General features: G+C 34.9%; 20 protein-coding genes, 1 long non-coding RNA gene and 1 pseudogene across 28 annotated transcripts; 10 read left to right on the top strand and 12 right to left on the bottom strand.

Annotated features, from left to right (window-relative positions):
* Nucleotides 1-2071: 2071 nt before the first annotated feature.
* TRE1 (trehalase 1) lies at nucleotides 2072-6115 on the bottom strand. Of its 2 annotated transcripts, none has more exons than XM_020684005.3 (11): nucleotides 5235-6115; nucleotides 5049-5168; nucleotides 4220-4335; nucleotides 4032-4132; nucleotides 3816-3925; nucleotides 3648-3720; nucleotides 3393-3560; nucleotides 3218-3299; nucleotides 2954-3053; nucleotides 2637-2850; nucleotides 2072-2483 (listed from the first exon to the last, which is right to left on the bottom strand). In XM_020684005.3, the coding sequence occupies exons 1-11, from the start codon at nucleotides 5831-5833 to the stop codon at nucleotides 2397-2399; spliced, it is 1770 nt and encodes a 589-aa protein (XP_020539664.1). In that variant the 5' UTR covers nucleotides 5834-6115; the 3' UTR covers nucleotides 2072-2396. The 2 variants fall into 2 exon arrangements, with proteins under 2 accessions (XP_020539664.1, XP_012086663.1); XM_012231273.4 differs by having other exon boundaries at nucleotides 2072-2480; nucleotides 5235-6106.
* A 4226-nt stretch (nucleotides 6116-10341) lies between these two features.
* Nucleotides 10342-11051, bottom strand: LOC149497246 (uncharacterized). Its single transcript, XM_089720074.1, has one exon. The coding sequence runs from the start codon at nucleotides 10879-10881 to the stop codon at nucleotides 10618-10620; it is 264 nt and encodes an 87-aa protein (XP_089576200.1). The 5' UTR covers nucleotides 10882-11051; the 3' UTR covers nucleotides 10342-10617.
* Nucleotides 11052-11671: 620 nt separating this feature from the next.
* Nucleotides 11672-18801, bottom strand: ABCF3 (general control non-repressible 3). Its single transcript, XM_012231276.3, has 18 exons — nucleotides 18492-18801; nucleotides 17829-18041; nucleotides 17365-17554; nucleotides 16991-17199; nucleotides 16738-16896; nucleotides 16266-16394; nucleotides 16082-16183; nucleotides 15837-15983; nucleotides 15196-15258; nucleotides 15044-15090; nucleotides 14853-14912; nucleotides 14483-14565; nucleotides 14200-14294; nucleotides 13814-13900; nucleotides 13103-13190; nucleotides 12738-12823; nucleotides 12276-12338; nucleotides 11672-12174 (listed from the first exon to the last, which is right to left on the bottom strand). The coding sequence occupies exons 1-18, from the start codon at nucleotides 18693-18695 to the stop codon at nucleotides 12052-12054; spliced, it is 2148 nt and encodes a 715-aa protein (XP_012086666.1). The 5' UTR covers nucleotides 18696-18801; the 3' UTR covers nucleotides 11672-12051.
* Nucleotides 18802-20038: 1237 nt separating this feature from the next.
* LOC105645629 (glutamine-dependent NAD(+) synthetase) lies at nucleotides 20039-24376 on the top strand. The gene is made up of 14 exons (XM_012231277.4): nucleotides 20039-20280; nucleotides 20374-20576; nucleotides 20688-20993; nucleotides 21083-21309; nucleotides 21384-21487; nucleotides 21594-21728; nucleotides 21810-21978; nucleotides 22480-22615; nucleotides 22838-22976; nucleotides 23096-23272; nucleotides 23375-23506; nucleotides 23590-23685; nucleotides 23767-23901; nucleotides 24004-24376. Exons 2-14 carry the CDS (start codon nucleotides 20383-20385, stop codon nucleotides 24181-24183), a joined length of 2130 nt encoding a protein of 709 aa, XP_012086667.1. The 5' UTR covers nucleotides 20039-20280; nucleotides 20374-20382; the 3' UTR covers nucleotides 24184-24376.
* A 409-nt stretch (nucleotides 24377-24785) lies between these two features.
* Nucleotides 24786-30991, top strand: LOC105645630 (glutamine-dependent NAD(+) synthetase). The gene is made up of 13 exons (XM_012231279.4): nucleotides 24786-25181; nucleotides 25261-25566; nucleotides 25665-25888; nucleotides 26031-26134; nucleotides 26297-26431; nucleotides 27278-27446; nucleotides 28228-28363; nucleotides 28508-28646; nucleotides 29209-29385; nucleotides 29602-29769; nucleotides 30298-30393; nucleotides 30479-30607; nucleotides 30683-30991. Exons 1-13 carry the CDS (start codon nucleotides 24988-24990, stop codon nucleotides 30860-30862), a joined length of 2157 nt encoding a protein of 718 aa, XP_012086669.1. The 5' UTR covers nucleotides 24786-24987; the 3' UTR covers nucleotides 30863-30991.
* A 583-nt stretch (nucleotides 30992-31574) lies between these two features.
* LOC105645631 (luminal-binding protein 5) lies at nucleotides 31575-34989 on the bottom strand. The gene is made up of 8 exons (XM_012231280.4): nucleotides 34773-34989; nucleotides 34080-34347; nucleotides 33778-33992; nucleotides 33425-33667; nucleotides 32830-33309; nucleotides 32561-32715; nucleotides 32371-32453; nucleotides 31575-32287 (listed from the first exon to the last, which is right to left on the bottom strand). The coding sequence occupies exons 1-8, from the start codon at nucleotides 34825-34827 to the stop codon at nucleotides 31789-31791; spliced, it is 1998 nt and encodes a 665-aa protein (XP_012086670.1). The 5' UTR covers nucleotides 34828-34989; the 3' UTR covers nucleotides 31575-31788.
* A 2152-nt stretch (nucleotides 34990-37141) lies between these two features.
* LOC105646022 (F-box protein At1g30790) lies at nucleotides 37142-38608 on the top strand. The gene has a single exon (XM_012231793.4). The coding sequence runs from the start codon at nucleotides 37284-37286 to the stop codon at nucleotides 38451-38453; it is 1170 nt and encodes a 389-aa protein (XP_012087183.1). The 5' UTR covers nucleotides 37142-37283; the 3' UTR covers nucleotides 38454-38608.
* A 1808-nt stretch (nucleotides 38609-40416) lies between these two features.
* Nucleotides 40417-44021, top strand: LOC105645632 (beta-amylase 3, chloroplastic). The gene is made up of 4 exons (XM_012231281.4): nucleotides 40417-41283; nucleotides 42413-42623; nucleotides 42716-42832; nucleotides 42979-44021. The coding sequence occupies exons 1-4, from the start codon at nucleotides 40742-40744 to the stop codon at nucleotides 43768-43770; spliced, it is 1662 nt and encodes a 553-aa protein (XP_012086671.1). The 5' UTR covers nucleotides 40417-40741; the 3' UTR covers nucleotides 43771-44021.
* A 3846-nt stretch (nucleotides 44022-47867) lies between these two features.
* On the top strand, nucleotides 47868-48644 carry LOC149497245 (uncharacterized). The gene is made up of 3 exons (XR_016320347.1): nucleotides 47868-48022; nucleotides 48108-48157; nucleotides 48272-48644. It is a non-coding gene; the product is annotated as an uncharacterized LOC149497245 (long non-coding RNA).
* A 1155-nt stretch (nucleotides 48645-49799) lies between these two features.
* On the top strand, nucleotides 49800-53297 carry KLCR1 (Tetratricopeptide repeat (TPR)-like superfamily protein). Its single transcript, XM_012231282.4, has 3 exons — nucleotides 49800-50736; nucleotides 51559-52467; nucleotides 52833-53297. Exons 1-3 carry the CDS (start codon nucleotides 50075-50077, stop codon nucleotides 53065-53067), a joined length of 1806 nt encoding a protein of 601 aa, XP_012086672.1. The 5' UTR covers nucleotides 49800-50074; the 3' UTR covers nucleotides 53068-53297.
* Nucleotides 53298-57289: 3992 nt separating this feature from the next.
* SWEET7 (Nodulin MtN3 family protein) lies at nucleotides 57290-60070 on the top strand. Its single transcript, XM_012231283.4, has 5 exons — nucleotides 57290-57444; nucleotides 57601-57637; nucleotides 57857-58235; nucleotides 58767-58886; nucleotides 59689-60070. The coding sequence occupies exons 1-5, from the start codon at nucleotides 57402-57404 to the stop codon at nucleotides 59887-59889; spliced, it is 780 nt and encodes a 259-aa protein (XP_012086673.1). The 5' UTR covers nucleotides 57290-57401; the 3' UTR covers nucleotides 59890-60070.
* Nucleotides 60071-60089: 19 nt separating this feature from the next.
* On the bottom strand, nucleotides 60090-64805 carry LOC105645635 (protein NLP6). The gene is made up of 5 exons (XM_012231284.4): nucleotides 64263-64805; nucleotides 62922-63493; nucleotides 62669-62716; nucleotides 61618-62536; nucleotides 60090-61495 (listed from the first exon to the last, which is right to left on the bottom strand). Exons 1-5 carry the CDS (start codon nucleotides 64597-64599, stop codon nucleotides 60339-60341), a joined length of 3033 nt encoding a protein of 1010 aa, XP_012086674.1. The 5' UTR covers nucleotides 64600-64805; the 3' UTR covers nucleotides 60090-60338.
* Nucleotides 64806-75350: 10545 nt separating this feature from the next.
* CDKE;1 (cyclin-dependent kinase E;1) lies at nucleotides 75351-79130 on the bottom strand. Its single transcript, XM_012231285.4, has 2 exons — nucleotides 78681-79130; nucleotides 75351-77336 (listed from the first exon to the last, which is right to left on the bottom strand). Exon 2 carries the CDS (start codon nucleotides 77209-77211, stop codon nucleotides 75775-75777), a length of 1437 nt encoding a protein of 478 aa, XP_012086675.1. The 5' UTR covers nucleotides 77212-77336; nucleotides 78681-79130; the 3' UTR covers nucleotides 75351-75774.
* A 169-nt stretch (nucleotides 79131-79299) lies between these two features.
* On the top strand, nucleotides 79300-84885 carry LOC105646024 (uncharacterized). 4 transcript variants are annotated; one of them, XM_089720887.1, is made up of 13 exons: nucleotides 79301-79494; nucleotides 79703-79946; nucleotides 80045-80116; nucleotides 80247-80330; nucleotides 80816-80913; nucleotides 81314-81548; nucleotides 81747-81844; nucleotides 82145-82277; nucleotides 82477-82590; nucleotides 83051-83308; nucleotides 83411-83472; nucleotides 83991-84200; nucleotides 84610-84743. In XM_089720887.1, exons 1-12 carry the CDS (start codon nucleotides 79387-79389, stop codon nucleotides 84123-84125), a joined length of 1641 nt encoding a protein of 546 aa, XP_089577013.1. In that variant the 5' UTR covers nucleotides 79301-79386; the 3' UTR covers nucleotides 84126-84200; nucleotides 84610-84743. The 4 variants fall into 4 exon arrangements, with proteins under 4 accessions (XP_020539670.1, XP_089577013.1, XP_020539669.1 ...); XM_020684012.3 differs by having other exon boundaries at nucleotides 79302-79494; nucleotides 81314-81563; XM_020684011.3 differs by lacking the exon at nucleotides 83991-84200 and having other exon boundaries at nucleotides 79300-79494; nucleotides 84610-84885.
* A 53-nt stretch (nucleotides 84886-84938) lies between these two features.
* Nucleotides 84939-87378, bottom strand: LOC105645638 (protein ABIL2). Of its 2 annotated transcripts, none has more exons than XM_012231286.3 (10): nucleotides 87219-87378; nucleotides 86983-87126; nucleotides 86801-86883; nucleotides 86568-86718; nucleotides 86279-86378; nucleotides 86080-86160; nucleotides 85937-85979; nucleotides 85765-85850; nucleotides 85517-85614; nucleotides 84939-85222 (listed from the first exon to the last, which is right to left on the bottom strand). In XM_012231286.3, the coding sequence occupies exons 2-10, from the start codon at nucleotides 87091-87093 to the stop codon at nucleotides 85049-85051; spliced, it is 927 nt and encodes a 308-aa protein (XP_012086676.1). In that variant the 5' UTR covers nucleotides 87094-87126; nucleotides 87219-87378; the 3' UTR covers nucleotides 84939-85048. The 2 variants fall into 2 exon arrangements, with proteins under 2 accessions (XP_012086676.1, XP_012086677.1); XM_012231287.4 differs by having other exon boundaries at nucleotides 86983-87118; nucleotides 87219-87360.
* Nucleotides 87379-89199: 1821 nt separating this feature from the next.
* Nucleotides 89200-91605, top strand: LOC105645639 (Translation elongation factor EF1B/ribosomal protein S6 family protein). Its single transcript, XM_012231291.4, has 2 exons — nucleotides 89200-89662; nucleotides 91180-91605. The coding sequence occupies exons 1-2, from the start codon at nucleotides 89273-89275 to the stop codon at nucleotides 91417-91419; spliced, it is 630 nt and encodes a 209-aa protein (XP_012086681.1). The 5' UTR covers nucleotides 89200-89272; the 3' UTR covers nucleotides 91420-91605.
* A 1814-nt stretch (nucleotides 91606-93419) lies between these two features.
* On the top strand, nucleotides 93420-96103 carry LOC105645640 (RING/U-box superfamily protein). The gene is made up of 3 exons (XM_012231292.4): nucleotides 93420-94215; nucleotides 94420-94505; nucleotides 95367-96103. The coding sequence occupies exons 1-3, from the start codon at nucleotides 93994-93996 to the stop codon at nucleotides 95788-95790; spliced, it is 732 nt and encodes a 243-aa protein (XP_012086682.1). The 5' UTR covers nucleotides 93420-93993; the 3' UTR covers nucleotides 95791-96103.
* Nucleotides 96104-96758: 655 nt separating this feature from the next.
* Nucleotides 96759-99784, bottom strand: LOC105646025 (cellulose synthase-like protein G3; annotated as a pseudogene). Its single transcript, XR_016320332.1, has 6 exons — nucleotides 99695-99784; nucleotides 99039-99183; nucleotides 98542-98667; nucleotides 98030-98464; nucleotides 97614-97950; nucleotides 96759-97518 (listed from the first exon to the last, which is right to left on the bottom strand). The product of XR_016320332.1 is annotated as a cellulose synthase-like protein G3 (transcript).
* A 778-nt stretch (nucleotides 99785-100562) lies between these two features.
* LOC105645643 (cellulose synthase-like protein G3) lies at nucleotides 100563-104785 on the bottom strand. Its single transcript, XM_012231295.4, has 6 exons — nucleotides 103987-104785; nucleotides 102980-103129; nucleotides 102745-102870; nucleotides 102212-102661; nucleotides 101762-102109; nucleotides 100563-101229 (listed from the first exon to the last, which is right to left on the bottom strand). Exons 1-6 carry the CDS (start codon nucleotides 104578-104580, stop codon nucleotides 100681-100683), a joined length of 2217 nt encoding a protein of 738 aa, XP_012086685.1. The 5' UTR covers nucleotides 104581-104785; the 3' UTR covers nucleotides 100563-100680.
* Nucleotides 104786-105970: 1185 nt separating this feature from the next.
* Nucleotides 105971-109178, bottom strand: LOC105645642 (cellulose synthase-like protein G3). Its single transcript, XM_012231294.4, has 6 exons — nucleotides 108543-109178; nucleotides 108307-108456; nucleotides 108055-108180; nucleotides 107506-107964; nucleotides 106709-107056; nucleotides 105971-106636 (listed from the first exon to the last, which is right to left on the bottom strand). Exons 1-6 carry the CDS (start codon nucleotides 109152-109154, stop codon nucleotides 106049-106051), a joined length of 2283 nt encoding a protein of 760 aa, XP_012086684.1. The 5' UTR covers nucleotides 109155-109178; the 3' UTR covers nucleotides 105971-106048.
* Nucleotides 109179-109316: 138 nt separating this feature from the next.
* On the bottom strand, nucleotides 109317-113065 carry CSLG3 (cellulose synthase like G3). Of its 2 annotated transcripts, XM_012231293.4 has the most exons (6): nucleotides 112416-113065; nucleotides 111832-111981; nucleotides 111620-111745; nucleotides 110910-111359; nucleotides 110329-110676; nucleotides 109317-109993 (listed from the first exon to the last, which is right to left on the bottom strand). In XM_012231293.4, the coding sequence occupies exons 1-6, from the start codon at nucleotides 113001-113003 to the stop codon at nucleotides 109445-109447; spliced, it is 2211 nt and encodes a 736-aa protein (XP_012086683.2). In that variant the 5' UTR covers nucleotides 113004-113065; the 3' UTR covers nucleotides 109317-109444. The 2 variants fall into 2 exon arrangements, with proteins under 2 accessions (XP_012086683.2, XP_089577012.1); XM_089720886.1 differs by lacking the exon at nucleotides 110329-110676.
* Nucleotides 113066-115400: 2335 nt separating this feature from the next.
* On the bottom strand, nucleotides 115401-120092 carry ARF9 (auxin response factor 9). The gene is made up of 14 exons (XM_012231296.4): nucleotides 119595-120092; nucleotides 119356-119471; nucleotides 119066-119161; nucleotides 118724-118780; nucleotides 118433-118588; nucleotides 118262-118346; nucleotides 118000-118090; nucleotides 117746-117910; nucleotides 117538-117651; nucleotides 117364-117436; nucleotides 117107-117260; nucleotides 116415-117022; nucleotides 116147-116334; nucleotides 115401-116029 (listed from the first exon to the last, which is right to left on the bottom strand). Exons 1-14 carry the CDS (start codon nucleotides 119641-119643, stop codon nucleotides 115891-115893), a joined length of 2091 nt encoding a protein of 696 aa, XP_012086686.1. The 5' UTR covers nucleotides 119644-120092; the 3' UTR covers nucleotides 115401-115890.
* Nucleotides 120093-120586: the final 494 nt, after the last annotated feature.

Below are 120586 nucleotides of genomic sequence, written 5' to 3'. Positions count from 1 at the left end.
TATGTATATATTTACATAAATTATAAAGATATTAAATAAATTAAAAACACTTTATGAATCTTGAAAATAAAATTTGTATTGTATTTGTACTAAAAAAAGTATAAAAATACCCAAGAAAAATCTAGATTCATGCATAAAGTTTGTTATATAATTTTACTTAAAATGTATATTTATTGAAGAATAAAACTATTTGATTCCATAATTTTTTTATAAAGAAGATAGTCAATTTATAAGAAAATGATTTTTCTAATAGAACAGCGTGACACACATGATGTAGCAAGAAGACTAAAATGAGTCAATTTGCGATGATTAGACTCTGAAATTTAACATTAAAATGAATTAATTTTGTCAATATAGTGAATGGATTAGAAACACGTAGTCTATAGATACACATTGTGTTGTGACCAAAAAGTTGATTTCATTTGTCTGTTACATATGGACACACCCAATCAGATCAACCATTGGATTTTGTATGTGATTGTTTTAATTATTATATTAATTAAAAATATTAATAAATATTTTTCTTTTTTTTTTTTTAAAATCCTCTCATTTTATGTGTGTGTTGTTGGCCAACTCTATTTGACTAATAAGATGCACAACTGGTCATTACTTCCCACTTACTTCCTAATCTCAAATGGAAACAATTATTTATTTATTATTAATTATTATATGCAAAGAATATATGAATGGTGCAATTGTATATTGCTCTTCTTCAATGATTGCCAATTTGTTTTATTTTTTGGGAGGAGCCCAGAATCTTATTGGGCCCTCTTCCCTTCAAATTAGGGCCACACTTCCTAATCTCCTACCCTAGTTTTATTAATCTTTGTGATGACACTAATCATCTCTCCACCATCTTGATATAAATAACCCCTTTGCATACAATATTGTAATGTAATTGCTTATAATTTGTTAATGGTTTCTTATGGAACAAGAAAATATGGCATGAATCACATCCATACAAAGATAATTTCAAAAAGAAAAAAAAAAAAGGAAAAAAGCGTAAAAAAAATTCAAAAAAAAAAAAAAAGAATTCCAAAAGATAATCCCAATTCTAATTTTAAAAAGTGCTTAAATACCTAATTTAATGATATGCATTTTTATTCGGAAAAATTAATTGTTTTGATAGCTATTTTTGCAGCGTGTCCGAATGTTGCAGGGTTGATCTTTTATAAAATACTACCTTAATCTTTAAATCTAGTCTAAACACCATTTCACCGGATATTATAAAAAATAATGATAAAACGCTAAAAGCACTTAAAAAATTATTGTCAAACTCAGACTTAGTATCAAAATTAGGAATCTCCTAGATACCTGCAGTGGATACTTCCCCTCTTCCACTCTCTTCCATATGGGTGTTTTTGGGTTGTAAAATATACGCACTAAAGTGTTGATCTTTGTCTTAATTATTCCATAAAAACAAAAAAAATGCATGTTAATCTTGCTACAAATTAGGCTTTAAGGGTAGATTATTAATTTTTTATTTTAATCCTTAATTAGCAAAACTATTATAAATTCGTAATGGGTATAAAAAGAATAATAGGATCTATCAAATGGCCCACCACCAACCACTAAATAGACTGGCCCTACATCTTTTTGTGATGTAATGAGTCCACAAAGATGGCCACATTTGAGTTGGAGTGCGACAAGCTTATGTGCAAATCTTCTTTGTAAATTAATTATCATTAGTATGATTAATTATCTTTTATTAGTTTCATAGTTAAGATGGTGACATAAACTAATTAAATATTAAGCAACTAACTCCACCAGCTTTGGAAGCATTATTGTATTATCAATGATTTTAATTACTTCTTCTTCTTCTAGAGCATATCCAAATTTTGTGTCATGATTAGGAAACCTAATCTTCTTCACATAATTCTTATCAAATAACAACACTAGGCAACATATTATAGGGTTAAAATCTTACCCTAATCACTCTAATAAACATGCACCCTATCTAACACACACAAAACATCATAAAGTAGATCATTTACCCTTGTTTTGGTTTTGCTTGCTTGTGTCCAGCAACTTCTTGGTTGTTAGGAGAAAAGCTCAGAAACAGAAAGTGACCTTAATTAATTTCTATCCTTTTTATCCCAATTCCACATCTATCAGAGTTGAAAGGATATATATATATATATAGATCCAATGCAAATAGAACAAGAACTTGCCGATCAGTTGGTGGTCTGGTTTTCTCACGTATGTGAGGAGTTGGAGTCTCAAGTTCGAGTCCTTTCGACCACATTGTTATTTCGGCCCATAAAAGCTTCCAATGAATTAAAAAAAATAGAACAAGAACTCACAAGCAAAGGAATGTACTTTCTGAGAATTTGACACAATTCTGTTACTGTTAAAGTCATTCCTTGATATATATATACTCTCAATTTCCTGGCCAATCAGCAATCTATTCTCTGATCTTGAGGCCATCCAAACTCCTCCAGAAATGCCAACACAACTCCATTTGACCAACCAAAACCAGTCTGCTTTTTATGGCCAAAAGCATTAACAAGTTAGTAGGAAGACACAGGTAAGTTATTTGTTCTGGGATTGGAAAATATTAGCAGCAAATGCTTCACAAGAATTAATAGATGCAGGTATTAGTATATATTCTTCCACAATTAGGCTTATGTGAATACCTGAGGTACATATTCACCACCTCCTCCAAATTCTCCGCACTTTTCTACATTGTACTTTTCATGCATTACACCTGTTTTCTTGTATCCAATATAGTTGGTTCTGATCCATCTCTTAGCTATTTCTTCTGCTAATGATCTTGCTTCTTGTGATTCAGATCTTACCAGGCCTTCAACTATCATGTGTTGAAGCGGAGCCCAACCGTTTGGAAAGTCCCTGTTGATACAATTTCCATCCATTCACAGACTATATCAATTATAACTTTTGTTACCTATAAAATGTACATGAAGCACAAGTAACTGTTGAACATATTATGTACCATTGTTGTCCTGAATTTTTTAAAGAAGTAGCAATTCCAGCAGCACATAGCAGGCCTGAACTTTGAAGACTTCTCATGATAGTCTTCACCAAAGTAGTATCTTCATATATGATCAAAACAGAGTCATTATAAGTATTCATCTAACTACAACTGTTCGATTAAAGCTTGAGATTATCTTTTGGAACTCCTTATAAAAAGCAGGGCATTATTTCAATCCACTCTGCTTAATACACGGTCTCAAAATGGATACTATGAGTTACTTACCTGAATTGAACAGATTAATCCACAAAGGGGAAAAATTTGAAGCAAATGCATTCTGATTCTGGTTAGAAGCTTTCCATGTTTCCTGAACATAATAAATCAAAGAAATTAGTGAAAGGAAATGGAAAAAAATGCCAAAACTGTGACGTATGGTTTAGCAGCACTAAGGCTACATCACCTGGCATGTGGTGCTACCAGTGAGCCAGTAATCAAGCCACTGCCCCATCTTTTCATTCCAGAAAATGGAGTTGATTGCCCTCTTTCTTGCTTGAGAAGCCTCCAAGAAATTCTCTGCAAGGCTTTCCTCTCCAGTTTCTTTTGCCAAGAAGGCGATGTCTAGTTCCATCTGGATAAACAGATGAATTCTTCTCGTCACATTAAGCGCAGAAGTTAACTCATCTCAAGCATTCTAATGGAGGATACCGAGTTACACCTTAAGTATAAATACATTTAAATCAACAGGTAAGACTGATGTTGTAGCCAATGTTGTGAACTCTGAAGGATTCCTACAACAACAAAACCCTTATAAATATCGTCCATTTCTACCAGTTTGGTAGAGTAATTATTTTAACAGCTTCCTTTTAGCCACACCACATAATACCTCATCCATCTTGTACTGAAATCCCATCCAGATTCAGCAGTTGAAGCCACTTCTCGATAAAATTGCTGTTTCTCAGAGACATTCAATAACTTGGAAGCAAATTGCTTGTCCTAGAAGTGGAAATGAGTCGGTAAGTATAAATTCAAGATGGAAAACCATACAGTGTATGATGTGGAACAACATGCTAAGGTAGCCAAGCTGGAGGAAAGAACACACTATGGTTGAAGATTCAGGCCTAGGTTTGTTCCACTTTGCATAATACCGACTTAAGATGTGATTGCTGCCTTGAGCATCCTGGATGGTGACCTTATGCATCTCTACAACAAGAAAATGTATCAATTACAAAGTTCAAAACAAAGCGAAGACAGCAAGCAAAAAGAAATGCAATATCACACACACAATACCAGAATTCCAAAATTCATGTTCCTTGAGCAATGCAGGCAGTGCCGCTTTTGCCAATTCCATATCACCAGTTCTGTTATATATCTCATACACCATTGCACTCAGGAGAGGAGGTTCGCTGCAAAAAAGTGCCCCAAGCTTACATTACATGCATTGATTCTGCTCAGCATTGTTTTCTGACATGATTGAAATCAAACAAAGGGGAAACTAGTAACTAGCTATGCTAGTCCCCAAATATGAGAATCATATGCACATGAAGAAGCTCCTTTTATTGGTAAAGTGACTAACAAGTTTGGACACAAAATGGAATTATACCAACAATAAAGGAATTCCTTCAAAACTCTGCAATAGAGTGTTCTTGCACATTTCAAAAGCATGTATATCCAATTAACAGAAAGTATATATCCACGCAAATAGTTGCAAAAGCCTAATGTTTCAGCATTGAGACAGATCATATTACAAGCTTTGACCTCCAAGCTATAGTAGAGGAACCTTCATGTGAAGGGCAAGACTCATTCTTACTTCCTACAGACCATTATTTACACAATTGGCTGCATTGTGCTATAATTAATCAATGACAAAACATGAAATATGCTAGGACTTGGTTCAATTGAATATAGCAGAGAAAAACAGGACAAACATCAATATTTAAGAGCAAAGTTCAGATATTGTGCAAGCTAGCAACGAGAAAAGCTATAGAATTCAAAATGGAAAAATAACAAAGTGTTGTCAGAGCTAATAGATATAGACATATAGTACACATCAGAAAATTCTTTTCTAGGAAAGAGGGAAAAAAAATACCAATAATTAAGAAACTGTACGAAATATTACCTTCTGTTGGTGTAATAGGCCCTTCCTCCGTTAAGAGCAAAGCCATATTTATTTACAAGGGAAATGAGGTTAGTCACAATTGATTTTGCAGTCTCATACATTTTACTTGCCAGCAAACCCCTGCAAGAGACTTATTCATATTAGAACTTTCATTTCCACAAGTAACATTGACAAGCTAACACTAACCTGATCACCCAATAGGAATCCCAGTAATACACCTCTCGAAAACGTGAGCCCGGCACAATCATCGGCTCCGGCAAAGGAAGCAAAGTATGTAATTCAGGCTGTTTGAGGACTTCACCTGAGATTTTTCTACTTAAATTCTTCCACAAAGAATGAACCTTTAAAGCCCATTCCCTCACCTCCAAGTTCTCTACCTCAGGCAAGAATCCGTCTGGCTCAGGCACAAAATCCGGTGGATCATAGTACACCAAATCGTCCCCCTCATCCTCAAAATATGTTGCTATAAACTCCTCCAAGTCCTTAACCAAAACATTCCCATTTTCATTCCTTGGAAGCCCATCAAATGCCTTCTCGGTCGTTGAAAGATTGAACTTTAAGGACAAATCGACATACAGTTTTGGATCAAAACCTTTCTTTCCAAAAGTGTCAAGTGCAGTTTCTTGAACACGTTCAAGAAATGTAATCAAGGGTGTGGTGGGAATTACAGGGCCTATGTTATTGCAAGGGGACAAAGATTCTAAAGTAGTCATGGTGGGCAAGAATAACAAAGAAAACACTAATATAAAAACAAGATCAAGCTTTTGAGATTGAGAGTTTGCCATTGTTGAAAAGGAGTTGCAGTGGAGGTCTGATTAATGGAGCCATGATTGAATACAAATGGATGAGAATTTCAAGAAAGAGGCCGGCAATTGGATTTTTATGGTTTTAGCTGGAGTTTTTGTTTGCTAGATAAAAGTTTGAACTTTCTTGGCCGCCGGAACAATGCCAAGCGAAGGAAGGAATCTAATTTCAAGGCTACCATACATACGAAATCTCATGTTCTATACATATTCTGTACATAAGATATATATATTTCCGCAAAAGGAATATATAAAATATTCGTCTGTTTCGTGGGTTTCTTTCGAATTTAGAATCTAACACATGGTCATACTATTGGGACAAGACATCATTTGCATTTTATTTATATCTTTTTTTTTTTTTCAGAAAAAAGGACTATCTAATTTTGTATGATTGCTGTGACTTTACATAAGGTCTCATGTTATGATCCATCTATGAATATATAACCAAATAATTATTAACCGTTTAAAAAAATCTAAATAATTAATAATATTATTAATATTATTTCTAATAATAAAACCTTTCAATTTCTTTTTTTTTTCTTTTTTTAATTCAATAATTAATAAGAATTTTAAAATTATCTTTTCTTAGTGAATATGAATAGAAAAAAAGTAGTACTAAAAAAATTTATAACTTAAAATTTATATTTATTGGAAACTGAAAATCTTTTTCTCAATACAATGAATTTATTATTCGGAATTATTAATTATTAGAAAAATCAAAATTTACACTGAACTTATTATAGTATTATTAATAATTGAATTCAATTATTGGATACAAATATTTAACTTTATGTCTAAAGATTTTGGAATACAATGATGAGAAATTATACAAAAGTAAAATAATAAACTAGCTTTTTTACAAATTAGCAATATTAGTTTTAGCCAAACTTATCTAAACCTTTAAATTAAGTAATTTTTAAATTAAGAAATTGGAAAATGAACAGAAAAAAAAGGGCTGAAGCTCATTCTGCGCCTAAAACAGCAAGTTCGATCAGTTTAAAAATGGAAGAGGACTAAATAAATGAAACCAAAGGAAAAAATTTAGTATTTAATTGAAGAAAACAGGCGGAGAGAAGAGGAAAGATGACAAATTGAAGCTCCTCAGAGTTAAAAAAAAAAAAAAAAGCAGATCAACATATATACACCAGATCTTCAGAAATTGGAACGAAATATGAAATCTTCTGTGTAATCATCATTGGAGCTATTTGTCGATATTGAACTTCAATCAAGAAATCTATGAAATTTTCTAAAAAAACAAAGAGAGAGAGATAGTAAAAGAAGAGGAAAAACCAGAATTCCTAACCCTAACCCTAACTTTTCAATCTTTGACGTCAAAGATGTCTGTTTTATTCTAAGATTAGTCAGAGAGGAGCAGCAGCCCTAGGCCCTGTAGCCCGGCCCAGGCGGAGGCAGGCACTCTCCCTTCGTCTTTTTAACTTCTAGTTATTTGTTTGTTTGAAAAGAAAACAAGTGAGCCCTGAGAAGTTTGAACATTCGTTTATTCCATGGGATCATTACATGACTAACATGTGATTATCCCAATGTACGACGATTAGTTGATTACTATTATTATGATTTTGTTATTTTCAGTTTCTCTGTAAATCAACCTGAAAAGAAAAAACTGGTTTAAACACTGCTCGATAAACTTAGTTTTTCAAATTCAAATGCGTTTGAATTTAAATATATCTTCATCCAACTGTAATCAAGCCGAAGAAAGATAATTCAGTTTGATTCATTCACAGTTCTAATCCTGAATTTCGAACATATTATTATTTGAAATTAAAATCTTTCAAGCATAATTTCAAACCTTGTTAGGAACCAAATAAATAAAATTGAAATTCATCATGGAAGGCTCCAATTTTAAAAATTAAATTGCAATTCTTTTTAAAACTTTTTTCAAAGAAAAATTGAACACATAAGGTGCAGTCAGACCAGCGAGGCGTGGGATTAATCTATCAAAACTCGAGAAATGTTGGCTCCAGGAAATCAGCGGAAACGTTCCCTTACCCAGAAACATGCCTTTCTTGGCACTGCTAATACCAAAGCTCTAACAGGATTCAGGACAGTTGGCAATGTAAGCTATAGGTATTGAAATTTGTCACATATAAGACTTAGCTACTGTTCTTGCTGCCCTATGTGAGGACAAAATTGTATAACCTTAAAGCTTGAGCATCTAAATAAAAACACGCTTCATCTGAAAAATGATAAGGAAAAAGGCTAAACCTACCTCAGCCAAGGTAATTATGCTTCTGAGTATCCAAAATATTAAATTAAATTACCAAGTTAATGAAAAAAGCTGCATAAAGACTTAAAACCATGCTACTGGATATGCCTATTGGCTACAAACGCCAAGTGATTCATTTGTCTTTTAGGCAATAAATCCTGGAAGCACAATACTGATTTGGTTAATTACACGAGACAGCTGTCCTGAAAACCTGGATGTTAAACCTGGAAAGCATATGACAGAAAACCAGCTCTGTGGTTGACCGAAAAGGCTTAATAACCAGTCAGTAACTCAGGTCATTGCCACTTTCTCCAATTATTTACTTCAAAATAGAACTGAAATGAACTCTAGTAACCGCTACAGAAGATTCTCAAAGGAAAAAGAAAATGAAAATCTTTATAAAGAGTGAAACAATTGCAAAAGAGATTGTTGCAGAAAAAGGGCAGAAGAACTTGAGAAACGATCAACTCCATGGAATTGTCTGTTCCCAAGAGAGAGAAAGCTATTTCTTCTCCCAAGAGGCAAACCGAAGTTCAGTCTAAGAACAAGGGTTTGAAGGGGGCAAAAGCAAGGTTGTATATAATCAGACGCTGCATCACAATGCTGCTCTGCTGGAAGGAGAATAAAGATGAGTAATGCAGGTAAGTTGAACATTGCCGGACTGGCAATCTACACAAGAATACTATATGCATCATGTATGTAGAACTTTTATAAGCTATATACTAGGAATCTAATGTCCATAAATTGGGTAGAGAGAAGAGGTGATACGAATGTGTTTAGTGTAGGAGTTCTTACAGTGAGATTTTAAATGAAGGCAACAGAATACTCCTTCAAGATGCAAGTGACATTAGCACCATCAAGCTACACCTATTTTATTTCACTTCATAAATAGTAGACATATTTTCTTGGAAATTTATTTCTCTGGGAATTTTCAGAAGAATAATGCTGTGCCAACATAATGCAATCATGTCCATGTGCAACGTAGATGCTACTTTTGATAAATAATAAAAATAACTTGAAACTAGAATGGAAAACGAAAAGGAAGTGGATTTTTTTTCTAATAAAAAAAAAGCGCTCAAATGAGACAAAAACAAATGGTAAATATCAGCTAAGCAGATATAGAGATGTTCCTATATCATCTCCCTCTCTCATTCAGGATCAAGTGAAATGCAAGATAATTGCAAGAACTACTCCATGTTTGGGATAACCCAGGTCCATTTTATTCATAATCATTGACTACTTCGTATTGTCCATGACTTAGCTTCAGGCTACTTGTACACTACAATCTTTCCCTTTTTCATAAAGCTAATCACACATACGAGGAGTTTGATCCAAAAACATTCGATGATGACCCTAAAACAGGAGATCACAACACAATTTTCTAATGGAAAAACATTGTTTTATTGGTCCTCTCTCCCCATCAAGAACGGTAGCCTGACCTAATTGACAGCCAAGGTAGCATTTAAAATGGTCAAACTTGCTTTATTGAAATAATATAAATAGAAGGCTGTGATAAGTCAATTACAAGGTTTGATGGACTTTTAAAAGCCAGAAATTGCTGAAAGCTTCCAAGACAGACAGCAAAAGTTTCTTTGACTGCCGTTACAGAGACTCAACTCTATACCTCTAAACCCATTTATGTTAATCTTAAAAATAAGAAATCACAAGCAGGCAAACTTACATCAACAGAATTTAACACTTGCTACATCATCTTGGAAAAACAGATCAATTAAGCTACATTTCTTTATCCTTTATATTATTCTACATTCTATTGGACAATAATTGTGTGAACATATGAGCACTAGGATGGTCCTGCTGCCTCATGCTCTTCATTGCTGGCACAACTGCCATGTCCACAAGAACAAAAAACACATGCTAGACACATACTCACACAACTCTTTCCAGTTAGATTTTATGATACTTCATGTGAATGACGACAAAAGATTTTTGTGCCCTTCCATTTCAAACATCATCAGCTTACATCAAGAACGAGGGGTCAACAGTTCTGCAACACCTCGACCTATATTTCAGACAACATTCAATGCAGTTCCATTTGTGAAAAGGTTTTAGACATAGTTTAAATAACCAGATACAAGAAAAGGAAACAGGACAACAAGATGATTGATGCCATGGGCTAAAAACCGTCAGCCTTACCCCACCTTGATCATTCCCTATAATTCGATAATTAAAACCTCAAAATTTAAAAGCATTCAACTTCTCGAAGAATAGGCACTTCAAAAGATATAAAAAATAAAAAATAAATTCATTAAAACATATCAATATAAAAATAGCTGCATTAAAACATATCAACATAAAAATAGCTGTATCAAGAAGCATTAAGCCCTCACATAACAGATACGAATTCGACATTGATAAGATTGAAAATCATCATATAATCACAGAATTACGGTTTGTATGTATAAAACCCATAAAATCCACAAACAGAAGATAAAATTTAAAACTTGGGGGATCGGGGGGTTTTGGAGAGGGGATATGCAGGCATGCGATACTAAAATTACCAATGAAATTTATCATCGGGTAATCAAACTGGAAGGTTGGCGACGTCGTCGTCTTCGCTTTGGTGGGGGTTGTTGGTGAGAGCGAGAGGGCGGTCCTTCTCCTCATCTTCAAAATCATCCTCGTCGGGATCAAAGGTAGCGATATTGACGCAGGAAAAACGCTCCAGAGACGAAAAGAAGGCGGAGATGACGGTGGTGCTAACCCAGGTGGCGACCTGGTTCAGGTTATCCATCGATACGATGGCATTGGCGTTGGCATTGGTGTCGGGGTTGTTGTTGTTATCCATCGTTATGATATGAAAGGTAGCCTGACAATTATTGGAACGAATATCAAAATGAAATAGGTAATTTGAGAGAAATTGAGCGAAAGAAAGAAAAAAGAAGATAGAAAGAGAGGGGTTCGAAATGCAGAGTCAAAATGCGCGGTGGATGAATGTAAAACATAAAATGGAATGGAGTTTTGTTTTGGGCTTAATTACATTAATCCCTGCTTTAATCACGGTTAATTATATATTAATATTAATCTACATTATACTATTATTTTCACCTTTTTTTTATAATAATTTTATTTAAATAGTTGACTGGTCCGAGGTTGAGTTTGGTTAAGAGACAACGTCGGATGGATTTTCGTTGGACAAAAGGCAAATCCAAGAGATAACTTCTTTGTCCATATGCTAATATTTCTTAAAAAAAAGTAGCAAATATGGATTATTTTCCGTTAAAGAAAATCTATATTAAAAATAATTCCCACAAAAAATTTACTTTTTGTTAGTTAAATTAAAATTACTAAAATGCTTAGAATACAAGAGTTCTATATTTTTAGTACTTACAAATTAATAGAGAGAAAAATATATATCTGTAAACAAGGAATACCTTGTAATTACATCATTGACCCACCAATTGTTTCCCCAATTGCTTCCTTTGCTGTCCAGAAATCGCTATCAGTAGTTGGTCGTGGACCAGTAATACATGACAATTAACTGAATGCTTAACAAATAATAAATTTCATTTCTTGCACTGGATTTTCCAACATAATAATCTCTAATGATTCATTTTCTTAATTAAATACATTAAATATTGAAAAATGCTAATAACATTTAATATTTTGGATAAAGAAATATTTTAAATTTTTGTTAATACATTCTAATTCATTCACGAATCTAATCGATAAGCAAATCAATTGTGATCAAATTTCAAACCTTCAATTCAAAAAAATAATAAAGAAAAAAAAGTGTAATTTGAAGATTGCGTATACCTCCCCATAAGTTGACAACAAAATCGGGGATACTTCAGCTTCATGATACTATTTAACAAAGCAACTTAATAAGCTTCTTTTCCATTCAAGTAAAACACAACTATAATTATATTGTGGTATTTGCCAAATGACCAGTTTGGCACTCATCCTTCTGTAAAAAACTGTTGGGATCGCAATTGCTTGTCATATTGCAGGAGTATGCTTAAGCTGACTGGAGTATCTTCTTATAATCCTGGAATGTCCCATGGAAAGGTGCAATCTTTCCTTCTGATACCACCCATAGCTCCTCTACGCTTCCGGATATTAGATGCTCGTCGTGACTAACCTGGAAGTGAGGATGCCAGCAATTGCTTGCTTGATTAAGTCATTTGTTTTTGAGAAGCTGAATCAGAAAATAAGAATAATTCAAAATAACAGGCATCATACCATGAGAATCCCTCCTTGGAACAAGACAAGACCTTGGATTAGTGCCTCCACTGCGTCCAAATCCTACATTGAACATGTATATACACGTCAAAAAGCAATTGAAATGATGTTGTTATGTTCATACGGCATTACCAAAAGAAAAATCAATCTTTATTTGGCATAATATCAATAAACTTTAATTCAGGACCATGTTAAGTAATTAAGCATTTGAATGAATGTAATGATGCAATTTGGTTTAAATAAAATGGGCTCTTCCTTGAGAATCATCATATTCATATACATCCCTTTCTATACTTTGAGCATGAAGAAAATGAACATCAAATGGTGTTTAGAACAGCAAATTTCAAACTCAACATAGAATCAGCTGTCTTTCCCCAAGAAAAGCACCTCATCAGGGTTCAATATAAACCAAAAATAAATAAGTAAATGGAAAAGAGAAGCAAAGAGAAGGAAATGACTTACAAGATGATTGGATGGCTCATCAAGCAATATTATGTGTGGTTTCTTGAAAGTTATCTTTGCAAATGCAACCCTGCTTTTCTGACCACCTAAGGTACAGAGTAATTACAAACATATACAACAAAAAATGTCTGAGACAATTTCTTTTGTGAGAGCACTAAAAAGTCATAACTAAGACTGGCTCTCCGAATCAGCACACTTAAATAAAATCTGGTTTGCATATACATCATGCAAGCTTTTAACTCGAGTTACAAAGCCAATTAATAAGCGAACCTTGTTGAGTGTTAAGTTGAACCTCAGTTCTAGAGGACCAGCCTAGATATTCATTCTACAAAATAGATAATGCAGGAAGATGTGAAGATATATACCAGATAATGTGTACATCGGTTGGAGTGCCAGATTTCCGGTCACACCAAAAGAACCCAAGTGAGCTCGGAGCTTTTGTTCAGGTACTCCCTAGAAGGAAGAATCATCAAATAAGAGACTTGGAAGAATGAGAAGAATATAAAAAGAGTTGTTTCATTAAGGAGTTGGAGATGTTTGAAAGGACCAAAATCCACCCTAGAGAGCTAAAGAAAGGTATTCCCGATGGGCTAGTACAAGTATTGGGCAATCTCAACCTGACAACCAAAAAGTTACAGCCACTTTAACAAAGGGTTGTCTGAACCCCACTCAAGACCAGCATAACAAGGGTGGTCATATGATATGAACCATTGCAGACACGGATTCAGAATGAAGGCATTGAACAAAAATTCTCCCAGTACAGCTTCATTTTTCCTTCTATTGGACCCTAGACAATCTATTGCATTATATATTTCCTCCATCTAAAAACAATGATTGGAAATTCTGTACATCAGTCAGAAAGCTCTCATCTTGCATTCCAAACTAAATACGCTGGATTTAAACAAGCATAAACATTTAAACCTGATTATGTCCATACATTATTCACTTCAGAACTCAAAGAATACATATCTCACTATCCTCAACAATGACCAAATCATGAAGTCAGATGAAATTTGAGAAAACATGTCAGAGAAAAATCAGAATTGAAAATGTAATTGGACAAAGTAAGAACTCACTGGGAAGCAGCGCATCATATATAAAAGAGGATTAGAGGACAGGTCAAGCCCGTCAACATGGTGCTGACTAAACACAGCAATGCGAACCTGCAAAATGGATAAGCAAACCTTAAGTTTGGTAATGTCATTTGTAACTAGACAATATTATTCATTAGAAAGTTAGAAAACAAAGCGAGCAAAAAAATTAGTTTCGAAAATATCCAATTACCAAACTGAGTAAACAAGCAGCTTTCTGGTTTTCAATTTTTAGTTTTCCCTTTAGGAAAGAAACATTTTTTGTAATTGAGATATAATCTAGACAAACAACTCTTCTAGATGTAAGAGAATTGTATTAGCATTAATTGCAAATTGTTATCCAATAAGCAGAATCATGGAAAAGGTAACACCTTTGCTGAACGGAAGACAGTGCCAGAGCTTGGTTGTAGTTCTCCTGCTATTAGTTTAAGTATGGTTGATTTACCAATGCCATTTGGCCCAACCACTGAATAAATCAGGAAGAAAAATATCAGAAATTTGACACATGTCTAGTATATATATTAATGAATTAATTCCTCTAATCCTTATATATTGAAGACCTTAATGCTGATGATGCAAATCCAACAATATATGAAAACATATCTAACGTACATGCAGAAAAAACAGAATATCCATATAGAAAAGCATGCTTACTTGCAATGCGGCTATCCAGATCTATCCCAAAATTCAGGTTCTTAAATAATATGGGTCCTCCAGGATAACCAAATGATGCATCGCTGCATTTACATATAACGAACATCAAGAATATCAATTGAGCTTTTCACTGTAGTCAAAGACAGTGCTGTTAAGAGGGAGTAGAACTAGCATTTCTAAATTTCAAATTGACATAAATAATAAAACAAATGCCCGTCACTCCAAAAACAATGAAACATGAAAAAGTAGGACTTGAAGTTGAAGGAATGAAAATAAATTGCAAGCCAGGTGCTTCATCTTTACTAAAAGAATACTGAAAATAGCATATAAAATAAAATTCAAATTCTGCTACATGAGCTGCAGATCAAACCTGAAACTTATTATTGGGGGACCTGGTCTATCATCTGGAGTTGGAAACTCGAATTTGTAGCTGGGCACCAAAGAAACAGAGAAAAGAAAAAGATTTCTAAGTAGAGCTAAGAGAGGAAATTAGATGCAAATTCATGTGAAATCAAGAATCCGAGTGACTCAAATGGAGTCATTAAGAAGAGCAATGCATACTCTGGGTCATTGACAATTTCATCTACATGACCCATTCGCTCCAGTGCCTGAAGAGTCCATGGAAAGAATAAGCACAGATTTATCAAGCAAAATAAGCAGCAAAAGGTTTTAAATTTTCAAGTCAAGGTCATCTATCAAATGAAAATAATCACCTTAATTCTTGACTGGACAAGAGATGCTCTCTTTGCATTATAACGAAACTTGTCGATAAAGGACTGCAAGAAGAAAAAATATATATTTGCAAGTTAAACACAGTACTCATAATTCGAAATGTTGACTTAATTATATATTGCACATCAATTTTCAAATTCTTTATGCATAACAAAGTCAAAAGCACTAAAATTAAATGTGGGGAAAGAGGGGAAAACAAATTAAAGTTGGTAACCATAAAACAACAAATCATCAACATTATGTCTGGTACGGCATGAGGAGTCTGATATCAACATCACTGTATTATTAGGACCTGATAAATAATGACTGGGTATGATATAAATACAAACTAAAAAATACGGAATGCCCACCTACAGTCGCATTACATAACCAAAATGGAAAAGAGAGAAAGCATAATCAATGTGGAAAAGTTAGAAACCTAATGCAAAGCTTCATATAAAACAAGTTATGCAATTGTGCAAAGCTTCATGAAAAAAATTATGCAAAATGGACTTCATGAAATAAGATGTGCTTGCTCTGAGTTTAGAAATAAATGTTGCAAAGGCAAAAAAAAAATTGCCGCCATCAAAACAACAAATGAAATATTACATAATACACATCATTGCATGTACAAAAAGCAGACCTGCATATGGGATCTTGCTTTTTCATTTGCCTCAAATGCTTTCTGTTGGTTCTTAATTTGCTCCTCCCGTGTCCTCTCAAATGTATCATAATCACCCTTGTAAGCAGTCAACTTTTGCCCATGTAAATGGAGAATATCTGTAACCACCTGAGAAACAAAACTGACGTTACACAAATAGAAGGCAGAGAATGTCCTGATGACCTACGATTTTTCTAATACCTAATTAAGTAGCATGTGAATATTACCGTGTTCAAAAATTCTCTAGCATGAGAAACAACTATGAATGTTTTTGGCCACTTCACAAGGTAAGATTCTAGCCATAGAACAGCATGAAGATCAAGATGGTTCTGCAGAAAAATTAAAAACCTGTAAACCAACCCATACTAAATGAAACAAATATCTTGACAAGCACATAAATAGATTCTGCACCGTAGGTTCATCGAGTAGTAACAAATCAGGTTCGATAAACAGGGCACGAGCAAGGGCTATTCTCATACGCCATCCTCCAGAAAAAGCTTTGGTTGCCTTCTTCTGCATTTCTGGAGTGAAACTGAGGCCCTGCACATATTCAAGGAATGATGAGAAATTACTTGTTTTTCAAGACCAAGCTATAAGTTCTATCCATATACGTTCTGATCCCAAATGACAGGTTATATTGAACCGAAGTCAATCTGAGACAGATAAAGGCTTCCGGTACTAGAGCTGCTAATTTGGTCAAGTGATCCATAAAAGAACTCTTCTTGCTTCCTCAGGAAACTTTTTCATCATCAGCTACCCAAAACCTTGGCTAGACCTCATTTTTTACTGTTTCTAATTTTTTTTTTTTTTCGACCAAATATTTATTTTGAGGTCTAAGTCAACTGGGCATCATTACTGAATAAAGAAAGAGTAGAGAACTGACCGCAAGAATGGAAGCAGCACGTGCTTCAGCAGAATATGCATCAATGAACTCAAGCCTTTTATATATTTCCTCAAGCCTTCGTGAGACAGCATCCTTGTCCATTTCCCCATTTTGATCCAGTTTGCTACTTCCTTTCTCTCCCTCAAAATCCAAATCTCTCTTAAAGAAAATCATCAATATGTTAGCAAGGCTACAAGGTGCAATAAAGAAATTTTAAACATAATATTCTTCACAGTAAAAGGTATAAACATACTTGTTGTGCAAGTAAATGAGCTTCTTCTTCCAAAAGCTGAGTTCTCTCGATATCAGAGTTCAGAACACATTGCAAGGCTGAAGTATCATCACCTACCACTTCTTGTTCAACATGTAAGATTTGGCAGTTTGAAGGAATACCATCAATGGCATGCAAAGCCATATGCCTGAGGAAAGTTGTTTTCCCAGTTCCATTTCTACCAACAAGGCCTGCAAGCAAAATGTTGCAAAAAAAAAATCATTGACAGCCAAGAGGAACTTTATTTTAACAAATATCTTATCTCCTCATATTTCTAATTCTTCATTTTCTTTCTACTTTTCCTGCTTTTGGAACCAGGGCAGAATATCTCATGTGGCAAATAATAGAAAACTAACCATAATGCCTTCCAAAAGAAAGTGTGACTGAACCGTCTACAATGAGATCACGACCACCCACAGATATATTGAAGTTCTCCATATGAATGTCCTTGACAGCTGGTCCAGTACCTTGATCATGATTCACACAAACAACGGGCATTCCAGCTTTAACTGCTTCCATTTCTGCTAGATGCACTTGATATTGTGCCTGTTTAATTTGAAAGAATTACAAATGAAGAAAAGAAAAAAACGTAAATGAATGCAAAATTGCAGGATCATAAATTGCAAATTAATGGCGACCAAGCTCAATGAATTATCAACCTGATTCAATATTTTAACAAAATATCAAGGAATCATATTACAACACAACCAAATATGATGTTAAACAGCCTAAGGTTAGAATCACATCCCAGTATAAAAGCATTGACATAATAGATGGGGGATGGTCATGTGAAAGAGTACAGGAGAAGGCAAAAGCTTACCTCTCTTTGGCGCTCCTCCTTTCTCTTTCTCCTCTCTATCTTTGCACGGTCACGCTCGGACAGCACAGGACCTTCCATAACCTCAGGCTTCTTCTTTGGGACCTCCTCATCCATTCCATCATTCATTCTTATAGGTGCTGTAAGGCTCCGCACTGTTGGTTTTGCTTTTACCAATCCATGCTTCCCAAATTTTTCAGATAGCTTACCGCAAACCTATTACAAATACCATGAATGGTAAAAAAAGGGAAATGGAGTTAGCGTGACAATCACCAGCACAAATTACAATCGTACACCCATTTAAAAGTAAAACTAAGGCCTCCTGTCAGTGAAATATGTTTATGCATAACATTATAACAAGATAAGTTTGAAACCCAACTTCCTACCACAAGATAAAAACTAAGTACTGAATTCCGATTATAAACAGCAGTTTTAATCTCAAAATGCCATAGCTTTCATTTCTCTCCACATTTCTTAGCTAGCAAATACAGAAAGAGGAAACGACCTTAGTTACTTAGCTTAGCTAACGTGAAACAAACAGACAGCTTAAATTTTTAATAAGCAAACGAACAAGAAGCACAAGCTATGTGCTATCCAGTACCAAAGAAACTTAAATCGCCATTCTCACAACATAGTAAATAGAATTGCAGACGCAAGTAATTTTACCAGACGGCACTCTTCAAAGTCGGAGACGCATCCGGCGCCGACGAGGAGTTCACCAAGAGCTTCAAAAGCACCTTCGCCTTCCTCACCGAAATCGAAGTCCTCATCAGCTAGAACGTTGATGATGTAGTCGACAATTGGCTGATCCACATCCTGGACTCGAGGGCCGAGCACCTCGTGCACAACTGAGCTGGCCACTTCGGTCATGGCCAAATTCTCGAAACAAAGAAGAAAATGGTACTACTGGCAAGGTTTTTTTAGATACAACCACAGAGAACTCAATTGAGAGAGCTACGGAGGTCGTTCGCTGTAGAAGAGCAAAAAGGAGAGGCCTAAACGACAGCGTATATCCAGATATCGGGAATGTTTGGAAGCCGGGGTTTTACGGTCCCACACTGGACACCTCACAACTTAACGGGCTTAGCAACCATCCTGCTATTGGGGTTTGTGAATGCAGATCAACGAATTTAATTCCTGGATCTCGGCCCAATCTATCGAGAATATGAAATTCTCCCGAGTTTAGTCCAATATTATTTTATAATATTATTATTTGTCTACCAAACCTAAGAATTTGTTGCTTTATCCAATATATAAATATTAAGTGCCTAATCATCAATTCCACTCTATTTTTTCAAGCCATTACAATTTTAGAAAAGACCTACATATGTCGAGCGTTGGTTCAAACGAAAGTATTGCTGATTATACATTGAGAAAAAAAATGAGAAATTAAAAAAAAAAATTTTAATTGATTTGGTATATGTGACCATTCATACACGGCATGTAGGTAATAAAATTTCTATAATTTCATCTTAAATTGAACATATCAACCTAATTTAAATTAAACTTTAATTTAGTTTTTGGTCTAATTGTACCCTAAAAGCAAAATAAAACTTGTGGATATATTTCAATTCCATCCTAAAAGTGGGTAGGAATTTGATTAAAAATAATGTAAAAGCAACAAATTCTGATTTTTGATTGGATATAAATGAACACATGCTGCACAGATCTCGAAGCTCGTAAACTATTTATGGAAGCCATAAACAAACATATTAAAAGCAATCCATGTGAGTAAAAGACAGGAGACATTTTTGAACAATAAATGTTAATTGATTTTATATTATTAGATTAATAATATATGATTAGAAAGAAATATATCCATTTGCCATTGTAATTATTATTGCATAAACGTCTGGGAAAAGTTTAAGCATACATTTTCGCAATTTTATTTAGAATTTGTTAATTTGGAACTTTTTCAAAAAAAGAAAAAAAAAAACAAAATCATAAAACTTTACATGCAGTATCAAGCTATTTTGAGATTAAAACAATCAAGCAAGCAAGCAAGTTACGTTTTAACTTTAGTTTTAAACTTTTTAGTTCAGAATATTAATTTTTGGTTTTTTAAAGAAAATTTAAAGGAAAAATAGATCAAGAACATTAGCTTTTTTTTTTTTAGTAGAACATTAATCCAATAAAAAACGTGGGTGTGATTCACGAGCTGACAACTTCTTTATTTTATTTTATTTTTCCTTCTTTTTTCTATTTCTTGGTTTTGATATTAGACTAACCCTGCTTCCATTTCTTGGTTGCTTTACTATTTATGCTTCCATGTCAGGTAAATAATTTGATTTTCTATGGAATATGTGGTCCTGACGGCTAGAAAAAGAGAAGAGAACAAGACATTGCAGTTCCAGTGTAAGGGCAAAGTTGCTTCTGTTCTTGGTTTAGGCCTACATATCTCTCTGTCTCCACAATCACATTCAAAGCTTGTGTCATTTAAGAGTACTACATAAGAGTAAGAGATAGTTCTATCTTGTTTTTTTCTTCGTTACAGATTTTTCTCTGTGTATATAATTATCGTCATTGATCAGTTATATGCATTTTGAAGGATTTGAAGATGAGATTGTTGAAAGTAGCAACCTGTAACTTGAACCAGTGGGCAATGGATTTTGATTACAATTTAAAGAACATTAAAGAATCCATAGTTAAGGCTAAACAAGCTGGTGCAGTAGTTAGACTTGGCCCTGAGCTTGAAGTCACTGGCTATGGCTGCGAAGATCATTTCTTGGAACTTGATACTGTCACTCATGCGTAAGTTTCTTCTGTCTTAATTACTTCTGTTTTTAATATAAATTTTTCCGACAACGTCCATTAAAAAAATTTATTGAGTTTGATACTGAAGATTATGCAAAAACATGGCAGATGGGAGAGCTTGAAAGAAATTCTCGTTGGGGATTGGACAGATGGAATATTATGCAGCATAGGAATGCCAATTATAAAGGGATCAGAACGTTACAATTGCCAAGTTTTATGTATGAACAGAAAGATTATAATGATACGCCCAAAAATGAGGCTTGCAAATGGTGACAGTTTCATGGAGTTTAGATATTTCAAGCCATGGCCACAAAAAGATCAACTATTAGATTTTCAGCTCCCAAGTGAAATTTCAGAGGCTACAGCACAGAAATCAGCACCTTTTGGTTATGGATACATTCAATTTCTAGACGCGTAAGGAACTAAACAATGTTTGTTTTTTTTTTCTGATTCGATGCACATATAAATGGTCTTTTTTCTTCTTGTTCTATATTCCTTATTAGAGCTGTTGCTGCCGAAGTTTGCAAAGAGCTTTTCTCCCGTTTCCCTCCTCATGATGATCTTGGACAAAATGGAGTTGAAGTTTTCTTGAATGCAAGTGGAAGTCCTCATCAACTAAGAAAGGCAATTGGTTTCCGTCTTCGCGCTTTGATAGGTGTTACTCGTAGCCTTGGAGGAGTTTACATGTACAGCAATCATCGAGGATGTGATGGTGGTCGCCTGTATTATGGTACAGAAAACACTTTCTTTTGGTTGGAAGTGTGAAATCTTGTGGTTGGTAATTAATTTTTTTTTTTGTTGCAGATGGATGTTCTTGTGTTGTTGTAAATGGAGAAGTGGTGGCTTTAGGCTCACAATTTTCTCTCAAGGATGTTGAGGTTGTGCTTGCCCAAGTAGATTTGGATGCGGTATGCTAATATTTACTACTATCTTTATATGAGTTGAACATCTTGTTAATGACATTTCTTAGTTTCCGTTATAGTTACATCAACTTTTCTTTTTCCTTATTGGCAGGTTGCTGCTAAAAGAGGATCTTCAAGCAGTTTTCTAGAGGAACCAAGTGGTAAAACCAGAATACCTTCGCTTGCAGTACCATACAAGCTATGTCAAACTTTTAACCTGAAAATGCCCATTTCGAATCCTATTAAGGTTCGTTGCAAATTCCAACTAGTTTAGGACTGAGTTTATTATCCAAGTTTGCTAAATTGGCATGATCATTATCATCCATAGATGACTCCTTGCTCTCCTGAGGAGGAAATAGCTTCGGGCCCTGCTTGCTGGCTATGGGACTACTTAAGGAGAAGTGAAGCTTCTGGGTTTTTGCTTCCACTTTCTGGTGCTGTAAATAGTTCTGCTGTGGCTGCTATAGTTGGCTCAATGTGTCAGCTTGTTGTGAAAGGTCAGCTATATGAAGTTCGTTCAATGAGTTATTGATCTAATCTAATACTTTATGCTTTTTAGTTTCAATCTCAATCAACTCTCAGCTTTTGTAATTTATAAGTCTATATGGTGCTTTATCTACGAACAATCCATCTTTTGGGATGCTCGAATGGAATATATCCTTTTTATCATGCTGCTCTTTATTAGTGGCAGGCATGATGACTGTCTGCCAAGGATTATTTTTTCGTTTGCTTAAGGAGAAAAAGGAAAAGAAGAAAGGAATCTAGCACTCCAACTTTTACTGTCACATTTAATTGATGGGTCATAGAAATTTGGAGATGACTATGCAATTAGTTCTATTGAGCTGAACTTCTGAATTTATGATTTAAGGTTGGCAGTGACATGTACAGGAGTTTTCAGATATATATATGTCGTAGTGACAAAGAAAAGCTTTCTCCCATCTTATGGACCAAGGAAAAAAAAAGAATTGCCCCTAAAGCTTATGATTGTTAGCTTGCAGAGATTGCAAATGGAGACGAGCAAGTCAAAGCTGATGCAATAAGAATTGGATGTTATACTGATGAGCAATTTCCTACAGACAGCAAAGAATTCGCAAAGCGCATATTTTACACTGTATTTATGGAGTCTGAGAACAGGTTGGCTAGCTTGGCGTTTGGTATCATTTATGTTTTTGGTTTTTGGATTTTATGTTTTTAAACCAGAAGTCTGTTTCTTGGAAATTGGCAACCTGTTTTTCAATTTTAAGACGCCAAACAATACAGCAAATAAAAATTTAAATAATCCTTCTTTCTTCAAATTTGAAAAACAAAAACCAAAGAGAACAATACCAAACGGTTTATAGAGTGAATTTTTTGCAGTTCAGAAGCCATGAAACAACAAGCAAAGGCTATGGCAGATGATATTGGCTCGAGACATCTTGATGTTTCAGTAGACAGTGTTGTTTCTGCACTTCTATCAGTCTTTCAAACAGTTACTGGCAAGAAACCGAGGAATAAGGTAAAAAATGTGGTACTACTATCACCTAGCAAATGATTATAAAGTATTTGCAAAGTGTTTTACTCATCTGACTAATTGAATTATCATAATTTTGTCAATCTTATGCTTTTATTTTACAGGTAGATGGAGGTTCTGATGCTGAGAATCGAGGGTTGAAGAACATTCAAGCTCGAACAAGAATGACACTAGCATCAACTTTAGCCTCACTCTTGCCTTGGGTGCATAACAAGTCAGGGTTTTTTCTCGTTCTGAGTAGCTCTAGTGTAGATGAACAATTGAGTGGCCAGCTGACAAAGGCAAGCTACTAACAGTATTCGTATCTTACTAACAGGTTTTTGTCCTAGGACAGAAATTCTCTTTTCTGAGTTCCGATGGGTCAATTTTATTTGCTTTTGCAGTATGGTTGTAGCTCTGGAGATATAAATCCAATTGGTAGCTTTAACAAGAAGGACATTCAGGCTTTTCTCCGATGGGCTGCCACCAACCTTGGTTACTCCTCCTTGGCAAAAGTTGAAGCAGCTAGCCAAAATGTGAGTATAATTTTTGGTGTGATCTTAATTGTCAATATATTCTTTATTTCTGGGCATAAAAACTACATTCTACATAAAAACAGCTCGATGCGAAGGAAATTGTCATGACATCTGAAGAACTCTCAGTTCTCGGAAAATGGCGAAAAACTTTCCGATGTGGACCAGTGTCAATGTTTCAGGTGTGATCATGTCTCCTAGATTAATGAAAGGCTTATGAAATTCAGCATCTAACTGGGTACATTGAAAATTGATTGTTACAGAATCTTTGCCACAAATGGGGTTCAACTTCAGGATTAAATCCATCAGAAGTAGCTGATAAAGTGAAAAACTTCTTCAACTATTATTCCATTAATCGACACAAAATGACTGTTCTGACACCTTCGTATCAAGCTGAGGTATTTAACTGTCAAGTATCCAACTTCCAACCAAGTATCTAAGATTATTACATCAATGTTAGGACTCAAGAAACTCACTATTACTGTAAAAACTTCATGCAGAGTTACGCACCTGACGATAACAGAAGCGATCTTCGCCAGTTTCTGTACAATACAAGATGGTTCCGTCAATTTCAAAAGATTGATGAACTTGCTTCGGAGTTGGATAGTAATAAAATTGATAACGATATTATTATTATTACAGAACCAAGTGACAGGGAAATTCCGGTAGCTTCAGGCTAATAAAGCAAATTCTAAAACCGGCCTTTATTATAAAAAATAAATATAAGTCTTTATCTTAATTTATATTTTGAATTACAAAAAACAAATGTTAACATTATCCTGTACTCCTGATTATTTAGTATTAAAATTATAATAATTGTTGGTGATTAACGATCAACAACACGTTTATCTATTTTTTATATTTTTAACACCATATATTCATGTTTTTAGGGAAAGAAATAATTTTCATTTTTTTTAATGAATAGCCAAAAATACTTTCGTATTTTTTTTTTTTTAATTTCTGACTTAATATATAGATAGATCGAATTTTCAATAAATAATTCTCTTCGGTTCAGTATGTACGTGATTTAGCACTAGAAAGTTCCTTTCAAAGAGCAGTAATCAACGGAAATGCCATGGATTAACAAGGCAGCACATAGACAATTTTTCCAAAACGACATCCTTTCAGGAAACTAAATAAATATAAATAAATAAATAAATATTCTATTTCTCCCGGTTTGACACGAAAAACGGGTCAAAAAAGCTTTCGATCAAACCCGTCCAAGGATCCTGGAACCCGGACTTAGAATTTTACAGGTATTAATTTCCACCCCCGTCTAAACGTCAGTCCCAAAAAATCCTATAAATGTAGAATCCCTCCAAAATTACCAATATATAGAATCCAATTCCACCGATTCCAAGCACAGAACGCCACAAATTTTTTCCCTTCTTCTTCTTCCTCCACATTTGTGTCCAAACCCATAAGGCTCTACTACTTCTATCTCCATTTTTAAGTTATTTGTTTTTTTATCAAAGAATTCGAAGATGAGGCTGTTGAAGGTAGCTACTTGTAACTTGAACCAGTGGGCTATGGACTTCGACTGTAACTTGAAGAACATAAAGGAGTCAATATCTAAGGCCAAACAAGCTGGTGCGGTTATTAGACTCGGCCCTGAACTTGAAATCACTGGCTATGGATGTGAAGATCATTTCTTGGAGCTTGACACCGTCACTCATGCGTAAGTTGATTAAGAATTAACCCTTAGTTTCAGTTTGTAATAATGTAATTTCGTTTAATTGGAGTGATTGTGACTGCAGATGGGAGTGTCTGAAGGAAATTTTGCTCGGCGATTGGACTGATGGGTTATTGTGCAGTTTTGGGATGCCGGTTATTAAAGGATCAGAGCGTTACAATTGTCAAGTTTTGTGCTTTAACAGGAAAATTTTAATGATACGTCCAAAAATGTGGCTTGCTAATGATGGTAATTACAGGGAGCTTAGATGGTTTACCGCGTGGAAGCAAAAAGATCAGCTTGTTGACTTTCAGCTCCCAATTGAAATTTCAAAGGCTATAAATCAGGATTCAGTGCCTTTTGGTTATGGATTTATTCAGTTTTTAGATACGTAAGCAATAAAATGTGTTTCTTGATTTGTATTGTAGACTGCTGATTAGCTGCTTAGCAGCTTAGCAATAAGCTAACACTGACGTTTTTGTTGCTTAGAGCTGTTGCTGCTGAAGTTTGTGAAGAACTTTTCACTCCTATCCCTCCACATGCTGAACTTGCGCTTAATGGGGTTGAAGTGTTCATGAATGCTAGTGGAAGTCATCACCAATTGAGGAAGCTTGATCTTCGTATTCGTGCTTTCATTGGTGCTACTCATACTCGAGGAGGGGTTTACATGTACAGTAATCAACAAGGATGTGATGGTGCCCGCCTTTATTATGGTACTTAAATGCTCTCATCCTAATGCTGTTGTTCTTTTGCCTAGCTCAAGAATCTCCAACTCTTCGTTATTGCTGTTTATGCCTTGTAATAACTCAGCACTTTATTATGCTTTTGGTATCTATAATAATTTCTTTGTTACAGATGGATGTTCTTGTATTGCTGTAAATGGAGAAGTAGTTGCTCAAGGATCACAATTTTCTTTGAGGGATGTTGAGGTTGTGGTTGCCCAAGTGGATCTTGATGCGGTATGCTTTACCCTTGAATTGCTTTGGACCTTCAACCAAAAACGCTGTCGATATATTTTTCTTTCCTTGATGCAATTTTCTATCATTTTGAAACCTAGTTATTCTCATTATTTGCATTAAAGTATGCGGCTCTGAAATAGCTAGTTTCTTGTTTGATGGCAGGTGGCTAGCCTAAGGGGGTCCATCAGTAGTTTTCAAGAACAAGCTAGTTGCAAAACGAGAGTGTCATCAATAGCAGCACCATTCAACCTTTGTCAGCCCTTTAACCTGCAAATATCCCTTTCTACTCCCCTTAAGGTTTGCTCTTGATGCATTACTGTTGTTAAATTAAAATTACTTGATGTCAGCTCCTAAAACTTTTGCTGGATTATTTTGTTTTCCACTTATCTTAATGAAGTTTGTTTCAAACTACTATGCTTTCTGACACGCCCAATGCAATAAAATCTTGTTTATCCCATTTTTACAAATAACAGATAGGTCTCAATGTTGGAGCCTTTCTAGCACTAATCCATCAAGAAAAATGGAACACTGATTACCTTCAGTTAGTTAAATTTTCTGTAAAATGATTGTCTGCACTTAAACAGCAGTTAGATCAACCACATTTCTCTTTATTTTCTTTGTTAAATTAAAATTACTTGATGTCAGCTCCTAAAACTTTTGCTGGATTATTTTGTTTTCCACTTATCTTAATGAAGTTTGTTTCAAACTACTATGCTTTCTGACATGCCCAATGCAATAAAATCTTGTTTATCCCATTTTTACAAATAACAGATAGGTCTCAATGTTGGAGCCTTTCTAGCACTAATCCATCAAGAAAAATGGAACACTGATTACCTTCAGTTAGTTAAATTTTCTGTAAAATGATTGTCTGCACTTAAACAGCAGTTAGATCAACCACATTTCTCTTTATTTTCTTTGTATAATCTTTTCCCAAAAGCACTTGCTGAGGCCTCCATAGATGTCTCTTACTGGATAGGGAGCAGATTTTTCAAGTGTGTTATCGTTGTTTGAATTCCCTGTATCTGGAACTTGGTATCATTTGACAGTGCTTTGTAGGTTTATAAAGTAATAAATGACATATTAATCGTGGCATTGAGTCAATTGATTATTTTGCTAAATTAACCAATTATTTACAATCTCTAGATTGATTATCATTCTCCTGAAGAAGAAATAGCCTTTGGTCCTGGTTGCTGGCTGTGGGACTATTTAAGAAGAAGTGGTGCCTCTGGATTTTTGCTTCCTCTTTCTGGTGGAGCAGATAGCTCCTCTGTGGCTGCTATTGTTGGCTGCATGTGCCAACTTGTTGTGAAAGGTCAGTTAAAGTTAATATTTAGTTTAGTGTTCTTTTACTATTTGTTCTGGTTTTCAATCAATGAACAACTAAATAATCTTGGCGTCTGTAGGGGAGCTCTACTTATCCTTATATGCATTGCCAAGATAAAATAAAAAAATCAAACGGCTAGATACAAAATTAATGGCCTGCTTGTGTAGCAGGGTTATCAATAGAGATAACCAGGTAGCAAGAGGTGACCCAAGTAATTTGTCAAGCACAAAATCTCATTCCTGTACCCAATCCAAATTAATGGGCAACATTTATCTGGATCAAAGGCGGAGACTTTGGCTAGGAACATTGGAGGAGGAATGTGTAAACACTTGGCCTTAAGTTCTATTAAATTAGGTTGAGAATATTTAGTTCTTATAAGTTCTGGGCAAGATTTTCAGTTGAGCCTGATATCAGCTGGCCATTGTATCTCTATTTAACCAAGATAGGGCTTCTTCCCTTTCTAACAGATCATGAGTGCAGCTATAGTATGAGCTTTTGAATTTAAAACCTATTCTTTCACTCCTGTTCTACTATTGCCATAGGGTCAGTGCTAACTGGCGAAGGCAAACTTCTTGGTAGCATTGAATATATTATTTATGAGGTTGGTATTGGTGCACCAGCAAAAGTTTCAAACATAGTATCTTTTTTGACACCTAGCATAAGTTTCTGTCTTCAGCAGAGACAGAAAAGGTTTATTCTCATTCTAGGTTTGTCAAGCTTTTGTGTCCATCATTATTAGTCATCAATTGGTTTTACACATTGCTTGCAGAGATTGCAAATGGGGATGAACAAGTGAAAGCTGATGCAATACGAATTGGACGCTACACCAATGGACAATTTCCCACTGACAGCAAAGAATTTGCAAAGCGCATATTTTATACTGTTTTTATGGGATCTGAAAACAGGTTAGTACACGCAGATAAATTTCTTGCCTTTTTACCTTTTTATTCTTCTTTATTAGATTTGCAATCACATTCAGTACATGTCATCATTTTTGGAGTAGCATCAAAGACTACCGCTCCACCCCTTATTTTTTCTTTTTTTGGCAGTTCTGAAGCCACTAGACAGCGGGCAAAGGTTCTAGCCAATGAGATTGGTTCATGGCATCTTGACGTTTCAATAGATGGTGTTGTTTCTGCGTTATTATCCTTGTTTCAAACACTAACCGGCAAACGACCGCGTTATAAGGTAAACAGTTATTCTAAATCTTCTTCCAGTTCATTGTGAAGAACGGAATCCTTTTCACCCAGTCATTGTTTTCTCTAGTCACTTGTGATAGCTTTTGGTGAAAAACTCACTCTATACACTTTTTCTTGTGGTGTCAGTACAACATGCATAATGCTCCTTTAATTTTCTATGGGATCAGGTGGTTCTTTTGGCTTCCCTATGGGCTTATGGTTCTTTTCATTTAACTTGGTTGGAGTGCATTACATTTTCGTTATAGTTTTAATGTTTTTGCTTCTTGTTGTGTGTAGGGCTCCATAAGCAGATACTTACCCCTACATTATACTCTTCTATATTTCTTAACAAAAGTTCCTTACATATATGCGTTTTGATTTGACAATTCATATCATTAATTAAATGCTAAAGTAGTCTTTGATTGTCATAACATCATTTACAAAAAAAATTTCCCTAGGTGAGTCGAAAAGCATTCCTTTTTTCATTTGGCGTCGTTCTTGTCTGTCAATTGTCGGTATGGTGCATCATTGTTCTTGTAATAAAAGATTTTTTAATTCGTTTCTTTTTTCAGGTGGATGGGGGTTCTGATGTTGAGAACCTAGGATTGCAGAACATTCAAGCTCGAATCAGGATGGTGCTAGCATTTATGTTAGCCTCACTCTTGCCTTGGGTTCATAACAAATCAGGATTCTATCTCGTTTTGGGTAGTTCTAATGTGGACGAAGGATTGCGTGGTTACCTAACAAAGGTAGTACCAATTCTAACATGTAAAGAAGCCACTTTTTGGATAATTTTATTCTGATTTTGATTTTATTAGATTGCTTTTCATTGTTGGTGAACTTGGGTACTTCATTTCTAATCCTTGTTTAGAGGGAGTTAGAGACTTATTTTTAACCTTTCAAATGTTGATTTTTACCTCAAAAACACTTTTTCTTGCAAAAATATCACATTATTGCTTTTGCAGTATGATTGTAGCTCAGCAGATATAAATCCAATAGGAAGTATTAGCAAGCAGGATCTTCGGGCATTCCTGCGATGGGCTGCCATCCATCTCGGTTATTCATCCTTGGCAGAGGTTGAATCAGCACCACCAACAGCTGAATTGGAGCCTATTCGTTCTAACTACAGTCAGGTATTCATTCGTCAGTAACTTCATTTGAAATTTTCAATTCTTTCCCTTTTCCTGTTTCTGATATTAATTTTGAACTGCATAAATAACCATGAAAACTATTCTGTGATGCATGGTTACATTTTGTTTCAACCTGTAACATTTCATTTTCTTTATTTTAATTTCTTTCAGTTGTGTTCTGAATTCCTTCATTCTTTTTTTTTTTTTTCTTTTTTGCCCTTTTCAGAATGTTTTCTTTGTCTTTTGATGATAACCTTTCAGTTTTCTTCCTTTTCCAAATTGTATGCAAGAAATTTGTCCATTGTGTGAAGACCTGCCAATTCCACCATCTATATTCTCTCTACTTTTTTTCATCTTTTCCCCTTGGTGTTTTACTTTTAAAAATCCCATCCGCTTGCTGACTGTTGGATTATTATCCCTTGATCGTCAGTGGCCATCATTTCTCTCTTCCAAGCAAAAACCAAAGTCCATTTCTCTTTTCTTTAAATTTTTATGCAAGTAATGGTTTGTAACTCTAATGCCATGGAACAGCTTGATGAAGTGGACATGGGAATGACATACGAGGAACTCTCAGTTTATGGAAGATTGAGAAAAATTTTCCGCTGTGGGCCAGTGTCGATGTTTAAGGTGTGGTTTCTGAGTCATTTTCTCTCATGAATGGCTTATTGTGTTCAGAATCTCACTTCTTTGAATGCTATGGTGATTGTTACAGAATCTCTGCTACAAATGGGGTTCGACATTAACTCCATCGGAGGTGGCCGAGAAAGTGAAACACTTCTTCAAGTACTATTCTATTAACCGCCATAAAATGACTGTCTTAACACCTTCGTATCATGCTGAGGTAATTATAATGTCGAAGAGAGAGAACATAATGTTTATGTATCAATCTTGAAACTTACACCTATCTTGGTTGCAGAGTTATTCACCAGAGGATAATAGGTTTGATCTTCGTCAGTTTCTCTATAATGCAAGATGGCCCTATCAATTCCGCAAGATTGATGAACTTGTTCAGGAGTTGGATGGAGACAAAGTTGCTCCGATTGTGGGGATGGGGGTTGTGGCAGCGGGCTCTGGCGATCCAAGAGCTGGCCTTTGATTTTGAAAGGCTAAAAGTTTTCTGATAGCAAATAAAATATTTTTTCGGCTGTTCATTCTTAAAGAAAATGTATAATGAAATTACATTCCGTTTTTATTGAATAACATTCACAGTGCATTCTTTTGTTAATTTTAATTCCAAAAAAATAAAATAAATAAATGGGCTCATGTGCCGAGACTACGCAAAAAAGAACTTGAGAAGAGAATTCTTAATAGAGGGATTTAAAAGAAAAGAGAGATTTTCTGCTCCCTTTACCATAATTACCCCCATTACCGGCAAGCCTGGTCGGAGGAAAAATTACCAAACGTTAAATTACCAAACATTTAGCATTTGCTTGGTGCCAATGGGTTTTTATTTAAATATTTTAAAAGAAAAAGGAAAAGTATATCTTCGTCGTATGAAATATAATATAAAAATTAAATAATAATAGCATGACATTCATTTGGTATAAGAACAGTTTTTTTATTTTTTTTTTAACATTAGATTATGTATCAAAATAGTTTGAGATATTAAAGTAATGGTATTTCTGATTTTATTCAGGGGCCTATTTTAGCGTCACTTCTGTTTTCGCACTTCGGAGCTTTCAGTTAAAAATTAACGAAAATTAGTTTCCCCATTACGTTTATCGCTGAGATTCGGGGAAACTTCCAGCAGCGCCGCTCATCCAATTGATTTTTAACCAATATGACGTCATATTGGTTTGTAGAAAAGATTGTGATAGAAGGAATTTAATTAAGTTTTTAAACAAAGAAATTACAAATTAGTAATAAAAACATAAAAGGACCTCCTCAACGTATTTTTAACCTTCAAAAAAACATGAGAAGAAAGGGGAATTTCCTCTCCCTTTTGCTTCTACCATCAGAAAAATTACAGTATCTCAATCAACCTCTTCGCCTAAGCCTATATCCTCATTTCTTCAAATATTCTTACAGCTCATCATGTGAATCTTCTTCATCTTCAGCTGACCCGCCACCGGGAGCGCCACCGGATCTTTGATATACGGCAGTGATGATTGGGTTGCAAACGGCTTCGACCTCCTTGAGTTTCTCTTCATAATCCTCTTTCTCAGCAGTCTGGTTGTCATCAAGCCATTCGAGGGCTTCCTTCACAGCTGTTTCAATTTTCTCCTTTTCATCAGACTCGAGCTTGTCTGCAAGCTTGTCTTTGTCGTTAATCTGGTTTTTCATGTTATAGACATAGGTTTCAAGACTGTTACGAGCGTCAATCCTCTCCTTCACCTTCTTATCCTCCTCGGCAAACTCTTCAGCCTCACGGACCATGCGCTCAATTTCCTCTTGGCTCAGACGACCTTTGTCATTTGTAATGGTGATCTTCTCTGATTTACCTGTGCCCTTATCTTCAGCCTTGACATTTAGGATACCGTTGGCATCAACCTCAAATGTGACCTCAATTTGAGGGGTTCCCCTGTTCAGTCAAGGAATCAAAAAAGGTTAATTCCCAGCGAATTGGAGATTGTCAAAGAAAAACAACAGAGAAAGCAGGCACACCTTGGGGCTGGAGGAATGCCAGTCAGATCGAATTTCCCGAGCAGTCTGCAATCCTTTGTGAGACTTCTTTCACCTTCAAAGACCTGATATTAAACCAAAGTAACAATGTAAAGATACAAGCAAACAGCAACTAAGTTATGATTCAAGCACACTTCATGGAAAAGGCAACCAATATGGCAAATAGTTGTACCTGAATGGACACAGTAGTTTGCTGGTCCTGGTAGGTGGTGAAAACTTGAGATTTCTTGGTTGGGATAACAGTGTTCCTTGGAATCAACTTGGTCATCACCCCACCAACTGTTTCAATACCCAAAGTGAGGGGAGCCACATCCAGGAGAAGGATATCTGCGTCCAACATGCCAGAGTATTAGTCAGTCATAACTCAAACTAGACAAAGAGCAGAACACCACATTCATCAGCTGTTATTGTGTACAACTGAAGAAAACACTAAGTATTTACCTTTGGTTTCATCACCACCCTCTCCACTTAAGATGCCTCCTTGGACAGCAGCACCGTAAGCAACAGCCTCATCTGGGTTCACACCCTTATTTGGCTCTTTTCCATCAAAGTACTCTTTAAGCAACTGTTGAACCTTTGGAATTCTAGTGCTGCCACCAACAAGAACAATCTCATCAATCTGGTTCTTCTCCAATCCAGCATCTTCCATGGCCTTCTTCACAGGTCCCATGGTCTTTCTGAACAAATCATTGTTCAATTCTTCAAAGCGAGCCCTGGTGAGCGGTTCAGAGAAGTCCACTCCATCAAAGAGTGATTCAATCTCAACACGCACTTGGTGCTGGCTGCTAAGAGCTCTCTTGGCTCGCTCAGCTTCCCTCCTGAGCTTTCCAAGAGCCCTGTTGTCTTTGCTGATATCCTTTCCATGCTTCTTCTTGATTAATTTAATGAAGTACTCCATAATCCTCTGATCGAAGTCCTCACCTGTAAGAAAATTGACCACAAGCATACATTCAGAACATCTCATGAAAGAAACGTGATTATAAAGCATCATAAACTATTGATAACAGTTAAAAGAAACAAAGGAGCAATTTCTCACCTCCCAAATGTGTGTCTCCATTTGTTGAGAGAACCTCAAAAACACCATTGTCGATTGTCAAGATACTGACATCAAATGTTCCACCACCAAGATCAAATACAAGAATGTTCTTCTCGCCACCTTTCTTATCCAAACCATAAGCAATGGCAGCAGCAGTTGGTTCATTAATAATTCTGGCCACATTTAGTCCAGCAATAACACCAGCATCTTTGGTAGCTTGCCTCTGGGCGTCATTGAAATAGGCTGCACAATGAATAGGAATGCCAAATTGTTACAGAACTAATAACAAAATTAACTGAACACTTAGTATAACAGCATAAAGGGGTCAAAATCTGTCAAGTTGTTTTACTAACCAGGAACAGTGACCACTGCATCCTTGATTTTCTTCCCAAGGAATGCTTCAGCTGTTTCCTTCATCTTAGTCAGAATCATAGCGCTGATCTCTTCAGGACTGAATACCTTGGTCTCTCCATCCTTAATCTTAACCTGGATATAGGGCTTTCCATCCTTATTGACAATTTTATATGGAACAAGCTTCATGTCCCTCTGGACCTCCTTGTCCTCAAACCTGTGAAAATTGAGGACTTCGTAAGAATATCTGCTAATTCCTAAACATAAATAAACAAATTGAGTTAGGAAGGAAGGGGTGCATTACTTTCTTCCAATAAGTCTCTTGACGTCGAAGATGGTCCTTTCAGGATTGACAGCTGCCTGATTCTTTGCAGCCTCACCAATTAGCCTCTCACTGTCAGTGAAAGCAACCCATGATGGGGTAATACGGTTTCCTTGGTCATTGGCTATAATTTCGACATGACCGTTCTTGTAAACACCAACACAAGAATAAGTAGTACCGAGATCTATCCCAATGACAGTTCCCAACTTGGTGGCTTCCTCTTTTGCAATGGAGATTGCAAAGAGACATCCTATAATGCATATTTAACTACGTCAATACTGATATCAAAATGGTAATAGAAATAAAATGCCAACAGGAGACAGTAGTATCAGCACGTGATCGAACACTACAATCACTACCATAGCATGTCTCTTAATAACATTATTATCGGCAGAAGCTAACACTGAAATCATTTCTTAAAATATAGATCATCATTTCCTCGTTGAAAAGAACAGTACTATAAAAAAATTTGCAGTTCAGCATAAACAACTAAATCCATACAGATCTAGAGCATCATTGGATCGATCAAAAGCTGAAATAGTAAATCTAAAACACTGAAAAATGAAAGCGGATCTATAACACTTTTTACTCCTACGATGAACAAGCAAAAAAACGAACAAGAACAATAAAGAACTGAAAGAATCAGATCTGCGATCTGAAAATTGCAACACTCACCGAAGAAGACGATTGCTAATACAACCAGTCCGCGTGCTCTCCAGGAGCCAGCCATCGCGTGCAACTCTTCCTTCTCTTTCCTTTCTATCTCCTTATGCTTCAAATGCTGAGTTTATAAGTTCTTTTAACGTTTAAAGCTAATTCAAATGGCGTGTTTTCTGTAGAATCGAGTGAAATTGGCTTCGAGTTCTTATTGAGACTTTCGCTAAGCAGAGAGAACATAAATACAGAGTACCGGTTCTATTAGTCAGGGGGAAACAAAGTATGGGAACATGTCATCTGTGATGACGTGGACCAATCAGTTTTTGAGTTCAAAGAGTTCAACCAATTAGAATTGTTCTCGTGATGGGAGAAGCGTGGCCTTTTATGATTGGGTAGTTCTACGTGTCTGGCCTTCACTTCCTTGCTTGTGATTGTGGACGGTTCTTGATGGGCTTTTTGACTTTGACAGGCTCTTGATGCGCTCTCTCTCTCTCTCGCAGGACCAAGCGCAATTTCAGTTAATTATAATTTGGGCTTTCCTAAAGCCCAAATAACCCGGCCTAGACTGACGTCAGCAATAATTACTAACACTTAATGTGTTTTTTTTAATATATAAAAATTGAACCTCCGTTTTTTTATATTATAGTTAATCTTTTTCTCGAATTGAAATAGTCAACAAAATCAATTTTCTAAAAGATTTTTACTTGATAAGAATTTTTTAAAACAAGATCTTAAAATTTTAAAACAAAAATTTATTTTCAAAAAACACTAATTTGCAATTAAAGCTAAAAGAATCTTTTTTTATTAAAATTTACTCAAATCAAGTTAGCGGATTTTTACCGTGGTTTAGCGGTGATCTGATTTTTATTCAGTTGAAATTTACTTATACTCAATTATATGCTTACTCATAAGAATAAAGATCATAGACATCCTTATTGGTTAAAATAATTGAATCGAATAGTAATAAATGATGTGCTTTGGTTTATAATTTGTTTGTTTGTTTATATAGACAACTATTTTTTTTTCCAAAAAAAAAAAAAAATCATTTATACATTATTACTAACTAAAGTGATATGCTCGTATAACGCTTGGGAGATTATAGAAAGTATTTTATACGTACATACACACGTATGCCTATTTGTTGGGCGTGTGAATGAGTGTGTTCTGTGGTGTGTGTGTATTGATCACATGAATTCGATGCAATCCAACTATTATATGGGCCTATATATGAAACTAATTAGGTGATGTTTTTTTCAAGGAAAACTCACAATTATTAGTAAGAATATAACGTGATTTATAATATAAAAGAGATTAACCTTTCGAATAAAATTTGATCATTTTCAAATAGGATGAGAAAATAATTTTTTTATAATATTGTCCAAAACTTTATTAACAAGCCGCATTATCGGCAGTGACAAGTCATAGATTAAAATTACGGTGGCTAAAAAAAATTTCAAGAGTTAAAAGGGGAAATTTTGAAAAAATTTAATATTTTAATGAGTAAAATGAAAAAATTTAAAAATTTTATGGGCTAATTCCTTAAAAGAAATTTTGGTTAGGGGGCAGGGACCACCCCTGGCCTCATCCCTCCGTTAATGCTAACAAGCTCCATACATTAGTACAAGATCACCACTCGAATTTGAAGATATGTATCCTTTGACTAAAAGTAATCGATAATTTATTAAAAGTAATCCATAATTCATTTTGTATTTCCAACTAACAGAGAAGAATAATCACAAAAAAAACTTAAAAACTCTCAATAACGATGAAGAAATTCATATAAGGAAAAAAGCGCAATAAACCTCACCATGACGGTACAAAAGAGACAATCAACTCCACTAAAGGGTAACAAAAAAACTAAAGATCTATTAATAAGGATAGATCAAAATACTAACAAATATATGTTTTAAACGAATCAAACCTTAAAATTATTGAAGAGAAAATTAAGTAAAATCAAGAGAAAATGTAAAAAAAAACCACCGCCGGTCAAAAAAAATAATCGGCAGTTCAAATAAATAAAATCTTAAAAAACTCCGAAAGATTAGAGAGAGGGTGAGACACAACTAGGTTTTGTTTTGAGTGATTTACAATAGTTTTACTAATAAGGTGATGTTGTATTCTACCTACCACATTCCAAAAATAGTGCTGCATACTGCATATAAACATACTTACTAATAAATTTCAACTCAATAAAAATCTTTTAATATTACCATCTATGTTGTCTTATAATTTATTTTGCTATATGTACATACCTAATATATATGATTAACAAATATTTATATATATTTGGAGAAAGCATTGAATTATTGTAATCTATATATAAATAATGTATCATAAGGTTACATTCGCATAAGATTCATTCTTTACTTTTTAAATATGAGAGAAGATGCATGTTATAAGAGCATCTCAAATAGCTTTTATATTATTGCATTTGCTAGTTCTACTCAATAATTTCTTTAGCTATAAGTTCTCTTACTAACCTTAAATCATACATGTTGGAAGGAACTAATGTTATGATTAACCATTGAAATGGAGTTAGATACCAAGAGAAGAAGGCTTGCACCAAATTCAGAATCAAAATGTGCTTCTTCTTCTTCATCATCAAAATCACCGATCCCTCCTGAAGCTATATTTGGTATATTCACAAGACTTCCAGTTAAATCTCTTGTTCGATTCAGGTGCGTAGACAAATTATGTTCCTCTATAATTACTAATCCATCATTTGTTATTGCACATGAACCCTATCCTCACCCAAAACAAGGCCTGCTAATCATTTGCACCACCAAACTTCAATTAGCCCAAACATTTTTTATAGCGGACCAAAATGGCGGCACAGCAACTTGTTGTCTAACCGTTCCGCCCCGGCTTTCACGCTACACTACTCAATCAACTAATGGTATAGTATGCATGGACTTTGGCATTTGTGCTACAGTTTGCAATCCAAGCACCAGACAAGCAATCACTCTTCCTTACATTTGTTCAAAATCCTCACTTTCTGCTTCTTCTACATATTTCTGCGTAAATTTTATGGGATTTGATCCTTCTAACAAGCAATACAAGGTTTTGAACTCATGGAGACATTACAGGAAGCCTAGTACTGAGTATAGGGTTTTTACATTGGGGACAAAAGAATGGCGACCACTACAAAGCGGGCCTCCTTTTTATGCTCAAAGGGAAAGTATTTGCATCGATGGGGTTATTTTCTTTAGGAGCTGGGTTAGCTTAAGAACCGATGAAGGTGTGGCAGTTTTGATTGCTTTTGATGTCCAAAAAGAAACGTTTCGAGTAATTCATCTACCTAGAGGTGCACCGACCGATGTAGAAACTTCATATTTGATTCGATTAGCAGGGCGTTTGGTTATAGTTGATTGTCTACTTGATGACGATGATTATTGTTTATGGCTTTTAGAGGATTATCAGAATGAAATTTGGACAAAGCATTATATTATCTTCCCCTCATATTTGAAGAAAACAGAAACTGGACAAAACTTCATTGTTGCAGGTTCCCTTGATACAGAAGAGATTATAATGGCACCACAATGCTTATCTACACCCTTTTATGTGTACTATTTTGATTTAGCAAGATCCAAGATTAGGAGAGTCAAAATTCTAGGATTGCCCGAATATGATTCCTTTGATTTATCTAGCAATCTAGTTTCAATCACTAATTATGTTGAAAATATCTTGCCATTGCCATGAGTTATCAACTTCTGCAACTATCTACTCATTGACCTCGGAGATGGATTCACTAAATAGCTATTGTAGTTTGTCGAAATCAGTGACTTGTTATTTTGAAACAATTTGAATTACAATGAATATGTATGCGAGTATGTTTGTCATATTGTCTAGTTGTCTTTGTGTACTTTTGAGATTTTATGTTACTTATATATGAACTTCTTAATTTAAGCATTGTTTCTTGTAATTTTTTATGATTTTCTTTAATATAGCTTCCTTGACAGAAATTTAGGCTGTAGATTGACTAAAAAAATTATTGCTTTACTATAATTTATTTATAAAGAGCTTTTTGATTAAAATTCACGTATCTTCTTATTAAGGCTTCGTTTGTTTCTATAAAATAACTTGCAGGAAAATATTTTCTACAATTTTCCATTGTTTGGGATGTTCAGAAAAATAAATGAACGGAAAATATTTTTCTGGTCAAAGGAAAATTAAGTCATTTTTTAAGGAAAACAACTTCTTATTTTCGATAGAGTAAAACATTTTCCGGATATTGGTAAATCTTATAAATTTATATTTTTTAATTTATTAATCATCATAGTCACTACCACCAGTCACCATTTACCACGGCCAACAACGACTTTCATAATTTACATTTTTTTTTTTTGCATTCTTTTCATATTTAACAATAAAATTTTTAAATTGTAAATTTCTATTATTATTAATATTTTTTATGGTTTTATGAGATAAAGACTTTAACATTTTAAACTATTTTTCAATATTACCACCGAACAACGGAAAATAAGTCATTTGGAACATATTTTTCAGGAAAAAAATTTTCATAGAAAATATTTTATCAGCAAATTATTTTCTTATAAGTTATTTTACGGAAACAAACAGATTATAAGTGAATTATTATGTTATATTTGGTAAGTCGCTAAGCGGTACCGTGACGTGGTTGCATGAATTTCTTTATGTAAACTTTACTATAAATACTGAAATATTATTTATAATATTTTTTTCAGAAGATTAAAGAAAAAATATTGCACGTGCAAATGGAATGAGAAGTGTGTGCATAGAAAAATATTGAGTAGCTAAAATTGGCCTTGAGTGAAGCAACATGAATAGCATTTAAATAAAGTTTAAATAACTTAAATACACAACTTCCTTTCCTTATATATTAATCAATTTCGGAACATTGAGAATTCAAAATGGTATACACTTTCTAGAAGCATCATGAATCATGATCAATCAACAGTTATGCATGTGATTTGATGATCAGTCTTGCTCATGGTTGGGCTTGATGGGTTACTGGGCTATTAGCATAAAGTAGGCTTGTAATAACCTAATGTCATTCTACTATATACATCATGGTTACTTATAAAACGTACATATCCATGTTTACCAGCACATCATGATGATTCAAAGAAAATACTTTTAGCATGAGAATATCGTTTAAATGCAGAAAATCATCATTTTTACCATCATGATGATTCAAAGAAAATAATGTTAGCATGAGAATATCGTTTAAATGCATAAAATCATCATTGTAATTTTTTCAAAACAAATTTCGTAACGTCTTAAATTTTGTGAGTACCTATCCATGTTTATAGCGATATTAAAAAATAAAATATGTTTTCTCCATATCACGATGATTAAAAGAAAAACAACTATTAAGAATATGAGTCAAATATATAATTCATCCATCTATTTTTCATAAAAAATTTTGTGACATCTTAAATATTTATGTCATAAGATTGATTTAATATTTTTTTTAAGATTAATGGTATAAATTTAAAAATTTATTATTTTAAGTGTAGAAATTGAGTGTATATATATTATTCTTTTTTAATCTTAATCACGCACGAGTATCTTGATTCGTTGAATTAAAATTAAATCGTACTCCACCCTGAATGTTTAAGGGATAAGAGTGCATATCAACCCAATAAATATTTAAGGGATGAGAGTATGGAATCACTGCTCGCAACACTCAAAAGGACGAAATCACATTGTCGGAAAAGAAAGAAAAGCTTAATTGAAATCACTTGTCCCTTAATATATTGATAGGTGCCGAATCTGAGCCGTCAAAATCACTGGACTTAATGCCCCACATTTTCATTTCCAAATGACGTGAACCTTTGCTTCCTTAGTTCCTCTCTTGCGGAGTATCATAACGAACTCACTTCTCACTCTCCTTCCATTCCGTTTTTCTGCAAAATCACCAGCAAATCCTTCTTCTTCTTTTCTTTTATTTTCTCTTTCTTTCTAATTTTTCCTCCTTTATTTTGAAAATCTAATCCACAAAATCAATGGCGACTGCTTCTCCATCGACTCCAAGCTTCTCAGCTTCCTTCTGCTGCAAACGCTCCGTGTTTAATCCTCTGACTCGTTGCTTCCCGTCCGTAGCTTTAACTCAATGGACTCGCTCGCCAACTCACCGACTCGTCATTTCCTCGCGCGTCAACTCAAAATCCTCGGGAGCTGGCGGCTCTGTTTCTCCTGACAACGGCGACGAGTTCAACCTGTACGAGATGCCAAAGCAATTTGGAGCGGAGCAGAGTAAGAAGAAGGGATCGTCGGTGTTCGTGATGCTTCCCGTAGGCGCAGTGGAAGTTGAGGGCAAGGTTCGGAGGAAAAAGATCATGTTCCACTCGTTGAAAGCGCTGGCCGCATCCGGAGTCGAGGGCGTGGTAATAGAGGTTTGGTGGGGCCTGGTGGAGAGGGACCTCCCTCAGGTTTACAATTGGCAACCATATTTAGAACTTGTGGAGATGGCGGAGGAGTCTGGCTTGAAGGTGAGGGCTGTCCTGGCCTTTCACCAGTGCGGAAATGGACCTGAAGATCCGTACTGGTAGGTCTTGATTAATTTCATCGAAACCTTTGTTTTATTATCCGAGTTCTCTTTTAATGTTAATCGCGATATCAATGTGCCTACTCATCTTGGTGATATTGGCATTTTTTACTTTTTCTTTGCTATTTTTGTCAATTCAATTCTGTTTTAAGCTTTATATATATATATATTCGGAATATTTACGCGTTTGTTAAATTTCTGTATTGAGACACTCCCTAGCGTAGATTCCAAAACGGGGGCTAATGTGTGAGTTATACTTTAAATAAATTTTCCTTAGAAATCCTTGTTGGAGTTTTGTGCACTTATGAAAATTTTCTGCTGCATTTATCATGAATTCTCTTAGAATGCTTAATTTATTGGAGCTCATAATTTGATATCTTCAATTTCTTTTTAGGGAGTTCCTAATTACACATATGGCTATCCATAAAACTTAATCTTCCACAGTAAATAAATTGATCGGTAATGTATCTTTGATCTTAAAGTTGGCAATGCAGCAGAGTACTCCTCTCTCTTCTTTATCCAATGAAAATGTGTTCATCTTGAGTATCTCTGCAATTCTTTTTTCTTATACGATTACTTTGTGCACCATATATTCAAGCACAAATAATTGAAACATGAGATAGTAGATGTCATATAGGTTATTATATGGTTCCTGGTGATATAAGTGCTTGATATTCTTCATTAGTGTAATAAGTCTTACAATACCAGTGTTTTTAGTCTTTTAGACGTTTTGATCATGTCAGTCATTTTTGGCTTTAAACAACACCTGAGTATTGAGGTTCTTCCAGCAGCAATATGTACCCTTCAGTATACTTGCGCTCATACAATGTATGCCATTATGCCTAGTTCTTTGTTTTTGGGGTGCTTTTGAAGCATTACTACATTTGATTACTAGAGCATACATTATTTCAGTGTGGGCATCAAGAGTCTAAGTTTTTTTACCTTATTTTTGTTTATAAAATATGCTTTTGATTTATTTATTGTTAGAAATCTCCATGCTTTTTAAATTCCATGTTCCTACTCATGGTTCTGGTTTTTTGCACAGATTCAATTTGATACTTGTTACTAAACTTTAGTTGTTGTTCTGCTAATGTTTTGGTAATTCTGAAACTTATTTTATACATTGAAGGGTTCCTCTTCCCCGATGGGTGCTTGAAGAGATTGATAAAAATCCAGATTTAGCTTACTGTGATAGGTTTGGAAGAAGGAACAAGGAATACATATCCCTAGGGTGTGATACTCTTCCTGTTCTAAGGGGACGATCACCAATCCAAGCCTATGCAGATTTTATGAGGAACTTCAGAGATACTTTCAGGCCTTTACTTGGTGGTGTCATTGCGGTAAGATGAAACTTATACAGTGCAGGTAGCATGATGTGCAAAGCTGTGTTTTCTTTATAGTGATTTTTTTTTTTTTTTTTTAAATGTCATAGGGAATCCAAGTTGGGATGGGTCCTGCAGGTGAATTAAGATATCCTTCCTGCCCATCAAAGAAGCTTGCTTGGGCTTGGCATTCACGTGAACTTGGAGAGTTTCAGTGCTATGATAAGGTATGCATATAACTGAGCTACTTACAAGATCGTGAGTAAACCTCTAGCAATCTTGGAGTAGGTTGTTTCAACCATATTACCCTTTGCTCTTACAACCACCCCAACCAATCAAATCATTGGTTTAATATATTTTTTTCTCCAAACAGTATATGCTTGCATCTCTCCATGCTTGTGCTCATGAAGTTGGAATGCATGAATGGGGAAGTGGAGGCCCAATTGGTGCTGGTAGTTTGATTCAAGATCCTGAGAATTCTGAATTTTTCAGAAGAAATGATGGATCTTGGAACACACCCTATGGTAAATTTTTTCTTGAGTGGTACTCGGGGATGCTACTGCTTCATGGGCAAAGGATATGCATGGATGTTGAGAACATTTTTCGTGGTATTGAGATGAATAAATCTGCGAAAGTGGCTGGGATACACTGGCATTATGGCATAGAGTCTCATCCATCTGAGTTAACAGCTGGCTACTATAATACTTCGGCTAGAGATGGGTTCCTTCCAATTACTGAAATGTTCAGTAGGTATAGATTTACATTGTGCTGCTCAGGTTTTGAAAAGCTTGATATGGAAGAGAAACAGTTGAACCCATTAAGCAGTCCAGAAGATTTTCTTAGGCAGTTGTTATGGTCTGCTAGGATTTGTCGTATCCCTGTGGAAGGCGAAAATTCTGCTCCTACTTGGGATCATAAATCGTTTCAACAGGTGCTAAAGATGAGAAAGTTCTACTCATATGGCCTGAAAAACGCTTCCTTTTCCTTCAACTTTGTGAGAATGGACAAGCACATGTTTGAAGGGCATAATTGGATTAGCTTCACTCGTTTTGTGAGGCAAATGTCAGATGATGATCTTTTTCGAGCCAAACTAGAGTTTGGAGATGATATACTATCTTTGATGTTAGATGATGCAAACACTTGGGCAGCTTTTGCCTGCGGTTGACGAAGCTTCATCTCATATCCACCACCAAGGCAAATCTTGGTACTTTAACGTCCATTTCATGTATATAACTTGCAGTAGTACATAATTCAGTACTCTCTTTCTCTCTTTAGCCACATTTTTAATGATTTCCCCCTACCCTGACCGAGCTATTTTGAGGTGTTACCTTGCCTACATTTTTGAAGTGGTTGGCTTCATAGTTCATATTGTTTTGTACATTTCCACTTGGCATGAAGATAAATTTTTTACTTCTAGTATCACACTAGCACGTAGCACTTTGGTACTCTTTATTGATGCGAATGAAATCTCAGTTCCTGCTGGCCAGGGTTCAGATTAGTTTATAGCTTTGGCCAGGGTTCAGCCATATTACTTCAGCTATTGTTTAACCTGAATTCCTTGTGTTTGAGTAATTGTTGAAGTTTTTGATGATTCAGCCATATTGCTTTAGACTTTAGCTACTTTCTTGGTTCTGTTTCTTCTTCATTTTTTTTTATTTTTTATTTTACTTTGTTAGCAATATTAACAGTACAATTTTAATAGAAATAATTAATATTTATTTTTTTCAGAAAAATAATACTTATTATTTATTTTATAGATAATTAATTTTAAGATGCCTTTTATATTATTAAATATTTATATATCAAATTTTATTATCGTTCATATAGCAATTAGAACCTTTTTTTTATTCAAAAATAAAGTTTAAATTGAACTTTAAAATAATTTATTAAGGTTACTTTACTATTTAATTTATTCGTTAGCTTAAGTTGCATCACAATTATATAAAGATTTAAAAATAAAAAAAATAATAAAAAAAAAAACCGCCTGGGACCGTGCGCGGATGCGTCTGGTTATTAGTTGTAGCTCAGCGTCAATTGCTCAAGTATTTTGCTTTGCTTTACCTTGGATTTGGCCATAGTTGAACGCAACCCGGCTCTCGTTTTATTTTTTAACCGGAGTCGGGTGACGTGTATTCTACGGTCGCTGGTTATTGAGCTGGGTTTTATCATGCATGATGGTTAGACCACAAGATTTATCTTTGTAGTAGCTATTAGCTAGCTCTGTATTGCCATTCGAGATTCAAGAAATCTCATTACTGAACAAATTGATTCGGAAGTTGCTGGAGTTTAGTAGTTGACAGAATGCCTGAAAGAAGTAATCAATACACAAGTTTCGGATTGGGCATTTGAACGAGGTCATTTTGGACTGGTACGATCGTTTTGTACGCCATTCACCATGCAATCTGTCACTCTCTCAAATGGATAAGCTTTGTCAACTCCTTCCACCTCCACTTATGGGTAAGTAAGCTCCACCCTCCTCTCGACAAAGCAAATTAATTAGATAAATGGGATTTGTTTCCATTTTTAACTGCTAATATGTTTGTGGAAGATACTTTTTGTTTGACATTTTTGAATGACACTGTGCAACATTATTAATAAAATACACTCATAATCTAAAAGCTTAAACTTACAAGCAAGGGTCTCTGGCCTCTGAGTATTTAAATCATATAATGGCCGACCACTTTATGTTGTCCTCCTTTAGAGCTAAAACCAAAGTCTGTGGCATCAAGTTGAATCTTTTTTTGCTTTGACCTTAGGAAACTATACCCCTTTTTCTTATTCAGTGTCTATTGTCTGCTATATTCTTGTAAATGCTCTGTATATTAAATGCAGATAAGATTCAGGATTTTCCAGGTATCAATATAATTTTCAGATAATAAGGGTTTTCCACTCATGAAAGGTTCTGTAGGGGCTTAATTAACCCATAAGTCCATAACCCTTGTGAGCTTTTGATTCTAAAAGAAAGTTCTTTCTTAAGTTGTCTTCATTTTTTCTTTTTTCCAAATTGGTTTTCATTTATTTTAATTTTATCCTGAGATTATTTTTCTCAAGCATTACTAGCTGATATTTGTGAATGCTTTTGTTATGTGAGATAAGTTTGACAATTTTAACACGAAAGTAATTGTGCAAAATAGATGCATCATGTACATATGTTCTTGTTTCAAATGTGCTAATTATCATAACTTTAGGTGTTTTAGATAATGCTGTAATAATAATAATGCTCCAGCACTTAATGAGTTGATTGTTGGCCTTTTATCTAGCCAGCACAAAACCTATTGTCACAGGTTAATTTTGCTTTGACATCAGGAAACCATATACCTTTTGAGTTACACGGTACCCAATAACCTCCTGATTTCTCTTATATTATCAGCTGATAATTTTAGAATTCATTATGTTCTGGCCATACCCAAAAAAATAAAAAAAATAAAAAATATATTAAGGTATGACCAATACAGCTCAGAAAGTCGATAAGAAAAGTAGTATATAATCATAAAAGGCAAAAAGGAAAGAAAAAAATCCAACTAAGTAAATCTGCAGCCAGGACACTAGCAGATTAACTTCTCTAATGATGTGGCTAACTTAGTTGTTATGCCAATTTGGGCACCTTTCGGGTATATTACTCTCTTTCTCTTAATAAAATCATTGGAGAGAATACAACTAGTTACCATACAAATGACTTGCAAACAAAGTAAACCAACAAAAGAAATCCACATACTTCATAATCAAATTTCTAAAAATTTAATCCTAGGAAAGGATGTTTAGTTGTTTTTGTATCCATAGAAGGACGTAATCAAACATAGCATGAAGCATGAATGATTTTTTTTTCCTATATTCATGTATAGAAAGTCTTTGTGGATTGGAAAGTCACAACTTAAAGGACAATGGTCCAGACAAAGAACTGTTGAAAATAATGTTGTGTCTATAAAGCTAAAAAGGAGATAGATTTATGGTGTTTTAAGCTATTATTAAATCTTGCTAAAAAGAGAGGATTAAATTTTGAGGAAGAAAAAGATGGGGAAGGTTGGGTAGTCAACTTAAAGAAGGTGCAGTGACTTATTGTGATATGACTGCCACCATCCGAAAATCATGATTTGAGTGCCAAGAAAATAAGAAGGGCAGATGAGTTTTCATATTCTTTATCTAGGGTCCCCCTCTTCATGGGAGAGAGGTGATAAGCTTTGTCCATTAACATACAATATGACCCTAAAAGCAAATTTAGAGGCAATGTTACAATATATGACACATGAACAGTAAACATAATGAGTGTTTAGTTATCTGTATTCGACAATCTGTTGACAATCTTCTCTTTAAAGTATGAATTAATTTAATTTTTTTTCTAAATTATGGATTATAGATTTGAGAGTGAATATTGGTGTAATAGTATGGTTATTCCATTATAATTTAGAGGTCATTTGTTCAAACCATGGAAATAAATAGTTAGTGTAAGAACCTGCTTATAATGTGGGATGTCTTTGTGCAATGTTTGTGTGTGACAATCAGTTGGCTTCAAGTTTCTAATGGTGATGGTAGTGGTAAAATCTGCAATTTAGCTGGCTAACAACCTCTAATAGTGGGGGAACATAGAATTAGTGTTCTTAATAGTAATTTAGTTGTTCTGAATACACCATAACAAAGAATAATGATTTCTTTATCTAGTCAAAAGGAAGGTTATTAGACATAATTGACGCTTAATTGCGTAAATTTAGAAATGTGCTGTCTATTTTAAGAGTGCCATTCCCTATTGGTTCACCTAATCTGACTTGCTAATTCTTCTTGTAATGATTTCCTTTATAATATCCTCTGTTATTTTCTTTCCCATCTTGATTTATTAAATATAAACACTCTGTTTCAAGATGAAGAGCACCATTCTCTAAAGCATTAAATATTTAAGATGTGAAATGAGCAGGACTTGGGCTTTGTGTCAATGGCTCATGTTGTTGATAAAGACACCACTTAGCTAAAATATGAATTAAAAGAGTAGTAATAATAGGGGGTCCAATGGAAATATATACATGGAGCATCAATGTCAATATGTAGAGAAATATTAGGCAATAGGTGTATAGAGCTTGAGCCATGCAAGGTACATTGATTGCTACCTAACAATGGGTTTTGGAGGACAGGAGGCAAATCCTTGGATCCCTGAGGTGACAGAAATAATTAAGTGCTATTTGACTTTGTTTTTGTTGTGTTTTGCTAATGGGTATTGCATTTTCAGCCATCGTTTCTACAAAGCTTTTGAGTAGAGTTTGCACCCAGCACTATGAACTTTAATCTGTCCCACTTTTTACCCAATATAAATCCGACACATTCTCTACTCACTCTCTATTAACAATTTCTCATGGCGGGTACTCAAACAAAAGCTATATCTCTTATTCTTCTCTTCCTTTTCCTCTTCCTCTTCATTGATTTATCCATAGGTTAGCCATTTCTCATCTCCATTTCTTGCTTGTTTGCTATGTATTCATTATATGATTAACACAAAGTTTCCATTTTCTCTCGCAGGCCAAGTTTTGGGAGCTGCACAACACATGAATCATGCAAAACCACTCAAGGTAATTAACTGAGTTAAACATTTAAACAAACAACTTAACGATAATTAAGCCTTAAAAGCGAGTTTTTTTAAGTGCCAACCTGCAGAGAATATCTAATAATTGTATGATTTACAGGCCAATATTGCTCAAATGAAAAAGAGAATGATGAGAAAGGTGGTAGAGATTGATGTCAGGTTGGATTATGAAGGTGAGAAGGCTAATCCCAAACATGAACCACCAAAGAGACCTGGTGGTGGCAACCGCTGAAGAACAACATACTATATATCCACCTGTTCTAGAATCATTGCCATGTATAAGGGCTTAGTACTGCAATAAACTATATATTTATAGCTCTTTCTATGCATAGATTATGAGATTAGTATTTTACAGTGGGTTTGGATCATATGAATGTATGAATAAATGTGTAACTCTGTGTGTATGAAAGTGCTGGACACTGTTACTACTTTTTGAAGTTTTGTTAAATCTCTCAATTAGTTTTTTCTTTTCATTATTTCTTTTATAATATGTAGCAGGGATAAATTAATTTGATTACTCCGCGTTTCCACCATTTTTAGAGATGGTTCTAAGTAGACAATTAAACATATATAAGATTTGGTTTTTTTTTTTTTTTTTAATAAATGTTTATAAACAGACAAAAAGAGAAAGTTACTAAAGAAAATAAATATTTTGATGGAGTAAAGAAACTTTAATCATCTCAAAGATCATGGCCAAAATTAGTAAGAATTATAATATTTCAAATATCATTTATTAAAATTAAATTAATAATATACGAAGCATTTAGAGCAATATTTAGAACCTTTCCCCAAATGGACAAAAAAAAAATGTAAAATTTACTAGTAAATTTAATTTATTTGGACCATTTATTTAAATGAAAGGAAACCACTTACATGCTATATGGTTTCCTCCATTTAATTGGATTATAAATTTCATCATATTATTTTTAATTTATGTTAATTTAAATAATCACGCTCTAATTATACTTATTTGAACTTTTCAAATTATTTCAATTTCATTATAAAATAACTTTTATTTTTAGAGGTAAAAAATAGAGTTTAACTTTTTGTTTGATAAGAGTTGTAAACCAAAATATTTTTTTATTATTAAAAGTGTCCTTTCACTTCTATGTTAAATTATTATATAAAATATTAATCTCTTTTAAACTTAAAAACGACTATATTAAAAGACTTTTTAAAATATTAATTCTACAACTCGACTTTGTAATTACAGGGCGTTAATCATTAGATCAAGTTATCTCGAGTATTAATGTCAAAATATTAGTTTAAGAGGATAGCACATTTGACTTAAATGTAATTATTGAAGAAATGCACAAAGCTTTCATAATTCACCTACTTTTACCGTAAGGAGGTTTTGCCTTTTTGGCGAATGGGAGAGAGAGTATTTTAGCCAAAAGCCAAAATAGTCTTTTCACTTGAGCAAAGCACCAACGAGATCTCAGCACGTGTACACATGTTACACGATTGATTTCGTCCTAACAAAACGCTGACGTTTATTAACAGCCGACACACACGTAAGATCTCGCTACTCAGTTCTAAACAGACAGGAAGTAATCTAATGACCTTTTTTATCCTAAAGCCCAAACCATATGGAGTAAAATACTAAGACCACTTATGTCACTAATAATCCCCTTAATTCTCAACTAACTACACTTAAAATTACCATTTTGTCCCGTCCGTTACGTCCCTAGCCATACCAGAGCAGAGAGAAAGAGAAGACAGAGCAGTGACAGAGGAGAGAAAGCATCTCATCTGAAACCTTCCTGTCAGTTCCTTTATTGGTAGCCTGTCCCTAATCATCCAAATACCTCTTTTTCCTCATTTTGCTCTCTATTATTTCTTTCTCTGTAACACTCATTCTCTATTGAATTTCCGATCCCAAAGCAAAACCAAGAGAACAAAGATGCCGGGTCTTGTCTCGGTCAAGACGCCACCAGAGGCGCCTCCTCTTCGTATCTCAGTTCCCGAGATCCAATCTCAAGCCCAGCAACAGTCACAAACCCGACCCGAACCCGTTGTTCCCAGAACGCCCAACAAGAAGCCTCCATCTCCTTCTCCTTCCCGATCGAAACCTTCTCCTACTCGCTCTGCTAAGAAACCGCCGCCTGATTCCCCCAACCCGCTTCTCCTCGCTGACGCTTCCCTTGACAATCCGGATCTCGGTCCATTCCTGTTAAAGCTTGCTCGTGATACCATTGCCTCTGGAGAGGGTCCTAGTAAGGCTTTAGATTACGCAATTCGAGCTTCTAAGTCTTTTGAGCGATGCGCCGTCGATGGAGAGCCGAGTTTGGACCTTGTTATGAGCTTGCACGTGCTGGCGGCTATCTATTGCAGTTTAGGGAGGTTCGACGAGGCTGTGCCGGTTCTTGAGAGAGCTATAAAGGTGCCGGATTTGACTAGAGGAATGGATCATGCGCTTGCGGCGTTTTCTGGGTATATGCAGCTGGGGGATACTTACTCGATGCTTGGACAAGTTGATAAGTCCATTGCCGCTTACGAAGAGGGGCTTAAGATTCAGATCGAGGCTTTGGGAGAGACTGATCCCAGGGTTGGAGAGACTTGCAGGTGTGTATGTGTGCGGCGTAGTTTATGTTTGGCATTTTTTAGATTTGGATTTGTGTGTGTTTTGGCTGTTTATTCCATGTGAGTAATTAATATTCCTATTTAGAGAAAATTTTTAATAATGCTTGTTATTTTTGGTAAATTTTTAGCTTAATGTTGCTGCTGTAAGCCAAAATAGGAAATTTGTTCTGGATTTCTTGAAAAGTTACCATTTTTATATCTATTGTTTTAACTATTTTGGCCTTTCCTATTATGTATACTGTGATTTTGGTCGTTTTAGAAAGTCAAATTCAGCGTAATAACGATAAAAGAGTAGAGTTTAATGTATGCTGTTGATTTTGGTGTTTATCAAATCCATTGTCTCTAAATATTCATGTGTATGTATATGCATATGATTATAATAATTAAATTGTTTTGCACAAATATGTGAGTGGGTAAATGATATGGACTATTGATGCAATTTTGAGGAAACAACCGAGAAGTTTGGAAACAGTGATCCCTGTTAGTCTGAACATGTCGACTGAAAATTATTGCCCATTTCTTTTCTTGCCTAAAAGGAGAAAGTAGTTGGATGGAATAGCGAAAGTTAGGTTCAGGTAGATCCATCAAACATTTAGCATGATATACTACGGAAAAATTGTGTGACCACATGATACTAGAAAATTTGAATATTTTTTCCACTCTCTTGAGAAGATATTTTAAAAAATGTCGCATTCCTGTCATACGTGCCATCTTGAGTTTTGTGCAAGATATTGTAGTATTTGTATGAGTGGTCTGCCGTTTCATCATTTTTGGAACTTAAGTAAATTAATTTGGAAATGCCAGGTATTTAGCTGAGGCCAATGTTCAAGCCATGAATTTTGATAAAGCAGAAGATTTGTGCAAGAAAACTCTTGAAATTCATCGCGCACATAGTGAACCCGCCTCTCTTGAAGAGGCAGCTGACCGCCGACTGATGGCCCTTATATGTGAAGCAAAAGGAGATTACGAATCAGCTCTTGAGCACCTTGTTCTTGCCAGCATGGCAATGATTGCGAATGGACAAGACAATGAGGTTGCTGCTATTGATGTCAGCATTGGAAACATTTACATGTCACTGTGCCGCTTTGATGAGGCCATCTTCTCTTACCAAAAGGCTCTCACAGTGTTCAAGTCTTCAAAGGGTGACAACCACCCTTCAGTTGCCTCTGTCTTCGTCCGCCTTGCCGACCTATATAACAGGACAGGAAAGCTCAGAGAATCGAAGTCTTATTGTGAAAATGCTCAGAGGATATATGCCAAACCTGTGCCCGGAACCACAGCAGAAGAGATTGCTGGTGGGTTGACTGAGATTTCTGCCATATACGAGTCTGTGGATGAACCCGAGGAGGCATTGAAACTGTTGCAGAAGGCAATGAAGTTGTTGGAAGATAAACCAGGACAGCAAAGCACTATTGCAGGAATAGAAGCACGAATGGGAGTGATGTTTTACATGGTTGGGAGATATGAAGAAGCAAGGAACTCATTTGAGAGTGCTGTAGCAAAACTTAGAGCGAGTGGAGAGAGAAAGTCAGCTTTCTTTGGTGTTGTGCTGAACCAGATGGGATTGGCCTGTGTACAGTTGTTCAAGATAGATGAGGCTGCTGAGTTATTTGAAGAAGCAAGAGCCATACTGGAGCAGGAGTGTGGCCCTTGCAATCAAGATACCCTTGGAGTATATAGCAATCTTGCGGCAACCTATGATGCTATGGGAAGGTAATTTATACATTTTCACAACTCCACTTTTACTTGAACTTGTAGCCTATGGTCAGTTTTCTTGCATTCCATCTGCATGGACTTCTTCTAATCACGAAAATCTTTTCATTTTTTCTTCCTTTCCCTATTACCTCTCTATTTTCTATTAGATGAGAATTTTTTTAGTGCCCAAGTTTTGGTAAATCTTATGAAGTGGGTTCTTTCTAGTTTCGATAAATGTTGAAATGACGAAAGAAACTACATGCCATTAAGACACGGCTTCCTTACTGGTTCTGTAACCTGTCTCTTATAATCTCTTAGCAATTTGAGTCTGCTTAAAGCTAAAGTATACTTTTGTTCTGATATTAAATTCTATTTCATTGCAGGGTTGACGATGCAATTGAGATCTTAGAATATGTTCTTAAATTAAGAGAGGAAAAGCTTGGGATTGCAAATCCTGATTTCCAAGATGAGAAGAATAGGCTAGCTGAGCTTCTGAAAGAAGCAGGCAGGGCTCGTAACAAAAAGGCAAAATCATTGGAACATCTCATAGATAACAACTCAAAGAGGACGAAGAAAGAGTCGACAAAGAGATGGCCTGGCCTTGGTTTTAGAATTTGAACATTTGTTAAACGCCTATATTTATCCACACGTGCACATTCTGTAACATAGCTCATGTATAGTGTCAATGTTTAATCTGGTGTTTTTCTTTTTCTGTTTCTTGAGCTTTGAAACTCTGATTTGTTTGCTACATTTCATTGTTTTTGTTGATTGTCTGTGTTGTGACCTAAGTTCGCTGAGAAGAGGAATGGATGCCCATTTGAGCCAATAAATTTTGAAGTTCTGGTGTTTATGAATCCTTACACAGTACAATGCATTTAATCAGTTCAGTTGGAATTTATTTCATGTTCTTTCATTACCTGGGAGATAAGTTTAAGCCATTTTCAATTTCATCACTAAACATCCATAAATCATAATTATCTTATCTGGTAATTAGGTTTTAAAAGCCAAAAAAAAAAAGAAATTGGACTAAGCCGAGCTTAATTAAATTGTTTGGGCTTTATGTTTGTGTGGGCTCAGCCCATCTTCATTCAAATCTTGAACTGTTAATTAAACATTTATATATATGTTTCCTTATCATAATGTAAATTAAAGATTCTTTTGTAGCCATTATTGTCTCTGGAAGATGTTAATTTCTTGAACAATTGTTCGTCTTTAATGTAGAAAGAACATTGGAGCAAACTAGCATAGTCTAATGATAAATGTATATACGGTCTGATAATATATCCAAATTTGAATCTTCTCCGTTTTAATTAAACAAACAATACATTGTAATCGCATATATTCCAAATCATTTGACGGAAAATAAAAAGAGAACAAAACTGCATGTTTCCCAACCATGTCCAGAGCAAACAAAGTTAGGCCCCCGTTGTGTCTAACTTTCCAAATTAAAGAAAAACAAGAATTGAAAAAAAAAAAAAATAAGAAGAACAAGAATATGTTATCTACCACTTTATTTATTTATTCGTATACGTGTTTTGTATTAGCAAAAACTAAAACAATAACTAATCTTGGGTTAGATTTGAAACTTTACGTATCAAGAAAATTCACTTAAAAGAGATTTTACCTTCCTCGAGGAGAATAATATCATTGAAAAAATTAAAAATAAAAAACAAAACTGCAATTACCTAATAAATACCCACTAAAAAAAAAAAGTGAAGTTGGCAAGTGAGGTGAGACGTGTACTTTCCTGAAGCAGAAGCATGCTTGTGACTTGACAGTCTCCTCATTTTCTTTCATTATTTCCATTTTTGTTATTGGAAATTGAAAAGAAAGCATAATGCCACTGTTATTTGGTCATCCCTATATCACTCGTGAGTCAATCTTTCACTTTCATTTTTACTATTCAGACATCTAAGTATTGAGAATTGATTCATTAGACAAACAGAACATTCAGATGATCGAGAGTGGAGACAGGAATTTGTTCATTTTACTGCAAATTTTGACATTTAAGGATTGCATTTTTTCTCCCACCAGTTGATCTTCATTGACAAAATCCCTATCTACTAGCTATTAATAAAGCTTTTGCATTGGTGAATTTATTATAAAAAACAAATTAAGGACCAACACTAACCCCTTTTTTTAGTTAATATATACGTCACAAGTGTAATATAATCTTATTACCGTTTAGAGTCTGTTCGGTATAAACTATTTTAACAGTTGTTAGCTATTAGTTGTACAGATCTTAATCAGAACTTATTAATAAATAAATATTTCAATTTAATTTTGTCGAGTTTTATTATTTTATTATTCTAAAAGTATTTCAATATCATTTATTCAAAATTGTAATGGATTAATGGAGAATAATTAAAATGATGAATGGTGTACAAGGAAAAATTAGTGGAAACGTGAAAGAGTTGGGTACTTAAGTGCAATGGTGACATGCCCATTAGGAAATGACAATTTGTTGCTCTTGGCCTCTTCTTCCATCAAGGAATAATTTGTACATTCTTCCCATTTTAAACCCAAAATTAATCTGACTTTGGCCCCCAAAGAATTACTTATTCCTTTGTTTGGAATCAAATGTGTTATTTATAAACCATTAATTCAATTTATAAGAATAAGAGTTCTCATTTATATTTTACGACGGAAGAAGTAATTTTCAATTAGACTCGGTATTTGAATTATCCATCACCAATTCTTATCCGGTTGTGTATTCTGAAAAGTCAAAGGAAAATCCCTGCAACCTGAGCTTATTCTGAGCAATTTAATGGAAGAAAATCTTGTGTGCAAATGAGCTGTTCTAAATGCATGCCTATCCATTCCCATTTCACATTCCCACGTCAAATCCATAAAAAGAAGCGTTGTCAGCAAAGATTTTCTCTATCCATAAGAATTCAACACTCGATTTCTTGAAATTTTCACGAAATTAATTATATTATTACTCCATTTAATAATTTTATTTTAAATTTAGAAGTAATGTTTATTAAATTTGTGTAGGAATTAATGAATGGCCCTACCTTCCTTATCTAAATATGAAAATTATAGAATTAAACAGTTGGCCTTTCCAAAACCTGCAAAATCCAAACCAGACTTTCAATTTAAAAACAGGTTGCTTTGGCATTTCGTTTTAATGGCAGACCAAAAAAATAACCGCAATAGGTAACTGACCTGACACACATATTAACCTTATATGAAGTTGGACAAGCTGGACTTCAATTCTGAAATCTCCATTGGTCGTTTATCTCCCCACAGTCATTGTCTGAAACGAGAGCTAGGGTTTTGAAAATCTTGAATGCAGTGCCATTTTTCCTTCACTTTCTTGATGATAGTTAGGACAAAACTATTGCCATGTGTTATTACAGTTTTGATTGGTTAATGCAGGCCATGCAATGCAAGTGACACTTCATTTGTTTTTACTTGTCACAGGATAAACCTTAATTATAAAATTCTAAATTTTAAAACTTTTTTTATACGTAAAGACTCAATGGACCGAAATAATATTATAAACTACAAAATAAGAGTAACTTTTCTATTAAATATGATAATTTTTCTATGGCGACGACTCCGAATTTCGAGAAATCACACTCTTCACTCATCTTTTACAAAACGTAAGAGCAAGAATCATGGCTACGAGTAATTATTTTTATTTTATTTTTTTGCTGTTCATTGTCTAAGACTTATATATATCTATTCCCATTTTATTTCTTTTTTATTATATCCACATTCTTTATAAGAGATATATTTCATATGTCTCTTATAAATCTTTTAGCATTAACTCTAGCCATGTTCCGACCCATTACGTGGAATATAATAAACTGCTCATTTATTATATCAAACATACCAATTTAATATATAAGATAATTTAATAAAAAAAATATATTATTATAAAAGAAAAGACATTAAAGATAAAACCCTATTTTCTTGCAATTTTAGATATTATAATATTTGATTGTATGATTTTTTGTGTTAGAGAGTTATAAATGCTTGACTTAATTATAGATTTTGTATAGTATTTATAACTAAATAATTAATTGATTTAATTAATTAATCATAAAAAAACATTTGTTAGAAGATAATGGATTTTTTGGATAGGGACTAATGAAATTATTGAGCATCTTTATGAGCTGGAATTTATACAATTATAATTAATAGAAATAATAAATGATTAGCATGTTTAAAAACTAACAAATAGTCACCTGCTATTATTGGTTTATTCTATTAATTAATTATAACCTACTAAATGAAGAGTTTCACTATTTTAACTTTTAAATAAGAATAGTTCTATTAATGCTATTATTAATTTTAATTCTTTCAATGTTTTAAATAATTAATAATTAATATTACTATATTAAACTGCAATATCTACAAATTAAAAGCAAAACTAAATCCAAAAGGAGATTCAACTTTTATTTATTTATATATTGTTCTTATCCTTATCTAAGTATTTAACACTAAATTTTTTTTCTCAATTAAATAAGCATTAATTAAAGAGTAATTTAATTAATTTTCTTATTTTTCTTTTCTTAGATGAATAGAATTGAATATTTTTTTAATTATTGTGAAAAATCAAAAATTATTAAATCTAATAGCACGAATGAGTGTTATTTAATTGGTTTTGTCAATTTTTATAAAAATATGTAGAGAGTGAGAGGTCTCAAGTTAGTCCTCTCGAGTCTCGACTACGAGAGTTTCGCTAATTATGTGTAGCCTAAACATTATCTTGGCCTGTTACACCTCTTATTTTTTTCTTAAATTAAAAAAAATAAAATAAAATAAAGAGAGGAACAGCCTAACCGTGAGTGAATAGCTAGATGCTGATTGCACCCTTCCTTAATTCGTCCTTTATATACGAGCACTCTCCTTGTATTCTTTCTTCAGGATAAAGGATTTCGAACAAGCAAAATCCATTTTCGTCTTGCTCTCCTCTCCTCTTCTTCTCACTTCAAAGAGCCATGGTTTCTTCAGATACTGCTAGAAATGTGGTTGGAGTCCTAGGTTGCCGATCTCTTTCTTTCTTTCCTTTCTCTTTTAAGTATCTTGACATCGACATAAACTTTGTAATCTGTAGTTTCTTTAACTTCCTCGAATTCATTTTTACTGAATCTTCAAGTTTCTCTAACCTGGGTTTTTCTATTGCTTAATTATTCGCAGGAAATATCATCTCCCTCTTCTTATTCCTATCACCAGTGTAAGCCATGGCCGATGGTTCTTTTTTGTACCCAACAAGAAAAACGAAGGAAAAAAAAAAAACATATACACACATTCACAGTTTCATTTTTGTTTTCTTTTCTTTAAGCTAAACTGTAAATTAGAATCAAGAAAAGGAGAAAAGCATAATTAAAGAGGTCAAGAATAATTAAAGGAGAAAAGCATATATTAACTGTTGTGTTGTAATAATTTTTTTCAGGCCAACATTTATACAGATATGGAAGAAAAAGGCAGTAGAGCAGTATTCTCCGATCCCATATCTCGCAACCTTAGTGAACTGTATGGTATGGATTCTATATGGTCTCCCTCTGGTGCACCCAAACAGCCTGCTGGTTGTGACCATTAATGGATCAGGAACAGCTATTGAGTTTGTTTATATTATCCTTTTCGTTATCTACTCCGACAAGAAAAAGAGGATTAAAGTTCTTCTGATAGTGCTTTTGGAGATCATATTCATTGCTGTTCTTGCCATTTGTGTTCTAACTCTTGCTCACACTACCAAGAAGAGATCTATGATTGTGGGATTTATATGCGTATGCTTTAATGTCATGATGTATGCTTCTCCATTAGCAGTCATGGTTAGTCATCTCCTAAATCATATGAATTTTGATTTTAAGTAAATATTTCTGCTAATTATATATCTCTTCTTTAACCTAACCACTGCTCTCTTCGTCCCAAAATATAAATTATTTTTGCATGATTATTTTGTTCTAAAATATAAATCGTTTTAAGTATTTTAAAGAGTAATAAATAATATTTTTCTAATATTACCCTTATTTACATTTGATATAATAACTATTTTCACAAGTTCCTCTTAGTTTAGTTATAATTTAGAAGAATTAACTGTTTTTTTTTTTTTTAATTCTACTGCAGAAACCTTAAATGTCTTATATTTTGGAACATAAACGGTATTTTGTTATTTAGGTAATGCATGCTCATATACTTTAATTGGAAATTAGATAAATATATATGTTGTTGATGTTGTCATGTATGGTTATGCATTTAATTACTTGCTTATATTTTTTTATAAATGGAAAGATTAACTTTAGGAGATTATTTTACCTTAATAAGGTTTTTTGTCTTTTTTTTTTTTTAATTTTCAAATGCAGAAAACGGTAATAACAACAAAAAGTGTGGAGTATATGCCATTCTTCCTATCATTTGCTTCATTTGCCAATGGTATTGCCTGGTCTACGTATGCCATCATCCGTTTTGACCCTTTCATACTTGTAAGTTCGTCTCTATATCTCTCACTCTCCCTCTTTTAATAATATCATTTACTCATTTTTGGTTCTTAATGAATTTTGGAAAAACAACCAAAACTAAACATAATACCTAAAATGTTTATAAGTAGTTCTCGACCGAGCTTTCCCATAAATGTTTTACCATCTGAATCACTTTTTATAAGAATTATTATTTTATTATTATTATTTTAATTTATAATACTGACATAATATTACCGTTTCGCTGTATGATTATTTTAAAATTAAACCTAAAATGCACGAGTTACTGATATTACGGGTGACCTAACAGATTAAGGGAAATGAAGAATAATTGGGTGGAGGGAAACTTTTTAGGTAGTTCACAATGATTTATCATGATTGATGTGCCGTAGCGTAATTTATATTCATGCATTTGGCACCAACATGATTTACATGCTCCTAATTAACTAGGTAGTTGATGCTTCCTACTTCTAGCACACGAATTTCATGCTTCCTAATTTCAGCTTAACCTAATTCTATTTAATTATTTCCGAAAAATACATTTTATTAAGAGGGTAAAAAATATTTATGTTGTATAACCCGAGTAATTAAAAATCTCATATAATTATAACTGTTTCCGTTAGGTTATTTTCATTAATTTTCTTTTAGACATGGTAGTCCTTCCTTCTCTGCACATTTTTTTAATAAAAATTTTAATGGAAATGCAAAAAGTTTTATCCTTGGTAAAAAAAAAATCAACCCCATGTTTTCATTGTAATTCATGTTTATATTAACACAGGCTTATATGGGTTTTTTTTGGATCAAGTAGATTCCTAATGGGGTGGGCACTCTATTTGCATTGGCCCAACTGATACTGTACGCCGTATTCTACAAATCAACGAAGAGGCAGATAGCAGCAAGGGAAGAGAAAGGAGAGGTGGGCTTATCAGAAGTGGTTGTGAATGGAGATTTGAAAAGAGCAAGCACTGCAGCTTTGAATGGCACTGCTTCTGAAATCCACAGGGCGTGAAATGAAATATATATATGAAGTAGGAAGATTTTGAGTTTTGGCCCTAATGAAATATTAACAGTCCAATGTTTTTCTCCTTTTACTCCATTTCATGAACTATTTCAAGAGAGCTACAATAAATGTATTAAGCCAAAAGTGGTTTTTGCCTCATAATCAAGTTCTCTGCTTTATTACTGTCTCAGCAATGGATTGTTGTAATATTGCACAAAAATCAAATTCTTTTACATTTGCATGAAAGGCTTACAATAAAACTGCTTATATATAGACTGCAAAGAACTTGCCCCAGAAACTCTGACAACATAGGGAAGTTGTGATTTCTACAATTCCATGGAAAATTTGCTACAACTCGAAACAATTTGTTTTTTGGGACCAAAATTTATGGATTCATTTTTCCTGGATCCTATGTCTCCAAAAATTGGTGTTCTAAACCTGCCCTATTTACAACCTAATCATAACTCCCCAGTGCTCTCACAGGAGCTTCCAAGAAGGGCATTCACATCATGAACTGACAATCTGATTATATTGCAGCCTGACGATCTTGAAACATCGATACATTCCTGCAGGTCTGCATTGCAGGCTATCAAAACCCATTCTTGATCGTCGTCCAGGTACTTTATGTCAAAAGTACCCACCTCCAACTTCAGCCTCTTTGCCACTTCTTCTTTCAACTCCACAATCCCAGAGCTCAGAGAGATCCGGAACCTTATTATATCTTCTTTATACGTTGCCTTTATGGTTATGCTCCTCATTTCTTGCCTGGCTGTTGCATGTGGCATTGCATGTTCAATAGCAGCCATGGATAAATCTGGACACTGATGGTTTACCCAACCTGATTCTGGAACCCAACTTGATTCTGGAACCCGCTCATCTAAAATAGCATCTGCAACTGCAGGACAAAGGTTTCTCAAATCTTTTGAACTTCCAGCATCCTCAATTAGCATTTCCCCAAATGGTTCTTGAGCTTTTGTTACAACAAGAGCATCTGGTATTGTGTAAGCAGCTGACAGATTTAGCTCTCTTTTTGGTTGAAATGCCAATTCAGAAGCGCAGCCAACTTTATTGCATTGTTCATGGACAGGAGAACCAGTCAAATCCTTCACAGGTGCACTGTCATTTGCTGGGCTTCCTTGGCATGAACCATGTGAAGTTGGAGTGCCAGTACTCTCTTCCCTTGAGCCACTTCCTGCTTTCGATCTGTTCGAGCACTGACCTAGCTCAGGCGAAAATCTATTTTGCAGGACCAGTTCCTCATGACTCAATATTCCACCTCCTAGTAATTGACCGTCAACCCCAGCATGTACATTACTTTCCGGTGTTTTGCAGAGTGGTGATCCATTCCTTTCACCATTAGGTTCAGGAGATTTAGAGATGGGTGAGTTCCGTTGATTGCACCCATTCAGATTGGAAGGCCAAGAAATAGAACCAACTGCAACAGGAAGCGGACTTGTGGCAAGGGGAGTTAAATCAAACGCTCCTTCAGCACCTTGGACAGATTCAATTACTCGCTTTAACTTGGAGAGGGATCGGTTAACCTTGTTAATTTTGCGAGAAGGCCAACGGGAGATTCCATGCTGCCTGCAGATGCGCTTCATTGTAGTAGGGCAAACTGTAAAGTATAAAGCAAGAATTTCTATGAGAAATAATATCATATGCCACAGCAAAGTTTATCCAGATTTCACCATGAAATGGCCCAACCAAAATTGCAAGCAATGGTATTTATGCACATACCTCCCAAGCTCTTTGCAGCATCTTTAAGACTCCCAGCAAAATATTGTTGTAGAACCTCCAGGCTAATTGACTTCTCAGTTTTTCCACGTTTCCTTTCTGATGGTCTTTTGTTCACTTTATTATCCGGATGAGTAGTAGGAAATTTGCCCCCATTATCTACAACAGCCAAGTCCACCACTAACTGATGCCTTATTGAATCTATCTGGGCCATATGTCCCCCCTCTGATAATGTATTAGTATTAGGGGGAGTTTTTGGAGATTGGGGTATTCTAATGCACTCCAGTCCCAAATCAAGTCTGCCAGTCATAGATGTTCGAACAATCTCGATGAATCCTTCCTCCTCTTCAAGGTTCATTCCAGAAGCAACCTTAAGACTCTGGAAATGCTGCTTCATTGTTGCCAACATAGAGCCCAATAAAGCCTTCTGTTCATAAATATCTGAGATGCTAGAGGGCAAAAAAAATTCTAGGACATATTCATCATCTCCAGTATGACTGCTATGCAAGCAAATTGCAAAACAGCTAGTCAATTCAAACATGCGTGCATAGTGTACTAAGGGATACTCAGTCTTGCAGAATTGGGTAATGTCTTGGCAAAAGCATGCACTGTGTGACGAAAATGCCCTTCCAGCAACACCTTGACCCTTCTGCAAGTGATGCTCAAGACAGGCTTCCCGAAAACCCCACATGTGAGGATCTACAACATAGAATGCCACATCAGTTGTGGACATGCAGACTTGGCCATTGCAACTGCCATCAAAGCTGGTACAACTCTTCTTCACACCACCACCATAGGCTAGAACACTGCGGTGCATGCATGGTACCCATGTCTGAGCCAAAGCTAACTTGTGAGTTTCACAAACCGCCGTCAATATCTCCAATATCTCAGCTAGTGCATTTTTGCGCCCTTCATTGCAAATCTGGTTCAAAAGCAGTGCCAAGTATACATCTGTGAGAACAAGGGGGAAGAAATGAAAGAAGAATACAACATTTATCTTTCTGGTTTATGAATTAATTGCATATTCAATATGCATTATACTTTTAGCGCTCACCTGTATACCTGGATGATCCAATATTTCTGAACTTTTCAAATTAACTGCCTGCATAACAACTGAAATTATGTGACTGCGGAATCTCAATAATTTAACCAAGGACTACATAAATTCACCACTCTGCATGTGCATATATACATATATAGCATTGCAATGTTTCCAAGAGAATCCAAATGCTAAACAGATTGTTTAATTCAATCAAGTACAGGAATAATCGTGAGACTCAATATATACAATAAAGAAGAAACCTAACCTCAAGCGCCTTGCAGACTTTATCAACCTCAGGTCCATAGTTAATCTTCTGTGAAGTCATTATAAGCTCAAGGACACCAACACAGTACTGTCCTGAAGGTTCAAAAACTGGTAGGGCCAGCGTTCCCTGAACATTGTAACATAGAGCATGATCACGCCTTGAATACTCTTTGGTGGAATAATACTGCACATTAGGACTCCATTCTGGTAACTTTAGCCGGAAAACACGGCCAGGAAGCCCAAGTTCGCCATCACTTTCCCCATCCACTGAGAACATATACATCAAAGAGACCATTCTATATTGATGAAGTCCATTACTATGAGGATCAATTACAAAGGGTTGCCCTGAGGTTGTCAGTACATACCGACCCCCATTCTTTACAGGTGCCCAAACCTGAGCCAGAACATGTTGTTCAGTTGAGTCTTTGAAGTTTCGCAGTGCCTGTGTCATCCTCTCTTTGATTATACAATATCCATCTGGGTTGTCAATGGGCATCAATCCCAAAAGAGGAGAAGGAAGTTTCCTTTTATCATCATTTTCTGTAGGGTTTTCATTAACTGAAGCGGTATTACCTGCGTTAGGTAAAAAGCTAAAGTCAAAAACAAATTATTCAACATCCAAACTGTGCTCAGTGAGATACAACGGATCAGAGAAACTGCAAGAAACAAAATGCTACTATTAATGAGCAAAACCAGGCTGCTTAAATATACAAAATCCTGTTTTTAATTTCAAACTTCAAAAAACAGCAACTTCGACAGAAAATATGTGCAAAAGAAAGTAAAAGAAAGAGAATTTGTTGTTAGAGGAAACAAAGTCTCCGGACTAAATTAAGTACCATATTGAACACGAACAACAATCGTTACAAGAGAAACTGACAACAACTATTTTTCAGCTTCTTCTTCTTCAGTGGGTTGTCTTAGTCTATCAAAACAAATAGAGTGTAATTAATAATTTTAGTTTCATTGCTTCGAACAGTGGTACGGGGCTATAAAAGGAGCTCTCAAAAATTGCATACTAATATGCTAGGATTTAGACTAAAACGAGCCAACTTCGGGTGAGTGATATCTCAATTTCAAGCATTTAAAAAGTAAATGCTTCACAGCATTTTTCCGACGAAGTGAAAACAAAAACTACAAAATAAAGAACAGACAGAAGAAACTAAACCAATCAGAAACTCAAGAAAGCAACCAAATTTAACCAAGAACCCAGAAAAATAAAAATAAAAATATGAAGAATAGATTTTTTGGAGCTCATAAAGAAATAGAAAAAGTCAAAAATCAGCTGTAAAACAGAAATATCTATTGAAACAGTAAAGCAAAAATGGGGTGACTACTGACTAACATGTAACAAAAATTGGATAATCAGAGAGGCGAAGGCCAGCTGCAGCGGGGAGAGGAGGAACAGTAGCGTGGGAAGAGGCGGAAGCAACCAGTCTTTCATCGTCAGTGTCAGAGAAGGCCCATAAAGGAGAGCAAGGCTGGTCAGAGGAAGAGAGAAGCAGCGGAGACAAAGGATTAGAAAGAAAGGAGATCTGATCCAACGGCCAAGAACTCTCGAGATCAAGATCCAAGTCCATGAGAGTCTCTCCTCTAACTCCTCCCCCAACTCCTCCTCCTCCAACTCCGGCAACAACCGGAGGTTGGTTACCCTTTGACTTATCTTCCTCTTGCTCAGGCATTTTCTCGGAAATTTAAAACTTACAAGCTAGTAATAGAATTTCCCGGAAAGTTTTTGTCTTTCTCTATATTTGGGTATAGGGATAGATGTCAGATATGGATGATATTGTTGTTGCTGTTGTTTAAGGAGAGAAATGGAAGTTTGTGTCTGCGGATGTGAAGGGTAACTCGCAGAGTGTGATTCCATTTTTTGCCACAGAATCCTACAGTTGTACTAGTTGCAAGAATGCCCATAAAAATTTACGAGAAATGATTTTCTGTTTCCGCTGCTATTTTAACTGTGTGAGTCCAATTTTCATTTTTCATCGATCCATTTAATTTACTATGATTATATATAACATACCAATATAAATATAAAATGTGTTGACTTCAATGTAGTTAAAAACAATTAAACAAAGTCAACCAATTTCATAGACTTTTTTTAGAAATTTTCACCATCTAATTTACGTTCACTCATATTTATTTTGTACACATTCAAATAAAGCATTCGAGTTATAGTTGCAATTATATGACCTTGAAATTTATCGATGAAAAATAAAATGTGATTGATTTGTCTGGACGAGATCGATGACGACACTCATGAACCAAATTAATAAAAAATAGAAATTATTATTGAAATAAAGGTGAAAAAAGATAAAATAAAAAATAATTTTAAAAATATCATATTTTCTTTGATTTTATTCTATTAGTGAGAGGATGGATCCGTCTAAAGTAAATATAATCCAATCAAACTTATTTGCGTCGATGAGTGACTGCAAAGTGGAGATCCGACGGTGGAAAATTATAAATAAAAACCAATGTGGTGTCGCGTACACGATTACAGTTCTCCTCATCCTTTTGATAATATTTTTTCCTTTAGCGGTAAATGGCATTGACGTCCAAAAGAAAACGAATACAAACAAAGTTGTTGGGGAAAATGCTCTAATGGGATTAGTAAGTTATTCTTTCTTTTATCATAAATTATGGCTACTTCTGTTTCCGTAAATTTAGAGGAAAATATTTTTGATAATTTTTTATTATTTGAGATATTTAGAAAAATAAGTCAATAGAAAATATTTTTCTGATTAAAGAAAAATTAAGTTATTTAAAAAAAAATAACTTACCAATTTCGAGAGAATAAAAGATAAATCTTATAAATCTATATTTTTTAATTTATTAATCATTATAGTCACTACCACCAGTTACCATTCAGCATCGATCACTACCGCTGGCTACCACCACGGCCATCACTATCGGCCACTAGCGACTTTTATATATATATATATATATATATATATATATATATATATATATATATTGCATTTTTTTCATATTTAACAATAAAATTTTTAAATTATAAAATTTTTATTATTATTAATATTTTTATAGTGTTATGAGATAAAGAATTTAACATTTTTAACTAATTTTAAATATTACAACCAAATAACGAAAAATACTTCATTTGAAAGTTATTTTCCTGCAAGTTATTTTATGGAAACAAATGGAGCTTATAATTAAAAAAATTAAACCTCAAATTCCAAATTAGCTTAACTATAATATTGGATTGTAATTCTATTGTCAAATTCTCATACTCTACATTAGCATTAATAATTTTTTTAATTCCAACAGCTAAATATAAAAAGGTCATATCACTAATATATGATACCATTAATTAGAAAAAATATAAAATAAATTTAAAATATTAATTCAAGACTTGCATAATTTAACATACTTGAACATCATTATAAATAAATTTTAAAATTTTAATTGATGTTTAAATAAATATTATCACCCAACTTAAAAACAATTAAGTAATAGAATTTTAATTTATGGTGCGGAATGATATTATCAGTCGTACTTTTTTTTTTTTTTTTTCCGTAAGAAACCATCAATCATACTTTAGGATTTCATCATACAAAAATATATAAATCATAGTCAAATTAATAAAAAGTAACTTTATATTCTTTTCAAAAAAAAAAAAAAAGTAACTTTATATTTCTCTTATATTATATGGTGGATCCACTAATGCGTCACATCATTGTTTGTATTTTTATTTTTATAATACGTAGTGACATTACTATTTTTAAACAAAAGTATAATTGTTAGTGGAATCGTACTACTAAATTTTAAAAAACAAAACACCTTTTGTTTATTTTATACCTCGAAGTCCAGGACAAGTTCGAGTTACATTAGGATTCATTTCAAAGGGTTTAAAACACTTATTTAATTTCTTTATTTTATTTTTTTAAAAAATTTATTATAATAATAATAGTTCTCGTAAAATATATATTCAGATAACGGAATTTAAATTAAATTAAATCAATTTTATTCAACTTGATCCTCACTGTTCTATAAAAATATATTTGAATAAATAAAAAATAAATTAATTCAATTAGGATATGGATGTAAACTATTAGGACGTCGATGTCTCAATGAGTGCATAAAATACAATTACAAGGTATATAATTAAAATCAGAGCTGTACATTTGGATAGGATCGACGGAAATGATTTGGGAAGATATGATATTGAGATGGGGCCAATCGCCATACCCATCATCGACAGTGACAATTTAATCTCATCAACCCTAACTTGGAACGCTAAACAGCTGTTCAGATTAATATTGTTGGGTAGGAACTAAACAAATATGCTACTATATGTCTTTTTTTATTTCAATTATTATTCTTCTCACACCTAATAAATATTAAATAATTGAAGAAAATTGCTATTTAAAAAAAATTTAATTGAAGAAAATTTAAATACCATAATACATTTTCCATGAAATGTTATTTTTTTATTGTACTAGAAAATAAATATTATCACATGAGTTACTTGTGTAATAAGATTCGGGTTAATTAAACTAAAAAATAGTTATTTAGGGAGAGATTATTAATAATTTTTACTTGATTGATCTAAAATTAAAATTAAATTGATTGATTGGATCCAATAAAAAAAAAATTAAAACTTTAGTTGATAAAAGGAAATTGGATTCTTCCACAACAGTATGGTTATTCATTTGGTACCACAAAAAGAAGGTTCTACACTTGCCACGTGGACGTTTCCAGATCAATCACACTGCATGAGGCATCTCGAAATCGAAATTGCTTCTTCAACATGATTCCACGTGGGGACCTAGCTCTATTTATTTCCTCTCCTCTTCTTCTTCTTATTCCTCTTCCACGTACCTATCGAAAGACAAAATCATTCCATAAAAAATCTCCCAACATAATTCATTCAGATAGGAATTACGTCCTCTAATTCTTTTTTTTTGTTTGTCACATTAAAATTTTCATTATGCAATAATTTTTTATAATAGAGAAAATTTAAATTTAAAATCTCTCGCTTTTCATATAAAAAAATATTAATCAAAATAAATATAATTAACATGTCGTATCAATGCCGTGGGCTGTATTGACCAGCTAGTCCCACTTGTTCCCCAACTGTATGTGTTTGTTTTTGCCTGTAGATGCCTTTGTTTGGCTCTGGTCTTGAGTTGTACTTGTCCATCCTCACACTCTAAAAAGGCTAAAATAGTAATCATCAAAAAGAATTTCAATTTAATTTTTATTTTTGTAATATTATCGTTATTTAATTAATTATTTTTGAACAAGTCATTCTATGTATAATAGAGAAAAAGACAACTAAGTGATTTATGTTGTCACATAATGATGATGGAGAAGGAGAAAAAACAAACCCAACTGAATCCCCACCATTTATTTTAAATTAAACCAAAATCAAGGGTTAAGATGAACATATGATGGAGCATTGAAAAGAAACAAAAAAAACTTATTAAGGAAAATATATTGTATTTATCTTTTCCATATTTAGATATGTGATTATTTTGTAAAGACAATCAATTACCTGTAAATAGCTTAATGATAGGCTGATGTTTAGGAGATGATATGGTATATATCTCTGTATAAATTAGTGTTGATGATCAATAAGAAATACACAATTCTCCATAAAATTAATTTCTTCGCTTGATATTTTAGATGGTATCAGAGCCTGATTTGAGGGTCTAGTTTATTGTCCTCCTTTAGCCATGAGCGATGAAAACAAAACCTCAGAACAGCCTATACCTAATCCTTCTCACCCATTCCTTGTCCATCATTCTGACCAACCTGGACATCTTCTTGTGCCCGTTAAGTTAAACGGTGCCAATTATCAATCATGGAGCAAAGCCATGATTCATGCACTCACTGCCAAAAACAAAATTGGCTTTATTGATGGATCCATTGAAGCTCCTTCACAGGTAGAAGAGCCCGCAGATTTTGCACTATGGAATCAGTGCAACAGCATGATTTTATCATGGTTAACGCACTCTGTTGAACCTAATCTAGCCGAAGGTATAGTACATGCAAAAACTGCGCACCAAGTCTGGATTGATCTTCGGGATCAATTTTCTCAGAAGAATGCACCAGCAATTTTCCAAGTTCAAAAATCAATTGCTACAATTACACAGGGTACCATGTCAGTAGCCTCTTACTACATCAAACTGAAGGCGTTATGGGACGAATTAGATACTTATCGAACCCCATTCACCTGCAATCAGACTGCATCGCATTTAGAACAACTTCAGGAAGACAGGTTGATGCAATTTTTAATGGGTCTCAATGAGTCATATAAGGCGGTAAGATCTAATATTCTCATGATGACACCATTACCTAACGTGCGACAAGCATACTCGTTAATAGTACAAGAAGAAATGCAGAGGCAGTTATCATCAGAACCGGTGGAGAATTTTTCCATTGCTGCCGCTATTCAAAACAAGGTGCAATTTTCCAACTCATCTAAAACTTGTGATCATTGTCATAGACCTGGACATACTATTGATGATTGTCGTACTTTAAAATTTCATTGTAATTACTGTAATAAAGACGGACATACTGAAGATCGTTGTAGGATTAAAAGAAAAGAAAGAGCAGGTAGCAATTCCTCAAGCCAAAATCGTGGAGGACAACGAAACAATGGTAAAGCCATTCCTCAGGCTAATTATTCCGAAGTTTCTCATGAAGAAAAAAAAAAATCCTAATAAATTTCAGGGATACTCGGTTGAATATTTACAACAGATAGCACAGGCATTATCCTCAATTAATCAAGCAGCTTCATCTGGTAACACTGATGTGTATGCAAACGCAACAGGTTTGTTTTCGTTATCCAAAGCTTATGCCAATTCTGCCATATCAAACCCATGGATTCTAGATAGTGGTACTACTGACCACGTGTCTGCAGATTCACATCTGTTTAGCCACACTAAATCACCAACCGTTCATTCAGTCAACTTACCAAATGGAATCACTGCTCCAATCACACAAACTGGCACAGTAAAATTCAGTCCTAATATGACCCTTAAAAACGTGCTATATGTTCCTTCTTTTCGTTTAAATTTAATTTCTGCCAGTAAAATTACCAAAGATCTCAATTGTTGCATCATATTATTTCCTGATTCATGTATTTTGCAGGACTTGACAACGGGGAAGATGATTGGCTCGGGTAAACAACATGGAGGACTTTACCACATGATGCCTTCGTGTTCACCCATCCACTCTTGCCAAGTGTCCATCTCGCCTGATCTGTGGCACATGCGCCTCGGACATCTATCTTCTTCACGTTTCAAATTAATTTCTCCTTTGTTATCCTTGAGTAAACACTCCGTTGATTTTTCTAATAATTGTAGTGTTTGTCCTTTAGCAAAACAAACAAGACAACCTTTTCCTATCAGTTCCATTACAACTAAAAATCCTTTTGATTTACTACATTGTGATGTATGGGGGCCTCACAAAGTCGCCACACACTCAGGGGCACGTTTTTTTCTCACTATTGTTGATGACTACACACGTTGCACTTGGGTCCTTTTAATGAGACACAAGTCAGAAACTCAACATCTTATAACAAAATTCATCCAGTTTGTTCGTACACAATTCAATAAAACCGTTAAAATCTTAAGAACTGATAACGGCACAGAATTTCAATCACTTAAAACCTTTCTCCATGATCATGGTATTGAACTGCAAAACACTTGTGTTTATACTCCACAACAGAATGGTGTTGTGGAACGAAAACATCGTCACATCCTAAACGTGGCTCGTTCCCTTTGTTTTCAATCCAGTGTTCCCTTAACTTTTTGGGGAGACTGTGTCCTCACTGCCGTTTACATAATAAATCGGCTTCCTACACCTATTTTGTCCAATCAAACTCCATATGAGCGCTTATATAACAAACGTCCAAACTTATACCACTTAAGAGTTTTTGGTTGTCAATGTTATGCCACCAATGTTCATCCAAAACTCAAATTTGATCCACGTGCTACTTCTTGTATTTTTGTTGGGTACCCAAACGGACAAAAGGGTTATAAACTCTATGATCTTACTACACATCAATATTTTGTCAGTCGTGATGTCCAATTTTGTGAAAATATATTCCCTTTTGCCCAGAATACTTCACAAACATCACAAAACCTACCTCAGCCGCAATTAATTATGGATGCTGATCAGATTTCCTTTTCCACTAGTAATGTCCCACCTTCAGCAACTATAGACTCCTCTACCAGTCCTTCTCCTTCCTCAAATAATTCACCTCATAATTCTTCTTCACATTCTCAAATTGTGTCCACACCTTCCGCAACTCTTTTCGACGACCAACCACTTCGTCGATCGACTCGCACAAAACATCCACCACGTTGGCATCAGGAGTACTTTATGCCGCCTGGAGCCAATCACGCTGCCCCAGAAGCAAGTCCACTTCAAAATACCAGGTATCCCATTACTAATTACATGACACTCTCTAACTTTTCACTTAAACACAGAACCTTTTTAGCTCACCTTACCACGCAGGTAGAACCTAATTCTTATGAAGAAGCTGTCCTACATCCCCATTGGCAAAAGGCTATGGATCTCGAATTACAAGCACTGAAACGTAACCATACATGGAGTCTTGTTTCTCTTCCTGCAGGTCAAAAGCCTATCGGTTGCCGGTGGGTTTATAAAATTAAATACAATTCTGACGGATCTATTGAGCGCTATAAAGCCCGTCTTGTTGCCAAAGGTTATACACAAGTCGAGGGAATTGACTACCGGGAAACTTTTTCACCAACAGCAAAGTTGACTACAATGCGATGCCTGCTCACAATTGCCGCAGCCCGAGGATGGTACACCCATCAGTTGGATGTCCAAAACGCTTTTTTACACGGTGATTTGCAAGAGATTGTCTACATGACTCCTCCACAGGGACTTCGCCGACAGGGGGAGAATTTGGTATGTCGGCTTCATAAGTCCCTTTATGGACTCAAACAGGCTTCTCGCAACTGGTTTTCCACCTTCTCCATCGCCATACAACAAGCTGGATTCACACAGTCCAAGGCCGACTACAGTTTATTCACAAAAGTTCAAGGAATGTCTTTTACTGCGGTACTCATTTACGTTGATGACATTCTATTGACAGGCAACAGTCTACAAGAAATGAGCCAACTTAAACAAACATTACTTAGACAGTTTCACATCAAAGATTTGGGTCCTTTAAAATACTTTTTGGGCATAGAATTTTCCAGATCCAAACAAGGCATATTTATGTCTCAACGAAAGTATACACTCGATATACTACAGGATGCAGGTTTAATTGGAGCCAAGCCAGAGAAATTTCCTATGGAGCAGCAAATGAAGCTCAATGCAACTGATGGCGAGTTACTACATGAACCAGCCAAGTATAGAAGGCTTGTTGGTCGCCTCATTTACTTGACAGTAACACGGCCTGATATAGTTTACACCGTGCGGATGCTTAGTCAATTTATGGGCGAACCACGGACAACACATTGGAACACTGCACTCCGGTTGTTGAGGTATATCAAAGGATCACCTGGACAGGGTCTTCTATTGCCATCCACGAATTCCTTGGAATTGAAGGCTTATTGTGATTCAGACTGGGCAGGATGCCGTATGACACGACGATCTATTTCAGGATACTGTATATTTCTTGGGTCTTCCTTAATATCGTGGAAATCAAAAAAGCAGGCAAATGTTTCGCGGTCATCTGCTGAAGCAGAATATAGGGCAATGGCAAATGCTTGTTTAGAGATTACATGGCTTCACTATATTCTACAGGATTTGGGTGTGAGAAGAGTAAAACCGACAAAACTGTTTTGTGATAACCAAGCAGCACTACATATAGCGGCAAATCCGGTCTTTCACGAGCGTACAAAACATATAGAGATTGACTGTCATATTGTACGTGAGAAGTTGCAGTCAGGACTTATTAGACCATGCTATGTTCCGACTAAAATGCAGATTGCAGATATCTTCACAAAGGCTTTAGGACGGGATCAGTTTGAAAATCTGAAAGGCAAGTTGGGAGTTCAGAATATTCACTCTCCAACTTGAGGGGGAGTATTAAGGAAAATATATTGTATTTATCTTTTCCATATTTAGATATGTGATTATTTTGTAAAGACAATCAATTACCTGTAAATAGCTTAATGATAGGCTGATGTTTAGGAGATGATATGGTATATATCTCTGTATAAATTAGTGTTGATGATCAATAAGAAATACACAATTCTCCATAAAATTAATTTCTTCGCTTGATATTTTAGAAAACTTTTGGTCGTAACATTTTTTTCAAAACCAAATTGTGACATCAACCCAGTAAAAAGGAGGTGGATCCCATCCAAATTGGGATTTATTGTTTGATGATGCATTTTTGCACCAAAGCCTACCCTCCTATTCTAATATTTGTCTTCTATCGGGGCACCATCCCCTAGTTCTAATATTCATTTTTGGGTCCATGAATATTCAATTAAGCGGTAAATTTTGGACACGATCGTTAATCACGTGTGATTTTATTGATCTTTTTATGAATATGTAATCATAAAAAAATATAAAAAAAAAAAAATTATCATAAATGTTATTTAAAGGAAATTATCATGAAAGAAAAAAAAAAGGGAAGAAATGTGATTTTGACTCACTTTTTAAATTCTTTGAGAATAATGACGACATAAAAGAATCTTTGTAGAATAAGGAATCTAAACATTGCAGCTCTTTCTCTAATCCAAAGCTGTCGACCCAATTGATGTCCCATTTTTTGGAAGTTTCTAAGATTCTTCTGAAACATGAATCGTGGACAACGTCTATTCACAATTTTTGTGGATGCATTTGTATGTACTTATGCAAAACTCATGATAATTTATGCGTGAACCTCCAATAATTATAAAGATTAATATTGATATTCGGCATAAAATATTAATTAGCAAAAAGAAATACTAATTTAGAGACCGAAGAGAGAACTCTATATATACCATGCAATAAAACCCTAATTTGCGATATTTTGAAGGCTATCATTTTCCAATATGAATATTATATAAATGAGCATAAATTTTTTAGCTATATAAAAATTGAAAATTTCAAGCAATAATGATTATTATTATACTAATAACTATATCTTACACTTTTAAACCTACTACGAACTTCATACGTAATATAACTAAATTAAACAATTTCATGAATTGAAATCTGATTCATCCTCAGCCAATCGTATGCCTCCATTGACATCCACCTTCTCTTCTCATATAAATAATAACACCAATTATAGTTTTGGGTCTTTTTGGTAAAAGATAATAACACAAGACGACGAGTAAAATACAAATAAAACGACAGACATCACATAGATAGGAGTAGTCGGCGGCAGGTGATAAAGGAAGAGAATGAATAAAATACAGAATGAAAATGCAGGGAACCCCACCTTTACTGAGTGCCGCCCGCCTCCATAATTTTTGCTAGTGCCAGACCACATCAAGAAAAAAACATATTACTGATGTAATGGAAAACCCTTTAGCAATTCTAGTAAGATGTTGAATCATAATTGCAAGATCCCGACTTCGAAATTTATACGGTTATTAAAGAGTTTTATTTGAATATCATTTTCGGTTTCAAATGAAAAAGAATATTGGCTAAATATCAATATTAAAAATTAATTTTTTTTTTAATTTTCGTTGATTTCTCTAAATTATAAAGGAGAATAATTAAATTAATATGTTCCATAAACTTAACTGGTGGAGGTTATTTAGCACTTAAAGGTGTTGGTAATGGAGACAGGTTGATGTGAACTGTATCTATATTCCAATAGTTTGGGGTCAACTAAGAAATTTAAATATTATTTACTGATTAAAAAAAATAAAACCCAGGTTAATCAACTGGTACAACAATTTGAAGATTATTACAATATTAAATGAATGATTTTGGATATATTTATATATAAAACGAAATGAATGAAGAACAGCTTGGCAAGTTGTTCAAGAAACCAAAAACATATAGCAAATGAAGAGTTTAATAATCAAAGAAACAATATTAATCTGTTGACCTTCCCAAAAGTATTGGAAACGCGGCTTCCATGTAGCGTCATCTATCTATTTTCACTGCAATTAGCTGTATGTATCTGTAAGCTTATCTTGCAAGTTGCATTTTCAGAATTCTCTCTCTCTCTCTCTCTTTTCATTTTAAAATTTTAAAATATTCATGAATTGATCAACTCGAGAGATTTACAGTTTTGTTTACAGTAACCGTGATTTTTAACCTGCTAGAGCGCAATTGTCTTTTGCACTGAAGCTGTAATGCGAGTTAACATAAAACCTGTGGGAACGGCCAAATTTCAAGAGTTCACCCATTGTAGTATATATCCAACTAAATTTCTAAAACACAGTTATCAACACTGGAACGGAAGGTGAAACTTCATGGGGCAGGGAAGAATACGATAGCATAATCCACAGTCTAGCACAGTCAACGGAGAAAATGAGAGCAAGAATCGAAATGCATTATACTTCAAGAGCAACAAGAAACAATCGTTAATTAAGTTTACATCGATTATGAGTACACGATTTTCCATCCCGTTTCATCCACGAGCATCACTAGTTCCTCATTTCATTGTCATTTTGATTATTTTCTTGCACCTCTCCCGAGTAAGATACCTTGCCATTTGGATACGCATCTCAGAATCTCTCTTCATAAATATAAACTGAATTTCCTCATCAAGAACAGATGAAGATGCCCGTCAGTAGGAGGAGGTAAACGATTCAGCAGCTGACCAACTGTCCCATACATGGCATGATTGAAAAAACTTCTCGGCCATAGTTAAATAGTATACTTCTATAAGGGCAGGGCTGTGCTCAGTGCTCCAACAGTAGTTAAACGGAACTGTCAATCAAGATGTCATCTGCTTACTGGCGCCTGGATTTCTGCTGGGGAGGATAACTGGTTCCCAGTCCTGGTGGGTCTTTCCTCCGCAAATGTTGCTGCTGATGGGGCTGGGCAACACCCCGTGGCATTGGTATGCCAGCTGGATTCATTCCACCACCCATCCCTGCCTGAGATGCAATATTGTATGCAGCCATGGGGTGAGTTTGCATCCTCTGCATACCAATAGGCATTGTTCGAGGAGCAGATCTATTTGCCACTCCATGTGCACCGGCCATGCCTCCAGACACTGCATTTCCAGATGATACTGGTTGCGGAGGTTGAAGACTAGTTGTTCCTTCAAAATCTGTATTTGTGTCTACTGGACGAATAGGATAGTTGATCACTTTCTCTCCAGGTTGAGAAGGCACCAATGTGTTACGGCCTGGTAGAGGTTCAATCCGGAAATATTCATGCTCTAGAGCTTGTGCTGCAGTTATCCGCTTTCGAGGATCATATTCAAGCATCTTAGATAGGAGATCATATGGAGGACTTTTTGGAGAGAGATGCACGACATTATGCAGTCCTGGATTCTCATATTTGTGCCCTTGAATATGCTGCAGATCTGATTGCCAATGCGGAAGATTTGCAAGTGTTGGCCACTTCTCAATCGTAGGATGGCCTAAGACCTTAAATATCTTGTCAAGTTGATCAATCTGGAAGGGATTTGGCGTGGATTTAGCTTCTGCCCCTTGAAAAAGAGGCTTCAAGGTCAAAAGCTCAGCAAAAATGCATCCTACAGCCCACATATCAACCGCACTTGTGTAGTGCTTTGCTCCAAGAAGCAACTCAGGTGCACGATACCAAATGGTTACCACAACACCATTATCAGACAACGGCTTCAAGGGAGCTTGATATATTCTTGCAAGTCCAAAATCAGCAATTTTGACAACCCCATGTTCATCTCCTTCACCCATAACCAGGATGTTTGATGGCTTTAGATCTCGATGTATGATCCAATTACTGTGAAGATAGTTCAGTCCATTGAGCAACTGCCACAGCAATGATTTCACTGTGTACTGATTGATAATATGGGAACCCTTATCTCTGTGATGCCTAATGATTTCATAAAGATCATGTTCAGCATAATCAAAAGCCAGATACAGTGACATATCAGCATGATTAATGTGTACATTCACAAGCTTTACAACATTTTCATGTGAAATCTCACGAAGCAGCATGATTTCACGGATGGCAGTTGGGGATACACCATCTCCATCCTTGGACTGCTTGAATTTCTTGATGGCAATAGATTTTCCACGATTAGGATTAGACTTTGTTTTTGCCAGGAAAACAAGACCATAAGTGCCTTCACCAATCTTGCCAATCAGATTATATTGTTGTAGCCACTCTGGCTTCTCACTATTGTTTGTGTTAGTTGCGATGCTCCTGTTGCTTGTGGTGCTGTTGCCATCTCCCATGATTTCTGCATAACAGCTTTGGCTCTAGGTGCCTTATAAAATAGGATACCTCACTAAAACTGTAATTGACAACCAAAAGGTGCAGCAGTTTGCTACAGCTGTTTGTATAGTAATTGTAACACTCCCTGCAGTTTGATTTGCAAGGAAATAATTTTCATTAGTGAAATTATCAAGATAATTAATGGAAGTCAAAATGATAGAAAAGATCCACATTTTAACCCAAAAATTTTTCGTAGTTTTCATGTGTACTAGGATCCTAGACCATAACACCTAACTGAAAAAATATTCTGCAAAAGCATTGAAAACTTATGTTCATAAAGAATACAACTAAACGACATTGAATCCCTTAAGAAAAATTCTTACTTATATTGTAAATTGCTATAAACAAAAATGATAATAGAAAATGGCTATTTACATAGCTCAAGCAATCCAAAACTTTCCAGAGTGATTTATATTAATCATCAAATAAAGACATTCCTTCTCAATTTATGTAATCTAAGTACAAAAGCATAGCTATCATACTTAACAATTTTTTGCATTTTCCAACTCAAAAAGTCAAACGCAGCATTTTTAGAGTTCAAACATAGACAAGCACAAAATTGAGAGAAACATGGTGGCTCGCAGGCAACATGGAAGAGTCATTACCAATAACAATTTATTTATCCCAGCTACCTATATAGTAAAAAAATTAAAATGACACATATATCTGACGTAATAACAAGGTCTCATATTGTAAATATTGAGTCTGCTTAAACAACGTGCAATACAAAATTTCTGTCATTCAAGCCAGCTCTGGCCAAGTTCAAAAATTGAAGCATTAGCACTTAGCTAACCCTTGCTCAACACTCAAATTAAGGTTGATTTTTTTTTTGCATAAAAAAAAAAAAAAACTTTTCTCGTACCCTTTGGAGGCCTAATCTTGCCAAGCCTATGATTTTTTGAGCTTTGTATTGATTCAATATACTGCTTAACAAGTGAAACCTGAACTATTAACTATCAGTCTCTTTATATTTGGTAAATTAAGCAATCCCAAAAGCATAGGTTCATTCCAAATAGGATATCTAACACATGACAAGTTTCCAAATTTCCCACATGGAAACACACACACAAACACAAAGTGAGGAAAAGATTTAAAATTAATCACAAAGAATCTTAAATTTCAAATCAAACAAATAATGAAACTTGTGCACGAGTGAGGGAATTTTACATTGCCAAATCTACTGAATTGATGGGCAGGGAAGACTACTGCGCGAATATTCCAGGATTGAGGGTCATAAAAATGGAGTAGATGAAACAAGGACATTTAAGGGAAAAAAGGGAGGGAGATTCTACACGTTCGAGCTATATTCTAAAGGGCTGATTGTGGCACCATCAACGACTGCTGTGATTTATCTAAAACAAGAACGTACATGATAGCATATCTGAAACAAATAATTAAAACAAGAAAAAGTTGGACTGAATTTACCCACCAAAAGAATTGACAAGCAGATCCAATTTAGCATAGACCTTGATCTTCTATACTCGCCATAACCTGAAGCTCAAAATATTGTACTGCCAGAGAAGTGAAGAAATTGACGACTATTGGCAGAAGAGTGAAGAAATCGATATCGACCCGTGAGAGTTTTGTACACCGATAAAAACTAAATTAGGGTTTCTGAGTGTAAGATTAAAGATAGAGGTAAACGGTGTGAAGCGTCGAGCACTAATCTGGCCCTCCAGGCTCCAAGAACAAAACGGGGATGAATTACGGAGGAGGATTGCTAGAGTATTTGTGCAGTGAGCAAACGATTAAAGAGTACAGATAATATATTCAATCCACAACGACAATGTCCTGCAATATGCGCAAGCGGGTCCGTTGTAAAATGGGTAACAATGAAGGTACCCGATAGAAACCGAATTAACTCGTTTCGTCTGGACTGAACTCTTTTCTTTGCTTGCTTGATTTAATTTGGTTGGGTTCAAATGAAAAACGACGTCGTACTAGTAACAATGACTGATTACAGAGCTGACATGCAAACGACGTCATTTTGATAGATGACAGTGAGCATAAAAAAAAAAAAAAAAGGTCAATTTTCCAGCCTCCCTTTTCCCTTTCCCGCCATCTGGAAATTTGGACACTGAAATCTTTTCAGTGCTTGAGATTTAAAATTGCGAAAGCACTCTCATATCAAAACAATGGAAAATTTGAAGAAGAGATGGAGTGTGACCTACACGAAGCACATCAAGCAAAAGAGAAAAGTCTATCAAGACGGTTTCATAGACCTTCACAGCTCAACCAACAAGGTACACCTTCAATTAATTTTCAACACTCAACAGTAATTGATGATCAATTTCTTCTTATTACACGCTTTTGTTTTGATTAATTTGTAGAATCAGTTAATTTATATATCGATAGGTTTCTAGGCGAATGCTTAATGTGGTGAAGCTATAATCAAATTATTGTTAATGGATTTTCTTTTTCTTTTTTCCTCTCTATGGAATTGGTTTATAGGTCATGCTATTTGATGATTGTGAGAAGCTATTAGAATGTAGGATATTGAAGGGAGAAGAAGTTGTTAGCTCCGGTGAAACACTGGCGTTTAATGGTTACCTTGTCGACGTTGGGGATCCTGAGGGCGAGGTCGATCATAAGCCTGTCTCCGGTTTGAATTTGCGTGAGAGAGAGAGGAAAATTTCCGAGAGGCCTAGGCCTAGTTTGATGAATCGGCACAAGTTTAAAAGTCCAATTTCTTCTGGTAGTGATGTTGCTTTTCCTTTTCCAACATTTTTAGCGTTTTGGGATTTCTTTAACTTACTGATTTGATTTCTTTGCTCTTTCTTTGCCACTTTGAAGATAAGAAGGATGCTTCAGAGAAGAGCAAAGCAAAGATGAATTGTCTAAGCCCGTCCCAAAAAATTATCAGAGGTAATATTATGTGGTTGATGCTATTACCGAGTTGGTGATTTTAAAGGGCATAAGTAAGCAATAGTTTGTGTCTGAGCTTGTGCCTTCTCATTATTGTGTTGTAGCCAACTAACCATTACTTACTTTTCAGAGTTCAAAAAGAGTGAACTGCAAAGATATGGAGCATTACGGAGCTTTCCTGAATCTCCTGATACATTAAACTCTGACGTAAAAGGTTAGTTGTTGATCAGCAGGGAACAAGTTCTTTGTTTTACTGCTTAGAGCTTTTTGAATCTTTTTCTCCTATTTTTGTTCTCTGTCTGAAAAACTGCGGAGTATTGTATAAGTGAAAGTTGACTTTTGTGTCTTGTTGCTTTCCTTTCCAACTTTAGTGAATTTGGAATTTTGGATTGGTGAAGGTATTTCTTCCTTTCCACCTAAAGTCGCTATTGAAGAAAATCTGTATGTTGTTTGCTCATGATATACCATGTATGTTCAATGCTCACCTTACCTAACCACAATGTTATCAAAGGAAAAATTTTCAAGGTCAAGACTTTCAAAAGCAATGAAATGGCTTATACTAACATTCTCTTCTCGAAGCCTCACTCTCTATCTTCACGAGAAGGTTGACCGGGGATTCATTTCTTCTGTTCTGTTTATTCTGCCTGCATCATTGTTAGAAAATTTCTCCTCGTTATTGTTTTCCTTATATCAGTTTAGAGTGGCAGGTCATGTACACAACACAAATGACTCAAAAGGCCAAGAAATATCATGATGGTTTCTTGAGACTCACAGATAGTGGTACCTTAGGGAGGCAGGTAAGTTTCTATAACATTTTCAGCCACTCTTTTCAAGCACTATCATCTTGTGTACTTATCCTAGTGAATCGTTTGCTTCATTAGAATTCCATTCCTATTAGATAAATTGATTTATTTTGCTTGTTAATTTAGTGGAGCCTACTTAAGTAGGCATTGTTTGAGTTGCTGTTTCTGCTACTTTTGCAAAAGCATCCCACAGTAGATTTGCCTTTGGGAGCATACAGCTATTTGGCTGGAGTGGTACTTCTGCAAAAAAATTGCTGTACCAACAGCCTTTACTAAATAGATGATATGTGTATATTTGCCTATAAATTTTCCATACAAGCATTCATTTTTCATTTTGTTTTCTTCTTTGCAAGGATATGCTTGACTGCAACTTATTTTGTTGGTCTTCATTCAGATCATGCTGTATGATGAAAGAAGACAACTCTTAGACAGCAGGTTCCTTAAAAGGGATGAGAGAATAAGATCTCAAGAATCAATAGTATTTGATGCTCATTTGGTTGACATTGGGGAACCTGAAGGAGAAAATCAAATTCCTGTGGATTTGAATGTTGAAGGAAAAAATAGAAATAAAGAAGGGATAATGCACAAACATCAGAATAGTCTTGAATCCAACAATTCTCCAGCAAAAGGTCACGTAGCTTTTGGTAGTTATTCTCCTTCGCATGCAATTATATGTTCAAAATTGAATATAGTTCACATTTCAATCACTCCTTTTTGTCATTATAATTATCACTTGTCTAAACATCGTTTGATCTCTTTCTGTATAAAGACACATATGAGGTTTTCCTATCATTATTCACTTCTGCGTTTATTTCTCTATCATCCAGAGTGGCACGCTCTTTACACTAGCCAGATAACTCAAAAGGCCAAGAAGTACCATAGTGGCATCCTTAGGCTCACTTCTTGTGGTTCTTACAGAAAGCAGGTTGGTTAACCTTTCATTACTTGCCCATCAAAAAGCGTTCTCATTTGAGAAGATCATTTGAGAAGTTGTAAACTGCTGGAAATGCTGTGCATTTGAGAAGATCATTATTGTAAATTATCCATGTATTTGGAAAATGAAACAATATGGGTCCGTACATTTGTATTGCCATGGACTTGTTCTGTCAGTGCCATTTTCTCTATCCCTGTTCTTTAATGATGATTAAAGGAGCAAAAGTCATCTTTGATTTTTTTTTTTTTTTTATTTACTATAGATATTCAGCAAACCTTTCAAATATGGCAGGTCAGTTTACTAAATGAAGATAAAACCATCATGAGCAGTAGGTTCCTTAGTTTATCTGAAGATGTGAGAATAGGGAGTGCATTTGTAATGTCAAAGTATCTGGTGGAAGTTGGTGAGCCTTATAATCCCAAAGGTATGATTTTGCAGTGCAAACTATCAGTCAGTTTCATCTTGTTGGATGTTGAGGTTTAATTATTAGAAATCCTGGCTGATCAAGGGACACTTTCAGTTTGGGTGTTTGCTATTTTCTTTCTTGTGTCAATTTGTTTTTGGCTTTTCCCTTGGTAATTTGAGATGAAAATTTCTGAAATTTCTTTTGGATTGAGAAACAGGAACAGTTCAAGGCAATGCTTGTTTGGGGAAGGATGCAGATTCAAGTAAGATCTACACCGTAGACAGCACCAAAATAAGCAACATTGCTTCCACAAACAAATCTTTACGTGACAGTGCGCCCACTCTTCCTAGCTTCGTCAAATTCACAAAATTATTGATTCACAATATAATGTCTTCCTTTTGCACTAAGTTATTATTTTTTACGACCAGTTCAGCATATCTAGGTTCTTTTTTTTTTTTTTTTTTCAGACCACTTCCAGCATATACTACCTAAGATAGATGGTTTATGGTGATATAATGTGAACATAGTTCCTCATTGATCTTGTCTCTGGTTTATGGTTTTAACCACTACCGCCAGCAGTAATGTCTAATATCTAATGAGGCTATAACCATAGTATGTAAACGATGAATTGAAAGAGAATGAAAACTTGTGTATTCTATGATATTAAAAAGGTGTATGACATAAAAATCTTCAATGGGTTAACTGCTAATTTATTAGCAATTGGTTCTTATCCTAATGCCTTGCCCTGTTGCATCCTTAAACTAATTGTAAACGTTTTCTATCATTGTTAGTCCATCAAATCTTGTCCATTCTTCAAAAACCTATAGCTCAGAAGAGTGTTGCTGTGGGTTGTGATGACAACAATGTGAATGCACCCGTTCTCTCCGCTGAGAAGCTTCAAGTTCCAGATGCAGAGGTAGACTATACTAGAGTCTGTGAATTGCCCAGAGTATCGGTACCAAATGATGGTCCCAGTGAAAATAATGATAATGGGGCATCAAGTAAAATCTCGGGTACCGAGAAATATACTAATATCAGGCAGTCCAAAGGCAAGATTTATCTATTGTCCTGTGATCTTCACTTGATCTTCCGAAATTTATTTCATTTCTAAATTATGAATCAGATCTTATTTGTTTGTTTACTTTTTGCAGCAATTTCTACTCTTAGTGGTGGTCAATTCTCTGGTGACGGAGAAGCTGGAAATTCTGATCAGGTTTGTTCCATGCTCTGCCTCATGATTTATCTCCAAAAACCTTCAATTGATTTTATCCATAATGTTGCGGTTGTAATCTCTTCATATTGCGTTTGGAATTGTTAGAAAATATTGTTATTTTTTCTGATTGTCATGTGGATTGTGTGAAATATCTGATTACTGGCTCTTCCTGAACAAATGATACAATAATGTATGAAATACAAAAATTCACACTTGCAGAAGAAATTATCCTGCATGAGTTGAAAACATTCAGCACTTTAAAGAGATCCTTGAGAACATAAATTGACAAAAAAAAAAAAAAAGAAACTATCCGTGTGACTGAACTAAATTACGGGGGTTAAGTTCCTCTTTTTGAGCACACGTTGAACCTAAATGAATTGGAAAAACATATTTTTTGATGCCTTAAACTATATTGTTTACCAATTTAACAAGCATATTTTTATGTGAGAACAAGTAGAGTTATCTTTAATTAGCTTTTTACGTAGGTCAGGAAACCTGATTTTGTTGCTTATGTGTAGTCTCATCTGGAAAATGCAAAGGCTGAGACTAAATGGGGTAGTGAAGCTTCTGATTCTGATAAAAAGAAGAGTAACGAGCACCTCAAGAGTGCAATGGAAATTGATGAATGGCCCACTTTTGACCTTGGATTTTGAGCAAGGACTGCTATAATCTTGAATACATACATAAATAGATAAATAGATGGTGATTCTTGGTATCACACAGCACAGGTTAGTCAATGTGAGACCGCAACATCACATTGTGCATACATCATATAGCCACGTATATGCGTATATTCGAATGACCAATTTCACGTCCCATTCTTGGGAATAAAATTGTCATTGCATGGCTCATAGAGTAAGAGACTAGTCAAGATATGGTCATGATCCAATTAATTTCTAGTATTCATGCATCAATATGATCCAATTAAATTTTCAATAATAATTTTCTAACTATTTGCAACAAAAGCAAGCTGTCCTATCAAATCTAATTTGTTGCTAATATCTTAATGCCTCAAGGATGCAGGACTCTCTCATTTCCCCCTTTGAGCTTATGAATTTTCAAATTCTGGTATTGTCTTAAAATACTCATCTTATATTACCATTGGCTCCACTAATGTTTTGTGTGTGTTTATTGCAGGTTATTGATCTCATGTCGAAAAAATTTGGTGAGAAGCAAGATTACATGCTGGATGTAAGTCAGCTAAGTCATTTCGTTCTGAAACTGTATCTTCAGTTGTACTCTATGACAAGCAGCTTGCCAATACCAACTATAATTGGTATAACAAGGCTGCAGAAAAAAAAAAGAATTTTAAATAGTTTAATAAGCCCAGTCTAATGTATATAGTTTGATATACCATCCAAAATGAATTCTGTTGCTCATTGAATGGATTGTTTTTTATTTGGCGAACCAAAACTTGAGATGAGTAGCGGATATTTGTCCCAATTGCATAAAGAGAAGGTCAAGCATACCATCAAGGACAACAAACTTTAAATGAAGCTTCAAAACAAAAGAGTTTATAAAATATGGCCAAGAATTACAAAGTTCTCTTTGGTTACTTCCATTTCTCCAGTTTCTTTCAAGCCTCATCCAAATATTTGTACAATGTGCGATCCTTTCTGGGTTTGCGCATGCTAAGCAAGGCTTTAAAGAGGCGTTTGCTTTTGCTAGAATATTGTTCAATGTCATTTGCCCGGTCTCTTTCAGGATATGATGCCGACAATGAAACCGATCTCCGAGGCTCGGAAGGAAACTGAAAAGTTTATCTTAAAGTGAGAAGAGGTGTTCGTAATGACAGATTTCTCTATGTTATGTCTAATTTTCCATTATTTCCACAATTATATACTTATCCTGTTGCCAAGTGGATCCTCTTGTAGTTAAATTTGGGACTTCTAGAATTCCAGAAAGTCTCACATTTGAATCCTACTAGAGTTGGGAGTATGGATAAATAGAAGGAAGAGAGCTACCTCTACCAGTAGATCAATATGAAGCCAATGAAAAGAAAGAGATACAGTACTCATTCTCAATTCTTAGATAATGTGCTTACCCGGGGTTTTCCTGCATTGTTTGGAGATATTGATCTCTTAGGAAGAAGAGTTCCAGATCGTAAAAGCGGAAATCGCTGTGGAGAGGAAGCTCTTTTATCTGATTTTAAAGAATATAATTAGTATGCTACTATATTTCCAGTGCTAAAACTATTCAAAGCTTTTTCGACTACAACAGGAAAAGAACAAGAGTAAGGTACTTCCATAACAGCTTTTCTTTAATATAAACAACAAATTCATTTGCAGAAACCTGGTCTTTTATTGATCGATATACTTGCAAATGTGAAAGTTCCTTGTCTTGATGAAACCTGTGGAGACTTCAATCTTGAATGTCCTCTACATTAAAATTATACACATCGAACTTGGTACTGGTAAATCAGGGATGATAAGTTCCATAAAGACAATGAGGGTTGTAAGATTACCTGAAAGTATATGGAGAGGTCCCTTTTATTGTTGCTTGAACAGCTTGCCAGAAAAAGAAAGATTAATGAATTATATTTGAGTATTTATTCTGGTAATCGTCCTCACATAAGCAATTAAAATGATAAAAGAAGGTCAGAAGTACCATTTTTAAATTGTTCTGAGTTGTAATCAGCCCTGAAGCTTCTTGTATGAGATTTTGATTCGGTATCCAAAGTCTCCTCAGCTGAAAAATTTTCATCAAAACCTTTACTTACAAGTTCATGAAATTTTCTTTTATGTAATAATATTACTAAACATTTGGTTTTTGGTGAGATAAATAGATGACAAGACAAGATATTTGCCTGGAAAGATGTATCTTTTATGGTACTTGGGAGTTTCTACCATCAAGAACTGTTGAGAAAGTCCAGAGTGGTTTATATATTCTTCGCATGTTCGTAGTTTCTGATAAGATTTCAGCCACCAAAGTAATAAAGATGAGAGATAATATTCAGAAAAAAAAGAAATAGAGGGCAATAAATGACTTCACGATTGTTCTGTGATTGATTTCTGAGTTTAAAACTGAAGGACAAAGTTAAATATGAGAATTAAATCTAATTATTAGCTTTAAAGATAATTAGAAAAGTGAAATACCTGTTCAAGGCAAGTGAAACGAAGATCTAAGGCTGAAACTCCTCTCAGCTTTTCATCAGAAAAGCTGTTAACTTTGTATGCCACAGAACCCAAATGGTCAATAGTATTGATCAGAGCTTTGATGGTATAATCTTTTAAGGTCTCCACCACTCTACATTTTATAAGTAGAACAAAAAACCTTAAACTCTTTCCTTAAATTTATTAAGCCGTAAGATGTTTCAAGTATAACTCACATTTGTTTCTGGTCCTCTTTCCTGTAAGTTGTTTCGAAATACTCTGCTGCTGAGTACAGTTGTTTCCTTAAATTCTTCAAATCCTAAAATAGATAAATAAAAAAACAAAAGTTAATCGCTTGATCAAGACTGTTAAAAGACTGATCCTCTAGTTCAAAGACAACAGAGGTAGAATCATATACCTGTAGTGTTTCAGAAAAGAGCAAACTCTGTTGCATGAAAAGTTCATCCTGATTTGAAACTTTACCTTGAAGACCAGAAACTGAAGAAGAAGACGAAGTCTTGTCATCCATCACAGTGAAACCTGCCTTTCTTTAGCTGCTCAACTAAGAGAAAATATGATAGAAATGAATAAATGATACTACAAAAGAGAAAAAAAAAAAATCCATAATTGATAAGAAGCAGAGCATGAACGAACCAGGTCTTGAACACTTGTTCCTAAGCAACAATAATCCCAATCCAAAAACCCATTTCCAATAAGAAGTAAAAGTCGTTTTTCCATATAAATTACCTTATATATAACAACGTAAAAGAGGAAAAGAATGTGTTTCTTCTTTTTCTTGTTCTATTATTAATTAACGACAAAAGATGACAGTGAAATGTCACTAGACTAAGTTACACAAGAAGACGATATATCTCTTAGTCTGTATGTCTCTATGTGAGGGAGAGAGAGAGAATAATGATAATAACAATAATTGGAAGAGAACAGAAATATCTATACAAAAAGAAACCAATGAGGTAAAGGGAATCTCAACTCTCAAGCTCAAGGCTTTGTTTTTGGGGTTGAAAATTGAACTTCTCTTCTGGTTTGAAACCAAAATACTAACAGTTTTTCTTTTCTTTAACTGTAAAGCAGTAGATTGGAGAAGAAGAGTGGTTTATCTACTCTCTAATATGCAAGAAATGGCCACCTCATCCATGTGGTGGTGCGATCAAGTTCAAAGTTAGGACCCCCTTGTATAAATTGAGGAGCAAATTTTAGTTGTGTCACTAAATTGTTGAATTACTTTTGTAATATATATACCTTCCCTCATAAATATGTTTGGGTAAAGCCATCCGAATGCTTAGGTGAGCGAATGAAATTATCCAAATCTGAGAGTAATTTATGAATTTCAACTAAAGAAATCAAGAATGGATTCTCTTTCTTTTCTTATCTCATTAACGGAGTTTCTTATTGACAACTTTGTAGTTAGTTTTTTCGAGCTTTCCTTTCTTTTTGTACCAAAAAAAAAAAAAAAACTAGCTATGGATCTTGGCATACATCATGTTTCTCTTCCTTTGCCTTTCTTGTTTTTCTTGCTTTTTTTATTTTCTTGGAAAGTTTTTTTTCTACAAGTAGGACCATTACTCTCCTCTGTGTGCCCTGCATGACTTTGACAGTAGTTGACAAAAAGAAGCATAAAAAAAAAAAAAAAAACGTGCCACTAACACCGTATTATTATATTATATTATATATTTTATATGTCAAGTAATTGTCTTGTCCAATACTGATGTTCATGTTCTAATCCAAAAAGAACCAAAACTTATAATCTTTCTGATTGTTTTTAAAAAAATTTTAATTTACAGATTTCATAACAACAGTATCAGTTTTAGCATTCTCTTACCTTGTATAAAGTAGCAGAGGCTGTTAGTTGACATAATGGAGTAGTTGAGAATTCGTTGTCCGAAGGTTTGTAAATTTGTGACTGATTGTCACATTTCAACTCCCATTATTTAAGAGACACAAAGCATAATAATTATGGTATTTTAGTCTAAGTTCTAGTCAAATAAAAACTCCTACTTGAATAAAAATATCTGCCAATCAAGTAGAATTTGTATACCGAATCTAATAAGATATTATTTGTTTTAAATTTAGTTTGCATAGTTTTGCTTCTGAATCATTATAGTTAGGTGAAAATTTATTACGAACCTTGAAAACTTTAAGTCCATCTAAATTTTATTGTCAATCGGGCTCATGGTCACGGATCGTAACATAATATGACTTATCATTGAAGAATTTCTTATACACCAAAAGAAAGATGGTGAAATATCATCCCTACTTGCCCTTTATGTTCTTGCTACAGGCAACAGTGCCCGGTTGACTGGGTCAGGTGTTAGTGTAGGAGGTGCCTGATGCGCACGGGCGTTAATAAAAAACTGAATCTAACAGTAAAATAGGCTCCCAAAATAGGCCTATGATATGTTTATTATGGGCCCAACAGACTGTTCTAAGATGGGCACTGAGGCCGAAAGTGAATCCCGTATTATCCCGAATTTGGCCCAAAAAACTCTTTGTTCAAATTCATATTGGCCCGAAGGTGTTCCACTGTTTTGTAATTTGGGCTCTGTGGGCCTTAACATCCATATTTGGTCCAACAAACTCTGTGCTAAAACGTGCGGAATGCACACAGCGCACACTCCTTATCTATATCCGATTTTCCCTTTCACTTGACTCACCCAGAGTCGCTCTGTTATTCAAACAGAGAACAAATCATGACATCAATGGCTTCTTCTTCTTCACTTGTATCTACTCTTATAAATTCTTCCCCGTTCTGCCCCAAATCTTTCTCCGAATTTCCATCTTTATCCTTTACCCTCAAGCTTTTCCCTGCCGCAAATTCGAAAGCTCTCCTCTTTCAGAAGAGGAACGGTGGCATCACTGTCAAGGCCCAAACTTTGGACTTCTCTGGCTCTTTTTATGAAGGAGGCGGATTTGGTTCGAGCGAAGACCCGCCATCGTCTACTGATTCGGGCCTGACTGCTGTTGAGGACGCGGAGGCGCCTCAGTGCCCACCGGGGCTCCGACAGTATGAGACTATGGCGGTTTTGAGACCTGACATGTCGGAAGATGAACGGCTCGCTCTTACCCAGAAATACGAGGAGGTAATGTTTCGATTTCGCGCTTTCTCTTTGGTCGTTAAATGTCTATTAGATAGATAAATGTATTGACAGATATATTGCATGAAAGTTTGAAACTTTCTTTTCCTTCCTTATTCTAGGATTCCTATTTAATAAAATATTAATTGGGAATTTTTTTGAGTTTTCTTTTCTTTTTATACAATGGGGAGCAAAGCTGTAAAGAAACTACAAGCAATCTCTAGAATAAGGAACACCACCATCAGGACGAATGTCCAACGCATGGGTGACTAATGGAAGGCCACCACCTCTAGGCAAATCAGTACCAGTGATCAAGCTGACCATAAAAGAACTATCATAATCAGCCTCTAGTTTGCTACTGCCCAAATACAAGGCTAGGACCAAAAGTTACCAATATTTAGTATATATTTTAGAAGCCAATATGAACAATATCCTAAAACATTATTGGTACAGAATTTAGTATGTCTTCTAAATTTGGGCGAGGCATGTTATATAAGTAGCTTCTTTATAAATGGATGACCGATTTTGTCGTGAAGAGTCTATGCTGGTTTTTGGAAGAAGTCTTTATTTGTATCTGTAGTTCATGAAAGAAAAGAAGAATTTCCTTTTCTAATATCTGTTGCTTTGGACAGCTTCAATGAATCACTTTGACCTTATGCCTTTAATTTCACCTGGAAATGCAACTATACACTTTATGCGTACTTTTTATATTAGCTTGTTGCTGGCACATATTATGGCTTGTAGATGAATTTAATCTAACATATAGGGAATGCTATGTATGAGAAAAGGATTTTTGAGATGATTTGATTATGTCTTACGCAGATCCTCAAGTGTGATACATTGATGGTGGAGGGTGCTAAACTGGGAAGCACACCTAAACCACATAGAGGAAAATTGTTGCAAAAGATATTCTGTCTCTTGGGATTAAGACTTAGTTATTTTTGTATATAGGGAAAGTTATGAGTAGAATTAAACAATGAAAGGATGAGATGTATATTTGCTTTTGCCCTTTGGGTTTTACAATCTAGATATCATTGTTTATTTGTAGACGAGTTAAACCTCCTTGGTTAAAATGTCAAGTTTTGGAATTTTAGGTGGTTTTGGACTAATAGTTATGGAAATTGAAATAATAATTAACTAAAACTTGCATTAATTGAGAAACCAAAGCCTTGCCCAGAGGCAATGGAGAATGACTAATTTGATGCCTTCATGGTGATTCAGCCATCGTCATTCTCTAATTCCTGGTAGACAATTGCTTTAATCAGAGAGAATGCTAGGCACAGTGCAATTAATCAGAATCGTGCTTCGGATATCTATTTGTCTCATTGTAATACCGATCTTGATATTCTATCATGAAAGATTTCCTTTGACTTATATGTACAAATAAGTAAGGAAATCATCCATGCTCATCGCTTGTACATTTCAGCAACTTGAGTCTTCTGAATAGCATAAGAGATATAAAACTTGTAGATTTATATCCCTTGTTACTTTAATAGCCCTCACTGATGATGGTATCCTTGCAGTTGCTTGTCGCGGGGGGTGGTATGTATGTAGAGGTATTCAACAGAGGTGTCATTCCACTAGCCTACAGCATCAAGAAGAAAAACAAAGCTGGAGAGACTAATACCTATTTAGATGGTATTTACCTCCTCTTCACCTACTTCACAAAACCTGAATCCATTGAAATTCTGGAAGCAACATTAAAGACAGATGATAATGTCATTCGATCAATGAGTTTCAAAGTAAGGAGGAGGAAGTTCTAGAATTGGTTACTGTCAATATTTCGGTGCAGCTCAGCTGAGAGGAAGATGGTTAGGAGATAAAAAGAGTTATAGTTGCCATGTAATCCTGCATGTTGTGGATCTTCTTCATTCCAATTCATTGAAATTTAATTTGTTTTTGTAAACATAGTCTGTTCAACAATGACAGTAGTGAAAACTGTTCAAGAAGTATGCGGTCTGAAACTCCACAGCTTTCTTAAGAGCTTGTTTGGGTGTGTGATAATTTCCAAAGCGGTTTAGTTACTTGGACTGAAATTGTCATCCAAGAAATCCTCTTTTAAGTCTAATGCAATATGTATTGGTTAGCTGGTTTAGCAAATGCAACGTTGGGTCTAGCTTTTGGGTCATCTAATGATATTGTTGACAGCAAGTGTTAAGAGTTATGTATATTTCATGTTTTGTTGGATAAGACAGCAAGTCACTACCCGTTATCACTATGGATCTTTCTTCTGGCTAAGGCCAATAAATTATTATTTTCTTATCTGGTAATTGGAGGAGAGGCGCAGTAATTGAATTGCAAGTCATCTAAACCTTTTCACCTTTATGATTGATGTTAAAAAAAGATATGTTGATAAAGATTCATGCATTATTTATCCATCTTGGAAAGCACTAATCTTAAACATTTTGGATTTAATTGCAGAGGCCAAATCCCAAAGATTTTGCAGAGCTGCTATCTGCCAACTGTATTGATGTAACTCACATAGCAAAGCATGTTCAGATAGAATTTTCAGTCGTCACCTAATAATTTTTTATTTCACTTTTTCATTTCCAAGTGACTCTACTAGGAATTATCGTGGGAAGCACTTTGATCAGTCAAAATATACATGAAATATGTACATGCGAATTACTTTATAAATAAAGAATCTGATATAGTGGTGTGAAGTATGAAAGATATCTTATCTTATTTTTTTCCACTTTGTGCGTGAGAGAGAGGTGCTTTCATGATCCACCAACAACAGTGAGATCTTCTCAATTATAAAGTGAAGTGAAGAGGCATGCCCACATCAAACTGTACCCTGTAAAAGAGGACAACTTGCACCAACTAGGATCATTAAATAAATGTGATTTTCATTAAAATAATGCAAAAGTAAATGTAGTCATTTAAACCATGATATTTATACAACCATCAAAATTTACTGTATCTTTTAGGTAAATATATCAACCTAAACTTGTTCTAAGAAAAAAAAAAATCTTTTTTTTTTTTTTTTTTTTTAACACACATGTTTATCTGTTCGAATCAGGTGGTATTCAGGTAAAAGATCACGGTTTATTTAAAATAATCGATATTTCACTAGATTTTATTTTATTTGTAGCGTTAACATATTTAAAAGAAAAAAAAAAAAAAATCTTGATAACATATCCATAATATTATAGGACTAAAGCTTAAGCTTATTATTTTCTATTTGGCATATAAACAAGTGTATGCTTTTGTTATTATATAATGCTTTATTCTGGTTTTTATGTAATGATAAAAAGCTCAAAGCATAAACTCACTTTTTGAAGGTAATACATGATGAAAATGGAGTTAAATCTTCCATTCATTTCCCAGATTTTTACCACTCAGTTCCTTGCTATCAACTTTGATCCAGAAGAACAATAAAAATTCTAGCTTCTCAAAAATAAAACTAGACATTAAGCCATAAGAATGAGGAAAAAAAGTAAAGCTTTTTAGTTGGTCTGATGATATCTTAACAAATCAAAAACAGATATTGTTAGGTTAGCTTAACATAAATCTAGTACCAACAAACCATCATGTTCAGTGGATTACTGGTCTCTGTTAACTGTTTCTTTTTAAATGGTTAATATTACCTAAAATGTAGTAATATGTCAATTACTTGAAGTTTAGTTAAAACTAACTTGCTAACCCTCCTTTGTCACTAACAGTTGTTAGGCTAGTGACCTGCCAACCGTGCATTGATAAAAGCTCAACTGAAAGAGAACACCTACTGCTAAATCATATCATTTCTTGAAGTATGATTATCCAAGAATTAATTTCAGTTGTTCTCTTTCTTTTCTTTCGTTTTTTGTTTGTGAGTTTTTAACCAGCTAAACCAATCATTTTTAACATATCTTTTTCAAGAAAGCAATTGAGTCTAGCATATGTTGTTATAGTACACTTAGGAATTGAAGAGAAGAGAGTTTCCTAATGATAATGTTGTCCATGCCTGAAGAATGAAGACAAATTGATCTGAGTGCTTAGGGTGATCAGGACCCATGTCTTAGTGGAGAGACATGGGCTTGTCCCATCATTGATAAAGAGAGAATATATACCATCATGTAAATTTGATCTCAAAAAGCTCTATGTTGCCTTCTATATTTTAACAAAAAAAGTTGAATTATTAAAGTATCCTTTTCCTTTTCTTTTCCAATCTAATAGCAATCCTTAACTATCTCTCTTTCTTTCTCTTTGAGAGACAGATTTATTTATCCTAACTATTTCTTCTCTCCAAAAATACATTCAGTCAGGCATTATTTTGTATCTCTCCTATGTCTCTCTTATAATTCTGAACTAGACATTATATTTCTTTCTCTAGTTTTTCTAAGCTTGAAGAACAAATGGGTTTTCCTCCTACTCCAACCCCAACCCATCTTTATCCTCAAGCAATTCAACTTAAGCTTTACCAGGCTTTTATATTTTCAATTCCTATCCTATTCTCCATTATTCTTTTTCTCTTGTTTTACTTGTTTTACCTCAAGAGAAGGGCTACTTCACTTTCTTCTCCTACTCAAATTCTTCCAACAATCTCGAGCCAGACTACTGCTGATCATATCCACTCTGTAAGTACTCTCTCTCTCTCTCTCTCTCTCTCACCCATGTAAGATCACAAACATGAATATTCTGTGTTGTTCTGGAAATTAATACTAAGCTTTATGTAATTTCAGTATATATATATAAAAGATCATTGTTTGAAACTTATAATTAGCCAAGTGCAGACAACTAATTGAGTTTTTCTTTTTTTTTAAATAATATGATATGAATAGATTTGTCAAATTGGTTTGAAGAAGGAGATTAAAGACAAGCTTCCAATTGTGTTATTTGATGACGAATTAAGGACAAGAGAATCACAGTAAGTTCTCACATTACTTAATATTTATGAAATACAATAATGTTAAATGGCTGTGGCATTGATATGTTAGTGCGGTCTATAATTCATAATGCACTAAAAACAATGAAGCAGACCAATGAAAATGACCCATATAAAAGTTTTTATCTATGCATAGTGCCCATGAAACCACCTATCCTTCCTTAATTTGACTAGGAAAGAAACTTATCTTCTCTTAAGAAACTTTTTAATTAGGTTAAAAATGTATAATTTCTTGCAGTTATGCTATCGATCTTTGATGGTAGAAAAAGTTGCAGAATAGCTTTTAAGATTCCTGAGACAAAAAAATTGTATCACTAGAGCTGTTGATGTTAATAAGGACATAAAATGTCCAATTCTAGAGTTCTTTAATGTATAGGAATCACTTTGTGCCTCATACAGATTCTGTTGAGGAAATGAACGGTTCAGAACCATTTTAATTTGCAAAATTCCTAACAACTGCTCTCCAAGTGCAGTGCTAGAGCATCAAATTCCAAAGTTGTTCAACAAACTAATTTTAGGCTTAAAAATTCACAGATTGTCAGAATTTTCAATTGATGCTCACAAAAAGATCACATGAAAGATTCGATCTGATTGCTATGATCATATGAATATTCCTTTGAATTTTCAAACTATATATGACCACAAAAACAAAAGTGCAAAATATGATGACTAATCTGAGAAACAGAATCCCAAAACTTGAGTCTCTCTCATATTTATAGGAACAGAAATAGTATATTTCGGGTCGGTTTAGCAATGTTAGATGTTTTAGTAGATGTTAGTTGTTGTAGTAGTTGTTACAGGTCCTTAACCTGAACTGAGCTGATGAAATTTTTTTGCGTATAGGTGTTGTGTTTGCTTAGGGGAATTCGAAATGAAAGAGGAGTTGCTGCAAATTCCAAGCTGCAAACATGTGTTTCACATTGAATGCATACATCATTGGCTGCACACGAACTCAACTTGCCCACTTTGTAGATCTTTTGTAATCCCCACCACAAAACTTGACAATCAGGTACAATCTGGTGGATCTGAGTCACCATTAGAGCAAGATAATGCTAATTTCAATCCTCAGATTGCATCATCAGAACATCAACAGCAGCAGCAGCAGCAGGAAGAGGTCTGCGATGGCCTTATTATACCTATTGAGGGATCATCAAGCACAGAAACATGTTCAATGGATTCTTCTAGCTGTCCTGAGCTTCCCATTTCTGCAGAGAGTAGAAGGAGCTGCTCTAGTCAAGAATCTGTAGCTCTAAATATCCAAACATAGCAATACACTAAAGAAATTAAATTTTTCCTTCTATATGAAGTTGAAAAAGTTAATAAAGTATCTAGATAGGCAAATTAAGAGCCCTGGAGGCATACACTAAATACATATGAACTATCTGTAAAAGTGAGCAAATTCTTTTTGCTGCATTATTGTATTTCCCAAAATTTTCTTGGAGGCAGTTTAGGTTGGAGGACTAGCATTGTATCAGAATCCTAGGAAAAAGTTGTTTGCAATTGCTTAAAATTACATCGGATGATAATGTAATTAATATAATTTTTCTTATTACTACAAAATATAGCAAATTGCCACATTATCTTTTTTTTTTTTTTTTTTTTTAAGAAGAATCTTATGCACCTGACACCTTCAATGCATTTTCCAATAATTATCTTATAAACTTGCAAAAAGAGTTTAGATTTTTCTCTTTTTTAAAGTTAGGCTATAACTAAGTTCAAATTCTCATCATGCAGAATACAATTACTTCTAATACATAATTGCATACCTTTGGGAAGACAGAAACTTTGTTGAGCAGAGCTAGTTGGGGTAGAAAAAGCATATGTGATGATAGGAAAGAACCAAATTGGCCCAAAATGCATAATGTGAATAAGCTAAGGTCGTCCAAGGACCCAATTGTCTGATCCCATAGATTAATGGATTATATTTTGAGAACCCAATCTCAAGAACACCAATGGACCATCGTTTACATTGATTCAAGTTATCCGCCTAGTTAATGGGTGCATTTCCAAGAAATGCAGGCCTATCTGGATTGCGAAATATGGACCTCCAGCCCTCACAATGTAGTGTTATTCTCAACTCTCAAGAAAGAAAATATTCAAGTGTGTGAATATGGGAACAAGCAGAATTTTCAGGTTGATGCTTCCATATTATTATTAAACCCTCAAAAAAGAAAAATAATAATAAAAAAAAAGAAACAAAAACCCATAATTTAGAGCTAGCATGTCTCAACTAACTTTACAGAAACATAATTTATTCAAAAAATTGCAAAGATACATCAGTTTTAATATATATTATAGATCAAGCCATTACATCAAAGAGCAAATTCAGGAAATTGGCCAGCAGCGTGAAGAGGCATTATTTCGTCCATGGAGATTGGCAGCTGAGTCTGAGTTAGGCAAAGAAACACTTCTCGCCGGAAATAAGAAACAAACCAAAGCCTTTCTAAATTTACTAGAAAACGAAAGAACCAGCAGTATAAATTGCCCATGTCAGAACTGTTCCAATAACAGTAACCTTTGCTGGCATTTTTCCTTTATCACTTCTCAACACCATACCTTCATAGAGAAGCCAGCAGTTTACTACAGCAAATGCTGATAGAAACATTTGGATATCTAATCTTTCCATATTCCTTCCCTTAATTATTTCAGACACTCCCCAAGAAAACGAGACTAAGTTCATTAAAGCTGTCATTACTAAGGGCACAAACATAGATGATGCTACTCCAAACTCAAATAACCCTTTATCATATCTTTTGCTTAGTTCGTCATCTTCTGTTTTAGCTGTTACAGTGAATCCTGGTGTAGACATGCCAAAGGATTTGAGGATGAACTCAACAGTTGCAAACATGAAACTTGAAAGCGCTCTTAGATTCCACATTCTTTGATCATTCCACCACAAATGGGAAGTTCCTTTATGCAATATAAAATCAACAAGATCATGTGCATATGCACCCAGAAAAAGGAATGCATATAGGAGAAACCATGGCGATTTGACCTGTGCCCATAACATTTTCGAATCCTGTTATTAGATTTATACACGTAAAATAAAAAATTATGATTTAGCTAAGTGTAGAATTAACAATTAATCACCTCTGGGAAGATGGAGAGATTGTTAAGGAGAGCTAATTGAGCTACTTGGGAATAGACCAGATGGCCCAGAATCCAATTTGTGCATATCCATGACTGACGAGCCCATTATGCATTAGCCCATAGGCTCCTGGGCTATATTTAGAGAAAACCACCTCAAGAAGTCCAACAGCCCACCTCTTTTGTTGAACCATCACATCTATCAAGCTAATAGCCTAATAGGTGCTTCTCCATAAAATGCTGGCCTCTCAGGATCACAAAACACAGACCTCGACCGTTCACAATGTAGCCGATAGCTTGTATAGTAGTCTTCCACTAGGGACCCATACCTCAACCCTTTCTGCAAGTAAATTTTACAATTAAAACAAATTAAATCGTGGATGAGAGAAGCATGTAAATTGGGGTTAATTAATTATTACCTTCTGGCCCCAGTCAGTATCTTTCTCAAAATTACAAGCAGCAACTTGGTGAGCCAAAGACAAGATTTCTTAAGATTGAATGGGCTTGTTCACGACATGATATGGGTTAAGCTCAGGAAGTTTAGGTGTAAGCATATTTGATGGGGTTCCAAAAAAGACTCTTCTTGAGAAGAAGCAACCAGTTCCATAAAAGTTACCACCTCATAAGCCATCAAACCCAGAAGAATGAATTTGAAACAAACGTTTAATTCACAAGCATAAATGTCAGACTTATTCAATCCCACAAAACGCTGAGGAAATTGAATGAACCCACAATATTTACGAACTTCTGGATCCCAAAAGTAACACAATACGCGTTCAAGAGTTTGTGGGTCATTTGAGTATGTATCACAGTCCAAAACCAACAGGCGCATACATAGCAGCAGAAACCCTAATCTGCAAAATCATCCATATTATGGGTTTAAAATAAGTAAAAACAATATTCAAGCAAGGGGAGATATGTGTATAAATACCAGGGCATTAAGTGCACCAGCTTTGAAATGATGGTGAGAAGACTTGCTTTTTTCTCTGGAGACATAAATCAGGTTTGGCAGAAATTGGCCTGCAATGTCTTTATCCTTGCTGTTGTCTAATAAAACCTGATTCAAATGTATAATTCTTATTTAAGATTGACACATGAATCTGAACTTTGTACGTATCAGAAGCAATTATTTTGGTTCAGCTTGTTATGTGATCAATCTCACCAACCAAATGTATAATTTATAAACAACTAGAGTGGACAAAGCACACGTGAGAGAAAAGGAGCAAACCCGGTCATACACCAAGCCGATCAAAAAATGGTTATTGTTTTATCTTTTTCTTCTCACTGAACAACCAGAAATATCACGTTTAAACTTAAAAACTGTTTTTAACTGATTTAGCCTATGAGATAAGCTCATACACCAGGTGTAAACAAGTAAGTCCTTCTCAAATGATTAAAAGTAAAAAAATACGAGAAATGTATTGAAACCTGGATGACAGTGGGATGATCGTGGGAATTTATCAGTCCATTGGCTGAAAACTTGACGTTCTTTCTCGCTAGTGATATATTCGTCTCCCACTTCGCCTCTTTCAACAACATGTTCTACTCTTCCTTTCATGCTTTCGTACATTGTCTGAAATAATCAGCACCACAAAGCCAAAACCGTTACTTTCAACAAAAAAAACTAAAAACAATATTTGACTTTTCATTCCTCCAATCAATTAAAATTTATTACTGTTTTTTGATTGGTTAAGTCTTATCCAGGTGTCTACGTCATGATACTAAATGAAAATAGAGTGTCCAGTGGTCCACGGCTAAATGATTCAGCGTGTGAGTGGGGACCTGTGCATGTTGGTCTAGCAAGTCACATTCAAGCAACTGCTATAAATTATCATTTTTAGAATTGAAAGTTTTTCTTCCAATTAATAAACAATATAATATTCTAATTATACAATAATATAAAAATTATTATGGTACTAAAAAAGCATGGTAATTTTATTTGAGTCAATTATTGTAAATTCCTAAATTTTGTTTTTTTTTTTGAAAATACCCATTTTTGCATGGAGATATAACAAGGATTAGATAGCAACACTGTAAAATATGCCAAATACACAATTAACGTGTGTTCGGCGCATTAGTTGCACTTTGTGAATCGGAGGAACATCGGAGGTTTTAGTCGTGGTGGTGGTGGTGGTGGCGGCGACGGAGGCGGTGCTACCTCTTTGGCTCTCCATTTCTTCGGGAGAGAGGTAAGCTGCTGATTTTGATGCTATCTCAGCGATTGTTTCAAGTGTACTACAGGTGGTATTTATAGTAAGGCCTCGATAGGAGGACGACGTGCCAACTGTACACGTGTGAATAATTTAAGGCTTACGTATCAATTCTCGCTCAGTAGATCAATTTATTGAACAAACGAAAATAAAAACAGAAAAGGCTCAAAGATCTTTAAGCACCATATACCGAGACAATCAAAGAGATTGTATAGATATGAACATGTGATATTAAAGAACTGTTCAACTTTTCTTCAGTTAATATGCAGACAAGTAGATAATTTATGTGTATATAATATGTAAGTGTAACTGGTTGGTGGCAGTTTGGGTTTTGGACCTATGTAATAAATATTGTTGGAAGAAAATACACCAAACAAGATATTGGCATAGAGCTGGTTTGGCTGAAAGGGTATGGCCATGTCAGGTCAGGTCATTATCAACCCTACCTCACACGCATATATATGTATTTGAGACGAAGAAGACAGAGAAACAAATTCCTCATGTGACAAAAGAGTAAGGAGCTGAGCTCAGAAAGGGAATGGCAGGTAATTATGAACCTACCTCACTCTCATATATGTATACACATATATACAGGAGACGAAGAAGAGAGAAATAAATTCCTCATGTGACAAAATAGTAAGGAGCTGAGCTCAAAAAAAAAAAAAAAAAAAAAAAAAATATATATATATATATATATATATTGGAGATCTCGACCAGCTAAAATTTATTAACAAGACCGTGATTGAGATAAAAAAGAAAAAAAACGCAGAGCCTGCAATTCTCTTGGATTTAGATCTACAGCCATAAACAATTACAGCGGTCCATTTTCAATAATAAATAAATAATGTCAATGGAAGATTTCACAAAATGAAAGAAGCAACTAAATAAATACAACATGTCAAAAATATGGAGACGTAAATAGTTTTGATTGGCATTTTCCCACTATCAGTTCTGAACGTTATAGCTTCATAAATTGGCCAACAATTCAAGACAGCAAAACCTGCAATAAGTATCTGCAGAAATGGTTCCTCCAAGTTACCATCTTTCAAAACTTGAAAGACGCCATGGACAAGTGAAATCAAGTTAACTAAAGCTGCCATCGTAAGAGAGACAAACATTGGAGAATGAACTCCAAACTCAAAGATGCCTTGCTCATATCTTTTACTTACTTCATCATTTACTGTTTTACTGGTCACGTTAAAACCAAAACTTGAGAGTCCTAAAGCCTTAAGCAAGAACTCAATGGACCCAAACAAGTAACATGTTAGTCCCCTTACGTGCCATATTCTTTGGTCGTTCCACCAAGATTTGGCTGACCCACCGTCCAAGACAAAGTCAAGAAAATCTTGCCCATAAGCTCCAAGAAATAAAAACAAATAGAGCAGAAACCATGGGAATTGATCTGATACCTGCATCACAAGTTTTCTATTCTAATTAATGCATATACAAATATTTGATCAGAAAGATATCTAGATAAGGAAGTTCACGTGGAGTGTCTCATCGACAGAGAAGAAAAAGTAGTTTTTGGTCTTATCAAGCGTCCACAAAAGATAGAAAAAACCGTTCCTATACCCAAGAAAAGAAAAAAAAAAAAAGAAAAAAGAAAAGTCTATGATCATTAATCATTATGGATTTGCTTAGCAGAAACAGGAAATAATTAAATTATAAGACATATTTAGTAGCATTATTAATATTTGACAACATTAACATATTCTTATAAATATATATACACATAAAAATAAACATTAAATGAAATATTTATGCAATTCGAACACCGAGCATAAAGTCTCTTTAAACACTCGAGAGAGAGCGTTTTACTGCCTTTATGACCTACCCGGTGTGAATCCAGATATTCGAGCAAATGAGTTTTGAGTTTTGAATACGAATAGTTAAAACCAAAATATATATATATATATGTTGGCAATGGGTTGTAAGAGATACCTTTGGAAAAATATAAACATTATTGAGAAGAGCTAGCTGAGGAAGGAAGGCATATGTTGTGATTGGAATTGTCCAGCTGGCCCAAAATGTTGACTGTGCATAACCTAAGGCCATTAAGGGGCCGGTTGCCTTAACACCAAAAGTAATTGGGCTGTGTTTACAAAACCCAACCTGAAGAACCCCATGGGTCCATCTCTTTTGTTGACTCAGCAAGTCAATCAAGGTAATTGGAGCATCCCCTAAAAATGCTGCCCTTTTAGGGTGGCAAAATATAGACTTCCATCCTTCACAATGCATATGAAAACCGGTTAAGAAGTCTTCAGAAAGTGATCCATACCTAAATCCTATCTGCACATTAAAGCGCCTTTGAAGCTTGAAATTTCATTATTCTAAGTAATCAAACATTAACAATGTCTTAAACATTAATTAACCAAATCATGGTTTGATTACCTTTGTGCCCCAATTAGTCTGGTTCTCATAATTGGAACTTGCAACTTGATGAGCCAGTGCCAAACTTGATTTTGATTGAAGGGGTTTGTCCACAGCATGAACTGGGTGCAACTCAGGTATCTCCGGTGCAAGTAGAGCTGATGGTCCTCCGAAGAAAACTCTTCGAGAAAAGAAACATCCAGAGCCAAGATAATGGGGGCCTTTAAGACCATCGAACCCCATTGGTTGAATCTCATATAATCGTTTATAAGCACAAGCATATATGTCGTTCTTGTTAATTCCATGGAATCTTTGAGGAAACTGAACATAACCTAATTTAGACCTAATAGCAGGATCAGGGTCACAGAAGTAACAAAGGGCAAGAAGTGGTGTTTGAGGATCATTAGAATACATATCACAATCTTGGGTCAAGACTATTGGTGCATTAGTCATGGAAGCTGAAACCCTTAACTGCAAGTAACAAGACAGGTATAGTATATATCGTGAGAATCAGCAAATTGCATTCCTAAAAATTTTATGTAAAAGAAAGATACCAGAACATTTAGGGCACCAGCTTTGAAGTGGTGCGTTGAAGTATTGCTTTTCTCTCTAGTTACATAAATGAGGTTTGGCATTTGATGACCAGTAACATCTCTGTCCTTGTTGGTATCTAATAAAACCTGAAAACAATTTTTTTTTGGTTAATTAATTATGCTTGAATTGGTTAATTTTATCGAAAAATTATTGAATTCCATGATTTTCGAGATATAAATAATGGGAAATTCGAACCTGAATAACAGTGGGATGGTCTTGTCGAGTGAATTTATCAGTCCATTTATTAAATGCCTCGTACTCTTGAGCTCCCTTGATGAATTCTTCATCAACTTTCCCTCTCTCAAGAACACGTTTTATTTTCGTTTTCAATCTTTCGTACATTATCTATGGATCAAAATCAATCAAGAAAAGGAAATAATTTTTAAATATAGATAAATGTAAACGCTAGTTGTAAATTGGTAAATAATAATATATTGAAATGATAAATCATATATAGTCTCTTTCATGCAATCTAATTAAAGATTAATGTTGTCTCCAGCAAAAACATGAATCTCTCATAGGTTATCATGTGAAATCCAGCTTCGTCTGACTCATCTTTCTATAACAATTCACTTAATTTGGTAACTTTATTTTTCTCGAGGAGCCTCAGGATAAGATATAGTATATTGGAAATTACAAAACGACACCATATTATATACCATTACATTATCAGTTACTCAGCAAGTCAAAAACTGATAATGTCCATATTCAACCTATGCAAATTGCAATAAAATTAATCTTATCCTCAAAATAAAAAACAAAGAAAAAAAAAATGTCCTACTAGAAGACAGAGAACACACAGAACAATGTGATATATAAGCGGGGCTAACCTATCTAGCCTGTTGTGTGGCCCCACTGCACCAGAAATAATTTATGGTTCATTTGTTGGTATTCTATGCTCTGTTTTGGCCATCCTGGCCTCCACTCTGTCGTGGTAGGTAGATATGATCATATAAAATAAGAAAATTTAAATTGATTGGACATTCATATTTATTATTTTTCGAAAAAATTTATATTATATTAGATAAAATTAACTGATTTAATTACTGTCTGTTTAACTAATTTTTTATTAAATTAAAAACACTAATGTTTCGACTTTATAGACTCTCAGTTTAGTTGAATTTTTATTAAATTATTATAATTTCACACTCAAAATTTAAAAGTTAAATTATCTAAATCTAAATAGATATCAGAATTCGTACCTTAATCTTTTCAGTATCTGGAGACAAAATTTGATTTGATGATTTAAAATAAGCTTCAGGACTTCTATCCATTGGGCGATTCTTCTGGCAAAATGGTAACCAATGGCTGGCAAATCTAGCCGCCTCCATTAAAGCAAAGAGAGTCAAGGCTGAGCCACCATCATCAGATACATACACAGAAACCTTCTCCACTGGATAATCATAAGCCATTACTGATAAAGCTGTATTCACTAGACTTATTGGCGGCTCTTTATATGGATCTGCAGTACATATAAACACGTCTAAACCTGGATAATCGTTTCTTTTCAAAACTTTCTTCAAATTTTCTGGGAATTGTTGTCGATAGACTGGATACATGCGAGTGGACTGCGTGTTGATCCACATGAAGGCAAGAATTAGATCAGAGATTAACAAAATGAGAGTTATGGAGAAAGAGACGATGGTTTTGGAGTAAAGAAGAGATATGAGATGGTGATAGAGTAGAGCAAGAATGGCACAAGCGTAGACTGAAGCAAATACACGGTTGAAGGTTGTTTGAGGCATGGATCTAACTGTGTGAAGAGGAAGAGGAGGTGCCTTGGTTTTAGCCTCCATTGTTATCGATCCCAAGATTAATAGCGCTTGGAATTTATTTTGGACATGTCTATTTATATTGAAATGACGAAGATAACTGCAAATGATGTCTAGCGGAGATGGCTAAGGATGATGACCTGGTATCTAAGTGGAGAGACTGTAAAATGTACATTAAAAAAAAAATAATGAAGACCGAGTAGATTGGCTTCTAACTCTACTTATTGATAATGCGAAGTCTGATGTTTTTCTTGGGAAGTCAAAGTCGTGCACTATTAATATTTTTATAAGAATGTTAGCGGAGAATTCAGTTTTGGAAATTTTTAAAATAAAAATTAAATTAATCCGAATAATGTATAAAATTGAATAAAATTAAATCAATTTGGTTTGATTTGGTTTTGACTATTTTAGACAGATCTAAATTTATTATTTAGATGTAATAAAAATTAAATCAAGTTGAAAATGAAAATTAAACTGAATTTTTAAAATGTTAAACTGAATGAAATTAAACCGGCTTCATTCAATTTGTTTTTTTATCATTTGGGTTTCTCATAAATTAATTTTTCTTCTTTCATTCCACATATACATAATACAGACAATTCAAAACTGTAAGAAATCATAGTTTTAATTGTAATAAAAAATTCAAAAGAAATTATCTGTTTTTATCTAATTGTCGGATCTATAATAAAACTTCAAAAAAGAACCTTCTTTAAACTTCAAAAAAAAAAAAAAAAAAAAAAAGGAAAATTTTGCATTTTGGCAGCTGGCCAGCACCCACTTAATTAAAGTAATGTCTTTATCTTTTAACTAAGGATTAGACTAATCCCATTTAAGCATTAACGTTGAAAGAAGAATCACAGCCGGAATGGAAATAATCGAACTTCCACTTTTTCCTCCACCTCAAAGAATCTTCCCTAGCCCTAAAGAAAATGGCAAGACAAGAGTCTTTACTATTTTAGAAAAATCTAATGTGAGGTAGGCCAATTCTCCCGAGGGGGATAACTTTCCATATGACTATTTAAATAAGGAGTCAGTCTAGTGGGTGGTCATCCTAGTTATAATTACTGGTTAATTTTAATGAATTATAGTATTCGGTAATATAATATTTATTTTAATTTTTAAAGTGTGAAACTTTATCTTGGTTAACGTTTAGAGTTTTATAATTTTTTTATGATACTTATACTTATCACTTATCTTTATTTTGTTCTATTTTTATTTTTTTTTTTGTCGTTTATATTAAACAGTTAATCAAATAGTTAATTGTATCCAACATTTTATTCTAAACCGCTATATAAATAGCTAATATCCACAGTAAAACAACTAACGGCTATTAAAACAGCAAATAGTTACTGGAACAACTAAAACTGCCGACTCACCTTATTTTTTAAGTACATTTTTACTTTATATAAAAAAATAAAAAAAGGAATACTTAGAATTTCATTTATTTATATAGATATGCATATATAATTAAAATTTAAATATCAAAGCATATTCAGGGCATATCCTTCAAAATCAAAACAAACCCATTTGACTTGAGAATGGAAGATGTCACTAGATAAAGACAACATGCCAAAAACGTAGCCATAATTGTAGTTTTGATTGGCATTTTTCCACTATCAGTCCTGAACATTATAGCTTCATAAGTTGGCCAATAATTCAAAGCAGCCAGACCTGCAATAACTATCTGCATAAATGGTTCCTCCAAGTTGCCATCTCTGAAAACTTGAAATGAGCCATGGATAAGTGAAGCCAAGTTAACTAAAGCCGCCATCGTAAGAGAGACAAACATTGGAGAATGAACTCCAAACTCAAAGATGCCTTGCTCATATCTCTTGCTTACTTCAGAATCAACTGTTTTGCTTGTCACATTAAAACCAAAGCTTGAAATTCCTACAGTCTTAAGCAAGAACTCAATGAAACCAAACAATTGACATGTTAGTCCCCTTATGTGCCATATTCTCTGATCACTCCACCAAGCTTTGAACGACACCCCGACGAACATAAAGTCGATAAAATCTTGTCCATAAGCTCCAAGAAATAGAAACAAATAGAGCAGAAACCATGGGAATTGTTCTGATACCTGCTCAAGAAAATGTATATGAATTACTATTTGGATTATTGTTATATCGTCAGGAATGAGTTTAGGGTATACCTTTGGGAATATGTAGACTTTATTGAGAAGGGTTAGTTGAGGAAGGAAATTATACACTGTGATTGGGATTGACCAGATGCCCCAAAAGAAGTAGTGTCCATAACCTAAAGCCATGAAAGGACTAATAGCTCGAATCCCAAATGTTATTGGGCAATATTTAGAAAATCCGACCTGAAGAAGACCAAATGTCCATCTTTTCTGTTGGTTCAATACTTCAATCAAGGTGGTAGGAGAGTCACCAAGAAATGCTGCCCTTTTAGGGTGGCAGAATATTGATTTCCATCCCTCTGATTGCATTCTATAACTCGTGAAATTATCCTCTGCTAGTGATCCATATCTGAATCCTATCTGCATGTTATAACACAGTAAATTGCAATATTTTTATTAGGTTAAATCTCAAAGACTAATCAGTGATTTTACTGAAGAGTAGAGATGCGATCAAAATCTCATTAAAATTTCAGAAACTAAGTAGTTATTTATTCAAAATAACTATTTGCTCAAAATAAAATAGTTTTTGGATCATCTCTTTGTTTTTCTAATTTCATTATAGATTAGACGGGTCGAAATAGCATTAATATTCAAGCAACAAAATAGGAAAATCCTTTTTTAGCTCACCAAATTAGTGAAAATAATAGTTGAGAGAACTCAAACTCGTGACCTCTCTGTCTCTATCCTCATTTTCGAGGAAAAAAACAGCTAATATACAATCAGTAATATAGTATTTGTTGGCCCTACAAATAGAAAAATAAATAAGACTGTATTGATTTGAAAATTACTTCACAGGCTAAATTAATTACCTTTTCGCCCCAATTGGTGTTGTGGGTCTCAAAATGGCAAGTTGCAACTTGATGAGCCAAAGCGAAGATTGATTGGGATTGGAGGGTTTTGTCCACAACATGCTGTGGGTCCAACTCAGGAATCTGCGGTGAAATTAGGTTCGATGGACCTCCAAATAGAGCTCTTCTATTAAAGAAACATCCGGTTCCAATGTAATTGGGGCCCATCAAACCATCAAACCCCATTGGTGATAGAACAGCCATTCTTGTACACATACAACCATAAATGTCGTTTTTGTTAATTCCACTGAATCGTTGAGGAAATTGGAAATACCCTAATCTTGATCTGCACTCAGGGTCGAGGTCAGGGTCGCAGAGGTAACACAGGACTCGGAGTGGCGTTTTTGGATCATTAGATAAAGTGTCACAGTCTAGCGTCAATATTATTGGTGAATTTGTCATTACAGCTGATACCCTTATCTGCAATTACCACCAAAAACGAGAAACTACACGTCGATTGAATAGACATAAATCAAATTTTGTCCTGGTTTTTATAGGAAAGGAATATACCAGGACGTTCAGGGCACCAGCTTTGAAGTGATGGGGTGATGTCTTGCTTTTCTGTCTAGAGACATAGATTAGGTTTGGCATCTGCTGGCCACTGACGTCTGTGTTCTTGCTATTATCTAACACAACCTGCTCAAACCTTTATATTTTCGTAAACCAGGAAGAGAAAAAAGAATTACCCAGCACACAGAACATAACTTAGAATTAATTCAATAAAATATATGTGTTCCTAGTTTAAGATATGATCTGGGTTACCTGAATGATGGTGGGATGATCCTGTCGTGTGAAGTTATCAGTCCATTTATTGAAAGCTTCACGCTCTTGATGTCCACTTAAGAGCTCATCATCAATTTTTCCTCTTTCAAGAACTTGTTCTATTTTTAATTTCATGCTTTCGTACATATCCTGTGCAAAATAAATACAAGAAAACTTGGATCAAAGATTCAAAATAATTCTTAAATAAGAAATTATCACTATAAATTAAAACTCACTTTAATCTTGTCAAACTCTGAGGAACTACAAGGTTGATTTGATTGGAAATATGCTTCAGGGCCCCTATCTACTAAGTTGTTCTTCTGGCAAAACGGTAACCAGTGGCTAGCAAATTTAGCTGCTTCCATTAAAGCAAAGAGAGTCAAGGCTGAGCCTCCATCATCTGAAACATACACAGAAATCTTCTCTGTTGGATAATCATACGCCATTACTGATAAAGCTGTGTTCGCTAAACTTATTGGGGGCTCCTTATATGGATCTGCAGTGCATATAAACACGTCTAAAGCTGGATAATCGCTTTCTTTCATGACTTTCTTCAAGTTTTCAGGGAATTGTTGTCGATGGACAGGGCGCATGCGAAGAGACTCTGTATTGATCCACATAAAAGCAAGAATGAGATCGGAGATGAACAAGATGAGGGTTACAGAGAAAGAGAAGAGGGTTTTGGAGTAAAGAAGAGTAGTGATATGGTGATAGAACAGAGCTAGGATGGCACAGGCGAAAATTGGAGCAAAAATATGGTTGAAGGTTGTTTGGGGCATAGGCTTAACAGTATGAAGACGGGATGGATTAGTGGTGGTGGTGCTGGTGCTGCCTCTCAGACCCTCCATAGCTGTTTCTGGTTATACTTTCATGTGCTTTGGCCAATCTTTAGGGCCTGTGATGCCAAAAATATTCAATATTTTCTTTGAAAAAGATAAAAAAAGCCATATTCAATACAACTATTATAATCTTGGTTTGTACAAATCTTGGTATGCATAAACTCACATGAATTAGAAATATAAATTTTTATTACAAATACCCTAAAATAAGCAAGAAAAGGAGGAAAATCGAAAAATCATAATCATCATAATTAATATAATTTATTGTACACTGGAGCCAATCACTGTTGATGCTTTCTTCAGTTGAAAATGATAGAAGCCCCTACATAAAGACAAGATGCCCAAAATGTAGCAATGAGAGTAGTTTTTAGTGGCATTTTCCCACTATCGGTCCTGAACGCTATAGCTTCATAAATTGGCCAACAATTCAAAACAGCAAAACCCGCAAGAAGCAACTGCAAAAATGATTCCTCCAAGTTGCCATCTTTGAAAACTTGAAACAGGCCACGGAAAAGTGAAATCAAGTTGACGAAAGCTGCCATTGTAAAATAGACAAACATTGGAGAATGGATTCCAAATTCAAAGATGTGTTGCTCGTATCTTTTGCTTACTTCATCGTCTACTGTTTTGCTTGTCAAGTTGAAGCCAAATCTTGAAATTCCGAGAGTCTTGAGCAAGAACTCTATGGAACCATACAAATGACAGGTTAGACCCCTTATGAGCCAAATTCTTTGATCATTCCACCAAGATTGGAACCACCCACCAACGGATAGGAAGTCAACAAAATCTTGACCATAAGCTCCAAGAAATAGAAACACGTAAAGGAGAAACCATGGAAGTTCTGATGCCTGCACCATCACATTGCACGTTTCAGTTCTAATCAGGAAAAAAGGCACGTGAAAAATAAATTCTATTACGGTTGATATGGAATTCTTGTAATTGTTTTATTTCGTTTAATTTTTCACATTTGAAATTTATTATTTGGTATCTTAAAACACAACAATAAATTGTCAAAACAAAGAAAAATCACAAAATTTTGATTTTTGTTTCTTTTGTTAGCTCGATTGATCATGAAATAATTTTTTAATTTACAAAAATAGAAACCAAGATAAAGATGTAACTGTCTAGATTTAAGATGTAATCTATATTAAACCATACTCATATAATTAAGCTTAGGACTTACCTTTGGAAATATATATACTTTGTTGACAAGTGCTAGTTGCGGAAGGAAAGCGTAAGTGATGATTGGTAATGACCAAGTGGGCCAAAATACATACTGTCCATAACCTAAGCCCATTAAAGGGCCCATAGACTTAACTCCAAATGTAATTGGGTTATATTTAGAGAATGCGACCTCAAGAAGCCCAATTGCCCATCTCTTTTGTTGGTTCAACAGGTCAACCAAACAGACAGGAGCATGACCAAAAAAGGCTGCCCTTTTAGGTCTACAGAATATTGACTTCCATCCTTGGCATTGCAACCTATACCCTGTATAGAAGTCCTCAACCAGAGACCCATATCTAAATCCTATCTGCAAGTTATAACAGCAAGGGAAAGAATTATTTACACTCCGTGTATGATCCCATTTAAACACAGATTAGTTATAAACGGTATTTTGATTTAAATAAGAGTATTTCTGACTATATATTAAAAAAAAAAAAGATAAAATAATAACATTTTTTGAAAAAAAAACTTTTTTTTATTAGCTTGGTCCCATACCCTAAATTCAATATGAAATGTAATGTACATTAGTTCATGACCTACCTCGGAACCCCATTGAGTCGGGTTCTCATAGTCACAGCTTGCAACTTGATGAGCCAATGACAAAACTGATTGGGATTGGAGGGGTTTGTGAACCACATGACATGGGCCTAGCTCAGGTATCTCTGGAAGAACTGGTTTTGATGGGCTACCAAACAGAGCTTTTCGAGAAAAGAAGCATCCAGTACCAACATAATTTGGGCCCAACAGCCCGTCAAATCCCATTGATTGGATTTCGAAGAGACGTTTAAATGCACAAGCATAGATGTCGTTCTTGTTGATTCCTTGAAATATTTGAGGAAACTGAACATAGGCTAAGTTGGACCTAAATGCAGGATCAGGGTCACAAAAATAACAGAGAGCACGGAGTGGTGTTTGGGGATCGTTAGAGTACATGTCACAATCTTGTGTTAGAATAATAGGTGCATTGGTCATGGCAGCTGATACTCTCACCTGCAAAAAAACAAACCATACAAAATCAACTTTTGCATTATTAAAGATTTCTTTTTTTGGTACATTGTGTGGTATCCCGATGGTCACCAATCCATGTCAGTTTAATTGTCCGCGCTCGGGACCACTAGAGTTAAATGCTTCTACGTGAGGTTATTGTCACTGAAGATAGAATCTTGGTCTAATTCTCAGGTATCTCAGCCGCTTACCTGAAACTCAACCTCATGGACTGTATTATAAAGATTTTAAAGCATAAAACCTACCAGAACATTGAGAGCACCAGCTTTAAAGTGATGAGGCGACGTTTTGCTTTTCTGCCTAGAGACATAGATGAGGTTTGGCATTTGAAGGCCAGTAATATCTCTGTTCTTGCTATTATCTAACAGAACCTGCATGTCACAATTTTTATTACTATATTTCAATCGTGTTAAAAAACAAACAAAAAGAAAAGAAAAATTCCAATAAGAATAGAAACCTGAATGACAGTAGGATGGTCTTTTCTTGTGAATTTATCAGTCCAGTTGTCGAAGGCATGTTTCTCTTGGGGTCCATTTATGTAGTGATCTTCAACTTTTCCTCTCTCAACCACAGTTTCTATCTTAAACTTCATGCTTTCGTACATCGTCTGTGCAATTTGCAACAAATTAATGAAGTTAAAAATTAAATTTTAAAAGGGAAATGTTCTTTTTTTACAAACAGACAACTATGCTTACATCTGAGATTGTTACCATATCTAAATCATTAATTTCTACGGATGTCCGGTGCTTTTACTAGATATTTCTTAATTTTACAGTTTCTATCTTAAAAATTTTCTTAATTCCTACAAAGAAATGTCAGCAAAAATGACACTATATGTATACCGACTGAAAAGTCCAGCTTGATGACCTAATAAAACTATAAGCACATCCGCTTGATGCTTATCAGGAACAAAAGCACTAATATAAATGGCTGACACTTGCAGGTGGAAAATGAATAGAATGATTGATGAATAATACAGCTAAAACATGGGCATTATTATAGATAAACAATAATCAAGAACAATCTAAGAAAGTTACTTACCTTAATTTTCTCAGTTTCTGAGGAAAAAGATTGATTTGATTTGAAATATGCATCAGGGCTTCTCTCTAATACGTTATTCTCCTCACAAAACGGTAACCAGTGGTTAGCAAACTTAGCTGCCTCCATTAAAGCAAATAGAGTCAAGGCTGAGCCACCATCATCTGAAACATACACAGAAATCTTGTCTCTTGGATAACTATAACCCATTACTGATAAAGCTGTGCTTACTACACTTATTGGTGGCTCTTTATAAGGATCTGCAGTGCATATAAACACGTCTATATTTGGATATTCGCTTCTTTTCATGTTCTTCTCTAAGTTTTCAAGAAATTGTTGACGATGAACAGGGCGCATGCGAAGAGCCTGCGTGCTGGCCCACATGAAAGCAAGAACTAGATCAGCGACAAACATGGTTAAAGTTACATAAAAAGAGACGGTGGTGGTGGAGTAGAATAGGGTTTTTGTGTGGTAACAGAGTAGAGCTACGATGGCACAAGCATAAACTAGGGCAAAAATACGGTTGAAGTTTGTTTGAGGCATAGGTTTAACGGTGTGAAGAGGAAATGCATGGTCTCTCAGTTCCTCCATAGTTCTTGAATGGTGCTATATTTCTAAGATCGAGTGATAAAAGGTGCATATATGTTTGGTCACTTCTATTTTATATACATGAAGTAAGATTTTGATTAAGTTAAATATTATTTTAATGTTTAAACAGATGTTTTATTAGTGAGCAAATTGAATTGTACTACTGAATTAATTAGAAGTAATTAATTAATTATTGATACATCAAATTGATTTTTATCTTGGAAGCATTAGGGGACATTAAAGATGGAATTAAATAAAACTCAAGAAAGTTACGACAGTTATGAAAATGACAAGAAAATTCCCTCCAACCAATCACATCCTTACAATGAATTGAACAGATTTAATGGAAGATATAGGAGAAAAATGATTCTCAATATATTAACAATGACGGGTACAAAATGATATGCTTTGAGCTCAATGAGAATGGAGACTTTTTATATACAGTTGTTGCTATTGTAAAATTTTCTAATCTAACTAAATTGCCGAGTCCCATGAGTTGTATGTTTGATGCCAAAAATAAATTACAAGTTCATCAAAAATAAATTAAAACTAAGCATGACAGTGATATAATTTACACCCCTCAAGATGGAGTTGGAGAAAAATCTACTAATCCCAGCCTGGACAAAAGAAAAAAAAAGGATGAAGAGGGTAAAGACTTTGCGAAAGATATCTGCGAGTTGTAAAGCTGATAAAACATGAGCAGTCTTAATGAATCCACAAAGCAACTGATTTCGCACTATATGGCAATCAATATCGATATGTATAGTCCTCTCGTGAAAGACCGGATTTGCCGCTATATGTAAAGCTACTTTATTATCACAATACAATGGAATAGGAAGATGTAAAGGAAGCTGCAAGTCTTTAAGGATGTATAAAATCAGCTGTCATTCACATACAGTTGAGGCCATGCTACGATACTCTGCTTCTGCGGAGGACTTACTCACAGTAGGTTGTTTTTTTTATTTCCATGAGATGAGTGATGAACCAAGAAAAATACAATAATCAGTTAAAGATCGAACATGAGCAGCATGATCTAAACCAGCAAGAGATGAGATCTGAAATAAATTTCCTTTGTGAAATATACATTCGCATATCAGAACTAACTATTTCAATCCTCAAGTATTTAGCATAGCCAATATCTTTGATTGTGAATTTAGAATGAAGGAATTGTTTAACTGCAATAATAAGCTCTTCATTTGGTCCGGTTAGTAAGACATCATCAACATATACCAAGAGGGCTAAAAGATTAGCTCCTTCACTCATTGTAAACAAACAATGATCATGAGTGGATTGATGAAAACCATAGGATTTCAAGTAGCAGTGAATTCTTTATTCCATTACCTACCTGCCTGTTTCAACCCCTAGAGAGATTTAAGCAATCGACAAACTTGGCCAGGTTTGGCAACTAAATAACCCTCTAGTGGACTCATATATATCTCCTCATCAATAAAACCATGTAAATAAGCATTATTTATATCAAGTTGGTGTAAAGGCCATACCTCTGCATTAACTACTGCAAGTAGCAGTCTATTTGTGACTAATTTTGCAACCCAAGAGTATGTGTCATTATAATCGAGGCCAAGAAGTTGGTTGTAGCCCTTGGCTACCAATCTAGTTTTATATTTGTCAAGAGAACCATCTGAGTTGTATTTAACCCAAAAAATGCATTCACAACCTATAGGTTTCTTTCCATGAGGTAGATCAGTAAGGGACCAACTATTACTTTTTTTTTTTTTTTTCCAAAGCTTCAAGCTCCTTTTGCATAGCTTGAACTCAATTGGCATCTTGCGTAGCCTGTTGATAAGTACTTGGTTCATAGATTTTTCATTAGTACCTGCAGAAGTAGCAACAGATATATTGCTATTGTGGGTAACATTGGCTACAAAATCATTCAGCCAAGAGGGTCCATGTGTAGGTCTAATGCTTCTGCGTGATAAAGGTGGTGGATGAGATGGTGTTTGCGGTGATGTGAATGAATTATCAGATGAATCTTTATAATAATTAAAAAAGCAAAAAAATAATTTTAATAATAAAAATAATTTTATCAATTAAAAAATTAAAATTTTTTTTGTCAAAATTAAACCATATTTTTGTTATAATAAGAGAATTAATTGCTCTTTTAATCTCTTTATAAAAACGTTAAACGACTTACATTTTGAGATTTTTTAGATAGTTTAACTTATATTTTGAGATTTTAAAAGAGAGAGCAGATCGCAATAAATAAAATATGAAAAACAAACATTCAAGAACTGAAAATCAGGAACATGTAATAATTTCCCCCCCAAAAAATTTTCAGCAATTGGGCCACCACAAGACACCAGCCATGGGGAAAGCTGCAGAGAAAAAGAAATGGGTCATGGGAGTTGAATGTTAACCTCCTCCACCTCAAAAAAGTTGGCATTGTTTAGATGATCATTATTATTGGGTAGAGACCAGTGATAAAATAATAATCCCAGTACAATGGAGCTGGCATTGCAACTTCTTGCATTAAAAATTCCATTCTAGAAACCAAAAAGAAAAAAAAAAAAAATTACATTGCCAAAACACAAAATATTTACAGACACAAGAAACATATACCCCTTCAACCCCCACTACTAGCAATTGCCAAAAAAATGTACAGACTAGCCCCTACAAGGTTTAATTTCCACTACTCCTTAGAGACCCACCCAGTCAATAACTATCTTTTAGAATGTCCTTTCAGTAGTTAGCTCTGAAAAACTGAGCCTTACTAATTAGCCAGTGTTCCTTCCTTCTCTCCAACCATCCTCCAGAGTCCAAATACAAACGCTAAATGCCTCTACTTATCCCCGGAACCAAACAACAAAAGCAAGCATAAAAGTAAATTAAAAATGACAAAAATGAAAAAGGCAGAAACAGATTGCTCCATGTTTCAGTTATCAGCTGTTTCTGAACTTAATACAGTCCCTTCACCTTCGAGGGAAAACACGGGGAGTTTGCTTCCAGGAGTCATTTTCTTCACATCCTGACTTGAGCATATAAAGATTCTTCTCACCATGTTACAGAATTCACTGAAATTAGAGCACAAGCAAACAATATGCATCCGTCACATACAGCAATTGATAACATGCCTAATGTTTTAGCATGAATTCTAATATTTTGTGATTAGTAATAATAGAGATACTTACGGCCATGGATCATCACCAACAAGCATCATATCTCCTTCATCATCTGTATATACGATTTCCCACTTATCCCGAGGGTGAAGCTGCCCCTTAATGTCAAACATGTCCTCCAACTCATCTAAAAGCTGATCATACCCTTTTATCATGCTCAAGTCAATGGCCCGACCAACAGCAACTCCCTGCATCTGAACCTGTTGACACCAAAACTTTATTTTCATGATAAATCTTCAGAAGGACCTTGAACCTCAAAAATATACATTTGTTATAATACCTTGGTGCGACTTCTTGTGGAAGCTGAACTTTGCCTGCTCTGAACATCTTTTGGTGATACTTGCAACTCTTCAGATTTCTTTTCTTTAGAAACATCAGATTTTTGGTCAGAATCAGATGCTGACAAGGTACTCATAACATGCCCTTCAATAGTACCGCTGGACACACTCGCTGGATGTGCAGGCGTCTTCTCAATAGGAAGTGAGCTTGTGGAGTGATTTATGAGCTCAATGCCAAATAATCGGTAACTTGTAGTTCCCTCAGATTTTCTCCCTTTCTCTATTGGTTCTAGAATTGGGTCATTCTTGAACTTTGCTGACTGGGGAGTTGAATAGCCTGAGACAACAGGCCAGTTTGAGACGCTTTTGCTATCCTCTGTTGCTTCCTGAAACAGATGCTGAGAAACGTTCACACGAGGAGAAGATAGCCAACCCCCCTCGGTTGGCGATCTAGATATAGAGTTGCTATGGCTGTTAATATCTGATTGCTTATGATGCCATATCATATGATTTTCATTTCGTTTGCATTCAGCAGTAACACTTAATTGGGTTAAATCATGGGACTGTGTCAATCGAGAATTCCAAGGTGGCGATGCAGTTGAAGATAAATCTACAATATGAAAGGTTGATAATGATAAGTTAGAAATGAGCAACATATTTGTAAACAAAAATGAATACAACAATTCTTATATACCAAGGGTGTGAACTTCAACCAGTGGCCTGGGCCTTTTGTTTTTCACTGCAACCGGTTGAGTCATGCTTGGTGGCACTGAAGCTGCAAATGGTTCTATTTCCCATGGAGAAACTCTATCAGGCCTAGGAATAGATGCAGGCTCATCCCATTGAACCTGGTAAAAAGAGAATAGAACAACAGATTATTAGTGAGGTGAAAATAAGCATAAATTTTTAAATAAAGGAGAGAGAATAAAAAATAGGATCATATTTTTTTACTTTCAAGTGGCGCCACTTGGAATCAACCCAGTGGGGAGAAAAATCTTCAACTCCAACAATTGTTCCTGAAAACCTGATCAATCAGCAAACAACAAAACTATAAATTTCCAGAGTTTTTCTTTACCAATTCAGCAGTGATTTTAAACAACCAGAAGCTTATCTGTGTCTTCCTACCTTCTCTCAGGAGAATCCTCGCCTTCAAACCTCATCTTAAATCTCATTCCCACTGCAAACTTATTGTTAACAGCATCTAAATATTTGTTCAAGCTTATAATGAACTGGCTGGTCCTGATAAATTACACGAACGGAAGATAAAGTGAATAAAATACACAAAAAACAACAGCCAATCAAAACCTTTTTTAAAAGAAAGTCACTTTTTTACCTTGGCTTGTAATAGACCACAAAAAGAGTTTGAGTTGAAACAGCATGAGATGCTGTTGCTAAGACTCCAAGGTGCATACTCTGACTTGAAATCACAGATGATGGCATACTACTCTGTTGACGAGCAACACGTCTCACTCCAACACGCAGCTCCCCATTCTCTCCCCTGAGTAGTTAATATTAATTAATAAGAGCCCTGTCATTTGTATCACAGAAAAGAAGATAGAAGAGAGGAGCAGAAAACTAATTCAGTACCTGAGGAAAACAAATGAATCCCCAGCTACCAATCTCTTAGAAGTAACAAAAGTACTCCAACCAGTCGTAAGCAAGTGCCTCCGTGGTTGCCCTGCCCATTTTGTACAAGATCAAAAAATGGCCGAACAATCCCAAATAGCACAAATCCGTATTAGATGGAAAAGGCAGGGGAAGGGGAAGGGGACGAGGGAAATTCTTGCTTAACTTAAAATAATGTTCTCATCACTAGGAAATGCAAAAAAAAGACAGGAAAACTCTTTACCTCTGAATATATGCTTAAACCGCCATTCATAACCATGAAGATCCTTAGCAACCAACTCCTGAGTTGGTGTTGGCAGGGTCATGTCCTGAAGTACATCCATATATGAAATCAGCATAATGAATATACTGACATCAAATGGATGACGAAACAAAGTAGAACAAACAAAATTACCAGCTGTGGAAGGCATTCGGTTGCATGTTTACGAAGAACGGAAAAACCTCCATGAGTGCTTGTATCAGAGGCAGTTAACACCTTACAGAATGAGTGAACTGTAGGACGTCTTGATGGCTCAGTTGGGCATGGATCAGGACTAGTAGGCTCAGGTTGCTACAACGTAATTTAAAGACATCAAAATTAAATTAAGCCCTAACATCATCGAAATATGTGCAGCCTAACCACAGCATATTAGAAATAGAAAGAAAGAGCATATTAGAAATAGAAAGAAAGAAAATTGGTTCTCACATCAGGTTCTGGCAGCAGAGTAATTTGCGCGTACACCTCATCCGTTTCTTGCTCCGCCTTCACAAACAGGACATAGAGATATAAACTCCATCAAAACAAACCCATTTGATAATTGAACTTAATGGTCTCATTCAATCCCTAAGATAATCGATTAATTCATCTAGTGATCTCATATGGCCAAGCTGGCAACTAAGGGTTTTAGCTCAATTAAGTTCATCAATCCCATAAAAATCTAACAGGTGGGATCCAGTACTCTATTTTCTCAGCATATATATATATATATATATATATATATATACACATAAACAAAACAAAGGAAACTAAGACGGGAGAGTGAAATACCAGTAGCTGAATATGAATGACACGACAGAGGATCTTCGATGGCAAATTAAACAACGGAACCCTCTGATTCAACTCCTGATTTGTTGATGCTTCCAACTACACCACCCAAAAATAGGAACATTTTAAAATTCCCAGCCAAAATAGAACATATCCACTAATAGAAACCAACCCCAGATTCATAATTTCTTTAACTCAAATAAACCATAAACGCTCGTTCAAAACTCATATCAGAAAAATAAAAATATTTCATCAAAACCAAGAAAAAAAGAAAGAAATAATTCACATCTTGCCTGTTCCATATGACCCTGTGGAAAATAGAACACTCTCTCCCCATTGCGAGGAACATCCACAAGTGGGCCAGCACATGCCTTCCATAGGTCGGTATACAGATCATCCCCGCCCCCACCTGAAACCCAGAAATGAAAATTCTCAACATTCTCCCGTATAGCAAAACATTTTTTTTCCGAGAAACAAACAGTGGAGGAAAGAAAAATTCAAATCAAAATCAACTAATCGTTTCATGCTTCACCTTCATTGTTTGCCTGAGAAAACGACCCACCTCGATTCGCAGCCATCATTTTTGAACCAAAGCTCACCAAGTCAACACCAAAAGGAAAGCCACCAAATAAATTCAACGCCCACAAGATAAAAAAAAATGGAAATTCTCTTTATACCTTTAATTCACCTCATTATTACACACTTAAATCCCCAAAATAAACCTCAATAATAACAATAATTATTATTAACAAGCCGTTAAATACCGCTTTATGATACAAAGTCTCCGACTTTTCCCCTACTATAACACCCGTTACTTTCTATTTCTGTCTTAGTAACAATCCCGAGATCCAAACCCGTAACGCAAAACCACTTCAACCGTTACAAAACCACTCTTCCCAACTCGTAAAACCACTCTCTCTCTCTCTCTCTCTCTCTCTCTCTCTAAAAATATTTATTTCCCTCTGGACAAGTATCAAACATAAAACGCCGTTACAAGGAATCCCCACAAAACCGCTTCGCGCGCGTCTTATATTACGCGACTTTCCTGCTTTAACTGTATCCCTCTCCTATTTGTCTGCTTTATTGTAATGTAACGCTAACCTGACTAACCGTAGTTAGAGATTAACCGGAGGGAGAAGTTAACGGGACGGCTCGCATAAACGAAAAAAAAAAATGAGTCAAACTTAGGGATGACTGCCGTGAGATAACGTCAGGCTGGTTTGAAGATGATTGGTTAAACGCATGGAGACTTGGGATGCGTGAAGCTAGGGTTAACGGAAGTATAAGAGGTGGACTGGCGTTACCGTTAAGTGCCGTCTCTTTCGTTGTCTGCTTCGAAGCAGGCAACAGGAGTGGCTCGAGTTAACCCGGCAGAATTTTGGGAATTATAGTGTGCAATTTTTTCAGTTTTTATTTATGAATCAACTTTGACCTAGGGGGGAGTGATTATTACGGGGTTTTGCCATTGGAAGAGTGTGGGACCCATACAACACGTGGGATGTGACGGATGTCATGGTGTTGTAG

This window comes from Jatropha curcas, chromosome 4 (genome assembly GCF_041381405.1).
Source record: "Jatropha curcas cultivar XTBG-Jc1 chromosome 4, XTBG_Jcur_1.0, whole genome shotgun sequence".
Lineage (NCBI taxonomy): Eukaryota > Viridiplantae > Streptophyta > Magnoliopsida > Malpighiales > Euphorbiaceae > Jatropha > Jatropha curcas.
The sequence above is the reverse complement of the archived record's forward strand: the minus strand, read 5'-3'. Positions and strand labels throughout refer to the sequence as shown.

Excerpts from the sequence above, each read along its gene's own strand:
- TRE1 (XM_020684005.3), bottom strand. The coding sequence starts at position 5,833 with ATGGCAAACTCTCAATCTCAAAAGCTTGATCTTGTTTTTATATTAGTG. Across the intron at positions 4,133-4,219 it reads ACATGAATTTTGGAATTCTG|AGATGCATAAGGTCACCATC; the intron begins GTATTGTGTGTG and ends TTCTTGTTGTAG. Across the intron at positions 3,721-3,815 it reads TTCAGTACAAGATGGATGAG|GAATCCTTCAGAGTTCACAA; the intron begins GTATTATGTGGT and ends TTGTTGTTGTAG.
- LOC149497246 (XM_089720074.1), bottom strand. The coding sequence starts at position 10,881 with ATGGATAACAACAACAACCCCGACACCAATGCCAACGCCAATGCCATC.
- ABCF3 (XM_012231276.3), bottom strand. The coding sequence starts at position 18,695 with ATGACCGAAGTGGCCAGCTCAGTTGTGCACGAGGTGCTCGGCCCTCGA. Across the intron at positions 17,200-17,364 it reads TTCTTTTGGAAGGCATTATG|GCCTTGTTGGTAGAAATGGA; the intron begins GTTAGTTTTCTA and ends TTTTGCTTGCAG. Across the intron at positions 16,184-16,265 it reads TACTACTCGATGAACCTACG|AACCATCTTGATCTTCATGC; the intron begins GTGCAGAATCTA and ends ATTTTTCTGCAG.
- LOC105645629 (XM_012231277.4), top strand. The coding sequence starts at position 20,383 with ATGAGATTGTTGAAAGTAGCAACCTGTAACTTGAACCAGTGGGCAATG. Across the intron at positions 20,994-21,082 it reads TACATTCAATTTCTAGACGC|AGCTGTTGCTGCCGAAGTTT; the intron begins GTAAGGAACTAA and ends ATTCCTTATTAG. Across the intron at positions 21,310-21,383 it reads TGGTGGTCGCCTGTATTATG|ATGGATGTTCTTGTGTTGTT; the intron begins GTACAGAAAACA and ends TTTTTGTTGCAG.
- LOC105645630 (XM_012231279.4), top strand. The coding sequence starts at position 24,988 with ATGAGGCTGTTGAAGGTAGCTACTTGTAACTTGAACCAGTGGGCTATG. Across the intron at positions 26,432-27,277 it reads CCCTTTCTACTCCCCTTAAG|ATTGATTATCATTCTCCTGA; the intron begins GTTTGCTCTTGA and ends TACAATCTCTAG. Across the intron at positions 29,386-29,601 it reads TGCGTGGTTACCTAACAAAG|TATGATTGTAGCTCAGCAGA; the intron begins GTAGTACCAATT and ends TTGCTTTTGCAG.
- LOC105645631 (XM_012231280.4), bottom strand. The coding sequence starts at position 34,827 with ATGGCTGGCTCCTGGAGAGCACGCGGACTGGTTGTATTAGCAATCGTC. Across the intron at positions 33,668-33,777 it reads TGCAGTGGTCACTGTTCCTG|CCTATTTCAATGACGCCCAG; the intron begins GTTAGTAAAACA and ends TTCATTGTGCAG. Across the intron at positions 32,716-32,829 it reads GGGTGGTGATGAAACCAAAG|ATATCCTTCTCCTGGATGTG; the intron begins GTAAATACTTAG and ends TGTTGGACGCAG.
- LOC105646022 (XM_012231793.4), top strand. The coding sequence starts at position 37,284 with ATGGAGTTAGATACCAAGAGAAGAAGGCTTGCACCAAATTCAGAATCA.
- LOC105645632 (XM_012231281.4), top strand. The coding sequence starts at position 40,742 with ATGGCGACTGCTTCTCCATCGACTCCAAGCTTCTCAGCTTCCTTCTGC. Across the intron at positions 42,624-42,715 it reads TACTTGGTGGTGTCATTGCG|GGAATCCAAGTTGGGATGGG; the intron begins GTAAGATGAAAC and ends TAAATGTCATAG. Across the intron at positions 42,833-42,978 it reads AGTTTCAGTGCTATGATAAG|TATATGCTTGCATCTCTCCA; the intron begins GTATGCATATAA and ends TTCTCCAAACAG.
- KLCR1 (XM_012231282.4), top strand. The coding sequence starts at position 50,075 with ATGCCGGGTCTTGTCTCGGTCAAGACGCCACCAGAGGCGCCTCCTCTT. Across the intron at positions 50,737-51,558 it reads AGGGTTGGAGAGACTTGCAG|GTATTTAGCTGAGGCCAATG; the intron begins GTGTGTATGTGT and ends TGGAAATGCCAG. Across the intron at positions 52,468-52,832 it reads ACCTATGATGCTATGGGAAG|GGTTGACGATGCAATTGAGA; the intron begins GTAATTTATACA and ends ATTTCATTGCAG.
- SWEET7 (XM_012231283.4), top strand. The coding sequence starts at position 57,402 with ATGGTTTCTTCAGATACTGCTAGAAATGTGGTTGGAGTCCTAG. Across the intron at positions 57,445-57,600 it reads AAATGTGGTTGGAGTCCTAG|GAAATATCATCTCCCTCTTC; the intron begins GTTGCCGATCTC and ends AATTATTCGCAG. Across the intron at positions 58,887-59,688 it reads GTTTTGACCCTTTCATACTT|ATTCCTAATGGGGTGGGCAC; the intron begins GTAAGTTCGTCT and ends TGGATCAAGTAG.
- LOC105645635 (XM_012231284.4), bottom strand. The coding sequence starts at position 64,599 with ATGCCTGAGCAAGAGGAAGATAAGTCAAAGGGTAACCAACCTCCGGTT. Across the intron at positions 62,717-62,921 it reads AAGTCTGCAAGGCGCTTGAG|GCAGTTAATTTGAAAAGTTC; the intron begins GTTAGGTTTCTT and ends GTTGTTATGCAG. Across the intron at positions 62,537-62,668 it reads TGGATCATCCAGGTATACAG|ATTTGCAATGAAGGGCGCAA; the intron begins GTGAGCGCTAAA and ends CTTTTGAACCAG.
- LOC105646024 (XM_020684010.3), top strand. The coding sequence starts at position 79,387 with ATGGAAAATTTGAAGAAGAGATGGAGTGTGACCTACACGAAGCACATC. Across the intron at positions 80,914-81,313 it reads GTGGTACCTTAGGGAGGCAG|ATCATGCTGTATGATGAAAG; the intron begins GTAAGTTTCTAT and ends GTCTTCATTCAG. Across the intron at positions 83,473-84,609 it reads AAGCTGGAAATTCTGATCAG|GTTATTGATCTCATGTCGAA; the intron begins GTTTGTTCCATG and ends TGTTTATTGCAG.
- LOC105645638 (XM_012231286.3), bottom strand. The coding sequence starts at position 87,093 with ATGGATGACAAGACTTCGTCTTCTTCTTCAGTTTCTGGTCTTCAAGGT. Across the intron at positions 86,719-86,800 it reads AAAGAGGACCAGAAACAAAT|AGTGGTGGAGACCTTAAAAG; the intron begins GTGAGTTATACT and ends TATAAAATGTAG. Across the intron at positions 85,851-85,936 it reads ACCTCTCCATATACTTTCAG|AGGACATTCAAGATTGAAGT; the intron begins GTAATCTTACAA and ends ATTTTAATGTAG.
- LOC105645639 (XM_012231291.4), top strand. The coding sequence starts at position 89,273 with ATGACATCAATGGCTTCTTCTTCTTCACTTGTATCTACTCTTATAAAT. Across the intron at positions 89,663-91,179 it reads TTACCCAGAAATACGAGGAG|TTGCTTGTCGCGGGGGGTGG; the intron begins GTAATGTTTCGA and ends GTATCCTTGCAG.
- LOC105645640 (XM_012231292.4), top strand. The coding sequence starts at position 93,994 with ATGGGTTTTCCTCCTACTCCAACCCCAACCCATCTTTATCCTCAAGCA. Across the intron at positions 94,216-94,419 it reads CTGCTGATCATATCCACTCT|ATTTGTCAAATTGGTTTGAA; the intron begins GTAAGTACTCTC and ends TGATATGAATAG. Across the intron at positions 94,506-95,366 it reads TTAAGGACAAGAGAATCACA|GTGTTGTGTTTGCTTAGGGG; the intron begins GTAAGTTCTCAC and ends TTTTGCGTATAG.
- LOC105645643 (XM_012231295.4), bottom strand. The coding sequence starts at position 104,580 with ATGGAGGCTAAAACCAAGGCACCTCCTCTTCCTCTTCACACAGTTAGA. Across the intron at positions 103,130-103,986 it reads CAGATACTGAAAAGATTAAG|ATAATGTACGAAAGATTGAA; the intron begins GTACGAATTCTG and ends TTTGATCCATAG. Across the intron at positions 102,110-102,211 it reads AGACTAATTGGGGCACAAAG|ATAGGATTTAGGTATGGATC; the intron begins GTAATCAAACCA and ends TTTAATGTGCAG.
- LOC105645642 (XM_012231294.4), bottom strand. The coding sequence starts at position 109,154 with ATGGAGGGTCTGAGAGGCAGCACCAGCACCACCACCACTAATCCATCC. Across the intron at positions 108,457-108,542 it reads CAGAGTTTGACAAGATTAAA|GATATGTACGAAAGCATGAA; the intron begins GTGAGTTTTAAT and ends TATTTTGCACAG. Across the intron at positions 108,181-108,306 it reads ATCATCCCACCATCATTCAG|GTTGTGTTAGATAATAGCAA; the intron begins GTAACCCAGATC and ends AGGTTTGAGCAG.
- CSLG3 (XM_012231293.4), bottom strand. The coding sequence starts at position 113,003 with ATGGAGGAACTGAGAGACCATGCATTTCCTCTTCACACCGTTAAACCT. Across the intron at positions 111,746-111,831 it reads ACCATCCTACTGTCATTCAG|GTTCTGTTAGATAATAGCAA; the intron begins GTTTCTATTCTT and ends TGTGACATGCAG. Across the intron at positions 110,677-110,909 it reads CGACTCAATGGGGTTCCGAG|ATAGGATTTAGATATGGGTC; the intron begins GTAGGTCATGAA and ends TATAACTTGCAG.
- ARF9 (XM_012231296.4), bottom strand. The coding sequence starts at position 119,643 with ATGATGGCTGCGAATCGAGGTGGGTCGTTTTCTCAGGCAAACAATGAA. Across the intron at positions 118,781-119,065 it reads TCATTCATATTCAGCTACTG|GCGGAGCAAGAAACGGATGA; the intron begins GTATTTCACTCT and ends CTGTTTGTGAAG. Across the intron at positions 117,261-117,363 it reads CCAAGTGGCGCCACTTGAAA|GTTCAATGGGATGAGCCTGC; the intron begins GTAAAAAAATAT and ends TCTTTTTACCAG.